At 45.7% G+C, this 121896-nt stretch overlaps 17 protein-coding genes across 34 annotated transcripts; 7 read left to right on the forward strand and 10 right to left on the reverse strand.

Moving 5' to 3' along the window:
• Positions 1 to 10799: 10799 nt before the first annotated feature.
• LOC6599454 lies at positions 10800 to 12686 on the forward strand. Its single transcript, XM_002024482.2, has 2 exons — positions 10800 to 11133; positions 11196 to 12686. The coding sequence occupies exons 1-2, from the start codon at positions 10909 to 10911 to the stop codon at positions 12684 to 12686; spliced, it is 1716 nt and encodes a 571-aa protein (XP_002024518.2). The 5' UTR covers positions 10800 to 10908.
• A 24275-nt stretch (positions 12687 to 36961) lies between these two features.
• LOC6599452 lies at positions 36962 to 39182 on the reverse strand. The gene is made up of 3 exons (XM_002024480.2): positions 38107 to 39182; positions 37750 to 38036; positions 36962 to 37685 (listed from the first exon to the last, which is right to left on the reverse strand). Exons 1-3 carry the CDS (start codon positions 39124 to 39126, stop codon positions 37118 to 37120), a joined length of 1875 nt encoding a protein of 624 aa, XP_002024516.1. The 5' UTR covers positions 39127 to 39182; the 3' UTR covers positions 36962 to 37117.
• Positions 39183 to 39593: 411 nt separating this feature from the next.
• On the reverse strand, positions 39594 to 41053 carry LOC6599451 (glyoxalase 1). The gene is made up of 4 exons (XM_002024479.2): positions 40889 to 41053; positions 40630 to 40679; positions 40458 to 40564; positions 39594 to 40377 (listed from the first exon to the last, which is right to left on the reverse strand). Exons 1-4 carry the CDS (start codon positions 40982 to 40984, stop codon positions 39764 to 39766), a joined length of 867 nt encoding a protein of 288 aa, XP_002024515.1. The 5' UTR covers positions 40985 to 41053; the 3' UTR covers positions 39594 to 39763.
• A 393-nt stretch (positions 41054 to 41446) lies between these two features.
• On the reverse strand, positions 41447 to 51132 carry LOC6599450 (protein Cep78 homolog). 9 transcript variants are annotated; one of them, XM_026991382.1, is made up of 31 exons: positions 50948 to 51127; positions 50845 to 50884; positions 46279 to 46591; positions 46029 to 46219; positions 45799 to 45975; positions 45561 to 45735; positions 45061 to 45508; positions 44937 to 45002; positions 44809 to 44874; positions 44681 to 44746; positions 44553 to 44618; positions 44425 to 44490; positions 44297 to 44362; positions 44169 to 44234; positions 44041 to 44106; positions 43913 to 43978; positions 43785 to 43850; positions 43657 to 43722; positions 43529 to 43594; positions 43401 to 43466; positions 43273 to 43338; positions 43145 to 43210; positions 43017 to 43082; positions 42889 to 42954; positions 42761 to 42826; positions 42633 to 42698; positions 42505 to 42570; positions 42377 to 42442; positions 42255 to 42314; positions 41929 to 42190; positions 41447 to 41873 (listed from the first exon to the last, which is right to left on the reverse strand). In XM_026991382.1, the coding sequence occupies exons 3-31, from the start codon at positions 46586 to 46588 to the stop codon at positions 41532 to 41534; spliced, it is 3351 nt and encodes a 1116-aa protein (XP_026847183.1). In that variant the 5' UTR covers positions 46589 to 46591; positions 50845 to 50884; positions 50948 to 51127; the 3' UTR covers positions 41447 to 41531. The 9 variants fall into 9 exon arrangements, with proteins under 9 accessions (XP_026847183.1, XP_026847187.1, XP_026847188.1 ...); XM_026991386.1 differs by lacking the exon at positions 43913 to 43978 and having other exon boundaries at positions 50948 to 51128; XM_026991387.1 differs by lacking the exon at positions 43145 to 43210 and having other exon boundaries at positions 50948 to 51128.
• Positions 48055 to 48999, forward strand: LOC6599449 (venom allergen 5). Its single transcript, XM_026991405.1, has 3 exons — positions 48055 to 48213; positions 48296 to 48675; positions 48747 to 48999. Exons 1-3 carry the CDS (start codon positions 48055 to 48057, stop codon positions 48997 to 48999), a joined length of 792 nt encoding a protein of 263 aa, XP_026847206.1.
• Positions 49121 to 66737, forward strand: LOC6599447. Of its 4 annotated transcripts, XM_026991391.1 has the most exons (10): positions 49121 to 49426; positions 49507 to 49694; positions 49756 to 49908; positions 61559 to 61984; positions 63270 to 63818; positions 64988 to 65175; positions 65240 to 65453; positions 65522 to 65843; positions 65907 to 66031; positions 66114 to 66737. In XM_026991391.1, the coding sequence occupies exons 4-10, from the start codon at positions 61795 to 61797 to the stop codon at positions 66245 to 66247; spliced, it is 1722 nt and encodes a 573-aa protein (XP_026847192.1). In that variant the 5' UTR covers positions 49121 to 49426; positions 49507 to 49694; positions 49756 to 49908; positions 61559 to 61794; the 3' UTR covers positions 66248 to 66737. The 4 variants fall into 4 exon arrangements, with proteins under 4 accessions (XP_026847192.1, XP_002024511.1, XP_026847194.1 ...); XM_002024475.2 differs by lacking the exons at positions 49121 to 49426; positions 49507 to 49694; positions 49756 to 49908 and adding an exon at positions 55034 to 55325; XM_026991392.1 differs by lacking the exons at positions 49121 to 49426; positions 49507 to 49694; positions 49756 to 49908 and adding an exon at positions 61342 to 61438.
• LOC6599448 lies at positions 51506 to 54057 on the reverse strand. Its single transcript, XM_026991406.1, has 8 exons — positions 53704 to 54057; positions 53543 to 53647; positions 53341 to 53484; positions 53173 to 53284; positions 52976 to 53109; positions 52772 to 52912; positions 52554 to 52715; positions 51506 to 52490 (listed from the first exon to the last, which is right to left on the reverse strand). The coding sequence occupies exons 1-8, from the start codon at positions 53905 to 53907 to the stop codon at positions 51756 to 51758; spliced, it is 1737 nt and encodes a 578-aa protein (XP_026847207.1). The 5' UTR covers positions 53908 to 54057; the 3' UTR covers positions 51506 to 51755.
• Positions 66738 to 67346: 609 nt separating the features above from the next.
• LOC6599446 (BTB/POZ domain-containing protein 9) lies at positions 67347 to 68258 on the forward strand. The gene has a single exon (XM_026991407.1). It carries the CDS (start codon positions 67347 to 67349, stop codon positions 68256 to 68258), a length of 912 nt encoding a protein of 303 aa, XP_026847208.1.
• Positions 68259 to 70209: 1951 nt separating this feature from the next.
• Positions 70210 to 72797, forward strand: LOC6599445 (protein NipSnap). 2 transcript variants are annotated; one of them, XM_026991394.1, is made up of 6 exons: positions 70210 to 70459; positions 70525 to 70641; positions 71322 to 71501; positions 71716 to 72009; positions 72077 to 72219; positions 72298 to 72797. In XM_026991394.1, exons 2-6 carry the CDS (start codon positions 70583 to 70585, stop codon positions 72444 to 72446), a joined length of 825 nt encoding a protein of 274 aa, XP_026847195.1. In that variant the 5' UTR covers positions 70210 to 70459; positions 70525 to 70582; the 3' UTR covers positions 72447 to 72797. The 2 variants fall into 2 exon arrangements, with proteins under 2 accessions (XP_026847195.1, XP_002024509.1); XM_002024473.2 differs by having other exon boundaries at positions 70210 to 70641.
• Positions 72798 to 73098: 301 nt separating this feature from the next.
• On the reverse strand, positions 73099 to 74512 carry LOC6599444 (zinc finger matrin-type protein 3). The gene has a single exon (XM_002024472.2). It carries the CDS (start codon positions 74429 to 74431, stop codon positions 73400 to 73402), a length of 1032 nt encoding a protein of 343 aa, XP_002024508.2. The 5' UTR covers positions 74432 to 74512; the 3' UTR covers positions 73099 to 73399.
• Positions 74513 to 74850: 338 nt separating this feature from the next.
• Positions 74851 to 75799, reverse strand: LOC6599443 (60S ribosomal protein L30). The gene is made up of 3 exons (XM_002024471.2): positions 75753 to 75799; positions 75541 to 75686; positions 74851 to 75079 (listed from the first exon to the last, which is right to left on the reverse strand). The coding sequence occupies exons 1-3, from the start codon at positions 75771 to 75773 to the stop codon at positions 74911 to 74913; spliced, it is 336 nt and encodes a 111-aa protein (XP_002024507.1). The 5' UTR covers positions 75774 to 75799; the 3' UTR covers positions 74851 to 74910.
• A 470-nt stretch (positions 75800 to 76269) lies between these two features.
• LOC6599350 (UPF0488 protein CG14286) lies at positions 76270 to 77393 on the forward strand. Its single transcript, XM_002024470.2, has 3 exons — positions 76270 to 76506; positions 76590 to 76724; positions 77042 to 77393. Exons 1-3 carry the CDS (start codon positions 76305 to 76307, stop codon positions 77350 to 77352), a joined length of 648 nt encoding a protein of 215 aa, XP_002024506.1. The 5' UTR covers positions 76270 to 76304; the 3' UTR covers positions 77353 to 77393.
• Positions 77394 to 85304: 7911 nt separating this feature from the next.
• LOC6599348 (protein Tob1) lies at positions 85305 to 97180 on the reverse strand. 2 transcript variants are annotated; one of them, XM_026991305.1, is made up of 5 exons: positions 96767 to 97180; positions 87187 to 87959; positions 86948 to 87124; positions 86402 to 86880; positions 85305 to 86335 (listed from the first exon to the last, which is right to left on the reverse strand). In XM_026991305.1, exons 2-5 carry the CDS (start codon positions 87337 to 87339, stop codon positions 85588 to 85590), a joined length of 1557 nt encoding a protein of 518 aa, XP_026847106.1. In that variant the 5' UTR covers positions 87340 to 87959; positions 96767 to 97180; the 3' UTR covers positions 85305 to 85587. The 2 variants fall into 2 exon arrangements, with proteins under 2 accessions (XP_026847106.1, XP_026847107.1); XM_026991306.1 differs by lacking the exon at positions 96767 to 97180 and adding an exon at positions 95162 to 95182.
• On the forward strand, positions 88580 to 90949 carry LOC6599347. Its single transcript, XM_026991408.1, has 8 exons — positions 88580 to 88780; positions 88840 to 88944; positions 89011 to 89154; positions 89215 to 89326; positions 89399 to 89673; positions 89726 to 89911; positions 89966 to 90409; positions 90477 to 90949. Exons 1-8 carry the CDS (start codon positions 88580 to 88582, stop codon positions 90846 to 90848), a joined length of 1839 nt encoding a protein of 612 aa, XP_026847209.1. The 3' UTR covers positions 90849 to 90949.
• Positions 97181 to 100293: 3113 nt separating the features above from the next.
• On the reverse strand, positions 100294 to 102016 carry LOC6599346. The gene is made up of 2 exons (XM_002024466.1): positions 101790 to 102016; positions 100294 to 101722 (listed from the first exon to the last, which is right to left on the reverse strand). Exons 1-2 carry the CDS (start codon positions 102014 to 102016, stop codon positions 100294 to 100296), a joined length of 1656 nt encoding a protein of 551 aa, XP_002024502.1.
• LOC6599345 (chromatin modification-related protein eaf-1) lies at positions 101968 to 118494 on the reverse strand. Its single transcript, XM_026991409.1, has 4 exons — positions 118192 to 118494; positions 107662 to 107765; positions 103949 to 107578; positions 101968 to 102030 (listed from the first exon to the last, which is right to left on the reverse strand). The coding sequence occupies exon 3, from the start codon at positions 107400 to 107402 to the stop codon at positions 103950 to 103952; it is 3453 nt and encodes a 1150-aa protein (XP_026847210.1). The 5' UTR covers positions 107403 to 107578; positions 107662 to 107765; positions 118192 to 118494; the 3' UTR covers positions 101968 to 102030; position 103949.
• A 787-nt stretch (positions 118495 to 119281) lies between these two features.
• Positions 119282 to 121419, reverse strand: LOC6599344 (BTB/POZ domain-containing protein 9). Of its 5 annotated transcripts, XM_026991352.1 has the most exons (3): positions 121257 to 121419; positions 119893 to 120944; positions 119282 to 119829 (listed from the first exon to the last, which is right to left on the reverse strand). In XM_026991352.1, exons 2-3 carry the CDS (start codon positions 120829 to 120831, stop codon positions 119644 to 119646), a joined length of 1125 nt encoding a protein of 374 aa, XP_026847153.1. In that variant the 5' UTR covers positions 120832 to 120944; positions 121257 to 121419; the 3' UTR covers positions 119282 to 119643. The 5 variants fall into 5 exon arrangements, with proteins under 5 accessions (XP_026847153.1, XP_002024500.1, XP_026847151.1 ...); XM_002024464.2 differs by having other exon boundaries at positions 119282 to 120849; positions 121263 to 121419; XM_026991350.1 differs by having other exon boundaries at positions 119282 to 120944; positions 121263 to 121419.
• Between the last annotated feature and the right edge of the window lie 477 nt (positions 121420 to 121896).

A 121896-nucleotide genomic window follows, 5' to 3' on the forward strand; every position in this document is an offset into this window, starting at 1 on the left:
ATATCCTAACGAGGCTAACAGCGGCATTAAGTATCAATCATACAAGCCGAGAGCCAGCCAGCGAGCAAATAAACGCACGAGTCCAAAAAAAGAAAAAAAAAAAGGAGGCAAGAAAATGCCATTCGCTCCCCAGGACACACACGTGGCGTTGTCTGTGTGTGCTTGTTACACGTCTAATCTGTTAAATCCTGTTTACCAAGATTACAAATCAATTGTGCCCAGGAAATAAAAACACATGTGCTTCCAGAGGCCACCCCGTGTGGCTGCTGTGGGTTCCATCACTGATTAGGGTATTATAGGCTTTTTTCGTGGCCGCATAACACATCAGTCCTTTAAGACATCTTCATTGAAGGCCTAAGCTCGGTTATGATTGGATGGGAGGCTACAGATCCCTTAGTTGTGGATGGTCTTGACGAGGGACAAGCCAAGCAACGAGTCTGCTCGTTCTCAGAGACTCTATGAGATACACAGCTCTAGAGCGCCTAGAACCCTAAAGGAAAGCCCCGAACCCAATGCTGCCATAGATCTACTCCTTGAAGACCTTTTTTGGGCTGGAGCTTCCAACCAGGGCTCTACAATCTCTTTCCTACGGTACCAAGGGACTCCAAAGGAGAGTCCTTCCACTGAGACATCTTTGTCTGGAGGCCAACAGAGAATTCGGGGCTCCAGTTTCATCCATCGATACAAGGGTGGCTCCGGGGGATGCGACTGTGTATTGGTGACTATAATTGATGTTATCAAAATATTGTTTGTGGCGTAATTTATCAATAAACACCAATCGAGTGGAAGTAATTTGATTATGCTTGATTTGCTTTCGGGGCATATTTGTGGTGTAAACAGAGAAAAACCTCCGCATGCGGCGGCAGGGAAAAGGAAAAAGGGAGAAACGAAAAAGGATATGCGACTTTAAAGCTTTTTCTCATTAATTAGCCCAAAGCCTAAAGCGTGCCGCCAGTGGACTGGCTTGTTCCCACATAAAAGTCAACCAACTTGAATTGGTCCCCGATTTGGCCATGTTAAGCGTTAATAATGCGATTACAGGGGGGAAACGGGGCCATCTGTTTAATTACTAATCCTGCAAAATGAATGAGGAGCAGCGTCAAAGGCTGCCATATAATCAGGCCCTCCTACATTTGATAATCAGTTGCATGGAAATTCAATTAGCATTTGGCTAGTCGTCCTGCTTTTTTCGGTGCTGGCCCACGCACTGATAACCGGCCCCTGGCACTCGCTTCATTTGTTCGCCGTGACGACAGCTTCCATTACTCAAACGTTCACCTCTGACCAACCGATGAGGGATGCACCTTGCAGCTTGCAGCTTGCCGGGCAGAGATTAAACACAGCCAAGGCGCAGCAGGCACCAGGACCCAGCAGGATCAGGCCATGGTCACAGCAGAGGGGAAAAAAAAGAGCATCAACCAAGAGAAAACACCCATATTTCAATTAAATTCAAATTGATTTCATGAAAAATTTAATTACAAGTTTTAAAAAGAAAAATGTGAACATATAAAAATTTTTTTTTAATTTGTGCTTAAAGTTCATTTAAATTTTTTTTAACATTTCAAAATTCTTGTATTTTTTTTTTTAATTTTTTAAATTTAATTTAAATTTAATATAAATTTAATTTAAATTTTTTTAAAAAACATTTTTTTTTTTAATTTTTGCTTGAAATTGATTTAAATTATTGAAACTTTTTAACATTTAAAAACATTTTATTTTGAATATGTCTTTAATTTTTTTTTTTTTTTTTTTTTTTAATTTATTTTCCACTTTTTTTTTAATTTTGGTTCATTAATTTAATATCTAAAAAAAATTTGGTTAATTTTTTTAATTTTTTTTTAATATTTTTAAAGTTTTGTATTTTAATAGGAAATATATTTAATCGAAATTTGAAAATATTCAATTGAAATTTTTGTTAGTTTAATTTTAAATTTACGTTTATGGGAAATATATTTGATTAAAGTTGGAAAATATTCAATTTAAGTATAAGAAATATATGTAGGGATGCTCAATGAGCTCCCTACAAGTGAGTAGGAATCCGCTCCAGAAACTCCATCAACAAATAATCCACACGTCGTTGCATTCAGTAATCAGGTATAATATTTATTCTCAGTTCCAAGTGGGTGAAAAATAAGTTTATAACGCCTCCGAAGTGGAACTCTTGGCTCTACCATCGACTTAACTTCCACTCAGCTGTGGAGTCTTCGAAACAACCCGTTTTATTATTTTAGTACAGTTTTCGCTCTTTAAATCGAGTTTGAGTCGTGTATTTTAGATAAAGGTAGCAATTTAGGATCGATCATTCGACTATCATTGGTTTTTTCTCTGGGTGTAAGATAGCCCAGAGATCTGAAGAACATCGTTTCGCATCGTGGATGTTTTGTGCCATCTTTTATATGAGACCGAACTAATATTTAATCGGTTAACTTTCATTTGAGTCCACCCAGCACCTAATCATTTAGTAAAGGACACACGAAGTGCAGGACGCGGTGCAGGCGGAGACGGAGACATCCATTGGTTGAAGGTGAAGCAGCATGTCCGTTCGAGCACTCTCACTGTTTATTTGCCGTCAAATATTCTAACGTTCATGTCTTTTTACAGCTCACATACTTAATTTGGAGCTCTTTTCACGTTTTTTACGGTTGCTCACAGATTTTCGGTTCAAGTTGTGGGGAAAGACCGACCGACCCTCCAGCCAGCCAGAAAGTGTCTAACTTTTGTCTGTCTCTGGGGTAGAGAGAGAGAGATAGACAGAGATGGAGATAGAGAGAGAGAGAGAGTGTAAGGGAAGGGACACACGTGACTTACGCTTTATTACCATTTTTCTTCATTAATTTAATTTTTTTCGTCTGCAGTAAACTGCTTTCGTATGCAATTTTATTGTACTACTGTACTCGTGCCTGGTGCGCTTTGTTGTTCCGTTATGCCGCGCACAGTCACAGTTATTCCCGCTTCCGGCGTCCCACCATCCCACCATCCCAACATCCCACAGTCTGGAAATCCAGCGAGAAGACAAGCGAAATTTCATAGCTGTTTTTGCTTTTATTTTTTATTGCCGCGCAAAATACAAGTTTGACTGCCGCGGCAATGGTATGTCCATACCCTATGAAAGAACCGGCCCCATAGCATATCTGTGATCCAATGAACTCTTTGGGGCTCAGAGCTGAACGGCTTGGAATCTGGAAGATAAGAGTAGAAGGCGCCTATTCGGCGAGGCTGTGGATACCCTCTCGCCGGAATGCAGCGTGTTCTTCCAGCGAGTGCTAGTCGCTATCGCTATTGTGGCACTTTGAAGAGTGCTCCAGCAAGCGTTACCAGTGGCTTTTTTGGTGGAAGAGTGTTTCAATATTCGCATAAACAAGAATCGTTGTCTACTTATCGGCGTTTGCTCTTGCCCATCCTCTGATTTTGACCGTCTTTCGGGCAGGCTTTTGTTTCGTTTTCTTTGTGGAGGCAGACAAAGTCCCGGCTTTTCTATGCTGGCAAATTGTTTGCATTATTTATGGCATTTTTTCGAAGATTTTTAATGGAGTCGCAGCAGCGCCAGCAGCTCTCCTTTCTTATTTTCTCTTCGCTTTGCATTTTCTATTGCTCTTTCTCGCTCCTTTAGATTCAATCATATATTAATGAGCACTTGGCCATGGGTGGGCGTGTACGCAGCATATTGTTTTTGCATTCGATCAAATCAGTTCCACCATGTGCCATGTTGACATGTTTTGTTTTTTCTATTCTACTTCCCCCACTCCTCTTCCCGGGCCATGAACCCCACTCTCAAAGCCTGGCCCAGGGACGAGACTGATCGACTCTCGGACGAAGGCAGGCAGGGGTTCAAGTCCTGCCGGCGACAGAAGCCGCAAGACCAACGAGAATATCTCTCTTTGGTCACTTCAGCGAGTGAAATGCAGCGAGTGAAATGCAGCGAGTGAAACCCAGCGAGTGAAACACAGCGAGTGAAACACAACGAGCATTGTTGGGCCCAAAACGAGCATCAGGCGTGCTTTTCGAAACCCCTCCCCAACGCTGTAGCCCTAACCCTAGTTTTTCCGACGTCACCTCGCCGCCGCCTGTGGCATAGGGCTCTAGGCTCTGTGCCCACATGGTTCGGTGCCAGGTTCGATTCCTGGTGTAGGCTGCGGAGTCGGGGTCACAACTCAAATCTATATTGACGTCACACTTTCCCTCAGTTCCGATTGAGTGAGTGTTGGGGTGACTAGGCAATGAAGAGTTGAGTTTTGACACTGACTTTTTGCCTCAATTAACCGCTACTTTCTTTGGGTCTATATTTTTTGGTGAATACGTGAAGGGCGAGTGCTCTGAAGTGACCAGAGAACAGGGCATCAAAGGCGGATACCAATGAGCCCTTGGCCATGGGTGGGCCAAATCAGTTCAATGATTTCCACATGGTTTTTTTTTTTCTATTCCACTTCTGCCATTCCTCTTCTGGTGCCTCTTCGGGCGCCTCTTCGGGCGCCTCTTTTGATGAAAGTTTGTTGTTTGATGCAAGTGTTTGCCTTGCGGGGGGGTGGGGGGAAGGGAGCGGGCGCTCTGGTGCCTCTTTTTCTCTTTAGAGAATTTTCGTTTGTGCATTTTACGAGCAATTAAGTGAAAAGACGGCAAAAGTAGTACTTGGCAAAGCACAAAAAAGCAGTCAATGCTCTTCTGAAGAGCAAGAACGATGCTCTATATATTTCTATATTAGGGATAGCCTCCACTGTACCTACGAGTACGAGTACGAGTACCTCCCCCCCCGCCCCCCCTTCACACAATCATAAATATTTTAATATGCACAATGCATGTTCTGCCGGGTCCTGGCAGGTCCTGGCAGGTCCTGCCTGTGTGTACGTCACTGGAGCAGGCATCAAAGTTTTAACCACATGCTGGCAACTATTTTTACTCGCCAACCTTGCCCCCCACCTCCCACCTACCACCTCCCACCCAACGCCCCTCCCCCAACCCACTGTAGAATGCAAAAAGTTAATTAATAAAACATCAAAAAGTTCTACGTTTTTGTGTTACAACAAACTTTATATAAACTCCATGCATTTTACGCTCTTAAGCGGACCGTCCACCAGCAACAAGAAAGAAGCGACTGCCTGCCAAAATCGTTGGCCGAAAATGCATATACCCTGGAAAATACCCTGGCAAAAAGGGCCCAGGATGTGGGCTGGACACAGAACGGCTGGGTGCTCTGTGAAGCCTCGAAAGTGCCATCTATCCTTTCGGCAAGGGTATTCCCGTAACAAAATTCAAACAGTTTTCGTTGACTTTGACGCTGACCGGAAAACTGTCTAAAAATCAGAGGAAAAACAGCAGCAGCAGCAGCAGCAGCAGCAGCGAACTGCCAACAAACCATTTAAATAGTTAAGTTTGTCGATTCGATTTCGATTTTTTTTGCCCAAAAGTTTGCCTTTGGGGAGCCATCAACGAAACTGCAATGTTATTCTTAATTAAAGAGCAGTGATTTCCGATCAAATGATTTGATTGCAACCGTGGAAAGATGCTTTTGCCGCACTCGTTGGAGTGCCACTCGCTGGATCTATGCGGCGAGTCTGCCTGTGTGGCTCTGTGGCGACTGGGCATTCAATCGATACACAATTTAAAGTTACATTTCAAGCTAAAATTATGCGGGCGAGTGCCTGTTTTGGGTGGTTTCGGTGGTGGGGAGGGGGGGGCTTCGTAACTCGCTTTGCGGTTGGTCTCTGGTTCGACCGCAGCAACCGCAATCGGTAGCTCCAAACCAGAAGGAAGGAAGACCATGTGGATGGCTGCTAGGTTTCGTACGTCTCAGACTTCTTCCGTAATAATTCCGAAATAAATAAATTTACGGACAGATTTTCCTTGATTGCTGTGGCACACTCCCCTTCCCCATTCGTCGGATCAGCTTTCATTCATTCGCGCCCTGTGTTTGATTGAGGGACTTTGCGGCAGGAGGCTAGCCCCGGGGGAAAGTCGGAGCCGTGCCTTGTGGAATGCACAATGAAAAAGGGCGGGGTGCTGGAGAGATTATTTCAATATTTGCCAGTCGTTTATTTAGCGCTAATTTAAAACTAACATTATAAATATTGATGCTGCTCCTCCCGGCCAGAGTCGAAAGCGAAAGCAAAAGTATGGCATGCCCCCTGTGGCCTTTAGACGGGTTCACTGACTGCCTGACTGGGGGAGGGGTGCGCTAGATAAAGGGGTAACCGGGGGGTAACCGGGGGGTAACCAGGGGGAGCTGGGACTGGGACTGGGACTGTCGCGGTTTTAATAAGCATGGTTAAACGTCTTCGTGCTGGCAAACATTTGCCCTGCGCTTAGTTAACAGCTTTTTGCCACAGGCAACGGTAACGGTAACGGTAACGGTGGATGGTAACGGTGGATGGTAACGGTAACCGAACATGGTTGAGTGCCCCCGCGACGTTGAGGCGCGAATTAAGCGCAAACAAACAGCCGCCGCTCCCCACCCTCCCTGGAGGCCCATCGAGAGCACGCGTGCCACAGCTCCCACGGCAATTGGTTTCGGTAGATTTTGCCAACATTTTCGACAAGCGTTACAAAGAACTTGCCACAGAAGGCAGGCCGAAGGGCTCTGCCTTTGCGCGAACTCGATCTGGTGGATATCCTGCAGGGGTAGCCCGCAATCGCATGAGAGGGTCGCAGACTGTCGGCTGTCGGCTGTCGGCCATCCGAACAGTAGGCCTTGAATCACTCTCAAAGCCTGGCCCAGGGACGAGACTGATCGACTCTCGGACGAAGGCAGGCAGGGGTTCAAGTCCTGCCGGCGACAGAAGCCGCAAGACCAACGAGAATATCTCTCTTTGGTCACTTCAGCGAGTGAAATGCAGCGAGTGAAATGCAGCGAGTGAAACACAGCGAGTGAAACACAACGAGCATTGTTGGGCCCAAAACGAGCATCAGGCCTGCTTTTCGAAACCCCTCCCCAACGCTGTAGCCCTAACCCTAGTTTTTCCGACGTCACCTCGCCGCCGCCTGTGGCATAGGGCTCTAGGCTCTGTGCCCACATGGTTCGGTGCCAGGTTCGATTCCTGGTGTAGGCTGCGGAGTCGGGGTCACAACTCAAATCTATATTGACGTCACACTTTCCCTCAGTTCCGATTGAGTGAGTGTTGGGGTGACTAGGCAATGAAGAGTTGAGTTTTGACACTGACTTTTTGCCTCAATTAACCGCTACTTTCTGTACGTGTATCGGTATTTGGGTCTATATTTTTTGGTGAATACGTGAAGAGTTCTCCGCAATGGATGAAATGCGTTCCCCAGGTCACGTGGCGGTCCCCCCGGCAGGCCGCCATTAACCTATTGAAGCCGACTCGTGATTAGCCTCCCATGCATCCTGTTCCCTGTTCCCTGATGTTGGTGGTGGCTGCGTGGGAGAATCGCGATGATTGATGACAATGCCGGGGAGTCCCTTTTCCTCTCCAAATACTTCCACACCTGCCTCCCCCCCCTGCCCCCCTTAAGAGCACACCTGCTAAGTTTTCGTTATGGTTGTTCTTGAGCTGGTTCTGGTTCTTGTTATTCTTGCTATTCCTTTTACTTTTCTGATTTGTATGGATATCCGACTGGTTGCTCCTTCCCTGTCTCTTTCTCTAATGTTTATTTCATTTCGGTTCGCTGTTCCGTCTCAGTTCCAGCCTAAAACATATGTAAAATTCATAAAGCGACGGGTAAAACTTTTCCCTTCTGGGGGGTGGCCGGCCAGCTTCTCCCGGGCAAACATTTTAGCCTTGGCCAAGACAAACGCAAACAGCCAAGGCTCCCTCTTTCTCCATGGCACGCAGGCGGCCATTGCCAGAGTGAGAATGTCTGAGATAAGAGGTTGGGAAAGAGAGAGAGTCGCTGGCGATTGATGGACTCCACTTATGCCCTGCCAAGGACCAAATGCAGACCGGCTAAAGGCACCGTCAACGTTTCAAATGAGAAAACTGCACCGTCGAGGGGGTTTCTCCAGGACGAAAGTGCTTTAAGTACCCGAATACCCAAGGTATAAAAAAAGGGTAACCCCTTTTTTGGTGACCCCGACACTCCCTTTGTTCTGTGCCCCGACTTTAAGCTTGGCTTAGCTAATATACCCCTTGGTTAACTGCGGCGATCCCCTTTCCCCCTCCCTCCTGAAGCCGTAGGAAACCCTTGTCCTTGTCGCTGTTATGCACAAATGTTTGTCTTTAAATTAAGCTTCATTTCGGCAACTTTATGCGGCACGCCCCCCAAGAACAAGAGGGCGATCCAGCCCCGAGCTTTACGTGCCTCGCTGCCACTTCATCTTTCGTGGCGGAATGGTGGCTGTGGGGGGGGGGGGCGTTCCTGGTCTCGGACAAAAACGAGAAATTCATTTTTCAAGCTGGTGGACTGCTGCACGTTGAGACTTTTACTTGTTAACGGGGTCATAAATCATGCGTGAAAATATCGAACGGAAAACAGATTTTCCCCCAGCAAACAACAAAGACGGACGGACGGGGGGGTTTGGAGGGTTGGGGGCATGTCCATGTCCCTGTCCGAGTTGCAGGGCTCTTCAAAACGTATCTTAACCCTTTTTTTTTTTGCCTTTCATGTGTGGGCGGGCGGCAATGGGCGGCTAATAATCGATTTGTTTGTTTGCTTTTAATTTCTTGCGACCGATGCTGGTCGAACTTTGACTGCTCACGTAGGGACACAACAGTTCCGAGTCCTCTTAAGCCCTCAAGCCCCCCAACGCCCCCTAAGGCCCTCCCCTGAATCCCAGAACTCTCTCTCTCTTTCTCTCTCTTTTTTTTTTTGGCTAATGTGCAGCTGCTTCCGATTTTTGGCCCATTCATCGTTTTTCTATTTGTCATCTTTGTTGTTGGTTCGCTTTTTGGGGTTTTACGGTTTTGGGGGGGTGTATGGTGGGGGGGAGGGAGGCGTAAAGCTGATTTTATAACGATTTTCTTTGGCAATCCCTTCAAATACGGAACCCACTCACATGGTTTTGTGCATTGCGTGGCCTTTGGGCCCCTCATCCAGCCCTTCTACAGACCCTCCCCAGCCCCCTCTCCTACCCTTCTAAAGCCCCTCCACAGGCCCCCCCCTCCAGTCCCCTCTTCAGCCCCCTCTTCAGCCCCCTCTCCAGCTTCAGTTTGTTTTGTCACTACCTGTGTTGAGTTTTTAATGAAAATCACATCAAATCGATATGCATGACCACCCCCCTGCACCCTCTCCACCCCCCTCCACCCCCCTCTACCTTGTCACCGATGCGCCAAACTTGAAACGCTTCCCGAAACGCTGGAAGCTAGAGCCCCCCCGAACAGAGGCGTCCTCAAGGGGGGCATCAAAAAAGTCCCTCAGAAGTCACTCAAAGGACAGATATCACACGAATACTAACGCATTATACCATCTATATAGCACCCTCTCCCCCCCCCCCCCATCGATGAGGACACCCCTGATCGTTGGAATGCTTTCAGACCCTTCAATATGCATTCGAGTATTTTCAACAAAGTGGATTAGAATGGTCCTTATGACCATCACCGACCGACACAGGGCAGCCGGACTATCCGACCCCAGCAGAGGGGAGGAGGGGCGAGGGAGGAGGTAGGAGTGAGAGATGAATGACCATCGATGACTAGATGGAGCTTGGAGCCACAGTAAACTGCGGTTAAGGTGCAAAGAGGGCCAGATAAAAGGAGGATGGAAGGATGGGAAGGATGGAATGGGCACAGATACAAAGAAAGACAGGGATATGCAGATGGAGGGCCAGGTGGAGCATTAGGCCAATGCATTTCTGTTCATATTTTCTGTTGCACACTGGCAAAACCACCGCAAAAGCTCAATGACCAAACGAATGGACTGGACTGGACCCAAAGCAAAGCCAAAGTCCCCCTAACAAGCCCCCGCCACGCTCCCCTCCTCCGCAACACCCCCCCCCCCTCTTCGGACCGGATTTTTATGTAGTGCAACCATCCTGGAAAAATGCCTTTTAGCCAGACATTCAACTATTTTTCGATACGGTTTTCAATGTCTGTTCCAAAGGGAATTTACAAAACATTTGCGGAGTCCCTGCACTCGGCTATCCCTTTGGTATTACCTGCCGGAATCTGCTTGAGAAACCCCCCAAAGGATATACTCGATATAGTCCACCGTAGGATCTCCGATGGGCTTTCTAGAGGACGAAGTAAATGCTAGATATTTCGGCGCCTTTGGCGGCACAGAAGTTACCGTAAGGACGTTGAATCTATGCAGGGTATCATCGGAAGCCTGGTTGTCTTGCTTCTAGTTTATTTTTGAGCTACAGCCCTGCCTCGATGACAAATTCTAATCGAACGCCATGCAAATCGGGAAAGGAGTGGTCTTGAGGGAGGCGGCAGGATAGCGATCTGGTGGATACCCTGCAGGGGTAGCCCGTAATCGCATGAGATGGTCGCAGACTGTCGGCTGTCGGCCATCCGAACAGTAGGCCTTGAATCACTCTCAAAGCCTGGCCCAGGGACGAGACTGAACGACTCTCGGACGAAGGCAGGCAGAGGTTCAAGTCCTGCCGGCGACAGAAGCCGCAAGACCAACGAGAATATCTCTCTTTGGTCACTTCAGCGAGTGAAATGCAGCGAGTGAAACACAGCGAGTAGAATACAGCGAGTGAAATGCAGCGAGTGAAACACAACGAGCATTGTTGGGCGCAAAACGAGTATCAGGCGTGCTTTTCGAAGCCCCCCCTCCCCATCACACTAGCCCTAGCCCTAGGTTTTCCGACGTCACCTCGCCGCCGCCTGTGAAGCGCCGAAAAAACGAGCAAAACCCAAACAAAGGAGCATCGCAGAGGGCAGAGCAATACCTGTCCGGGGGAGACAGTATCAGGAACAGTCAGTACCGACACCGGGGCCGTACGTTCAAGAGTTGAACTCACATAAAATATATTTGTTGTTTTGCAAATACGGAACGGAAACGAAATCGATAGAAATGTACGAGTGCGAGCACTGCGGTTGCAGGAAGACGACCCTGAGCGGGGCTCCCACGTACGAGCTGCGGCGCACATCCACCGGCGCTGAGGTGGTGGGCGAACGGCGCTGGATCTTCGACACCTGCAGCATCTGCCACAACGTGAGGTTCTTCCGCCAGTTGGAGGAGGACGACGAGGCCGCGCTGGCGGAGCCACACAAGTCCGATGCGGCCGAGGAACACGAGGTAAGTGAGGGGGAATCCCTGGGGGTCCTGTCTGGGGGCTAATACACGCCTCACTCCGACAGGGATTGCACGGCGGCGGGATGGAGGATGGACAGATTTCCAAGGGCGAAACAGAGCCAGAGCCAGAGCCTGGGGATGGGTTTGGCGATGGGCAGGACCAGCTGGTTCCGGTCATGCAGCGCGTCAAGATGTTGGAGGGCAAGGCCAAGGAAGCCCACCCCAAGCCGACAAAGGGTCAGCGGGGGGGCAAGCAGCCGGAGCCGGAGCCGGAGCCAGAGCCGGAAGCGGAGACCGATGCGGAGTACCCAGTTGTCTCCGTGACGGAGTCCTTCGCCTTCGACCGCGCGACCAGTGGCGGGGACAGTGTCAAGCCCTGTACTCCCAGAACATCCTTTAAAATCCCCCTCAAGCGCTACTCGCTGCAGCCCGGACTGAAGTGCAAGCGGAAGGCCATGAGCCGTTTGGCCAGCATTCGCCTGGACGTCAATCATCAGCTCAAGAAGACCCAGCTGGAGCTGCGCGAGCTGGTGGAGAAGCGAGTGCAGGCCCTGAACGACGGGGACGGCCCATCGCTGGCCCCTGCCGCGGCGGCGGGAATCGCCCCGCTGCTGGACTCCGTCGTGGAGTTCCTCCTGGAGCAGTCGCTCTACAAGGACAAGGCCAGCCAGACAGAGCACGAAGCTGGAGGCGGAGGCGGAGGCGGACGTCTCCTCTCGACAGTGGAGCAGCTGCGGCACCTGGTCGAGACGGTGTCGACGGTGAAGCGGTGCAGCTACCAGTCCATCGGGCATGCCGCCCGCAAGGCCCTTCGCGGGATGAAGCACACGGACTGCACGACGAAGGCCCTCCAGGCGGAGGATCAGTTCCACCCGGTGTCCTTCACGGACAAGGAGCTGCTCGGGGCCCTCGCCAGCAAGGCCCACCTGTTCGAGGACACGGCCCCCAAGCAGCCCCTCTACCCCAAGGAGCCGATGCCGTGCCCCGACCTGCACTGCCCCAAAACGTGCTTCCCCTCGGAGCTCAACGAGCATCTGTTGAGCGACCATCCGGGCCTGAAGGCGAAGCCAGTCGGCCTGCGACAGAGCGAGACCCTCTACATGGACCCCAAGGCGCTGCCGCTCAACGAGGCCACTTGCCTCCAGCTGTACGAGGTGAAGGACAAGATCGCCCACGCCCAGGCCGGCTGGAGGGGCGACGTGCTGCCCGTGCTGGTCATGGCAGCCCGCGCACGGTTCTCCAACGACTCCGACTCCAACTCCGACTCCAACTCCGACGACGTGGAGGACGCTCTGCTCTTCTGGCTGAGCAGCTTCCGTCAGGCCGACCTTCGGCTGTACGGCACCCTCTCCGTGTGGTCGCCGCGCGCCCACATGGCCGACACCCTCACGGTGCTCACCGGCCAGACCCACGACATCTGCGACCCCAAGGACCTGGCGACCATGCTCCGTAGTCCCTGCACCGTGGTGGTGCCCCACGCACAGCTCCAGCGCATGACCGCCCGCAACGGCGGCCCAGAGACCAGCCTCATCGCCGTTCAAGTGCAATTCCAGTAGCGGCCACAGTCCTGGACACCAACCGAAAGCCCAATCAAATTCTTAGAAATGTAAATTGTTTATTTTCCAGCCGGATGGAAGGACGTGGCACTTTCGGAGAAGCCATGCTGCCCATCAATATATTTTGGTATTGTTTCGGAAACAAATTAGGCCCTGAAATGTGGTATTCATTTGAGGGAAGGGTAGGTCCTTTTGGCAGCTCATCTTCGGGGTAAGTGGAGGCCCTCTTCTGGACACGATCTGCTGTCTTTGCGAGCACCCTTTGAGGGCATGCGACTGGACGCCCGATGGGCACTCCTGGGCTGCCTCGAGGACATCCTTCAGTGCTGGGACTCTCGCCTGCAAATATTTCCCAAAAATACTAATTACCCAATTTTTCATAATTTTTTTCATTTTTTTTGTTATTTTAATTTTAATTTTTACCCGGCCGCACTTCAATATTTATATGCTCTATTTTTTGGTCTGCTCTTTTGTTGAATTTTGAAAACAAATATTTGCTTGGGCCACTCGGTGGAGGAGGGGGGAGTGTGGGGGGGGGGGGGGGGGGGACACACAGATATCAAGTACAAAACACAAAATATATTTATGGACAAATTGTTTTTTGTAGAATTTTCGTATTTTGTGCAAATTTTCGATGCATAAATATTATAATAAAAATAAAGAGATACAGATAGAGAAGGGAAAATGGCAAATGGCAAATGGCAAATGGAAAATGGAAAATATTTCCATGCATAGTTTTGGAATTGATTTCACAAGTGTTGGCCAAACACAAGTTTTTGGGGGCCCTGGGGATCGATGGACTGCCACTGCGGGTATATTGAAATCCCGATGAAATGTGTGTCCGAGCAACAAGCATTCGAGTAGACATCCGCCCACGCAACAAGGTAATCAAATGCAATTGAAAAACCAGCGCAAAAAGTTCATCCTCCTGGCCCGGCCCCGGCCCGGCCCCGGCCCCGCCCCGCACCGCCTTGAGGCGCAGGAGTTCTGGCCGATTGCAACGAATTTAATCAAAAGTTACAATTCCAATTGTCCGCAAGCGGGTCACTCGTGTTGCGTATTAAAAAAGTTCAACTGCGGTGAGACAGGGACCGAGATACAGATGCGGATAGACAGTGAAAGAGACAGAGACAGAGACAGAGACCCGGCATAGATGGTGTAAAAGAGAGAGAACGAGGAGCATCGCTCCCGTTTCATATCCGTGGCTCTATATAGGCCAAAAACAAAAAAAGACCAGAACCAGAACCAGAACCAGAACCAGTACCAGAAAGAGAATGAAACCGAAACGAAGCGAACCAAAAACTTTGCCCGCTTAAAGTGCAGCGATTGCATTGAACAGAACAGAACCGAACCGGACGGACAATCAATGCCTACGTACGTATATCCAAGTGTGGCCCATATCTCTGCATAGACTCGCATCTGAAAGAACGTTTCACCTTTCGGCTCCGATGTGTGCAAAAAGATAGTGTCAAATATTAGAAAAAGTGCAAGATACACGGAGAGATAATTGGCAGAGTGAAAACAAAGGAATTGCATAGTTTTTACATAGAATTAGCTTTGATTTAGGCATAAATAGTACTGGAAAGACTTTTTAATGCGGCCCATATTGGAAACAATTGAAAATAGATAACCAATCATCACTTTCGGATGAGCGGAAGTGCAAATTTAATAGAATTCACTTTGAATTAAGCATACATGTATTTAAAAGTATTTTTAATATGGCCCACATTTAAAGCACTTGGAAATAAACAAACAATCATCACTTTCGAATGAGCGGAAGTGCAAATTTAATAGAATTCACTGTAATTTAGGCATAAATGTATTTAAAAGTATTTTTAATATGGCCCACATTTAAAGCACTTCAAAATAAATGCCCAATCATCACTTTCGGATGAGCGGAACAACGAAAAACGAAGCGAACTACGAAATATGCAAACGAAACTTCATAAAAGGAGGACTGCCACGCGATTTTAATACATCAGAAACTCAGATCAAATATTTGGTAAAAATTGAGGCAAAAACCCCACCATTTAAGGCACAAATATTGCAGGCCAAGTGTAACTATTGGGGGCTCAGGGCGTGGAGATTTCTGAGACTCCTTTTGGTGCAGCCAGCCCCAATCCAGATCTCGTCGCACATCCATCCAGCCAGCCAGTTGGCAAGCGTCCGATAATGACGGGTTGGCCGAACAATCAATTAACGCACTGCCAGACCCGGTCCCGGTCCCGGTCCCGGTCCCGGTCCTGGTCCCGGTCCTGGAGCTCTAGGCGAACTTGTCTGTTGACAGTGTCTGAGTGTCTGGATGTCTGGGTGTCTCGGTGAGGCCCGAGGATGGTCTGCCAAATCGATTTTGTAGTACCCATCCAGCCGACCATCTCTCCGAAGGGTGGCCTCGACAAACATTCGTTGGGAGCACTGTCAAGTCTCTTAGCTTACAATTTCGATTCATAATTTTGGTTTATTCTGTGGAACAAAATTGTAGGCTACATATGTTGAGATCTATCTAGGATAAGATGTCTGTGGCACCCGAAGAGCAGCAAACGCCGAGTCTCCACCAAGAGCCGCAGGTAGAGTGTGCGTCCGATGGCATCCAGGAGGAGTTCATGGTGGGCGACATCGACATCGACTTCGACATTGACTCTGAGGACGACCTGTCCTCCATGCCGGTTTGCCGCAATCACAGCCTGACGACCGTCAGCAGCTCCTCGCCGATCGACGCTCGCATCGAGTGCCCACAAATCATGGAGCCAGTGGCCCGGTCACCGGCCAAACAGGACTAGTCCGTGGCACCGAAAAACATGCATTTTGTGCAATCATTCCACAAATAAATTAACTCCAAAGAAGGTCCACACCTGTCGCATAATTGAAGGTAAATAACATTCGATGTTTGACTATCGTTTGCTTTTCGGCGAAAAACGAAATAGCCCAGTGCAAACAAGGGGCCGGGGGGGGTTCCCTGACTGATGGATCGGACTAGATGGATGGCAGGGGCACGGGCAGGGGCAGGGGCACGGGCAGGGGCAGGGGCACGGGACTGGGACTGTTGCTGGACGCTTATTGTTAGATGGATGGATGGATGATGTGTTGCTCTCCATCCATCTCCTAACCTCCCTGTGGGGGGGGGGGTGGGGGGGGCTACCGAGCCCAGAGCCAGGGACAGATAGAGTTGATGATTTGTGGCGCAAAATGCGAAACTGACAGCGCGCTTCCGCTTAAAGGAAATTGAAATCCTTCTTTGCACAAAATTGTTGACGTATTTACACCCACACAGATACACCCCAGGGGGAGGGGGGGGGGGGGGGGGCTGTGTTGTTTTAGGGGTTTCCCCTTGAGTCCTGCAATCCCTTCTCCCAGCCAAGTCTCCAAGTAGTACAGATCCTGCAGTTCCAACTCGGCTAGGGGGTAGATCCTTGCTGCAGGACCCCCCCCCCCCCCCCCTCGAGCAGCTGCCCGTGCGGCCTGGGGTGTACGGCTGGGTGTGTCCTTTGCATGTCCTTTCGCTTGTTATGTCGGTTTTTTGCGTCTCCATCTTTTGCTTGCTTCACTTTGTGCACACTTTTTGCAATTAGGCGAAAAATTCAAATTCAAATCAATAGACAAGGAAAACTTTTGCTGCAGCACGTCGTCATGGCTGCCGGAGCAGGTCCTCGACCAAGAGCAGGCCAATTGGCCAATGCCAGCGGCTGAGTACGTGTTCGGCCAAAAATAATACCGCTACCGGTATCGGTACCGTTCCGACTCTGGCTCTGGCTCTGGCTCCATTTCCATTTCCATTTGCCGACTCCGGCTCCGGCTCCGGCTCTGGGTTGGGGCCTCCCCAAGGAGCTGCTCGCTGCAAAGATGCTGAAAGGACAGCCACGGCCCAGACATATCTGGAGTTGATGCCGGAGCTGGGACTTGGGGCTGACGTTGGGGCTAATGTGATTTCGTTCGTTCAATTTGTGAATTGCCTGGAACACCCGTCCAGGGGGCAGGGGCCACCCGGACAGACGATATATGCATAACTACGTGGCATGTGCATGTGCCTCCCCGACTCCCCGCCTCCCCGCCTCCAAGCTTTTGTGCGCGGCATGTGCTCTTTTTTTGGCGGCGACAGCACCATCTTGCTCATTGTCGTGCAACAATTTAACATGCAACATGAAGACTGGACTGCACGCCGATTCGTTGCCTCGAATACCCTAGCCGGAAGCCGAAAAAGGTACCCTAAAAGGTACCCTTAAAGGAACAGAAATTTCCCAGAGCTCCCACAGGACAGGGTCTTCTGGAGAGCACAGCATCCATGCAGCAGTCTATCGGTATCGATTCAGCCCAGAAGATGGGAGTTTGAAGCTTGTTAGATGTCCTTGAAGAACGTAAAGTGATGTTTCGATGATTTTGTTGAATCGCCAAGGCTTCTGGAGTGCCAGCCTGCCATCTGGGCTTTTGAGATTAGTTGGCCACCGTTTTGGGCGTCCCCCCCCCCCCAAATCCTAGGGTAGCGGGACTGTGTGGCAACAATGCTGTCAGCAACATGATTACCTACAGCACACACAGACTCAGACAGAGCCGGGATGGAGGGCTCCATCTCCATCTCTCTCTCTCTCTCAGTCTCTCTGTGTGTGTGTGTGGATGCTGCAGTTGAATGCAACTCGAAGGGAGGCGAGACGGAGTCGCAGTCGTAGTCGGATGCATTAAATGTAAGGCACTGTGCCAGAGAGAGAGAGAGAGAGGCAGAGGCAGAGGCAGAGGCAGACTGCGCCAGAAACATTTTGCATTAAAATTAAGGGAAATTTATAATGAGCCAAAATTGTCATTGCGATGCAATCGCCGCAATATATATAATATATTGTACATATTTTATATGCACACACACTATGTATATTTGATGTATTTCTATGTGTCTGTGTGTGTGTGTGTGTGTGTGTGTGTACGTGATGCCTGCACTGACTCCTGGCCGTTTTCCTTGTCCTCGTCCTGGTCCTGAGGCTCATTATTGGGGTAATTTATAATTCGTTCATTTAAATGATTACAAAAGGCAACGACCTGCGATGTGCTCTTAAATATAAGAAATACACATGTGCACCGATCTACAGATACTTCAGCGCAAAGATACTTCATAAATCCCTAGACCAAGACCGTTTTCCAGCTAGGAAAATTCAACCAGAATATAGGGACTTATGTGTAGACTTTGTAGAGGCGCCTCCAGTTAGCCCCCTCAGGGTGGAGCCACTGGAACCATGTATCTACTCGCATAGTCCACCGAAATGAGATCCACATAGATGGTAGCATTTAAGGATACTCGTAGTCCTGGTCGTAGTCCTTGAGCTCTTGTTTTTCGTCTATTTTGGACCCTTTTTTGTGGCATTGGTTTGGCTTTTATTGCAGAAATTGTTTATGAATTGGAAAATTAAATTCCTCCTTCCCTGCGGGCAGGATACAAGTTTATTTCCCTGCTAAAAGTTCAATTCAAATTGCACGCTCCGCCGCACACGCACACATGGGGTGCCACGCCCCTGCCTGCCACTCCCACTAGGGGAGAAACGGGCCAACAATCGGAGTACGGCGTACTCTAAGCGGGAAAAAGCTGGCAGGGAGGCAACAACCGATCGTTGCAGGATATGCCCTCCGCCCGGAAGTTCCTCAGGAGCTCCAAAAACGTCCCCCGTCCCTCCCAAAGGGTTCCAGATGCACTCCCTCTGTGTATTGGCTACCTATTGGATCTCTGGCTTATAAGGAATAGCAGTCCTCTTACATTTACCTTGAAATCCATCCAGATGGACGCATAACTAATCCCCGGGTACTGATTGACCAACAACCGAGCAGCCGGGAGCAGCCCGGACCAGCCCGGACCCATCCTTTAGACCCCACAAACAATTGTCAGTCAACAAGCGAAGCAAATGAGTTTTGATTCATTTAGTGTAAAATGAAACCCCAACCAGGAGCAGTGGATGCCAAGTGGATGCCATGCCAGCCAGCCAGCGAGGGGGGGTGGGAGGGAGACAAACCATTCAGCTGTCATTTCATTATTTATACTGCTGATTAAATTTCCGCTTATACTCATTAAGTTCCATTGTGAAACCACTTCCGTCGAGGACAGGACACGAGACGCGGCCAAGACCAAGCAGGCTAGACGGAGGGGGCGGTGGCGGGGGCGGGACAGGGTACAGGGATGTTAGTGGGTGAGGATAACAAACTAATTAAGTCGACGGCAAACTGCAAAGGTGCCCCAGCATTGGAGCCACTTGAGAATCGCAATCGGAGCGGCGGCACAATTAACAAGATAGCACCAGCGTCACGGCTAGAGAGTCGGGGGTGCTCGAGTGGTTACAATCAAAACTTTGCGAATGATTTCGTATCGGAAGCATGCCCCATGGAAACACGCGCCACAAAGTAATTAAATAAACGCTTGCCGAAAATGCATTTCAAATCTAAAAGATGCCAGCCAGAGATTCGGGAAAGGCGCGAAAGGTACTCGAATCGCGGCACCCGTTCCGCGACACTATGATAATCCCCTACTAAACGATTTCGCCTGTCATCTCGTGGTCTTTAGAGACCTATGCTCTTGAGGCAGGGATTTGTTTGGGAAAATATGCCAAATATTTCCTTAAAACAAATAAAAAACGAGGAGGAACGGACTATATTTATTTAATTAATCAACAATTATCTGGAACTTAGTTACAAAAGAAGAAAAGGAGGAAAGAAGACAAGTTAAAAGTCGGTTAAATTTAGGTGTTTATAAATATTACATGCTATTAGCTTAAGGGACATCCGCAGAGGGATTTATCTTACGAGTTCCTAAACGCCTTTTTCTGTGCCTTACACCACACTTCCAATACAGCCCCATTTTCCCTCGCATTACTGCCCATAAAAATGTCAACAAGTACCCCAAAATAACTTTTAAAAAAAGGTCTGTTTTTTTGGTTTTTCTATTTGAGCGGTTCAACGGATTTTCTTAACCACGTTCTGGCTTTAAAAGTTTTCTACCTCCACAATTATCGCTGGCCAAAAAGGAGTGCACTTTTGAGCTTTTGTCTATATACCGAAGGATCTTATCAGGGTTATCGCATCGCAATGACAACTTCCTTACACACACACGCACACACACACGCACACACACGCACACCGACAGAGATACGTTGCGTTTTTCACAGCTGCTTTTCCTCAAAAAATAATCAATCATTTTTAAAACTGTGAGAAAATAAAAATTAAGTGATTTTTTTTTAGTTGTATTTCTGGCAGAATTTTGGTGGGGAAAACCCATGTATTTTTCTGATTTCCATTATAAATATTACAATACTAATTATAGAAAAAAATAGATTTTTATTAGAATTTCTGGGAAAATTTTGGTTGGTAAGGATTATAAATATCAGGAAAAAAGTAAGCTTAAAATATATAATAATATAATAATAAATAAATAACAAATAATTATAATAAAAAAATAAATAAATAAAAATTTATAATAAATAAATAAAAGATTTAAAGATATGAAAATAATCAATAATTTTTAAAACTGTGAGAATATAAAAATAGAGTGATTTTCAGTAGAATTTCAGGAAGAATTTTGGTTGGTAAGGATTATAAATATAAAAAAAAAATTAAATAAAAAATGTAAATAATAAAGTAATAAAAATATTTATAATAATAATAATAATAATATAATAATAAATAAATACTTAATAATTAAATAAAATAATTAAAAATATAAAGTTTTAAAAATTAGAAAATTCGATTAAATTAATGAAATTCAAAATCAGTTTTTTGCATGTCTTGTCGGTGGAAAAGTGTTGGTGTGGCCGGCAGCTTTAAGCTTGGCAAGCAACGGTAAACGCGCGCCAAGTGTCATTATCCTTTTTGGCTGGCACTCCATGTACACACACACACACACACACACACATACGGGCCGCCGCCGCCGCCGCCGCCGCCGCCGCCGCCGCCACCGCCGCCTCCACCGCCACCGCCTCCGCCGGCAGGTTGCAAGCGTTAATATGCCATAAACACACACACACACAGAGACACAGAGACACACACACACGCACGCAGAGAGACGCAGAGGCACACTCATGAAGTGCACGTGGCCATTGCCAAAACGACAGACAGACACATACATAAGCCTCCTCCCAAGGGAGAGAGAGAGAGAGAGAGAGAGAGGAGAAGCCAAGCCAAGTTTTAACCACCAGCATCGTCGTCATCATCGTCTACCGTCCCTTCTCCTCTGCCACAACATTAGCCAAAAGGTGCAACGATGTCGTCGTTGTCTTCTCCTAATTTCTGTGTTTGTGCTGCTTCATTGCATTCCCTCTCCTGCTCCGCTCCGCTCTGCCCTGCTCACTCTCCCTCTCCCTCTCTCACTCTCTCTGCGGCAGGTCTCTCCTTTGGCCTGTCGTCGATTTATTTTTCATTTAGTTTTGTTTTGATTTGCCGCCTTATTCATTGCGACAGCATTGCAGTAGTCATAGTGGCAGAGACCCAGCCCACCGCTCCACCGCTCCACCGTTCCACCTCTCCTCTGCTGCTCCCTGCGCTGCTGCTTACGTAATTTCCAGGATAAGCTGCAAAGTTACAACATTTTCAGCCTGCAGGAGCAAAAGGCAGCAGCAGGAACAGGCAAGGGGAAAGGGGAAGGAGGCAGGAGGCAGGAGCAGGAGAGGCACCAGGAGCAGCTGCAGCATATGCTGCAACCGGAAGCAAATGTGCAGGAACAGCATCCAGGAGCAGGAACAGGAACAAGAGCAGCAGCAGCAGCAGCAGCAGCAGCAGCGGCGGAGAGCTTTCCACAGAGAGAGAGGGAGAGCGAGTGCCGCTCTCTTTTTGCGGTACTCTCTCGGCTGGAGCTTTCGTTGTGACGCGACTGTCGGCTGCTGCCGCAACGGCTTTGCCGACGCCGGCTGCGCTGCTGCTGTTAAGTTTGCAGTTTGCCGGCTTGCGGCATGTTGCAAGAGGTGTCTCCCCACATCCATCCCAGCTGCAATCCACCCCCCACCCACCCACCAATCGGCTGTGCTGGGGGGTTGCTCTCTTTGGGTATGCCTTCGAAATTATTTGCAGTACAACCGATCGGCGGCTAAAAACTTATTTACTCCACAAGACATACATATATTGGAAAAATATATAAAAAACAAGGGGGAACGTGACCTCCACATTTATACCTCTCAGATCTAGGCGCTCATCGGAACGGACAGACAGACATACCTAGTTTTAACAAATAATTTATTTCGTCTTTTTTCTCACTTACCCATAATCCTGCTCCGATTCTTACGATTCGTCAGGGTTCCACGAGTTGCAAGCGAAACGCACTATTTATTTGTTATTTATTAATTTAGGCATTCATTTATTAACATGAGGTGTGGCACAAGGGGGCGGAAGAGACAGTCAGATCGGGAGTATTGGGAATGCCTCACCCTACTATGGACTTCCCTTGGAACGAGAGCACTCATTCCCTTTTGATGCTCTTCTTCACTGCTTCCCTACAACATGGAGTGAGAAAGAGACAAAGCTAGACGAAGCACACACACACACACACAGCTGGAACTCAGACGATCCAACGAAAAAAAGAAGCGGCATAAAGGAACAACTTTTTTCAGATTTTAACATATGAAGAAAATTAATTGAAAACACATACATTTGTATATTTGCATAGATATATCACACATTGATTTAATTTTCCTTCGACGAGCTGCATTTTTGCCGCCATTTTGCCTCTTTCTGCGCCCCCGCCCTTGATCCAAAGCTGGTTTCGGCCTTAAACACACATTTTCTTGCAAAAAAACACTTTTTTATCGCCAAACTTCACTACACACCCGCGCGACATTTTAGTCATCGAATTTTTCACCATTTTCCGGATTTTCACGGATTGAAACGCGGAGCCGACTTACGAACGCGCGCTTTGACCGACGGAAAAATGAAATGGAGAGCGGGGCAAATGCGTTAAATTCTATGCTCTCCTGCTCCTCTTCCTATTTTCTCTCTCTCCCACGCTCTCTTCAGATACTTTTGCGAAAACGAAAAACGGAACGAAAAAAACGGAAAACGGAACATTATTTTTATTTTAACACATGAAAAAAAAATAATTTATGGAAAAATAATTATTTTGTAAATGTTTGTATATTAAATATTTTTACATACATATATCACACATTGCTGCCACTTTTCCTTCGTGGATATGCATTTTTGCCGCCATTTTGCCTCTTTCTGCGCCATTAGCCAAAAAAACATTTTCTTGCATTAAAACACATTTATTTTGTGAATTTATTTCTGATCACTAAACTGAGCTTCACTTTACACACCCGCGGGACATTTTTCCCGATGGATTTTCACAATTTTCCGCATTTTCTCGAACTTTAAACGCGGAGCTGATTTACGAACGCGCGCTTTGACCGGTGGAAAAAATTTGACTGAGAGCGGGGGAAATGCGTTCATTCTTTGATCTCTCATTCTGCTTCCAAGGGCGTGCCCAGTATTTCGCGAAGGGGGTCGTGATATTTTCGCGTAAGATGATGGTGATACATGTACATACATATTCAGAATGGTTAATAGGGAAAATAATTTTTGTTAAACATGCAGGGAAAATTATAAGACATAAACATGCTGAAGGGGCGGCCAGCATCACCCCTTCTAACCACTGGGTACGCCCTTGCCTGCTGCTCTTTCTAACTGCCATCACTCCTCCCACGCTCTCTTCAGCTGCTTATGCTCATAACGAAATTGCACAATGTGGTCCACTCTCGCAACGCGCTCTTTTATCGTCTGTCACCAAGCAATCCCAGTGCGGAGCGTAAAAGAGACCCGAATAGGACCACCATGTATAATTTCATCATGCTCCTTGTCTTCTTCCTCTGCTACTGCAAAGAGTGATCAAAAGTGTGCGGGAGTGGGAGTGAGATGGGGAGACTGGTAAGAGAGTTACAGTGCGCGGTGTAGGTGAAGCGAAAATTGCAGGCGAAATTGCTCAATTTAATTAAATTAATTGATCTCCCTTTGCAGTATCAGAGAAAGAAGACAAGGAGTGAAGTTAAGCATAAGCAAAAGTACCCGAGAGAGAGAGAGAGAGAGCAAATAGGAAGAGTAGCAGGAGAGCATAGAATGAACGCATTTCCCCGCTCTCCATGTAATTTTTCCGTCGGTCAAAGCGCGCGTTCGTAAGTCGGCTCCGCGTTTCAATCCGTGAAAATCCGGAAAATGGTGAAAAATTCGATGGCTAAAATGTCGTGCGGGTGTGTAGTGAAGTTTGGCGATAAAAAAGTGTTTTTGTGCAAGAAAATGTGTGTTTAAGGCCGAAACCAGCTTTTGATCAAGGGCGGGGGCGAAGAAAAAGGCAAAATGGCGGCAAAAATGCAGCTCGTCGAAGAAAAAGTGCATCAATGTGTGATATATCTATGCAAATATACAAATGTATGTGTTTTCAATTAATTTTCTTCATATGTTAAAATCTGAAAAAAGTTGTTCCTTTATGCCGCTTCTTTTTTTCGTTGGATCGTCTGAGTTCCAGCTGTGTGTGTGTGTGTGTGCTTCGTCTAGCTTTGTCTCTTTCTCACTCCATGTTGTAGGGAAGCAGTGAAGAAGAGCATCAAAAGGGAATGAGTGCTCTCGTTCCAAGGGAAGTCCATAGTAGGGTGAGGCATTCCCAAAACTCCCGATCTGACTGTCTCTTCCGCCCCCTTGTGCCACACCTCATGTTAATAAATGAATGCCTAAATTAATAAATAACAAATAAATAGTGCGTTTCGCTTGCAACTCGTGGAACCCTGACGAATCGTAAGAATCGGAGCAGGATTATGGGTAAGTGAGAAAAAAGACGGGGAAAATGTTGTTGCTCTTTGACATTTATGCTTTTATTTTCTTTTTAATTATATTATGGGTGCAGCACACATCCACTTTCGCCAGTGGGGATGAGCAGTGATATGGAATGAAAGCATAAATTGGTTACTATATGGCTTATATGCACAATACCCTTGACGGGTAGACTGCAGTGTATTAAAGTCGAAGGATTATATATACTGAATATTATTTATATAATTTTTTCGCTGGCCATTACAGAACCTACTTTTCTCTTTTCAGGTTTATAATAAATATACATATGTATCATGTGCTACACTCATTAAAAGAGGTAAAGCCTGTTGAAAGATGAGTGATTTTCTGCCATAAGAACAGAACAGAGGGCCCCCCTCCGCTGAGGCTGATCACATATACATATTTACATGTACATACATATGTACATACATACATATGTACTTGTACTCCCACTCGTATTTACGTGCATAGGCTCAAATGATGCTTGAGCATCGATTGCGCCACAAATGGATGCATCCTCGAGTCGCATCCTGTGTGATGTTCGGTGGCTGTCATTGCTTGGAGGTTGGGCCATTTACTCCGTCTCTCCATCCAGTCCACCCCTCCACCGCCTCGTGCCGCTGCTCCTGCTCCGGCGCCTGCCTTCCCTAGGGCTCTATGCTGTTCCTGTCGCTCTCCTCCCTATGGCTTAATGGGGATTTGATGTTTTCGGTCAAGTGTCAAGGATTCCCAACGTTGCACTGATGGACAGCCAGCAGCAGGTACAGACCGACTGGAAATGAATCAACCTAACCATCCGTCAATCTACACACACACACACACACACACATTCATATATGTATGTATCTGGAACTGCGGATGATGCCATGATTCGATGAGTGGATCGTCTTTAAGGGTTAAATAAAGCCGGCATTGTTTGCTCTTCAATCGGTGGGCATATGCAAATTGTGTCTAGCAATTTGTTCAACTCAATAAATATGGCTATTGCACCAGCCTCCTCCTCCTTCAAAAAAAAAACTACCAAAAGAATATTGAGAAACTCCAGCCCTAAAAACTATAAAAGTGATTTATTTGATGTCACAGAAAAGCAGTCATGCATAAATATTTAGCATAGCCCCCAGTACCCCCCCTCCCCTCAATCCACAATCCCCACAAATCCAACTCCGGTTCCGACTCCCAACTCCTTCGAGAAGATATTTAAATCAGACGGAGAGAGAAAGGTTGGCCCAAAGATATATGCTTTATAACTGTGTGTAAGCCGTAAGCAGGCGGGAATCTGAATCCAAATCGGAGTCCGCCTGTGTCCGTCCTTTTTTTTTTATTGGCAGGACGGAAGGCAGGGCAAGGGCATTATGGATACACTCGGACACACGCCTACTTCAAGCCGGGAGCACCCCAAACAAGGCACATAAAAAGCCGTAAGCATCCTGCAGCTCAAGTGTCCTGCTGCCGAAGCAACCAAAAACTCTTTCCCCAAAATACCCTGCCGCGCACAGGGCGTACCCAATGTTGGGGATCCCAGACACTCCATCGAATAACCGCTCCAGAGGCTTGTCCAAAAATAGTTCTTAAAACATTTTTGAAATAAATTTTCTTAGAAAAAAATCACTCAATTAAGGTTCTGGGGGTATATTCCATCCCTGGGTCGGCAGTGTATTCGGATGGTCGTCTTTATAGCGGGGCTCCTTGCCATTCCATCCATTCTTGTGCTTTTTTCGTTTGGGGCCAAATCAAATATGCGCAAATAAATAAAAATGAAAATTCTGTCTAAAAAAAAAAAATGGAAAGGATGAATTTCTTCTTTAACTGTTGATGCCGATAAGCATTAGCGGGGGAGGGGGATGGGGAGCGGGATAAGGATGGGGGCGAAATCTCAAGGTAAGCTTCGGGCCAAAAGAAAACACTTTGCGGCATTTTTATAGTTGTTTGATATATTCATTGAAATTGGTTGCTCCCACCCCCACACTCCCAGGGAGTGTTCGATATGTATTGAAATATTTATGAATCAATATACGTAACAAAAAAACATATTCCCCTCGTCTCGATTGGCCAAAGGATCTATCTGCTTAGACCTGGCTCTGTGTCCTGTGTCCTTCTGTGTGTCCTTGTGTGTGTCATCTGTGGCATCTGTCCGGAATCCGGAATGGGTGTAAGCAGTAAGCAGTAAGCAGTAAGTGAGTGTTTGGCTAAGCAATTGTTTATGTGAAGTCGAAGTTGTCGCATTGGGAGCTGGGTTCCGCATCGAATGGATGGAGGACGGAGCACGAAGGACGGAGGACATCCATATGTACATAGGTCAAGACTAGTGAGGGGATGAAGGATGCTTCTGTCTCGGTACATAATTGGCTGGGACACGTTTCAAGTGCTTCCAATGGCCTTTGCAGGGATTCATCGGTATTCGATTGAGGAGAATCCCCGCTCTGCCATAGTCAGAGGTTCTTTCCATTGGATGTGGAGTAAGTATATATCTTAGCCCTTAAGAGAGCTCCTCTTATATGTATATCAGTATTAATTAAGACCACCAATTGTCATCAATTAATGGAACTTATGGCAATAGGGATAGTGCCTTCCCTTTCCTAAACCCAAGTAAAAGGAAAACCAAATCGAAATTAAATAAAATTCCCTGCAGATTAAGATGTAATTTTATTGTTAAACTCTAGAAATATATTATAAAATAAGATATAATAAATAAGAAATATGTAAATATATTGCCATAGAAATTATATTTTACTTCTCCGAACACGACTTTGTTCTCCTGATGATCGAGCGTCGATTCCGATGACCGTATATTTATGGATTGTTGTCTGATAGGGGTTATCCTATTTTAAATATCATAAAATATTTGAAGTAAATACAATTAAATTAAGTAAATAAATGTCTACACAGCGTGACTAGCGCCATAAACATAAGTTTAAACTTGTAATGCTAGGATAAAGCATGAAAACAAATAAATAAATAAATAATGGGTGAAGGAAAGGTGACTGAGGACACTTTTTTTATGATTTGGCCTTCCACCACAAATCCAGTCTAAGAAAAGTTATAGGGAGACTCCCCCTTTCTCTGTGAAATAAGACTCAAATTTGAATACCCATTAGATAAGAGGATTGTTCGCCGTTTCAGGGAACAGATTGTCATCGTAAATGGTCAGCCGGTGCCCCAGTACACAGTTCCGATTGTATCATCCGTACAGCACCGAAGAGAATGACCGACAAGTGCGGATGGACATTGTGTGTAGGACGTCTCCGCACCTCAAGGGGCAACACATTCGAGAGTCTCCACGAATACGTGGCTGATGTGTCAATGGAGGGCACATTTATCCAGCCTGTTGGGAGATCTACATCAATGGAGCCCCAGCCATAAGGTGAGACGATGGCTCCGAAAGAGATACTTCCGCAGCGAAGGTCCGGTATGGCGATACCTTGCAATCTGCAGAGGATATTCAGAGGCCCATTGACAGGGGCTCACATGTCGCCGTTCCCCAGAGTCTGGAGGAAGTTACCGGCCAGATTTGCTGCAGCCTTAAATGATGTTTCAATTAAAGACACCCCAAGTCCGGCTTGTACCCATCGGTATGCCCTGGCACCCACACATTGCTCCACTTTGAATTAGGGACAACAATTTCATTCTTTTCTTCTGCTTCATTTGGATTTTGTTGCTTCTTTTTTGCTGGCAGCACAAATTTGAATCATTTTTTGAAATATGCAGCACACCACGGAAGAAAACTGAAGTCAAAGAGTGAAATAATACAACGACAACGACAACAGCCACGAAATCCCAGGGAGTACACGAGTAAACGACCAGGCAATGCTCTATTCAAGACCTATGCCTATGGATATTTTCGGAGATACTGCTATTCCAAGGATCCAGACTCAGGCTGGATGCCCTTGTGGCGCGGCCTGCCTCCGATTTCGGGGAGACTCTGCGACTCTAGGGTATGGCAAGAGGCCACGACACCAAGAGACTGAGACTCTGAGACTGAGGCATGAACAGCGCGCATCGTTAGTCTCCCTCTCTGCCCCCCCTCTCTCTCTCTCTCTCTCTCTCTCGCCCTGTATGGAGTCCTGGGCGATGGCTGCTTCTTGGCCCCAGCCTGGCCCGGCCCGACTGTGACTGTCATGTGCCACAAACCCACTAAACTAATGAAAAATGTGAAGCGACGGCACAAAAGGAAGCACAATTTTTGTACGCACACACAACTCCAAAGGAGTGAGGAGAGGGACGAGGAGCAACACAAAGAAATGTTAATTCCGTAATACTTTAAATGCGGCAGGCATCGAATGACATTTGCACTTTTGCTGCCACTGTGTACAGTGGGGCCCAGAAGTGTCCAGGCCAGGCCAGACCAGGCCAGACCAGGCCAGACCAGACCCCTCCCCCGCCCAGCCCCGACCAAAGCGACGCTATTCGTATGTTTGCCGTACGTGATGGCCAAGTGAAAGCGTCCTCCTCCGCGCCGCCTGTCCAATCTCTGCCAAAGGCACGAGTGTCCCCTCTAATATGTAAGGGTATTTGTGGGCTGCAGGAGAAGCAAAAAAAAAAAAAGCAAATAGTATAACAAAAGGTGCAAAAACGGGCACAAGAATTGCAAAGGGGGCCAGGTGCAGAGGCAGAGGCAGAGACAGAGGCAGTGCCAGGCGCAGCTGGGTGCGGAGCTGACCGCACTGGCCAAAACAACAAGCAACAGAACAGAACAGAGCAGAGCGGAGCGGGTCGGGTCGAAGGAGTGGAGAAAAGGACAGAGGACAGAGGACACGAACGAACATCAGCAGCAGGCCCTGCACTGCCCAGAGGGGAGCTCGTGACACGTGATAGAGCTCTATCGGCGCTAGCAAGCGAGGCTAGTGAGCCAGGGGTTGCAGAAAGCCCACAGCTTGGATTTGAGGAGCTCTCTTTATAACCTTCTTCTCTCTGTGCGAGACTGTACTTTCAACTGCCCTGCCCAGAGGGGAGCTCGTGACACGATAGAGCTCTGTTATAGCAAGGCTGGTGAGCCTGGGGTTGCACAGTATTCCATAAGCGAAGGAAGCCCACAGCTTGGATTTGAGGAGCCCCCTTTAGAGCCCTCTTCTCTCTGGACGAGACTGTACTTTCAAGCCTTAAAGCTCTCTTTAAGGAGACTCTTTAAAACCCGTACAGTTGTGCTCTTCGATCATGCCACCTTTGAACATGCCAGAGGACATTTCCATCAAGGGTTCCATTTGAAGAGCCTTAAGCCATAGCTTTTTTTTTGCTAAATAACCCACCGAGTCTCTTGGGGCTGGCCGGCTCACTTGACCATCTCTGGGCCAGGAATGGATGATGGAAACGATGATGGTGGTGGGGAGGAAACCCCCGGCCTGGGCTTTGGCCTGGTCCTGGGTCAGTTCGCACGTTCATTTGCGCGCTCGTTTGCTCTTTAACAAATGTGCGCTCCTTTTCATTACGTATGACAGCAAATAGTACAATGGAATATGGAATATGACATGCAGGCGATAAAGTTATGCCGGAGACACACCAAAAGAGAGGACTGGGCCAGGCTGAAAGGTGAGCAAATGGGTGTTAGTGTGCCACTTTGCCACAGCCGCACACACACACACACACACACACACACACACACGAACACACGAGAAAAGGGGAGCAACACCTCAACAGGAGCTGGAGGAAAGGCAGAGCAGAGAAAGCCGTGATAGTGGGTGCGGACTGGTGCTGGCGAGGGCGGACCCACAAATGCTACTGCGGTAGTTGTGCTAATTTGTTTGTTTGTCGTTATCATTTACATTTTCCCTCTCTGCCCGGCCCAGGCATTCCCTTTTTGGAAGCCACACCAGCCAGCAGCCAACCACCCTACCGATTTCCTTTGTCCAAGACAAGCAGCCGCACAAAGGCACAAAAGCCAGCAACGACAGCAAGAGCAAGAGGTCACCACCGAATCAGAAAGATAGAGAGGGAGAGAAGTGCTCTCTCAAGCGCAATGAAGGCACGCCTGGATGGGACCATCATCACGGGAGCAGCAGAAACTCCAAGTCCCTGTCTGAGAGAGATTTCCGCTTAAGATAATCCTCAGAAAATTGTTAAGAGGAGTATATGCAAATCACAAATCGTTACGGATCATGTGTACAGATGTGTACGCATATAAGTCGGACTATCACCGTACGGGAGCCTTTAATGTGATTGCCTAGGAATGACCAACGAATAGAGATAACAGTGCTGTTAACAGGGGCTCCAGGAGGTAACAGTCTGTTGCTGCGTCTGCTGCGTCGCTCTCAATCTCGCTCTCGATCTGTTTGTTACGATCCACAAGGCTTTCCACCCTTGATGAAATTATACAAGCTGCTCCGCTCCCGCCACGCGCTTTCTTTTCGGGTCTTATTTTGCCTCAAAGCGCTCTCAGCAGTGCTGAGCGTAAGTTAAGACCCGTCAGAGAGTAAGCGTACCACCTGGTACACTTTCAACATGCTCTCACGGTCTCTTAGCAGGTAAGCCACAAATAATATCGCTTGAAGCGCCATGAACGACTCATCTTTGGAGAAACTACTTCTGCGATGAGACCCTTCCAGCCACTGAATATTAAAGACCTGATGGCCGTGGCAATCGATGACGAGACATATCCTCGACTTGCCGGCAGTTTTAATTCACTTTCACTCCTGGCACGCATTCCATTCCGGCTGCCAGCCAGACAGACAGACAGCCAGCCCCCGAGATATGCAGCAAAAGCTCCATCATTACCGTTGTGTTTGTGCTGCCGTTGCCGCCAACTGGTCATCAGATCCGCAGTGTGGGCGGTGGAGCAGGAGACAGGACGTCTGTGCCTGTGTCTGGGAATTGTATTTCCTTTTAGCTTCTTCTTTAGCCACCCATCCTCCCCTGTCCGCCTGCTTTCTCGACTCTTTTTTGCCCCATTCTCTTGTCTCCTTTGCATTTATCGTGTATTTTTCTCGTGGGTTTGTCGCGCATATTAATCATAAAGCGGACACGCGTCGCTTTACGCACGTTTGCCGGATGCGGAAGACAACGAGAGACTCGGCCAAAAGTAACCCAATACTACAGGCATATCCCCCCCCCCCCCCCCCCCCCCCCCCCTTCCCCACTAACCATCTTGCTTTCCCATTCTCCATCTCGCTTTCCCCCCACCACTCTCCATCTCTCGTTCTCATGCAGTGAGAGTACTGTCCGCGTATTAGATTTAAGCGCGTTATAAATGAGCCCCCCAAAAACACATACACACACATAATTGCCATACCCTTGCAGTATCCAAAGGGTATTTTGATTTGAAACAGAAATTTCCAACCATATAGATAATCCTTTGACTCATATCGGCACGAGCAGGCGCGTGAGCCAGGGGTTAACCCACGAGGCGAGGCGGAAACCGGAACCGATAAGATGGGATCATTATAGCCTATGGCTAGCCTGTGTAGAAGTCTCAGAAGTCTCCCCCTCAAGAAAAGTGGATCGGAAGCGGAGTGTATCAAATGGTTCGGGGTCAGCGAAACGATGTTTCTGGTTGTGCTTTCTTCAACTTCCACTTCTTATGATTTTGCCTGGCTTCTCCCGTCTTCTAGTAGCCCATAAATCAAAATTTTCGGTTTTGGCACTTTTAAAGGCAAGAACCAGCAGAGGGAGGGGGGCCGGCCAGTGGGTTACGGTGCGGCAGGGACAGCCCTTTAGTACTCCTCCTGCTCTGCTGCTGCTGTCCATGACGGATGATTGGATTTTATGTTGATTACGAAAATGTCTCTAACTCTATGTGTGTCTGCACGAGTCGAATTTTTTGGCTTTGGCTTTGGCTTTGGCTTTGGCTTTGGCTTTCACAGAGCAGAGCTCCCTCCGCCCTGCCACCCAAAAAAAGTGTATTCCAGAGGGTAGTACGAGGGGCGGTTTGTGAGTCACGGATTCGCACTGCAAAAATATAGTTCTACTCAGGATATTGCAGAGACCCAAGAGATCTAAAATATTACAAAAATAATAAATAGATTTCAAGTGCTTTGAAAAGAATTTTCATGTATCACCCATTCGACTCCCTCTCGCTGTCTCCAGCCCCGTCTGTTGCCCTGATCATGCCTTCTCGTATTGCCCCCCAGCCGGGATCTATCGCTTGGAGACTTCCCTTATTATTGGCCATATTTTAATGCTCTCCGCTGTCCGTATCTGTCGACCGTCCGTCGGCCAACCCGGCTAGAGATTTGTCGTAGTCCATTTTTGATTTATTTATGTGTTTATTTGCCATGTTTTTGGCTTTGCGTCTGTGATTACTCATAGCCCCGGCCCCGGCCCCGGCCCCAGCTACGGCTACGGCTACGGCTACGGCTACGGCTCCGGCCATGGATACGGATACTCAATAGAGGGAATGGATATGGGCTCGGGCTCTGGCACCGGAGTAGTGATGAAATTCGATTTGCATATTATTTTATTTGCATTTTACATAATAATTTAATTTTATTAGTTTTGCTGCATCATCATCGGCCTCGTCATCGGCTCAAGTTGCCAATCCTAATGGCTCTAATGGCACCTTGGTGGGGCACCGCATTCCCTTCTGCCCCTCCTCCTCCTCCTCCGACTCCTCCATTGATTGTGTATTTTGAGGTCATCGTACTGGAATTCGTCGTCATCTCGGGACGGTCGCTTTTTTGGTCAGGTTCGCTCTTGCCGGGTGGCCTAATGCATTGCATGCCCTATTGGGGACACTTAGTGCGCGCCACGCCCCCTGCAAACGCCCACTATGTAGTACATACATATATATATATATGTGGGGGGTTGGGGGCGCTACATAGCATATATTTTGTAGTTAAATTTGTGCGCTTCCCTTTTTTTTTCTTTCTTTTTGGGCATTTATTTTCATGGTTTACTTGTAGCATATTTCGCTGGCCGCCACATTCATTTAACTTTGTGGTGCATGGGAGTGCTGGGGGGAGGGGGGGGTGTTGCAGGGATTGGCCGACAATTGCCGCAGTCTTTGGAGAGTCTTTCCCAGCGCAACGATGGCCAGTCGTAAATTAGTTGCGAATGGCAGCGCAGTAACACCATCACACCCTGAAAAACACCCGAATAACGCCAACAACAACACCAACACCAAAACTTTACAGAGCGAGAAAAGTTCACAAAGTCGAATCGCGTGGCATGCGGTGGAAGGGGAAAAAATCAAAAGTTTAGTTGGAACTTAAACTACAATTCTTATCAGATATTGGCCGAGAAATGTATGTGACATTTGTAGATTGGTGGCACATCTTTAGCACTTTGAAATAGGGCTAGATCACCATACCCAAGCCAACACCAATAGCTACTCCAACGTAACTTTCTCAATAGGCGCGAAAAATAAAATAATACTCGTATGAACTAATGTTAAAGCCAATTAAAACTTCAACAACAGCTACAATTCCACAAGTAAAGTCTCAACAACACAACAACAGTCCAAATTCCACAAAAAAAGTTTCAACAACAGCTACAATTCCACAAAAAAGTCTAAAAAACACAACAGCAGCCACAATACTATAAGAAAAGCCTCAACAACACAACAATTGCATGAAAGACAATTTGCAGCCAGGAATAATTACACAAACAATATTCCATTCCACCCATGACGAACATTTAAACTTCAACAACAACAAAATCTCCAACCAGTGTGGGGGGGAATGGGTGTAAGAAGCTACTCCAACTTAACATCCTCAATAGTCGCCAAAAATAAAATACTACCCGTATGAACTAATGTTAAAGCCAATTACAACCTCAACAACAGCCACAATTCTACAAGAAAAGTCTGAACAACACAACAATTGCATGAAAGACAATTTGCAGCCACGAAAATGTACACAAACAATATTCCATTCCACCCGTGACGAACATTTAAACTTCAACAACAACAAAAAACTCCAACCAGTGTGGGGGGATGGGTGCAAGAAAAATGCCAAAAGTTGAATCGAGGGCGGAATCAAAAAGAGGAAAAGTCAAGTAGAAGGAGAAGTACGAGTATTAAATGCACACAAAACAACAACAACAACAATTTTTCACACATTCCAACAGCTAACTGTGGTAACTGCGGAACCGCCGCTCCCCCCAGTCAGTCATCTGCCATTCCAATCTGAATGCGAACACCCAACAAAAGCTCTAAGTATTTAAGCTAGTTTGAATTTGAAATGACTTGCAGTTGACCCACCGCCCCGAGCCACCGACCCAACAACCCAGAAAACCAGAGCAAACCCCAGCCCCGAAACCAGAAGCAGAACCAGAACAAACACCAGCCCGAGCCTGAGCCAGAGCCCGAGCCCGAGACCAGACCAAAATGGAACCCTAACGTTCAATGCAATTTGGTTTCCTTTTGCTGTTGCTGTTGCTGTTGCCGCTGCTGCCGTTACCAATTATTTGCGCTGTTATCGCGACCTTCTTGTGCTGACCTCAATTTGGCAAATAAGGTGCTCTGCCGGGTGCTGGTGCTCCTTCTGAGGAGCCTCGAGCCTCGAACCTCGAATCTCCGAATAGGAGGGAGCTTGTTGATTGCCTCCAAGTCTGATTGAAGAGCAAGGTGAGGCACGATATGCCAGGGCAGAGGCAGAGGCAGCACGACGGCCTGTCTCTGACAATTTCTCACAGTGTTTGACACAGGGCGGGACAAGGGTGCAGATAGAGGTCCTTGGGCAGGCAGGTTTCTCTTTCACTTTTAATGGCAACTGGCATAATGAGCTGCAAATAGGAGTGAGGGCCCGACGACCCGACCACGGGTAAAAGTATGTGTGCCATGTGCCATGTGCCATGTGCCATGTGCCACAATGGTGCTAGACTCGGGCTCTGCATTTGTTTTGGCCACTTGGGACACGGTGCCCCGCCGCATCCCATCACACCCAATGCCCTGCTCCCCTCATCTACTCTTCTGGGCCAGCATTGACACAATAAAACATTTGTTGTCGTTGCATTTATTGACGCATTTGCTCTTTTGCTTATTTTTAATGTTTTCCATGCCCTATCTAGGGGTAGACCCAACATTCTGTTACTCTAAAATCTCGTGTAACGGTCTTTTTGGTTATATTTCTCCCAAAACCGCACCACCATTTAGGAACCCAATTTTAAAAAATTCCGCTCATCCGAAAGTGCTGATTGAGGCCTTGGACAAAGAATTTCCACATTTGTATGCGCTCAAATTCAAAAACGAGTCAAAAGGTTTCTTGTTGAGACACCAACACAAGCATTGAACCCATTGAACGACATTCAAAGGAGTTAATAAGGGTCTTTGGGTGTTTTCTTTTGGTTCTTGAGAAACATATCTGCATTCTTGAAATCTCCTTTAAAATGTATTCTTTTCCCTTGTACCCTAAAGTGTATTTGCAGCTTCGTCCTATTAAATCCATAATATCCTTTCAGCCCGCGACAAAATAAAATGTAATTCCTCCTTTAGGCCCAGTCCCCAGTCCCCACAAACCCACTGCCAGACCCAGTAACAAAACCCCAGTCCGGAGCAAACATGCGACAATTCAATGCTGACAACGAAACCAACAAATTCCCCAACAAAATATGCAAATCGTAGTTTTTAGTTGGGCGAGGTCAGGCCACTGGTGAATGCGGGGCTGGCGGCTGGGCTGTTGGGGGTTTGGGGCGGCAGGCTATTGGCCAAATTGAAGTCAAGTGCAATTGCATTCCCCGCTCATCGTAAATAATTTAAATGTGTGAAAAAAAAAACCCATTTTTTGTGTCGCTTCGTTCCATTTTTCGATGTGGCAACAATAATTACAGTCACAAAAATTGGATTATACTTTTAATTGTATTTCAATGTAACATTCAATTACGCTTTTTATCTGTACTTTCGATTTTGCTATATTTTTCAAATACATACATATTTATTTTGATTATTTTCCATACCACTGTTTTGGGCCTGTTTTTGGTGTCAAAAGGTATGCTCTGGATTTGGGTTTTGGTAAGACTTTCAGTATGGTATCGTTTCAAAAGAACAGGAGAGGAAAGAGACGATTTTTTATTGTATTTAGGTCCAGTTTCTCTTGAACTATAATGGAATATTATTGCTATGGAAATTAGTATTCTATTTCTGATGGTTTAAAAATAACGCTTCCTGGAATTTGCCACATATTCAAAAACTGAAGCGCCGATATTGGAACAAAAATGTTGGCTGTGACTGTACATCTAATACATCTTTATAAGGAATACCCCTGATACAAGCCTACAACAAGCCTTTGTTATGAAGACTTTTACAATAAAATTAATAATCTGTTCCTTCTTACAATCCACACGTGCTATTCTTTCCATTCATTCCACATATCATAAGCCCAACAAAAAATTCTATCACCTTTCACAGGATTTTAGAATCGTGCCTGAAGATACAACCACCAAAAGTTGTAGTTTTCTAGAATTTTTCACTATTTTTTCAGAGGGACAAAATTCCTTTTGGCCTCCTTTCTGTGAGGTGAGCATCCCCAGTGGTAAAAGAAGTCTCTCGCTGAACAAAGGACTTTTTTTCCAAACCTCAAATCGGCCCCAAGATATGCCATAAGATCCTTTCCCTTAAAGGTCCTATAAAATTCTTTATGGTATGGATATTTTTATTGATACGATTTTGTTACATTTTATGGTGTTTTTTTTTAAAACAATTTTGGTTTTTGTTGGCAGAAATTTCCAATTCCAAGGCTTTGCCGAGCTGTGGGCTAAAGGGGGCTCCCAGGCTTGCGTCTCGCTCAGCCGAAGCCAGGGGGTCAAATGCCATTTACTGAAAACAGATCAGTACCTGGCTTTTGAGCCCCTGGATCAACAGAGCTGAGCATATTCCTACTGGAGTCCCTCGAGGCCTTGTTTTCGTGCTCGGTGGGATGGGACAGCGATAGGTTGGTGGACGAGATCTGTGGCGAGCTGATGACGCTCGAGCGATTGTCCTGCCTGGAGCGTATACGTTTGCTGGCCACCAGCTGCGACATCTTGCGCAGGGTGATGTAGTCCTTGTTGAGCATGCGGCACAGCTCGACGAAGGTGCAGAGCCGCGGGTTCTGCAGCTCCGCGGCCAGCATGTAGGCTTCGTTGAGGACCTCCGTTTGGCGCTCGTACTTGTGCAGAACCGCGTGCGACTTGGCCATCAGCATCGTGCTGAGGAACTGCCAGATTTTGCTGTTGCACCGCTTGGACTCCTCGATGGCCTGCTGGGCATACGACAGGCATTGCACGAAATGATTCTGCTGCACATGATAGTCGGCCATCTCGTGCAGCAAATAGGTGCGCTCAATGGGCAGCTTGGCGAAGAACAGACGCTGCTCCAGGTGCTGCAGGTTTCTGCAAAAGGAGTAGCCCTTCGGTACAGGCATGATCAAAGGAAAGCGAATCACCCATTACTCACAGGGGCGACTTCGGTCTGTCATGCAGTGGATAGGAGTACGTGGAACGATCCCCGAACACATAGACGGACCGTTCGAGCGGCTTGATCGCCTGTATGTTCAGCATCAGGCACATGGAGTTCTTGTCATACGGCGTGACCCGTGTGGTCGGCAGGCGATAGCTCTCGCACAGGCTCAGGGCCAAATGGTTGTACACCTCGTTCGTGAACTCCACCTTCCAAGGCATCACGCGGTTCGTTTTGACGGTCACATAGTTGGCCATCACATCCTCCACGAACTTCCGCAGGCGCTGAAAAGGGAAAAAGGGTTACGGGTTACGGGCTACTGGGCATCCAAATGAATGCAGATGCCACACTTACGTCCGGATCGTCGTGCTGCTTTAGAACGCGGATCGTCTGAAGTATGCTGTGCATGTTCCGGTGGGTCTGGTACTGGATGCGGAACAGGTTCTCCTCGCGGAAGCGCTGCGACAAGTTGTGCCCGCGACGCATCTCGTTGTACATCGGACTGCGGGAGTGCAGCATCCGGGTGAAGGTCTTTATGCGCTGGAACGAGTTGTCCAGGTACTTTCTCCGCTCCTCCGATGTGCCGAAGTAATGGTCGAGCAGGAGATTGGGGTTCTGGCGAAGCGTCTTGAGAAAGATGAAGTCGGTCCAGGCGCGATTCAAATAGTTCTGGTAAAAGATTTTTGTCTTGCGACTGCGCCGGGCATGCTCCAGGGGCGAGAGGTTCTCCTTCTCCTCCTCCTGAACGCTCTGGACATCGCACTGGTTCGATTCCCTGAGGATCTTCCAGTGCGGCCGCTTGTCCGGCGGCAACAGCTCGCGCCGCTTCAGCTCATAGAAGGACCCCAGGCTGCTCGAATTCTCCATGAAGAAATTTCCCAGGGTGTGGCCCATGCTGTCCTTGAAGTTCTCGTTGACAACCATCAGGCGCTTCTCGAACGGCTCCACGGAGGTGCCCACATGGCGGCGCACGTTGTCGCTGAGCAACATCTTGTTCGACTCAAAGCGATTGAGGTCGTACAGGGCATCCGCCATCTCCCGCTGCGAGTGCACATCGCCCGGCCCCAGCACCTGGGCCGCCCTTGTGCTGTCCTCCAGGGCCGCCTCGGGCCGTGCCACAGACCGATTGAACTTGCTCCTCAGCTGCAGGGTCCTGCAGTCGTGCCCATGGTGGTCCTCGATGCACTTGTCGAAGTACTTCTGTGCGGCCGCGTTCATCCGTGCATTGGCAAAGACACTGCCCCAGCTACGGTGGATGTTCCGTCGCTGCTCCTCCGGCCAGTCGAACACCTCCCAGGGCTTCACCTGTTCCAAGAGCTTGCCCGCGGGCGCCGCCACCGCTGGCTCCATCTTGATGGTCACCGGATTTTTCATTGCAATGGTCACAAAAGTAAAAACAACAAAAAAAAACAACTAAAACTAACTACAAATAAAAAAAGAAAACCTAAAAAGTTTAAAAAGATTTAAACGATTTTGCTTAACGTAATGCTAGAAAGAAAGTGACACGAAAGGCGTGCCGGCGACAGGTCAGCAGTTCCAAAGGCAAGAGTTGATGGGCAACAGACCATGGACACTCCGACTCGCAGCAGTCCTTCGCACACTCCGTGGACTGGAGGAGTCTGTGCTTAGGGCAGGTGGCCACGATTGCAGCGAGAACCTCGATGTGCAGGGGAGATCCATTGTCTTTGAACAAGACCCGAAGCTGACTTGAAATCCATTCCACATTCATGGAATAGCCTATAAAAACGAATCATTAAACTCGAATGCAAATGACAGACATTCCTTTGGAAGACAGAGGCCAAAGGTTACACCAGCCAACATATCGAAGCATTAGTACAATATTTATCCGAAATATATGTATATTATTACCCGATTTCCACGATATAAAATTCTAGTTAGGCCATGAAACAAATGTAAAACTTATGTACAACTCCAACACATCTCAGAGAGGCATCACTTCGGCTGGAAGGGAGCCCAGCTAGGGCCAAATCATGCACATTCCGGAGTGGAACTAGGTCTTCTGGAAGGGATCCTTGGCAATGTACTTGTCCAGTCGCTGCTCGCCATCAGGCTCCACCTGGGAGAGCTGCGAGAATCCCTCCTCGTCGACAAAGCAGATCTCATGACCATCGGGATCGGCCAGGATTAGCACTGACACGGTGGCCTTGCCGGGCGTTTCCAGGGTGATAAGCGACTTCAGGATCGTGCCGCCGGCTGCCTTGACTGCTTCGTACAGCGGCGGTTGCGTCGCCGAGGGAACAGCAAAGGCGATACGTCCGTAGGCCTTCGCCCGGTTAATGGGATCCGGAATCTGGGTGAGCTGCAGCGACGCCTGCTTGCCGCCGTAGCTCAGCCGCACGGACTGCTTGTTCTCCGCCAGCGGTTGCATCCGCAGCAGCTGTTCCCAGTACTGGCGCGAGGCCGCAAGATTGCTCACGTGCAGCTCCACCGACTGCACGGGATCGGCGTCGGCCGTCGGCGCTGCCTGGTCGATCACAAGGAACTTGTAGCCGTCGGGCGAGGTGAGCAGACAGCCCCCCTCCGTCTTGTCGATGGGGTACGAGTGCTGTGCGGCGCGTGGCAATATTTCGGTGGAGTGGATGGTGACTCCGCCAAAATCGTTACCTGTGGTAAGATTGTCGATTACAGAGCGCTGGCACAATGACGGCAAAAATTGATTGCTACTGATTGTTACTGCCCCTTACCCATTTCGTAGCTGGTCACGCCGTAGTTGTATGTCAGCTCGATGACAAAATGGGAGCTCTCCGGACCGTAGCCGACCATGGTCTTGCTCCACCGATTGTCATAAGGTCTGCAAGGGATTTGGGGAAGGACAACGTTTTCTCTGATTCTTGTTGCCAGTCGCCAGCGACTTACCCATTGCATTCGGCATCGCAACCTTCTTTAAATTCCTCGTGACGCAAAACCTGTTTGGCCAAGACAGACAGAGACAGCATTAGTTGTCGGGAAAAATTACAGAGTCATTACCGCTATCTGGCATCTGGGCTTTTAATTAGTCAGTCAGCAGCCACTGATTGCCAATTGCGTTGTTCAGATAAAAAAAACCTTGTACCCCACAGCGATAACGTTGGTTGGTCCGAAGATCCTATTCACAAATCATAAGAAAAATACCCACCTTCATTCCCAGGATGCGGCGGAAGAAGAAGGCATTCTTGGCCCGATCTCCGATCTTGAACACATAGTGCAGGGCACGTCCCGGTACTGCTGCCATTATTGCCCTTTAAGTTGAGTTGAGTTTCGAAATTTAGAAATGAAAATGAAAATTTTTTGGCACCGGTTTGTTGTTCTGCGGCAGGCAGAAGATTTCGATACAAAATTTTCGATTACAAAATATACTGTTCGACCCTAAGAAATATACGGAAATATACTGATAAAAAAAATTTACTTAACCCACTTGAGCCCCATCTATTTTAACAGGCGAGCATATGGAGTTAAGCCGCGGAAATTTAAACTGTTTCTTAAATTCCTCTTGTTACTCCATCCTATCCTTATAAAACCCCAACAAAGGCTCAAACGATAGCTGCCCCATTTTCCTGGCGTGTATTTTAACACCCACTGGTCGAAAATGGTCTAATCGTTCGCTGTCCATGATCGAATTTTGGTTTTTAAAAGTTTGCTACCTCCAAAAATATAATTGTATTCACTAAATGAATACATATTCTGCAGGATTGTCTACTTTTAGTACTCCCATTAATTTGGGTTTGCTTTATAAAATATGAAACAAAAAAAGGACAAACATTTCATGGAAAACAAACATGTTAATCGATACTGTCCGGCATCTTAGCACGGCGTCGCTGTTTTGCCTGCTTGGAACGCTTGCCGTCTCCACCACCATCGTTACGATCTTGTTCCTGTTTTTGACCGTCCTTGATCATGACAGTGGGACCAATGTTCTGCTCCAATTTCTCCACGGAGTTGCATTGTCCGTCACCACCTCCATCGTTACGAGCAACACGTTGCTTCTGGCCGGCCTTGACCATGGCTGTTTTCTTATCTGGGAGCTTGATTTTCTCCATGACTTGCTTATCGCCGTCCTCAATCATGGAATTGGGACTGTCGCCAATGTCCCGCTCGAAGTGCACCATCGACTTAAGCTTGAACTGGAACAATGAAGAATCAATGTGGCTGTCCAAGAGTGAAGAATGAATCACTTACCTGCAGGTCGTTGGCGAACTCGTGATCGGACTTCGACTCGCGATTCTTTTTGCCTTCATTCACGTTACTCTCAACGTATTTCATCTCGCTGCGCACCTTGCGAACGTCCAAATGGCTGAACTCCATTGGGTCCATTGCCTGGGAACGGCTATCGGTATCCTCTGATTCATCATACGGACGCAGCGTGGTCGCGTCGCTGCGTGGACTCAACTCCGGGGTGGTCACGGAGCTGTTCATCAGTGTCGGGCGATAAGTCGAAGAGCTGTGAAATACACCAGTAAAGGATACACCATACACAGAGGGCAACAGCACAACAAAAAACATACTCCGAGCGGTATTCTTCTTCCATCTCCAGATATTCGTTGGTCTGGCGATATGTCGATGACCTGCAAATCAGACCAATGAGAGATTTACTAAGCACAGAAAGGTACAGCAGACAGAAACATACTCTGACACGTCTTCTTCCATCTCCAGATATTCGTTGGTCTTGCGCGTCTGGCTATATGTTGGCGACCTGTGGATCAGACCAATGAGGGTTATACTATGCACAGAAAGGTACAGCAGGCAAACACATACTCCGGGACGTCTTCTTCCATCTCCAGATATTCGTTGGTCTTGCGCATCTGGCGATATTTCGTCGACCTGTGGATCAGACCAAGGAGGGTTATACTGTGCACAGAAAAGTACAGCAGACGGAAACATACTCTGGCACGTCTTCTTCCATCTCCAGATATTCGTTGGTCTTGCGCATCTGGCGATATTTCGACGACCTGTGGATCAGACCAAGGAGGGTTATACTGTGCACAGAAAAGTACAGCAGACGGAAACATACTCTGGCACGTCTTCTTCCATCTCAAGATATTCCTTTGTCTTGCGCATCTGGCGATATTTCGTCGACCTGTGGATCAGACCAAGGAGGGTTATACTGTGCACAGAAAGGTACAGCAGGCAAAAACATACTCCGGGACGACTTCCTTCATTTCCATATGTCCCTTGGTCTTGCGCATCTGGCGATATGTTGGCGACCTGTGGATCAGACGAATGAGGGTTATACAATTCACAGAAAAGTACAGCAGGCAAAAACATACTCCGGGACGTCTTCTTCCATCTCCAGATATTCGTTGGTCTTGCGCATCTGGCGATATTTCGTCGACCTGTGGATCAGACCAAGGAGGGTTATACTGTGCACAGAAAAGTACAGCAGACGGAAACATACTCTGGCACGTCTTCTTCCATCTCAAGATATTCCTTAGTCTTGCGCATCTGGCGATATTTCGACGACCTGTGGATCAGACCAAGGAGGGTTATACTGTGCACAGAAAGGTACAGCAGGCAAAAACATACTCCGGGACGACTTCCTTCATTTCCATATGTCCCTTGGTCTTGCGCATCTGGCGATATGTTGGCGACCTGTGGATCAGACGAATGAGGGTTATACAATTCACAGAAAAGTACAGCAGGCAAAAACATACTCCGGGACGTCTTCTTCCATCTCCAGATATTCGTTGGTCTTGCGCATCTGGCGATATTTCGTCGACCTGTGGATCAGACCAAGGAGGGTTATACTGTGCACAGAAAAGTACAGCAGACGGAAACATACTCTGGCACGTCTTCTTCCATCTCAAGATATTCCTTGGTCTTGCGCATCTGGCGATATTTCGTCGACCTGTGGATCAGACCAAGGAGGGTTATACTGTGCACAGAAAAGTACAGCAGACGGAAACATACTCTGGCACGTCTTCTTCCATCTCAAGATATTCCTTGGTCTTGCGCATCTGGCGATATTTCGTTGACCTGTGGATCAGACCAAGGAGGGTTATACTGTGCACAGAAAAGTACAGCAGACGGAAACATACTCTGGCACGTCTTCTTCCATCTCCAAACATTCGTTGGTCTTGCGCATCTGGCGATATTTCGTCGACCTGTGGATCAGACCAAGGAGGGTTATACTGTGCACAGAAAAGTACAGCAGACGGAAACATACTCTGGCACGTCTTCTTCCATCTCAAGATATTCCTTGGTCTTGCGCATCTGGCGATATTTCGTCGACCTGTGGATCAGACCAAGGAGGGTTATACTGTGCACAGAAAAGTACAGCAGACGGAAACATACTCTGGCACGTCTTCTTCCATCTCAAGATATTCCTTAGTCTTGCGCATCTGGCGATATTTCGACGACCTGTGGATCAGACCAAGGAGGGTTATACTGTGCACAGAAAGGTACAGCAGGCAAAAACATACTCCGGGACGACTTCCTTCATTTCCATATGTCCCTTGGTCTTGCGCATCTGGCGATATGTTGGCGACCTGTGGATCAGACGAATGAGGGTTATACAATTCACAGAAAAGTACAGCAGGCAAAAACATACTCCGGGACGTCTTCTTCCATCTCCAGATATTCGTTGGTCTTGCGCATCTGGCGATATTTCGTCGACCTGTGGATCAGACCAAGGAGGGTTATACTGTGCACAGAAAAGTACAGCAGACGGAAACATACTCTGGCACGTCTTCTTCCATCTCAAGATATTCCTTGGTCTTGCGCTTCTGGCGATATGTTGGCGACCTGTGGATCAGACGAATGAGGGTTATACAATTCACAGAAAAGTACAGCAGGCAAAAACATACTCCGGGACGTCTTCTTCCATCTCCAGATATTCGTTGGTCTTGCGCATCTGGCGATATTTCGTCGACCTGTGGATCAGACCAAGGAGGGTTATACTGTGCACAGAAAAGTACAGCAGACGGAAACATACTCTGGCACGTCTTCTTCCATCTCAAGATATTCCTTGGTCTTGCGCATCTGGCGATATTTCGTCGACCTGTGGATCAGACCAAGGAGGGTTATACTGTGCACAGAAAGGTACAGCAGGCAAAAACATACTCCGGGACGTCTTCTTCCACCTCCAGATATTCGTTGGTCTTGCGCATCTGGCGATATGTTGGCGACCTGTGGATCAGACCAATGAGGGTTTTACTATGCACAGAAAGGTACAGCAGGCAAAAACATACTCTTGGAAGTCTTCCTTCATTTCTATATATTCGTTGGTCTTGCGCATCTGGCGGGGTGTCGGCGATCTGTGAATTATACCAATGAATGATATACACAAAGAGACAAAGCAGACAAAAAACATACACTTTGACGTCCTTCTTCATTTGCATATGATCTTTGGGCGTATCGGGGCGTTGCGAGACGTTGTTAGCGGCCATCTGGCTGTTCTTGCACATTAGTTGCTTGCTGAGCTTTAAGTTCAGGCCCTCGGCCTTCTGGCGTAGAATGCGCTCGAAGGCCAGCTGCTCCCCAACGGTCTTGGCGAGCGAGAGCAGTTTGACTATAGTAGCCTTCTTGCCCAGGGGGAATTTTCCGTTTTCTGTGTCTTTGAGCCAGGTGGAATCGAACACCCCTTCCTGCTTCTGTTCGATTTCGGGCGGCAGCAGGCGTTCGTGAATGGTACGCTGCAATGCCTGGCTGATCCCCTCGTTGTTGCGTACATGGAACTCCGTGATGAAATTATTCAGATCCAGTAGGCTGAGTATATCATTGGCTCCAACATCTGTCAGGCCACAGCCCTGCATGTCGACGACTGCAGAGACAGAAAATCTTAGAGCGGCATTGCCAGTGCTTCTCCTACTTACCCTTTATCCAGGCATCCTCCTTCAGCACCTCGACGATGCTTGAGAGGCCTTTGTCCCCAATATTGGGATTGTTCGCGAGAAGAACCGTGCGCAAGCCCAACAGTGAGTTCATATCGGGAGTCTGGTAGCGCAACGATTTCTCCCACCCCTCCGTGAAACGTGAAATCTTTTGCACCTGTTTGGAAGGATATCAAGGATTCCCATTACCATGTAGCCGATGTACCTCCGATATGCATACCTTGATCATTTCGGCCACGTAAACGGCCCCTTTGCAGGTGATGTTGCACTCGGATAGATCGACTATTGTAATGCGGTTGAGGTACTTGGCTGTATTGCAAACCAGTTGGCACCCCTTGTCCCCGAGCGTGGACTTGCGGAAGCTCAATGTCTCCAGGCGGTCGTTGCCGGACAGCGACTAGAAGCAGAGAACCAATGATTGCTTGAATGGATGACTGGTCCTCGACTTACCTTGGCAATGCCCTCGATGTATTCTTCATAAAGGGGAAGACCCTCCAGCTTGACCACTGTGAGATTCTTGTTGCTCAAAACACAATTTGAGATGGCCTCGACGAGAGCACGGAAAATAAAGCGCGTAAATATCACGGGACGCTGTGTAAAGCGTCGGGCACGATTCTCCGTATCGATGGGATCAATTGTATCTGGATGGAAAAGCTTTCGCTTAGTTTCTGCGACCTGCAGTCCAACTCTGGCTACTCACTGTGCTGATAGGTGCGACGCATGCGCAACACTAAGGTCTTCAAAGTCAGGTCATGGTGAATGGCCTCGATGATTAGGAGCCAGTCGCTCACGGTCAGCTTGTCGGCGTATAAATCTAGAAGTGTGGTCTCATTTGACTTTTTGCGTATCTCAACCAGCGGTGTCAGGTTCTTATTGCGACATAGTTCCAGATAGCGCAAATGGAACGAGCGGCTCTTGCTTGATTTCTTTACGAGCTTCGGCACCGTCACCTTCTTTGCTAGCTCCCTGACCATACCATTCCGTATCCCTGACACACGGCCGAGAGACATGTTCTGTTGGTTTTAAGAGTTCGAGACTATTTTTAAAATATAATTCTAGCACGAGTACAAGTGGTGTAACGAACAATGGACTTAATATGCTAAGGCACCAATGTTTATCATATTTCATGTTTTTGTGCATGATGTTCTAAGCCTCCTAAGTCTTCACGCGTCAGAATCAAACGTCAAACGGTTTGTTTTTAACCCACCTAACCCAACATCAAAACGAGGGGGCACGTTGTGAGCTACTGCGGCGACCGCAACTCTACATTTATACCCGATATATACATAGTCAGTATGGCTACATTGAGCGACCCGGCTCGGCTATTGATGCTGATCAAGAATATATATACTTTATGGGGTCGGAAACCACAAACCTAATATACCCCAATACTCATTTTGAGTATCGGGTAAAAAAACCTCTATCTAAACCGGGGAACAGCTGGTTGTGTAAATTCCTTGTGTAGATACCATTCTTCGTATTTACATACAAGAAAAAACCGATACTCCGATATCTTATACCAGATTTCCGTTAAAATTTGGAAAATCATATTCCTCGATTTTGTATTACAAGCAGGCTACGACGCAGCAACAAACAGTAAAACAGGTTTACTGGATTAATTAAATGAATACATTTTCTACAAGGATTACACTATTAGCGATTACTACACATTTGCTACATACCAACTACATATTCAAGTAATTATCAACAGAGACACCTGGCGAGGAAATTTGTACTTTTGGTGCATGGTGTGTGGCCTAGAGAGGGGAATTTCACCAGGTGCACTAGCACAACAAGGTGAGTGTATTATTGCCCATTAAAATCAGATGTATTTGTTCACATTACCGATACAAATGGCGCAAAAGGTCTGTGACCAAGAGAGATCTGACGAACTTAATTAATTAATTAACGGACACTAACCATCCAGCATCATATGACAGACAACCCAAATGTTTATTGCTACATATGTTTGTCCTAACATGGCGGCCAACTATCGGACCGAGAGTACAAACGCGCCTCTGGTGGTGGTGTGCACCTGCGACCAGTGCTAACTAATTTTTTTTGGGCAGAGGGCGGCTGCTCTCTTCTTTCTTATGTTAATGCTGTGTAATGCTCTCATATTAATCATATTTTATTTAAAGTCGGTGTCTAATGTACTACTTCTTGTTAATATCTGCCGCCCTTCATCATCACTGTGATTATATACCAATTATAGACCCCCTTCAGCGTCCTTCAAGTGCGATTTGGGGCCACCCTGAAATATTTAAACCAACTGTGTTTTTAACGATGATTAGCCCTTCTGTTTCAGTGATCCATTTTCTTGTTTACGCTAAAGCCGAAAAGTTATATATAGAACACTCACCCACTTCTGTGGGAACGTAAACGGAATTTTTTGTTTGTAATTTTGAGCAGAGCTTGCCTATAAATACCGTCCGGCATATAGGGCTCCATTCATTTATGAATGCCCAGGCCCGCGATGAGACGGCGTCAATCGTGTGCCCGAGAGATTTCAAGGCTGTTGCCGGCCTTCCTGCTGGCCGTCCTGGGGTCCCTGTACCCTTTTGCGGCTGGCCAGAACTATTGTGACCCGGATCTATGCCCCAGCGGCAGACACGTGGCGTGCCAGAACAGCGGTGTAAGTTGTGTGCACATTATGACGGGCCCAGGTCCCATTATCGTCTAAATGTAATAACCCACCTGTGGCGGGATGGGTCCAGCGCTTTGCCAGCGGCTGCCGCGGCGAGTTCGTGCAGATAGATCCCTACATTCAGCTGATCCTGCAGCTGCACAACGAGCGCCGCAACCAGATCGCCGGCGGAGGAGTGAGCGGCTTCCCCAGCGCCGTTCAAATGGCCACCATGAGCTGGGACCCGGCCTTGGCCCAGTTGTCCGCCTACAATGTACTGCAGTGCCGCATGGCACACGACGAGTGCCGCAACACCAACACGTACCGCTACGCGGGCCAGAACCTCAGCATTCTCTTCACCCGCAGCGTAGATGTGGACGATTTCCTGCGCCAGCGCATTGCCTCCTGGTTCGATGAGAACCGATATGCAACCAGCGGCGACATGGAGAACTATCAAATGCGTGGCGGCCCGTGCGTATCCTTGTATCCCTGTATCCCTGTAATTTTCATGTATTCTATTTGTATCCCATTTCCGGTTACAGCGCCATCGGGCACTTCACAACGATGGTGAACGAGCGGAACAACCGCGTGGGATGTGCCGTTGCCCGATTCACGGACGCCAACAATGTGCAGGCCACGCTGCTGGCTTGCGATTATGCCGTTACAAATGTGCTCAACAACCCCGTCTACCGCGCTGGTGCCCCAGCCTCCGAGTGCACATCGGGTCGGAATCCCACCTATCCCAATCTCTGTGCCGTCAACGAGAACTACAACTACAACCAGTGGTCGGGCTGATGCCACCACCAGATGGAGGCACGTGACAAATTGTACACCAATACCTATTACAAGCTTCAAAGTTACAGAAACCATTTGTTTTGGGCCGCAGCTTCAAAAGGGAAAAGCTTTAAGTGAAGTACCGCTAGCTACAAAGAGAGAGAGGGAGACAGAGAGTGTGTCTGCAGCCCAGAGAGCAGGTCCAACTGGGGCGCTAGGTTACATCTAGGGAGAGCGTTTACCAAAGCTTCCCTATAGAATAGCTTTGAAAACACATCTTGTCCACATATTGTGCTCTGTATAGAAGAAAGCTTTCACTGGACATGGCAAGCGCTTTATTTCTGAAGAGCCGACGCAAAAAGAAAGCTCACTTCAGTCCTGAAGAAAGAACGAAGGAAGCACAAACAGTAGCGCTACAAGGACTCCACCCTGGACTACACTACGAGAGGTGACATTTATTCGGACACATGCCAAGTTTCGACAAGATTTGATAGACATTTTTAAGCCAATTTCTGTCCTACGTTGCAGGACGAACTCCGTGAAGATTGTCTCACAAAATATCTAAGCTGTGCGATAAATATTTAAGAAAGATCGGCATGTCACATACCGTGAGATTGAGGCATTAGTATGACGTGCATCTTGGATCCACATTGGATCCCACACAATTTAAAAATTGCCCAAGAGGAGGCTCGCTGGAGGTCCACTGGTTTGGTATGGTATGGTAAAAAAATACGATATTGGGGCTTCAAAAGCTGTATTTAATATCTTTTTACACAGGTTCCAAATCATGGATGTATGAATATGAAAACAGACGGAAAAGGAGGATATGGGTGGCCCCACAAGCCTTGTTGCATGGAGAATATTTGCAAAAACAAGGATATCATTTTCAACAACCAAAGTTCTTTAAGAACGGACTTTTCCTGCCCTTGGGTAAGATTTTGAGACAGAACTTCAGAAAGCTGTTATATTATTTTTTGAAACATACAACCAACGCCAGTTCCATTTAAATCCCCAATTCAAATCAACTTAATTTAATTGTTTGACAGCACCCTGATTTCAAAATAGTTACTCTTAGATTTAAATATTTAAGCTATTATATTTCCGCTGAGAGGATCTAAATATTCAATATATAAAAATCGCGGGCCAAGGTGTTTGTGGTTCAATACTTCGCTCATCCAAATTGATGATTAGTTGGACTAAACATTGGTTCTATTTAGTTCAAACTCGCGGGCCCTAAAACTTTTTGCAATTGATTGTTTCGTCGATGGAGAACAATATCTCCAACTTGAAACTGATTACCGACTCTTCGCCTACTTTGCCTGAGATTAACAAAAAAAACAATTGTTTTTGCAATAACCGATGGGTTTTCCCGAAATTCGTAAGACCCTTCACCTGGCAAATACGAGCCACCTCAACAAATCCGCCCAGAAGTTCTCAATTGATGTAGTCCCGTATGTACGAGTTTATAGAAGATATGGCCATTTTTCTCTCAGACTAAGGATGTTAGGAGATAGCTGTTTACATAAAAAAAAAAATATTTGTAAATGTCAGAATGCAATTCTTTTATGAAATTTCCACAAAAATGCCTTCAGAAAGTTTCAGAGGGGTTTGGTAAAGCGTGGATTCGGATAAAAATGAGAGCTTTTCTAGGACCGTTTAGTTTTAGAACGAGCGCGTCCAAGCATTCGATAAAACGATATTCAATGCATTTGGTTATAGGGGATGTTACTCGAATAATACCCACCCGACTGAATTTCCCCTCAATCTGGGGGGCTTTATTGCTGGAACGGGACATTATTCCGTTATAAAAAAAGTCTATGGCGTGCGATAAATGTACATTACCGTAAATCGGGGTATTTCACTTACCGTCTAGTTGTAATATCCTTGATACGTATTTGGTTCTTTACTATAAAGAAAAGAAAAAAACGGTATACATACGCGCTGCCATAAATGGGAAGTAAACACTTACCTGAAAAAACAATCGAACTGTAGATCGTAATTAATTGATTAACGAGAGCGATGATATGAATATTTGCTTCATATAATTCGTTTACACCTTCTAGCGCGTTTCTATTCCTATTCCGTTTAATTGCCTTACACTATTCCCGTAATGATATATTGTGAGTTCGAGTGGCGGTAACGATTTTATAAGACACAGATCGAAAACGATCGTTCGGCGGTGTATAAATGTTCGTAACACGAGAATGTTTTTTGTCCGGTATTATTGCTTAAAAGCAAGTATTCAGTAATAAATATATTTGCTACTAAGCTAGAAATATATTTCAAAGCCTCCTTCTACCTTTACAAAGAATGTTTTGAAATACAAATTTGGGAGATGTCCTAGAGTGCCTTGGACACCATATAGCACCATCTTTTGTCCGAGAATCCAAGAAGGCTATCATCCTCCAGCCAAAATTCACAAAATGGGAGCATCAAACGAGCCACCAAACGAAAAACCCAAAGCCCAAAGTATGCTTTCCTATTTAAGCCATTTGCTGGGATTTTTCGAGAAAAAAAATATCCCACACGTAGCCTGGACTTGGAATCTTTGAAGTACAAATCAAAGCACCTCTGACCAGTCACATTTTGGATAGCAGTATCACCCTTTTCATCCCCATCGTATCCCAAATAAAAATAAGAGACTTCTTTTTTGGCTCTGCCTTTGATACCCATGCGATACGAGTACAGCATATTTATAACGATTGATTTGAAAAAGTAGGTAATACGTGTAATACGTGTTTGGGGATATATCGTATGTAGAAATGAGAGAAAAGAATTCAGGAGTACTCCGTTGATTCGACGATGCGACCAACGATGGGGACATCCTCGGGCTTTGTATCGCAGTAGTTGGCCTTTTCGGTCAATACTTTCTGGACATAGTTGTGGCGGAACATTTGCCATTTGCGCGTCTTGAGGAAATCGTGGAAGAGCTCCTCTCTGGTGGGTAGATTCGATTGGATGTAGAGCAGCTGTCGCTGCCAGATGTTGCCCGGATTCTGGGCGGGCTCGAACAGCCAGAAGCGCGGTATAATCAGGCACTGGACGGTGGTGCGGGCCATTATGTTGCGATGGTGCATCTTCTCCCCCAGACCAAAGATGGCCCCGAACGTCAGCGATCCCACATCTATGAAATGGGTCTCATATTTTTCCCGTTTCTCGGGACTCGGGACTGGCGCTACTTCCGAATGCTTCGACTCCATGGAAGCGGTGAATATCTCCAGGCCCTCGGACTCGGACTCGGACTCGCTCTCCTCCACAACGGGGGGGCTTGGCGTACGATAGCTCTCATCGGATGACGAGTACTCGCTGTAGGCCGCTGGCGACTGCAGTTCCTGGCTCTCCCCAGCGTCCTCATCCATCACATAGTTCTCGTAGTCGTCGACGGGTCCCTTGTACACTGTGTATCGTGTTTTCCGAAAAACTTTCCGCTCTGGCTCTGGCGAAATAGGCACTGGCCTCCTCGCCATCAAGCCGCATGCCTCCTCTATTTCCTTCAGCCCCATTTTACGCATCTAAAGGAGGCAGAGGTGTAACTTTTCAAAGGTTTCCTTTGATTGTTAGATCCCCACACTTACAGCCTTCTTTTTATCCTTCTTTTCCTGCTCCGACGTGGATGTGGACAATAGATACTCAGTGAAATCAAAGTTCTTGGTGTGTTCCATATCCAAATTGCCAGAAGAAGCATTCCTCCGCACACTGTCCAGCTCGAATCTTTTCTCATTGCCCAAGAAGGACACCTAAATTGTAAATTGTATCGAAATGTCCAATCTGAAGAGATCTATAGTGCACATACCCTCATGTGGAGGCACTGCAGCACCACACACTCGCCGCTGAGGACAAAATAGACAACGCTGAGGGAGCCCAGATCCTCCTCGTAGATGGTGTCCAGCGGATCGAACTGCTGGATGGTCGCAAACTTGCAGGCACTCACAATCTGGGGGCGGAATAGAATGGCTATTATCGCTTGGGAAGGGCATTCCCGGTGGAAGACACCTGCCTGATCTGGAGTGAAGAACTTGAAGTAATCCAGGGCGCGTATTCCTTCTTTTTTCTCCTCCCAAAGTTTTTTCATATACGGCTGCACGAGGGTTGTGTAGTCGCTGTCGTAGAGGGCCAGTAGCTCGCAGTTCGCTGGAAAAAACAAAAAATAAGCCATCGTTATTCCTTCCTGAGGATGCCAGTGCTTTCACTCACTTGTGGCCGTGTATGTGTTCGTCCTGGGCGCATCCTCCATCACGTCGATGTCTCCAATGCAGTCACCTGGACCAAAAATAGCCTCCGATATTGATTCGTATTGCTTGGTAACCTATTGGATGGATGGCAAAAGGATTACCACTATAAGTTCTTCCCCGGTGACTGTACCTTGTTGAAGAACATCTTCGACACCTCCACTTCGCCGGTTATGATGAAATATATGGTTATGGGGAAATCGCCCTCCTTCATGACATGCCGTCCGGGAGTGAGCGCTATAAACTTCAGATACGGCACCAAACGTGCACGTAGTTTCTGCAAAAAACACACAAAAATAAAAGACGATGGTCGGAGGAGGTCCTGCACCACTCACCGGATTGAATCTGGAAAAGCAGGCAAGATTTGCCACAATTGTGCAGAGTTTTTTCCTCTCCTCGACGGTGCGCGTCGAGTGTGGCATGCGCAGCAGGGATTTCTCCTGAGAATCGAACCAAATCATAGGGACACAAGGACACTTTTGGGCAGGACACTCACCGCCATGGTCATCATGCCGATCTTGCGCTTCTGTCGCACCAGCATCGCCACATTCTTCTTGACATTCAGCGACAGGCCGGTCTCCTCGGTGGCATCGCTGAGCCACTGCATATTAAGGATGACACTGCGGACGAGCTGCTTGAATCGGGCCTTGGCCGCCTTCCGGACCGAGACATCGGGATTATCGCGCTGACGCTTCGACATTTCTTATTTGATATTTTTATAGGTTAAACAGTGTGTTTGGCGTTGTTTAATCGTTCAATAAGTGAGGTCCAGCCAATTGTCCTTGGCTAGATCGTAAGTATTTGGTCTCTGATCTGTTTGGATCTGTTCGTTTTTTTTTGGTGATGTTATATTGGCTTTGTATTCGTTTCTTCTACTTGTATGTGTAACAGATTTCAGACTCTGATAGATTTAAGAAAGAATATATGATTTACCTGAGATATTCCTGCATTTTTCAAGAATGGCATGGACGGTATGCGATTGTGCACAGGTCACGTCGTCCCCTGTGGAGAGGACCATCCAAGCTCTCTCGGCGCCCAAAGAGACAAGGGCTAGAAAGAGATAGCACACGTTTAACGTTATGACAAACGGATGGTCCTCGAAAGAGAGCAGATGTGGTGACGACGTCAGCTTATTCCTCGATTGTAACAAAGAGAGTAGAGAGCCAAGCCTCAGCGATCGACGCCTGACATTCGGTGCCGATTCTCTCCTCATTCAAGCTAAAACAGAGACTGTTTTTAATGAGATCCAATATTAAATTATGCAATAAATGCCACAACTGGTCTCAAATCAACGGCAGTGCTGTTTCCCACTCTGAAAGCTCTGGCAAAAGACTCAACGGGGAACAGGGAACAAAATAATTTCCCTGCTTCTGCACAAAGCTCAGCGGGGCTTTGGGACGCACGCTGTGGGGAAGTGTGGTGAGCAGCGCCCATGGAGTGAGTGCTCCATTGAGTGAGTCGTTTTGGGGGGTCGAGTGTGCAGAGCGGCATGCTTCCACTCACAGCGATTGGAGCTTGTTCATTTGGATGCTTGGCGACGACTCTGTAATTTTGCGAACGGTATAACTGTTTTCAAGGATAGGCGATGCCCACGTGCTGGCTGGGGAGCACGCAAGAATCAAAAACGCACAGCCATCGCACGGCGACGACTTCGTCAAGAGTCGCCAATCGTCAATCGTCAATCGTATCGTCCTTTCGTCCCGTCGCGGTTCGTTCTCGTGGTCGCTGTCACCCTTTAAGGCAGTTTCGGAATCAGAGCCATGGCGGAACCCCCCCACCCTCCCCCCGTTCGAGGTTCGCTGACGATGTGATTCTCTCTCACTGGGAAATTCTTGCCTAAAATGCACAAATCAACTAAATGAATCAACAAATGCCGACACCGACACCGATGATGCCCAAAGCCTGAGAACTAAACAGAGCCTGCACTGTGTTTTTTTTTTGGTGTGTTTTTTGTGTAATGACAAGCCAAGTGCCAGTGCTGTGAGCCTGGAGCAAGGATAAACCAAAGTACGCGCTTTTCTAATCGCTTTAGCCCTTGGGCCCCCAGCCATCCTGTGCCCGGAATGGAATATATTCGAACGAGTGTCTAAGTACTTGTAAAAGTCGCCTTCGCAAGGGGTAAGTGGAGACAGCGGGTGGAGCGGATGTCGTACTCGTAATATTCGTCATACATTTAAGACCTTCCCCTTTGTACATGTGTGGCCCCCCTCCCCCTGGGACCAAGGAAGACCTAATCCCAGGGCGTGATTCGATTCGAAGTTGGAGTGTTTTTTTTTTCCCCCCCATGAAATGATTAATTTGTTTGCCATTTCTTTGGCTTTGGAAAAAGGGAAAATCCATCCGATACAAGCACTTTCTGGTCCTATGTATATCCTGTCCCCAAATGATTTGCACAAATGTTTTGGGATTAGGGAAAACTTTTTCCATTTTGCATTTTCCATTTTGCATTTCCTGCTTAGCATAAAGCAGCCATTGAAAAAGTTTATTTGCCAAATAATCTAATTTGACCACACAACGAACACCGAAAGTGTCACAGACACCTGAGGATATTTGTGCAGGTTTTGGCACCTAATAAATTCAACATTTGCTACGAGCATGTGGCACGGTGTGCCCTGTGTGGCATGAACAGGAACGAACAGATGCATATGGAATGGACCCTCAAGAGTCTGCTAGCCAAAGAACAGATCTATTGAACTTCAATAAATGCTTAATTGTTTGCTGAATAAATTTCATTGCTTGTGGGCCATAAATTATGAATTAGAGTTCCTACAAAAAGTTCTTCCATGCCACAAAAAATGGGTCAAGGAAAATGGTATATTTTCCGATTAAACAACGCCCCAAAAATGCAAAAAAACTCCAAAGACAAGACAGATTTCTCATTCAAAAATGAGTATTAATTTGCAAAAAATCTGTTGTTCCTGTGGGTCTGTTGAAACATCTGTATCTGAAACATTTCTGTACAATTTTATCACGCTGCTTCCCCCCGCCGGACGATGGAGCCCTGAACGGCATCCACAATTCAAGAGAGACCACAGGTGTGCAAAATAATTGGAAATATCTATCACAAGGCAAAAGGAAAAAAAACGTTAACAAAAGGATGATTATTTGCATTTTAATTTTAATTAATATACATTTGCACGTGTGCAAAGAAGAGGATTCGATGCCTGGTATCGAATACCAAAAAAAAAAAGAGGAGAAAAAAAAAATAAACCAATTCCCTCTTTTTGGAGTTAATGGATGTATCTCCATGAAGCCTCAATATAAGTGGAAACGAATCTCCGGCTATAGATAGATAATGCAGTTTTTTGCCCCCATCCTTTGAAACATGAAATATCCATCAATGGGGAAAAACGACCAGAGGGGCTTTGAACCCTTTCTTTTGGCGTGGTTTGGGGCCTGGGCACAACATACTGTAATTGAATCAATCCCTGGAGGACACGCCACAGCCCATCCATGGGCAGCCTGGTTAAAAGTTCTTCAAGAGATGATACGCATGAGTACGAGACGTTCTGTTTTCTGGAGCGTTATTACACCCGAGGCCACATCTTTCTTTATGGAAAGCACACTTGGGCATCTCCGGCGGGCAGCCCAGGAATTTATTAAAAACGTTTCACACTTGCGTGCCCCAAAAACTTTGGGGGGGGGGGGGGGGGGGGGGGGGGCATCCTTTAAGAATTACTCAATTTTCCTGCTTTTTGAGGGGAATGTGGCGGCAATTGACAATTCCTGTTGTGCTAAACTTATCCATTAAACTTTTAATATACATAGCCTTGTGCCAATACTGTGTGGGCTGTGGGTGTACGTGCCAGCCCCCCATCCCCCATCCAGCATTCAGCATTCGGGGAAACGTCGCAGATATTCAAATCTGACAAATTAACATATTGCCGGGGAGAACGTTCAGAAATACTTGCGAATACGAATACGAATACGAATGAGAGTGTACGAATGCGAATGCGAATGCGAATACTCGTAAGTGAGTAAGTCAACAGAAAATGCTCGGTAATTGCGAAATGTCAGAGCCGGCTAACGCCCAGGGCCCCGCGGGTCGCACAGGCCCCAGAAGAACTTTCTAATCTGAATATAAGGCGCATGAAGTGGAGTACCAAAAAAAAAAATGGAACAGGAATTTTGGGTGTAATGAACACAGCGGGATAGCAAAATATGTACAAGAGTTAATGCTCGGAAAACAAAACATAACCCAAAGCACGTTTCGCACTTAGGCAGGACGCCACAGAAGGTGCCAGCCTCTCTCCATCTCTCTCCTTCTCGGGATGGTATGCGATGTCCTATGGTATATGGTATATGGTATATGTATATGGTGGGTTAGGGTGGGACCATCATCATCTCCCGCTGGTTTAGTCGGGGACTAAAGCGTTAAGAGCTAGTTAGCAGGGCCAGGTGAGAGGAAGGCAAATGACGACTAGGACAGCCGACTCCAGGGCCTGACGTGGGGCAAACAAAACAACACAAAAACAGTTAAAGAAACTGGCACTGGCACAACAAATACAGAGGCACCAAGACGTGACAGACATTCCAGTTTCCGTTACTCTTACATCCAGCTACAGCTACACTGGGAGAGAGAGAGAGAGAGAGAGAGAGAACCCAGAGGAATAACGTCTTAAATCAGGCAGAGGCTTGGGTACCTTTAAGTCTCTAAAAGAACAAACAAATAAATCTTTCCCAAAACGCAAATCGCAAAAGTGCGTGCTCTGGTTTCGGCGAAATTTGCGAATACCGTAGACTGGTTTGTGTCTGACTTCAAAACCCGAAAAGTTCCCCACCAATTGAGGTGAAATTCAGTCACTGGATGGTTATAGGTTAAAGCAATTTACCTACATTTTTGTAAAATTATATAATCTAGAATTTTTGCTTATTTTATCTCCTTGAAAAGACTTATTTGACAGGCAGATTTAACGGAAATGATTACTAAATTCACATTTTTCTTTGAGAACAAAGGCCTTCCATCGCATCTCATCTGAAGATCTCTTTGTAAGACCCAAAACTTGTGCGTGTTTCCCCCAGTGTATGGAACTTCTGTTGCCAGTTTTTGAAAGGGATTGTGGTTGATGGAAGGGAAGGGAAGGGAAGGGAAGGCAAGGGAGGGGCAAATTTTTGCTCAACAAAACGCCATAGACATAATTCAAGTTTTATTGCCATTGTGAAGGAATCTCGGCCTCTGTTTTTTGATGGCAAACGCTTGACTGGTGGGGGGGCTTTAGGCGCTTACCCCGTGGATTTCGACAGTTTACCCTTTGGCACTCCACGGCGATGGAGTCAGAGACAGTGAAAGGACAGGAGAGAGCATTTAATTATTTTAAATGAAATGAACAAAGACAGGATATCAGCAAGGCAAACCGACTAAAAACAAAGGCAAACACTCTCTAGAACAGACTGTGAAAAGACCAACTAAAAAGGACCAGCCGGAGATGAGCCCCAGCTCGAATGCCGGCAAAAGGAGACTAATATAATATTTATTACGGTGATTATGTCAGGGCGGCAACGCCCTCCGGCCCGGGGCCCAGCAGCCAGCAGCCAGCAGCCAGGAGCCAGGAGCCAGCACCCAGAAGCACGGATCCATGGCGAAGGCAAATGATGAGTTTTTGTGTTGTGGCATCAACCGCAAAGCACATAAACTATGATGACGATGACGATGCCGATGCCGAATTTAAGATTGTCAGCCGCAAGTTAAACCGCAGACTGCCTTAATTCACATTAATACAGGACAAATTCCCACTAGTAGACACCGTCCAGAGCCTGGCACTCGCAAAGGGGCTTATTTCTAAAACATTTCTGCACATTACTTGGAAAACAAATGCATTTGATAATCTGCCCTGAACGTCGTTTCATATTCTGTTGGGAACACTCGGAATTATTAACGAGTGTCTGCATCCTACAGTCTCGATTGCAATTCAATTCGGGGGAATGCAATCCATCCATCTATCAATTTTTAAACGGAGCCTCCATGTAAGTCATGCAAAATGATGACAGAACAGCGGACAGACCCGTGTCCAAATGGGGGGATAAATTCACAAAAATTTCGTTGCTTTTTCCGTAAGAGATTGGCCACCCATTGGAGCGTTTACTGTACCCTAAAACCCTGACGTATGTCAAGCCTGGGGCGCCCAAGTAGCAAATCGAAGGCGCATCCAACTGTTATTTGTTTGAATTTTTTTTTTTTTTTTTATACCCGATACTCAAAATGAGTATTGGGGTATATTAGATTTGTGGTAAAAGTGGATGTGTGTAACGTCCAGAAGGAATCGTTTCCGACCCTATAAAGTATATATATTCTTGATCAGCATCAATAGCCGAGTCGATTGAGCCCTGTCTGTCTGTCCGTCTGTCCGTCCGTCCGTCTGTCCGTCTGTCCGTCTGTCCGTCTGTCCGTCCCCTTCAGCGCCTAATGCTCAAAGACTATAAGAGCTAGAGCAACGATGTTTTGGATCCAGACTTCTGTGATATGTCACTGCTCCAAAAATATTTCAAAACTTTGCCCCGCCCACTTCCGCCCCCACAAAGGGCGAAAATCTGTGGCATCCACAATTTCGACGATACGAGAAAACTAAAAACGCAGAATCGTAGAAGATGACTATATCTTCTAGAGTGCAAAATCTGAACCAGATCGTATAATTATTACAGCCAGAATCACGAAAACAATTTCACTCTTTCTCGCTCTGTCTCACTCTAACACACAGGTTTCATGGTCGGTTTTGCCAATTGCAAAATATGAGTTCAAGGATCTCAGAACCTATAAAAGCCAGAGCAACCAAATTTGGTATCCACACTCCTGTGATATCGGACCTTGACCGTTTCCTGTCCAAATTTCGCCACACCCCCTTCCGCCCCCGCAAAGGACGAAAATCTGAGGCAACCACAAATCTCAGAGACTATTAAGGCTAGAGTAACCAAATTTGGTGCACACACTCCTTTAAGATGTCACTATAAAACGTATATCTCAGAATTTCGCCCCCCCCCCATCCGCCCCCACAAAGGACGAAAATCTGTTGCATCCACAATATTGCAGATTTGAGAAAACTAAAAACGCAGAATCATAGATAATGACCATATCTATTAGATTGCTGAATCTGGATCAGATCAGATCATTTTTATAGCCAAAAGGAACAAATCAATTTGCAGTGGCTACGCAGCGCCCGACGTCACGCTCAGACTGATTTTCTGTCTCTCTCGCACGCACTCTTTGTCGTGTCGTTAAATATTAGCGGCGTCTGCCGGAGGAGAGCCATACTGACTTAGTATCGGGTATAACCGTAGAGTTGCGGTGTCCGCAGCAACTCACAACGTTCCCCCTCGTTTTTTTTTGAATAAATAAAATATATCTCATCACTTAGCTTAATTGCTGGAAACAAAGTAGTTTTCTGTGACAAGGTCAGTTAGATGATAAATGTTTGCCTTGTATGAATAATTATTTGCCGGAAAGACTTAAAAATTGCATTGTCAACGACTGTGGGACGTCTATGAAGGACGATGATGAGGTATGACGTCCGGTCAGCATCGAGTTGACCGCAAATAAAGCGACCGTGAAGGAGCCCTGATGGATGGCACACAGGTGGAGGCGTACAGTAGTCGAGGAGTACACCAGTGAAGGAGTGTGGGAGAAGGAGAAGGACTTAAGGCTTAGCGGGAGAAAGACAGAGGAAGCGCAAAGGAGATGGCAAACAGAATTGGGGCAGTCCTCTAAAAGTGAAAAAAAAACACTGACGAAAAGTCGCACACACACACACACACACACACACACACAGGAACACAGAAACACAGAAACAGAGAAAATAGTTAAAGAATGTCATCACCTGACCTAGTTATCATCAACGTGGCTCCTCCTGGGTATACATATAAAGGATATAATACCCCACCAAAGACTGCAGCTATGTGTACACCATATGTGCAAGGCAATCAGTATGGGAATGGAATGAAATTAATAAATAAAACTTACATTAGACGGAATGAGTGATTGCCTTCAGAAAAGTCCAAGGAGTAGAAAGCTGTAACAAAGGACTCTTAGTTTAAAGGCAAAACCAACAGTTTTTTATTGCATTATTTTCTATAAATTGTTTATCGAAAAAGGGTCAAATATTTCCATATTCAGGTAATTTAAATGAGCCGCAAGCGTAAGTCCTTTAATGTGGATGTTGAGAGGTCCTTGGTGGCTTGGCGAAGACATTTCACGCTACATAAATCAAAGCTCGAAACTATCCGGAGTCGAGGCCCAAAGGGTAAGACTCACTTAACGTAATCTATTTTGTGGCATTTTATAAATGAGCAAAGTTAAGCGAGCGGCTACAAATCTGTATATTTATTCATGTAATTTGTGTGTGTGTGTTGGCTCCTTGCAGTAATTTGAATGATACCAGGTCCCTCGAAAGGGGAGCATCCTTGGGGGAGCATCTGCAACATCAACAACATCAACAACATCAAGTGCTGGATAAACTTTTCGCTTTCGCCAGCCAACAACCGAGAACGGAGAACGGAGAACGGAGAACGCCTAGCAGCTGCGTTTTTGTTAGAATAAAATGAAGGTTTCTGATTTCTATCAAGCACATTCTGCAAGTCACGTCAGCCCGTGCAAAGGATGAGGCGTCCAAGAGTACTATATAGGGCATCATCATCAGCATCAAACGCGGCCCAGACCCAGACCCAGTCCCGGACCAGGACCCAGTCGTCGCATCCCCATATTCGTCTCCAGACGACGACGGGCCTAAGTCTCATCCGGCTGCTCGCCGTTGTCTCGGTAATTGGATCGCAGTTTCATTCTGCTCTGGGTAAGTGCTCGAGAAATTGTTTTAAATATTATTATTACAGCGAAAAGCGCAAATAATCCACTGAGAAGATGGCTTTTATTTACTTAGCCAATGCCAAGCAGAAAGCCTCGCCTCCATTTCAAATTAAAGTCTCATAAAACACAGCCACTCCCTCAATGGAACAGTAACCGAGTATCGTATCATTGTAGCCATAGTCCTGGGGCCTATTCAAAATCTCTATCCCAGTGCACCAATCTCTACCACCAACTGCATCCATCCTCCATTAGTAGCTTAGATATGCGACCGCCTATCGTATCGTATAGCCACAGGCAGGCGCTCCACAGATAACGTGATTAATGGGCCTGTCCGCACCGCCCGTCCCGTCCAAATTTGGCAAAGTGGTGCCGAATTAAAGCCCATATCTTATTCAAGAGCTTAGCCTATTTGTAAATTAAATATTAACAATCGATGTAATTAAATTTCGCGCACTTCGATTACATATGCAGGATACAGGGCGCTCTAGTACCCTCGATTCCCTACACTCGGCAGGCGATGATTATTTTAGCAAATTCTCTGGGCATACATATGTAAATGTATACTGGGTATTTGGTGGGGCCATCAGCCAGGTGTCCCGCGTTCTTGACTTGGGCCCCCATTGTGTATTAATTCACATTTTTCTTTTTTACCTGTTTTATTTTTCATCATTTGTATGCCTTGGCTTTGTTAAATGCGTTTCGAAATAATGTTTAATAATTAATCAACTCATCGAAATGTAATTAAGTGTGGCATGTGGTAGTGGCGGTGGCGGTGGCGGTGGCGGTGGCGGTGGCGGTGGCGGTGGCCGTGGCATGATATGTCCACAAGGCTCTTTTCAGTGCCTGGTCAAAAATTCTTTAAAATGGACATGCCAAAAATATTTTGATATTCGCGTAAGAGTACGATTTCATGACATTGAAAATTCAGTGCGGTACCTACGGCTGCTGGCGCGAAAAACCAGCTGTTTCATAAACAGTTGTTTTTCCAGCTCGGAGCAGATCAAAAGATGCAAAAGTTTTTGTGCTATTCGCCAACAGATTTTCATTTCCAATATATGTATGTACATACATATGTGTGATTTTAAAGAGAGTACGAATGCGATTTAGCGACAATTTTAGGAACAAATACTGCGTGTATGTACCCACCCAGTGGTCATGTGGAACCCTTTGCTAAATCAGTATTTCCAATCAGTGAAATTTCGCAGGCTTCGCTGACACTAAGTAGTGTATTGACCAGGCTTTCCCATCTCATCCCCAAACCACACCCACAGGCACTGGCACTGGCACAGCGAGCGTCGAGCCGGCGGCCTCCACCACAGCGAGCACACAGAACAGCAGCAGCGTCGGCAGCAGCGGCAGCCGTCGAGCCGAGAATAATAATTTATTTTTTGATGACCATAATACAACTAAGGCAATATCATCAGCCGCTGTTGGCCCGTCATCAGCAACCAGCACAACCCTTTACGTACCCCAGCCCCGGCCCCAGTCGCAGTCGCAGTCGCAGGGGCAGGCCCAAATGCCATCGAAAACAGCGGACACGCCGCACCCAGCAGCACACTTTGCCGTACCCACAGGACTGAAGCAGGCAGCGTACGCCGTGAAAACACCAGACAGCAGCAATGAGATTAGCCATAGCGCACCAATCAAAAATTTAATTACCAGCCTTGAGCGCCCTGGGACAACAGACGTGCTGCCACCGACAACAGTGGCTGTGGCAGAGGCAGAGGCAACACTGGCAGTAGCAACAACAAAAAGCGCCAGGAGCACCGTTAAGCAACCCATCGACTCCACACGATCCCGGAACCATTGGACAGTGGGAGGTATGTGTGTGTGTGAAGACGTGGCATAGCCCAGATCCGTACACTTACCTTTCACTCTTTTTATACCCGATACTCAAAATGAGTATTGGGGTATATTAGATTTGTGGTAAAAGTGGATGTGTGTAACGTCCAGAAGGAATCGTTTCCGACCCCATAAAGTATATATATTCTTGATCAGCATCAATAGCCGAGTCGATTGAGCCATGTCTGTCTGTCCGTCCGTCCGTCTGTCCGTCCCCTTCATGCTCAAAGACTATAAGAGCTAGAGCAACGATGTTTTGGATCCAGACTTCTGTGATATGTCACTGCTACAAAAATATTTCAAAACTTTGCCCCGCCCACTTCCGCCCGCACAAAGGGCGAAAATCTGTGGCATCCACAATTTCGACGATACGAGAAAACCAACAACGCAGAATCGTAGAGAATGACCATATCTTTTAGACTGCAGAATCTGAACTGGATCGTATTATTATTATAGCCAGTATCAAGAAAACAATTTCATTTTTTCTCGCCCTGTCTCTCTCTAACACACAGGTAGCATAGGCGGATTTGCTTAGAGTAAAACATTAGCGCCTAGATCTCAGAGACTATAAAAGCTAGAGCAACCAAATTTGGTATCCACACTCCTAATATATCGGACCGAGACGAGTTTGTTTCAAAATTTCGCCACACCCCCTTCCGCCCCCGCAAAGGATGCAAATCTGGGGATATTCACAAATCTCAGAGACTATTAAAGCTAGAGTAACCAAATTTGGTATCCGCACTTCTGTTACATCTCACTATAAAACCTTTATCTCAAAATTTCGCCCCACCCCCTTCCGCCCACACAAAGGACGAAAATCTGTTGCATCCACAATATTGCAGATTTGAGAAAACTAAAAACGCAGAATCATAGATAACAACCATATCTATCAGATTGCTGAATCTGGATCAGATCAGATAATTTTTATAGCCAAAGGAAACAAATCAATTTGCAGTGGCTACGCAGCGCGTGACGTCACGCTCAGACTGATTTTCTGTCTCTCTCGCACGCACTCTTTGTCGTGTCGTTTAATATTAGCGGCGTCTGCCGGAGGAGAGCCATACTGACTTAGTATCGGGTATAACTGTAGAGTTGCGGTGTCCGCAGCAACTCACAACGTTCCCCCTCGTTTTTTGTTTGTTTGTAGGCTCCGCTGGCCATGAGACGGAGAGGCCACGCACCTTTCGCAGCAAGCACCATCATGAGCACCACTGGGGGCCCTTTTTCGAGGAACCAATCAGCTCGGTGGCCGCCGGGGAGAGCCTCGTCTCCGCCGTGCACCTGTTCACCGAGGCGGTGCTCAACTGTCGCGTAGGCATGCTCAAGGACAAGACGGTAAGTCGACACTCCACAGGCAGCCGGAAAGAATCCCCCAGTTTATGGCGTGTACTACTTCCAGGTTATGTGGGTCAGACGCACCACCGAAAAGGTGTCGCTGCTAACGGTGGGCAATGTCACGTACAGCGGAGATCCGCGGATTCGCGTCAAGTTCCAGTACCCGAACAACTGGCGATTGCTGATAAATCCCACACAGCGGGAAGATGCCGGTATCTACATGTGTCAGGTATCCACCCATCCGCCGCGGGTGTTTACCACCAACCTAACCGTTTTGGGTAAGAGCATGACATATGGCTATATGTCTTCTTTCGTGAAACGGAATGAATGTGTTGTGTGTTTGCAGAGCCCCCTTTAAGGATAATTGATGAGCATGAACGGGATGTGGGCGACCGATACTACAAGTCGGGGAGTACCGTGGATCTGCAATGCCAAATATCGCGCAACTTTTTCCAAAAGGAACGATACAACATACTCAAGTCGAGCGATCATCCAGCCACACCCAAAGTACTCTCGAACGAGACGGCCGATGAACTAAATCTGATCGGTGACACAAACCAAACTCAACTGAAACTAACCAGCCAGGAGCTGGAGAAATACTTTACAAAGTTTATTACATGGGCCAAGGACGAAGAACCACTCCAACCACTGACCAATAAACGCTCAAGGTGCGTCGAACCATGCGTTATCCCAACATTGTATCCTATCCATGCATATTTCCGTATTTTCAGCGTATCTGAAAAATGGCTAACTAGTCGCATCTCCATTGAAGATGCAAAGATCTCTGATAGTGGAAACTATTCCTGTTCCCTTGGCAGACTATTTACTGTAATTGTCCAGGTACAAGTTCTTACAGGTAAGCACTCTCTATCCCAGTCTCTTTTGGTACAGTCACGAATGAAGTATGTATATATACCATATGTGTTGTATCTTTTTAGGGGAATTACCCGCTGCTGTCCAACACAACTTGGCGCCCAGATCCGAAGGCTTTTGGTGTCTCCTTCTAATGCCATTTGCTTTCCACTTCGTACTTCGTAGACGACATCTTGACACTAGTATGACGAGTGCTTAAGATAACGAGAATCAGACATTGATTGGATTTCCACACACCGTTTACCTAGTAAATAATGTATGTAATACTTTCGGATAACTTTCGTGTGTGTAAAACAGTAACAGTAACTGGCTACTTGTCCAAACCCATATTCATATAAACAATAGGATTTTATATATCAATTTACATGGCATTACACTTATGTCAGGATCTCTCTTTCGGCCTTCGCGTTCTTCTCCTTTACAAAACAAGATTAGGAAGAACTTGATGTGAAGTCTGTATATCAGTTTCCCCTCCCAACACCCAACACCCCTTGCCACACCTTATCATATATTGTACTTCGAATGTGTTAGCTTTATTTAAAGTAAAACCAAAAAATGAAGAAAGTACAGCCTTTAGGTATGCAATTTTGTACAAATTCAGTGAGCTTAAGAAGGATTTATTTTGTTTTGTTCTTGTGATGTTTTCTCTTAGTTATGAATCATACAACAAATTTAACGATGTGATTTCGTTCAGTAATTATGTAAATACATATTGTAAAATTGGTAAGGTTAAATGCATGATTTACAAATGTTATCCTTATACGGTTTGATTATTGTTCTCCTTTCACAAATCATGTTGATTATGTATAGTTAAATCCTTGTAATTAATCGGGAGGCATTCTACCAGGATCTCCAAAACAAAGAAATATTGTTAAACTGAAGTCATTGTGTAATTAATTATTATTGAATGAGTAAATCAAAATACTTTCAAATATACGAACCATTAATATAAATTATCGTACGCCGAACACTGTTGTACTCTTCTTTAATCCTGTGCCGCGGAATGATCATCATTCTGCACGATTGTCCAACCGAACCCTATGCTATGTAGATCTTCTGTATTAACCATAATTACCATGGCAACAACCAAGCAGCGCCTCAATTTGTTGCCCCTTTTCTTTATCCATTTTGGTCCCTATTCTAACGTTCAATGTAATAACTCTTATACGATGTCTGCTCACGAAAGCCACCGCGGAGCAGTGTGTGAGGGTGAGGATCGGTTGAGTTCAATTGAAGGTTGTAACGACCCATAACTGGGACCCACATTTCGAAACCCAGGTCAATGCGGCGAAGTCAGCATGCGTGTGGAGGTGCCGCTGAAGACATTCAAGGTAATTCTCGGCTATTTTTATTCGGGCACTCTGGCCATATCCACACTTAACGTTGATGAAGTCTTCGAAGTGCTCGAATTGGGCAACTTGTATATATTGCCAGAAGTCGAATTGGCCCTAGCCAAACGTCTGCAGAATAATCTGTCCATCAGCAACACGTGCATGATCCTGGATACAGCTCGCAAATTCAATCATGCAGAGCTGACCATGAAATGCCTCAAGTTCATGGACAAAAATGCACACCAAGTTCTGAAACACCAGTCCTTCCAAATGTTGTCCAAGGAATCACTGGAAGAAGTCCTGCGACGGGACACATTGATTGAACACGAAATCGATGTCTTTAAAGCGGTAGTCAAATGGAGTCGCCACAATCAGGGCGTGGACATCAAGTCGGTGGTCTCGCTTGTACGTCTCTCTCTCATTAGTGTCGAAGACCTGGTGCTTGTGGTGCGTCCCTCTGGGATCGTCGAGTCCTTAAAAATACTCGACGCCATCGAGAAACCGATAATCAAGTCGATATTGCCCTACCGTGCCCACGTCTCTCCAGGAGTGGATGTGGCCTTCCATTTCGGGTGCAGTGTTGAGGTCATCAAAGATGAGATCGTTATAAAGCTGAGCTTCTGGTGCATAATCAATATCATCTCTATCGAAGTTATTCAAAATACCAATGACACGTCCAACTGCACCGTGGAGGTCTCTTGCGACATGACCCACTGGGATGGCGTGGGAAATATAGATTTATCTACTCCCACACAGCAGGATATCCACTTCACCCGCATGCCTGTTCGCTTCATTCGGATCGTCGATCCAGAGAGTGGCCGCAAAGATGTTTTAAATTATTGTCTGCTCAAGGCCGTTCTAAATAACACCATTCCCTAGACGATCGATCGACTTGGAAACTGTTTAACAGTAGCGATGACTTAGTGAGAGTCTGAAGACTTGTTCCTTTTCTTTTTCCTATGAATGGATTATTTTTATTTGTACTTGCATTCATTAATTTCTTCTATTTGATTCAATTCTTATAACCAATAAAATAAATATTAATTTAGTCTTGTTCAATTTCCAAGAAAGAACTTGTTTTTTTTTTTGTCAGTGAAAGTGCGAAAAGAAACACTCTAGGCCAAGTCCCAGGGCAACTGGCATTGTAGCATTCGCAAGGAAAAAACTATTTTTTCAGCGCAAATTAATTTTTTATTACATCTTTATACTTTAATTTATTATTACATAATATAATACAATCTACGCGATCTACAATATACAATATATATATACATTTATGTATATACACAATGTACAGTATATTCTGACAAATCTGACAAAATTTTTACGCTGCATTTCTGAAAATCTGATGGACACCAAGGAACCGTCAGCGGAGCACCGACTGGAGACACGTTTCTGTCCCCACACACCAACCCCCCCGGGGAAAGAAGCCGGACGTCAAAGCAAAAATAAACCCACACGAATCAATGTCACACACCTTCATCCACCCACATCACACCCAACCCACGCATGTATACCCTCATTCATAACACATCACATAACATCACCACATTTCACACATCTACACCCGTCCGACCCACAATTAAACAACATATCACGATCATATAAAAAAAAACACCACGATTAAACGTAAACATCAGCGAGCGTCAGGAAGCAACAACTTCTATCAAAGGGGGCTGCCAATTCGGCCGAAATAGGGTTTATTTTTTTTTGTTAGTATTTTTTTGGTGTTAGTATTTGTTTCCGTTATATAAACCTAGATTATGAATTGATGTTCAAGAAGATGAGTAAGAAAATATAATGGATATAAAAATGAAAATTTGAAAAGAGTCATGAGTGAATAGAGAACGGTAGTTGGGTGGGACGAGAGCGAGAAGAAGAGGGGGACCCTGAATATGAAAAGGGAGCGCTCATGGAAGGTGGCGCTCATGGAAGGGTGGGACCCTGCTAGGGATAACGAAACCAACTATCCCCGCTGACGAAAGTGCCAACGAAGACGAGTCTGTCTTATAAATTAGATTTGTTTTTTTTTGTATGTTTTTTTTTGTTTTTGTTTTGTTCAATCCGTCCCCTGACATATCGGGTCGGAAACACCCCTGACTTCCCCGTGAGCTAGCTGGGAACGATAGGCCAGGGTGGAAAAGAGGCGGATCATAACAAATCATACATCATATATAATGGAATATTTCATAAATTTAAAGACCTATTTACAGCATATTTGGATAATGTATATATATACATATATATCGGTATATTTTGTATAGGATTTTGAATATACTAATACATTCTAATCTTTTCCAGTATTTTTCCAACAACAGTGCACACTTCCTCGTCAGGTGTCTCTGTTGATAATTAAGAAATATGTAGTTATCATGTAGCAAATGTGTACTTACCGTGTAGTTACCATGTAAAAACATTAATTTAGTGGACATTTTTGTTGACCTTTTAGCTTAGACTTTATTTTATAATCAATCAAATTGAAGGAAGTACTTAAAATAAGCCAGTCATCTAGGAAATCGACTCATTAATCGGATAAAATTATGTGCTTAGATGTGAAAGTTCCAGCTAGCTAATAATATTCAACTGAATATCAAAATCGAGGAATATGGTGGTATATAATTTATCAGTACATTTACGGTATATTTTGAAAATGAGACGATATTTCAGTATATTTTTGAGGGTCAGAAATAATAATTTATAGGCCCACAATTTTTTTTATTTTCTTTTAAAGTTAACGTTTGTTCCTAGATAGTAGTTTGATTTACGAAAAATACCGCAACAATACAACAAGTGGGTTTCTAATGTGCAACAGATATCCCCTGCGCTGCCTCCCTTCGACCTTGGGGGACCTGATAAAGCTCAAATTGCAATCACATTAACTATGGAAATAATCCGTCAATACGACACAGAGCACAGATAAATTCCACCGGTCACACGGGGACAGGGACAGGAGGATAACTCGCAACACGACACCCCATCTATATTATCGATGGGAAAAGGCAATTGCTGTCGCACTTGTTAGCTCGGTCTGACTCTGACTTCACCTTGACTAAAGTACACACGACGCGGCAGAGGAGGCAGTGCGCAAAAAAAAACATATTAATGATAACAGCAGCACAAATAATATGCAACTGATTTCCCACAGCTTTCATATCACAATCAACGCTTGCATCGCTGCATAATTCGGCCAAACCAAATCGAAAATGTTGAAGCTACGTAACATTCTGAGTGTCGGCAATAGCAATGGCCTGTCCGCTGTCCGGTAAGAAATATGAAATAATAAATAGCACGTCCAAACATACGCAGCTGTATATGTACATACATATGTACATAAATATGTATGCATGCTCGTACATTCGTCGAAAGGTGCATTGATATTTATTTAAAAGTAGAATATCAAATAGCACTCATTTCTTAGTACTCTAAGGAGTAAAATAGCCAGACATATGTATGCACACAGACGCGTAAAGGAAAAACTCTGGTGGGCGGACACCCTTAATGATGTCCGCCCAAGTGATAAATATACATACATATGCATAAATTCCAAAGATTTCTTTATAGTATAAAAATAATTAATTTGTATCGGCCTATTTTATATCTAAGGTATAATTCCGCTCATGGGAAATGTATTCCAGAAGAGCGGAAGGAAATATAATATATAATATGTATTACTCACAGATCATTTGAATGCCATATCTATTTAAAAAAAAAATATCTTGTGAATCCAATTAAAATACAATCTTTACTGAAGCCATCCCTATTCTTTCATGAATATCGGAATATATGAAAGATAAGATTGGGAATACAAAGACTTTTTCTTTTATAATATCTGCTGGTGAACCCTAGTCATTCATTTCTTACCAATAAAATGATCAAAGTTCTCTCTCTGATTGAGTTTTGGGCTTGCTAATCGGATTAATATTGTCAATTTTGTACTTTTAGATGGATTTCGACCACTGCCAACTGCAGGGAATCAGATTCATGGTTCTCGAAGTTACTTGTCCGGAAAATCGAACCAACCAAAGAGTCGCACAGCCGCATGCTGAGCGACAAGGAAATAATATATGCATTGCATACACATAATGTACGACCCGACTCGATGAGCGCCTATCTTAATAACTAGTGAGTGGAGTGGCATATTCCAGCTAACAATTTTTAACAGTTGACCCAGTAGCAAGTACGTTTCATTGGGCTAATCCAAAGGTTTCCCCGTTCCTCCACAAAAAATACTTATATTCATTATCAAATCTTTGGGTTCTTAAAAACGTTTTTGATTGGTTGGTGACCTTTATGAATTGTCTCACAAACTGTCTTGAATACTTCCATTTCCTTTTAGCAAAACAACCGTGTCTTTGATGAACGATAAAAAGGCAAATCTGTCTTGCAATTTGGTGGCGTCATGGAGCGTGCAGGTGGGCGACATGGACCAGTGCTTGCATTTATGGAAATACACGGGTGGCTTCGAGAAAATCGATCAGGCCAAAGAGGATCTGTGGAACGATCCAGAGTACCTGAGTCTAATGCAGGAGCGTTCCAAATTTCTGCGCTCTCGGCACCTTCAATATCTGTTGGCCTTCAGCTACTGGCCGCAGATTGCCAGCCGTTCCGGCAAGAACATCTACGAAATGCGGTACAAAATCCATTCAAAATCATATATGAAACGATAAATTATCCTATATCCTCTACATATATTGCAGATCATATCGACTGACGCCTGGCACCATGATTGAATGGGGAAACAACTGGGCTCGTGCCATCAACTATCGCAAGCACAACAACGAAGCCTTTGCTGGGTTCTTCTCGCAGATCGGCCGACTTTACAATGTCCATCACATCTGGTGTATGTAAAACTATATAGTACATATATGTATTCCTTAGAACAGTTGAAGAACAATTCCCAATTCTACTACTTGCACAGGCTACAGCTCGCTGCAGGACCGCAAGGAGACCAGAGAGGCCGCATGGCGTTCCCCTGGCTGGGACGAGTGTGTAGCCTACACTGTGCCGTTGATTCGAGACATGCATTGCCGCGTCCTCGCTCCCACTGAGTTCTCGCCCACACAATAAGCATGGACCAACTGAATCCGTATCGTATCTGAGAACGAAGGGCTATACGTGTAATGTAATGCCGCTTCCGCTCGTGTTAGTCGTTGTACATAATGCCGTCATACATATACATATACACATATGTATGTATGTATATATGCATTAATTTTAGTTTTCTCTAGTATCAAATAAGGTCAAAAAGTGTGCATTTTACTCTAAAGAAAGGAACTATCCTGTATGTGTGGTGCCCCCACATACAAAATCTTGAATTTAACCAAAAATGAAAAAAAAAAAATTTCGTTTTGTAAAATTTTAAAACAATAATAAAAGTGCTATAAAAGTGTATATTGTGAAACAAGCAAAAGCGTAAAATATTTTTGCATTTATTTATAAAATTGTTTGCACCACTTATCCGTAAATTAAAATGTATCTGCATCTGAACGAGCATGTTCTCCACTTCGATGATGTGATATGAATATGAATAGATTCTCAGCGCTTGGGAGAAGTGTGGGTTATAGGAATGATAGTCGTGAAAACATGTGCATTAGACTTCTAAATTCGATTGGCCCACATAAGTTTTGGGCCGTCTACTTTCATCTAGTTTCGTTTAAAGATAAAGCCTTCAGGGCCTGGATATTTTCAGCCAAATCTCATCCTGGGATAAAACACGAACTTTACAGCATAATAACAATTTTTACAAGATTTATTGAGTGTTTTGTCGGTATCATATCGTATCCCTTCCGCTTTGGGGTTTCACCATAGATGATAAAAAAAAAAGAATTGTTTTCGCTAAACTAAATGCTGTTTTACATGCTGTAATAATGTGTATAGCAATACACACTGGGAATGCAGTCTAATGCAGACAAAATAAAGTTAATTTTATGGGCAATGGGAGACGGACCAATCTTTTCCATCTATGTATTCGAAGATTGTATTGCCATACAAAATGTTGCTTAAATAATGAGATCGTTAAATTATTGACTAGACTGTTCAGCATGCTGACGTACTGTCTTCAAGTGCTTCTTGCCACACAGATGCTGTTGCAAGGTGGTCGCATGGTTCATGAGCTTCTTGCAGAGTTCGCAGTAGTAGCCGCCGGTCGGTGTGCGGTACATGGATTGATCCGCAGCCGACAACTCCTCACCAAGACTGGCCGCAATCGATCCTTCGGACGGGACTGAGTCCATCTCTATGTCCGGCTCCATACTCACTTTGCGTAGATTCTTCTGGTGCTTCACTCCCTTGACGTGCATTTCCATTTGCCCCGAAGATGTTACCTTAATTTGGCACAGACTACATTCCTTTTTACTGCTAGCCTCAGCGTGCTCTTCGACTGTCGCTGGACGATTTGCTTGATTGAGTGTTAGAGCTTCGGGCTGGGGGCAATCCTCGGGCAGCTCTGAACGCGTTGCGTCGGCCAGGAAGGACAAGTCCTTGAGCTTTGTTTCGGGTGTGTGCACGTGCACAAAATCCCCGGAGGTGTCGCAATAGCTAGCTCCCGAGGTCCGCGAGAACTTCGACTCTACCAGTTTGTGCTTGCGGCCCCCGTAGTGCTGACGGGCGTGGGATGCAGAGCTCAAGGACAGGTCGCAGACTTTGCAGTGGTAGGCCGTCGTGCCAATCCGACCGGGTGTCATTTGAAAGCCACGCTCCGGGTAGGTCTTGGTGATCCATGCGGCAACTTGGCGATCGTGCCCCCTGGAGTAGTAGTGGTCCTCGGCGCTCTTGCACGATGTCATCGTCGCCTTGCACAGCTCGCAGCGCATCGGCTTGATGAGGACGTTCAGCTCGTCGGGGTAGCCCGCATGGCGACCCAGAAAGTAGCTCATTTCGGTCCCATCTACATCCATAGCATTTTCATTGGCAGGCGGCTCGCCGGCAGAATGTTTGCGCTTCCTTGGACGCGCTGTGGCGGCGGCTCCTGGACCAGGGACCAGAACACCTGCAAGGGCCATTTCCTGGTCCCCGGGCGCAACAACTTGATTATTGCTTCCAAACCATGCCATGAGTGAGTGTCGGAGAATTGTCCACGGACTCTACTTGCGATGCGTTTATCGCCACTTGTGGTATTTCTTCATTGAAACTCGAATTATTCAGGACAAATCAAACATAAATAGACAATTAGAGATGTCAATGATATATCGTCTGCAGGTATCGACAACACATGGAAAATCGCGTTGACTTTTTAAACAGTGCAATGAAAAATGCAGAAGATACCTTTTATTGCTTATTTTTATTATGCCATACATATGTATATATTATATACAGCAAGATTGTGTGACGTCACAACCATTTGCTAGAACCCATCCGTGTGGTACCCACACCAACACAAACATTCATTGAATTATGCAAGCAGTGCACAGGGGGTGTGGGTGTCCCAGACCCGGGGCACTGCTTTAGAACATCCCTGCCAAAACACAGAATATTTCTTCTTCATCTCATTACAAGAATTTATTGTAAAAAAAAAACAGAATCTCGAGCCATTTTAGTTGTCGGGCAATGAACGGATGATGTCCGAATCTCCAGGATCGGTAATGGACAAGGTGCACACGCGGAAGTATTTACCGCAAGCAGTGCCCAGCTCAATGTTAGTGCCGCTGTAGTGCTGGACCTCAGTCTTGGCCAACATGGCGTAGTACTCAATCTCGGATTTCCTGCAAAGGCACAAACCATAATCTATTAGTAAGCAATACACAACTCTAGCACCCCAATCCGAGAGTCAATACAATCAGAAAGAGTCTCTAGTAATAAAAAGATTCGTCAGGGCAGTCGGAATTACAGAATCATCACAGTGCGTGTGTATGTACACATTTGATAAAATACACGTTCAGTCTTACCCCAAGCAGCCGCAACATGTGCGTGTCGTTAGTGGAAACCACGTGGAGGGGCAGGCAAGGCAGAGCCAACAAAAACAGTCGCCCTGCCTCTGCCCTGCCGCTTGCGCTGTTTGAGATGATATATACTACTCCATAGTTTCCATCAATTTCTTTTTGATTGGAATCATATTTCTCAGTCAGCATTAAGCAAGACTCCATATGGTTCCAAGAACAGCAACGCGTTGCTGTTCATACATACTTGGGTGCAATGGAAATCTACTTCTCGGTAGCATTCTCACCTCAGGGCGGGCGTGTTGCTGGCAATGAGAACCAGCTTGGCCTTGCCTTGACGCAGAGTCTTCAGCGTCTGCTTGTAGCCCAGGCAGTATTTGCCAGACTTCATCACCAGCGCCAAACGCGCATTGGTGCTCTCCAGCGCCTTTTTCTAGAAACATAAATGCAGCGATCAGCACACATGTTCGAGATCATGCTCACTATTTGTCATATTTACCTGTTTCTTTGGGGCAACCATTTTGAATATTTAAATCAAAGTAGCGACTGAGGAAAAATTAATTTTTAGTTATTTTCAAACGAGCACGCATTTTGGAGCAAACCTACCTTCGTCGGCTGACAGTGTGAAAAGAAGGAGGCAGACGACGGAAAGAGGCAGAATCCGGAAACGCGGACTTATCGATTAAATATACCGTGCAACCCTCAGAAATATACCAAAATATACCGTCCAATTTTAAAAATATACCGTAAATATGCTGACGAACTCATGTTATATTATACATATTCCTCAGTTTTGATATTCCGTCGAATATTATTAGCTAGATAGAACATTTTACCACGCCCCCATAATTTAATACAATTAATAAAACTAATAATACTTAATAAAACTAGTTTGGCAGAGATGCGTTTGTCTTGTGATCGGTACTTTACACCCATCGCTTATTCGATGTTTGACAAAGAACCATCGATGACATCGTTGCTACCATCGATATTTGTCCAGCTGTGGAGCACATTGAATTTTTTTGTAAACAAAAATAATAATCTAAACGGCATGCATCGCAGAAAAACCGCAAAGTCAATAAATAGACCACCCCCAATTCAGGGCCCAGCAAAGAAGCCGGTGGCTGCGGCGTCGGCTGCAACGGCCCCGGCATTTGACGGCGAGAGCGCCATTCAATTCGAGCTGGAGCTCTGCTGGTGTGTTCAACAGCTGCAGTTAGCTCTGGACGGCGGAAAACTGAGCCAAAAAGTTGGTAAGTCGGTCTCATAAACACACTGCGAAAATATTTATGTATATGGATCTGTGCTAACATTCTCTTGAAATCAACAATCATAGCCGAAGATACTGCCAAGAACCTTAAGATTCTGACAAGCCAAACGGCGCCGCTCATCAAGAAGCGTCAGGTAATGAAGCTCTCCATGGGGGATTACCGATCCAAAATGCAACAGGAGGAAAGAAAAATGATGCTAGGTGAGGAACCCATAGAAATAAATTATTATGACCTGAAACCGTCTGAGATTGGTATTCATCCACAACCTGCTGCAATTGTGTGTCTGTCTATGGATCAGTCTTACATTGTTTGTCACCAAAAGATGTTAATTTAAGCAACAGTATGGCCCACAATTTACAATTTTACACAATGTGCACAACAGCACAGTTTCGTTCTGTTCCACAATGCTGTTGCCTCTCTTTCTGATCTGTGTAGCGCTCATTTCGATGGAAATACATTTTATTTAACGACTTTACACCTGCATAAGCTATATATAACTCATCTCTCTGTATTACAGCTTCCAGGCAAATAAAATTCACACCCTCCGCTGATACAAACAAAAAGTCCAGCTTTGTGAAGAAGTCGGCGCTTCTGACATCTGGAAAGGACTTTCGCTTTGAATTTGCCCTGCCCACCGCCGCCAGTACCAATGAGAATGTACCAGAGCCCGCCCAGGAGACAGCATCGCATCCACAGTCGTCTGATTTGCCGTCGCTTCGCAGCAGCCTGCGGCAAGAGAGCACGGCGAGTCAATTTAAATTCAACTTTACCATCGAGGATGACCATGCGAACGACATTAACTTTAGCGGCCTAAGACTGAACGGCTGATTGAAATTTGAATAAACTGATTACCAATATGCCTGAGAGTACAGATTGACAAGTCTTCGATTCTAGAATAGGTTTAATTTTTGGGCAATGCTGAAAATGTAATCTTATACATTGTATAAACAATACAGGCCCAAAGAACCCGCCGAAGCTAGCTCAGAGCCATGAAATTATACATGGAGGTAGATTCCCGCCGTGCACTGTCTTCTCAGCTCAATACGACAGCAGCAGAAAGGAGCGAAGAGTATAGAAAACAAAACAAAGCATCTATACTATCTCTTTATCTTTCTTCTCTCTCGCATCAAAGCGTCTCAGACAGCTGAGCGTGAAATAGAACCGAAATAGAGGGAATCCACCACCTTGCAAGACAAGTATGTTGAAATCATACAAGTGGTGGTATATTCGCTCAATGCGCTCTCTTTCTGGGTCTTAATGTGTGTTCAATTTAAGAGTATGAGTATGAGCCGAAAGAGAGAGAACGAATAATACCAGAAAAGAGAACGCGTTTCGGGAGCGGACCACCTTTTTTGATTCTATCATGTGGTATCATCTTATATAACTGCATCATGTGTGTGTGTGAGTGATGAACGCGACCCGATATAGGGCGAATTCACCACATTGTACATACATATGATTTCATCGCGACAACAAGGTGGTGTGCTCATTCCCACAACGCGCTCTCTTTTCGGGACTTATTTCGCTCAGTTTTCGTTGTGTGTTCCGTGCGAGTGGAGCGCGGACGTCGGAAAAATGCCACAAGTTTGCAAAATTTGCCGCTCGAATTCGGGCCGCCTGATTTGCGTGCCGAAAGACGCAAAAAAAAGACAACTATGGATAAATGCAATGCAAGTTAAATTGGATGAGAGCAATAAAATTTGCGAGAATCATTTTAATGAAAGCGACTTTCATTATGCGTCCGAGAGCAAGGCAAAGCGGAGACGTTTGCTGCCAAACGCAGTTCCTCATAGAGTGGGATACTTATACACAGAGGAAATACCCTCTGCTGCCGGTCAGAATTTTTGTGATTTTAGCTCGCAAACTGAGTAAGTGCCGCTTGAAAGCTATTGTTCCTTCTATGATAATTTCGAAATGTTGCCCAAATTACAGGAAAGAAGTAATTGAATGCGGAATAGCGATAGAAAACTTGCGGCTAAAATTCAGAATAAAGGAGTTGGAAAAGGAAAATGATCGGCTTGTCAAACGAGTGCAGAGCATGGAAAAGTTGGCAGAGTCACTTAAAAGCATATTCTCCGAAAAGCAAATAAGTAAGATGGAAAATGGACTTACACGGGTGCGCTGGAGCTCCGAAGACATTTCGGCTGGAATTTGTCTAAATGCTGCTGGACCTAGGGCCTACAGGCATCTCCTCAAAAGGGGCTTCCCATTCCCCAGTACCTCCACCCTGCACGAATGGTCGCAAACGGTGGAAATAAGCCCTGGCCCATTAAATTTTATATTTGAACTTATGGAGGCGGAGGTTGACAGGAAGAATGAAGACAAACAGTGCGTGCTGTGCTTCGATGAGTACAACTTTGGACAAAAAGACGAACAAGAGACCAAAAAGTATGTACAGGTGGCCATGGTTCAGGGATTGTGGAAGTCTTGGAAGAATCTCATTTATTACGATTTCGACAAACCTATGACCCTCGACACTCTGCATATGCTCATCAGAAAGCTTCACTCTGCTGAATACCATGTCGTGGCAATGGTCTCCAACATGGGACCCGCAAATTCGAGTTTATGGGCACAGCTGGGAATATCAACAGGTATCTATAAAGAAAGCCATTTTTTTCTGTGAAATACATACATATGTACTTATGTTTCTTGCTTTATTTTAGAAAAAACATGGTTCGAACATCCATCTAATGGACAGATGAAAGTTTTTGTATTTGCCGATGTGCTACACCTGGTAAAGCTAATAAGGAATCAATTCCTAGACTCTGGGCTTGTGATAAAAGGCCATCAAATAACCGCCACGACTATAAGGCAAGCGATGAACCATGCCGCTTCTACGGATTTGGAAATTCTATGGAAACTAACGGAGGACCACTTAAACGTGAAGGCCGCCCACAGGCAAAAGATCAAATTGGCCACTCAGTTGCTCTCCAAGGCGACAGCAAGTGCCATTCGACGCTGCAGTCATCTGGGACTGGAGGTATATAAGGCCTGTGAAACAGCAGACTTCATCGAGCTGATCCACGACTGGGTCGAAATGTTTAATGTCAGACTGCTAGCCGAAAACTCAACTCCGTCCAAGGAATTTGGAAAATCCCTAAATGTGCAGCGTAAAGTGATGAGTGAAATGACTGCCATCATGTCCGCCTTGCTAGTGCCGAACTCCCAGCAGCGACTTCCCTTTCAAAATGGAGTGATTGTCAACAATACCTCGCTGGAGCATTTATTACAATATGTTGGCACAAAAATTGGCAAGGATTACTTGATAACTAGCAGAATATCAGAGGACCCCTTGAAGCACTTTTTCAACGCTCTGAGCTCAAAAGACGCTCACCCAAATCCAAGGGAATTTAAAAATCGACTCCGGAAATACCTATTAAATTATGGTTTGGGTACACCTGCTTGACTTTTTCCATATGAAAAAACATGAATCAACGTTTTTAGTTTCCTCGTCCATGAGGACGTTTTTTTTTTTATAAATGAACTGTTTAAAAAGGTTAGAACCTTTCATATTATTTTTGATTTGCGTCCATAAAATGGTCAAGCTGATCGCAAACGCCTTATAATTGGATTTAAGTCAGGGGCCGGCAAGGCCCTATCTTATGTGCTGCTGCTGCGCTGCATAAATACAAAAACACTTCTTTATTCCATTTTGCCTGCTGTCCACGCACACAAGCGCACAGCAATGTGTGCGTGCCGACCGCAAAATGTTAGACACTTAAGCAATGAAATACAAATACGAAACAATCATTTATTAGGCCGTAAGAAGAACTCAAAAGTTTTGATTTAATACAAGCCACAACAACCATGCCATCTCTTTTCATTTCGCACAAAGCAGCGAAGAGTGGAGAAAACAAAACATCTTCGGTACATCTTTCTCTGTCTTCCAATGGGGTGCAAAATAAGCCGAAAGAGAGCGAATACACGATGGCAGCATGGCTCTGCCAAATCTCACCTTGGTCTGGAAGTTCTGACGTTCGGCTCTCTTCGGGAAGAGCTGATTGCTTGAGGTCGACGAAGAGAGCGCGCGCGGTCGATGCTCTCTTCGTGTCACGCCATGCAACGCATTTTCGTTTTTAAAATATTTTAATTTGTCCACTTTAGCGCAGAATCGGCACGCTTACTCTCTCCCACACACACTCTAACTCGCCAATGTGTGCACTTCGTGGCGGAAGGGAGCGAGAAAACGGTTGGAGATAGACAGTAGCGGAATAAAGAGAGATAGAGAGAGCATGCGGCAATTTCGGTATTAAGCATCGAAAATAGAGGATGAAAAAAAGCTACGCTTTAATAGATGGGATGCCCATAAAAGTAGTAGTTTTTGGGTCGTAGTTCCCTAGGCAAAACTGCAGGTGTCATGTATTCGAATAATACGATAATCTTTATTCTATTAAAGGTAATATGAAAAATACTCAATATGGAAGTTATATTTTTTTACTATACATAATACATATATATTACATTAATTACCTCTATGCTTATGTACACACGTAAGGGGTTCTGTTCTTCTTGAATTGATTGAATACTCGTATATGTGTACTGGGTATAGGATATACATACATACATACACATTTATAGCACTTTAAATTCAATATATTGTTTGTCTGTCTGTCTGTACATCGTTATTGTATTGTGTTCACTGATATGCATTTATTTAATTCGAATTCAATTCTCTTTCCTCCTTGCTGTCAAACGAACGATATTGCAATCATACGAGATATGGCAATCAGTACGATACGATAGCACGATAACTTATTCGAGTTAAAGTTTAAAACATAATTATAGTCGTACATACCATACATACATACATACATATGTGTATATTTAATTTAAATTGTAATTTATTGCACTCTCCAACATACATACATATGTATGTACTTCTATTCAACGAAAGATGACCAATTGCCAAACTTAAATCACAATATTTTCCATGTCCATTGCTTAGTCATAACATAGATATAGTTAGTATATGTACTCGTATATAAGAAACTAGACACTCATTCAAAAATCTCATATCTGGGTACATATTCGTCCGTATCGTATCTTTGGGAATACCTATACGGTACAGCTACGAGTATTTGGATTTGGATTTTATTATGCCGAAACACACATATTGAGCTTAATTTGTGGCGATGATTGTTTTCCCGCCAATTTTCCAGGAATACACATATGCATATACAATCCTATCTTAGAGTCTGGGACCCCACATTAGTCAGTGGCTGTGTGTCTGTGTGGTAGGTAGTAGGTAATGCACATCTAGATTTTTGTTTGGAAAAAAGCGTATCAATTGAACAAGTTACCTAAAAATATACAAAAGTTACATCCAACATTCATAAATGAATTCTTTCCTCTAACTACTTATCCAGATAACGATACTTAATCACCGTATAGACGACCAGTGGGTGTAATGTAATTTCATTTAATTTAGTTTGCTTTGCTTGGGTTCGGGTTTTGCATTTGGGCTGGAAGAGAGTGGAGTTCCTTCCTTTCCCATGTGGAATATTATATAGTAAACATACTCATATATAGAAACATATCTGAGGTATAAAAAGCAGTTTGTTATTATAATTATTATTATGTATTTTGTTAGCTGTTGCGGATCTCTCTTACACAAATATTGATAACACCAATGTTGTTGCGGTTTAGTTTAGTTAGTGAGTTGCTTCCTACTACAATCTTGCCAGATCCGCCCCCTAGATACTATGAGTGTGTCTGTGTCTGTGTGTGTGTGTTTCATATTGTAAAATATAGTGTGTGTACTTGTATATTTGTATTATCTACCATGATGATTCCTTTCCTATACCTATTCCTATTCCTATTCCTATTCCTACTCCAGTTGCTGTTGCTGTTGCTGTTGCTGTTAGGTGTCTTTCAGATACAATCTCATCTGATCTCGACTTAGCTTAAGATTCAAGTTGGTGGACAACGACATCTAAATAGGTATGTTCTCTATCAGTTTCTCTATCGGTATCTGTATCGGTATCTGTGCCTTACATTGGTATCACAATCACAATAGAAAAGTGCCTAAGCAAGCAATCAGTATTCTCTTACACATAAGTACTGTACTATGTATTTTATACAACTTTACCGCCCTCCAACCTACCCAGGCGGAGGGAAAAGAGAGAGAGTTTAGGGCCATATACCTACTCAAACAGCTTATGGCATGTGGGACATTTGTTAACATTATGTATTTTCACTATTTACGAGTATGTACATCGAGAAACAGACATTGCTTTGTATTGTATAATATTGTACATCAAACACATTGAGAATGGAGACATGCTATCATATACTCGTATTGTACATACCGATACATACACACATATATATCTATCTACATATTTATATATATATATATATATATATATAAAAGTAAAAAATTTGTTTCCTTTTCTGTTTTTTTTGATAGTTTTTGAATAGCTCTAATATATCTAAAAAACCGTCCCGTTTCCATGCGCTCATTGTGTTCGGGCGTCAAATGGGACGCGATGTATCTCAGTATGAATGTATGTATCTATGCAGCTATATGACTGTATGTAGGTACTGTACTTAAGCACTACTATGATCAGAATACAAAAGCAAGAAATCCACAATTCGTTGACCCCTGATGTCCATGCGGTGGCTCCCAGTGAACTGTTCTGTCCAGTGTCGCTGGTCCGCACGGATTTGAGGTGTGAGCGAATTGCATTCGAAGCTTATCAATATTCTGACTTTGATTCTGGTTTGATTTTGACTCTTGATCGTGATCACAGTAGCTGTAGTCAGAAGCTTCTTTAAGGTACTTAAATGTTTCATTTAATTTCCGTTTTTCAGTGGTAAGTTTTGAGATACACACATCTGTGGGATGTGTAGGTACATATATATTCGAATACATTTTTTCAAAATGTTTAAAATCTTCCTCCTATCCACCGATTCGTCGCTCTGCATCACTGCCTCCTTCTTCCTTCTTTCTTTTCATTCTCTTCTCAGTTGTAACAAAATGTAAAAAATATTTGCATAAATTACAAATACTACTTAACAAGATCTTCTTATACGTGCATATATCTGTAATATATGCACTAACATTATCTCTAAGGTTTCTACATGTGGGAGAGAGTGTACTTATACACGTATTGTATGTTTTTTCTTGGTTGGTTTCTACTTACACATTAGTCTATATATATATATTTCCATTAAACCATTTTACATACAATATACATTGAGAGGTGTCAGCCATTAAATTCGGGAGAAGGAAAATTATAGACCTATGTATATCTGTTGTATATCCGATGTGATATTTACATCTATAATTTGTTTGTTTATCGTGTTTCGTGCTTCGATTGGGGACTTCATTAATATGGAGGTTAAATAAAAATGCTCATTTGGTTTTTTGGTTTGATTTTCTTGGTTTTTTTTTTCTTGCAACATTTTTCGTTTCGTTTCGGTTTGTTTTTGTTTCTGTTGTTTGTTTGGTTTGTTTGAAAATTAAAGTAAACATTCATACTATAGCACAAGGTATTTTTCACGTAAGCCCATATAAAAAGTATAAAATTTTTTTTTACTTTACTTGATTTATAAAAATTACAAATGTTCATATAAAAATAGATATACATACAATATAAAAAAAATATGAAGTCAAATAGTAATACATACAATGTAACACACAAATGAAAGAGTTGTTTATAGTACTTCTATTTTGTTTTCCCATATGACATGCGCATACCCTTTCCATTCCTTGCCTTGGATAATGCAATTGTTTATGGCTTATATCATCTGGATTGGCTCGAGACAGCAGACAGTTCCGATTGGGGCATTGGGACATTGGGAGAGACTAAAGATGGCTTCGATAACTCGAATGGTTGGGGCCCAATATTCTAGGGATCACTTCCTTCGCATCGTCTCATTCAGTTCGCTAGAATATCCCAACCACTTGCAGTCGGTAGGTTACAGTCGAGGTGAGGGGCACAGACTTTTGTTGGGCATCTGGGTTGACTGATCTTCGGGCTCATTCGAAGTTGATCGGCTCCCAGACGCCCAACGCTTGTGTGGCTTTTAGTATAGGGTCATTCCTGTTCATTTTCACACATCTTCCTGTTGTCGTCGGTCGCATCTTGATATCAAAAATGAGCTTATCTCTTAATCGTTATAACTAATTAAAAACTTAATGTCGAAAGTCATTTAAATATATGCATATATATATATATATATATATATATGTATGTATAACAATTAAAAACAATTTCAGTTGAGAAATTCTATTTGAATTCATTCTATACATATATTGTTGGTTTTTATGTTTTAGAGCAAAGCACGCCTATGGCGGCCCCACCTGTGTCTGTCTCTGTCTCTGTCTCAGTGTTTGTTGTGTGTCCGTGCAGATCCTATACATATATGCAGCTATATATGTATATAGTATATGTATAATCTAGGCATTGTTTGTAGATGAAAGAAACTTCACTTCGAATTTGATAACAAAATATAAATAGTCTATAATATACCTGTCCGTATGGGCGCTAACTAATGAACTTTCTCATAAAATAGGCCCATGCTCAGGTCTGGTTGTCTATCTATGGGTATGTCTGCGGCGACTGGCTGCAAGCGCCTACGAACGAGAGCCATCAAAAATATGAATCTATACACTTTCCTATAAATAGGGGCCATCGTACACAGTCTGATTGAACGGTCTAAGGGTATGTCTATGGGAGTAGGTCTTCTAATGTACCATAGCTTTCATAATTATATACAACACAAACGAGGGGTGTACACAATCCAAAATGTATATAGTAGCTAAACGGATCCTGTTTTTACATTGTTCTCGGAATTTATGTGTGTTTTTTCATTCTTTCATTCTTGTGGCTCAAAATGTTGTAACAATTGGATCGGTATGGTGTCTGGCTTTGTGGGGCCAGTCAGATTCAATATTATCTCTATTATATAACTATGTGGCGGAGCTTTCGTTTAATTCTAATTTCTATTGTTCTGGCTCTTAGATGTCGGTTCTATGGTCTCGGCCCTTGAGTTGGTATGTCTGTTGCTGGTTGTTGTCGGTGCTGTTGGTTATTGTGGCTGGGGCTGAGAGAAGGCCTAGTTGGCCACCAGGAGCTGCTGGTAAGACGATCCAGTGCCGTAGAACGAGTTGATCCCATCAATCAGAGTGCTGGCCGATGAGGATTCGGCTGGCTGCTGCTGCTGCTGACTGACGCTGTCGGGACCGGCTGTGTCTGCAACAGCAGCAGCTGTTTGGTTGGGCACTGCAGCCACTGGTGGCGTGGCAATGGGACTGTTGTCCGGGGAAGAGTCCCCAGCTCCAACTCCAACTCCAACTGTTGCTGCTCCCACTGTTGCTGCCACCTCATCGATGACACACTGCTCTGTCTCCAGGCCATACGAACAGCTCTCGTTGTCCATTTGAACGCCTAGCTGCTGCTGCTGCTGCTGGGACAGATGCTGGCCGTTGGGAAAGTAGCATGCCTCCATGTAAGTACTGTACTTGGCTCCACCCACGGCATTGACATGGGGATGCCCGGCAAACATGGCCATGTTGGCGTCGCCGTTGAAGTGCGGCTCGTAGAGGTTCCGCTGGCCGTTGAACTGCGGATAGAGGCCCATGACCACGCCGGGATAGAAGAAGTGATCGCCGGCTACAGCACCGGAGGCCATTTGGCCGCCCAGAGCCAACGGATTGGGTGAGATCGAGCGTGCCGGTGATACAGGGTCCAGGGCGGCATAGCCCTGGGACGGGACGACCCCATGGCCGTGATGCATCTGCTGCTGTATGGCCCGCTGCTTGATGTAGTTCGAGAACTCTGTGGGCGACATGCGGTACGCGCTGCTGCAAGGGACAAATGTGGTGCGGCATTAGTGGGTGCCCGGTGGCTCAAGGGCAGCGAGACCTTACCTGTTGGCCCGCTTCGAGCTGGTCTTGAGCTTGGTGCTGCCGAATTTCGTTTGGGCAAAGGTGGCGGTCGTGAAGGTTAAAGGCGCCTGTGGTGCACGTTGCAAGTACGCCGAGGTTGTGCCACCGGCCGAAGTGTTGCCGTGAGCTGGTGCCTGAGTCGTGGCCTGAGTCTGACCCTGAGCCGGAACCGGTGCCGAGCCACTGGACGAACCGGAGGCGGAGCCACAGCTGCCGTTGCTGGCATTGGGATTGGGGCTGCCCTTGTAAGTGGGCGACCCAGAGGCAGCCGAGTGCGGCGAGGAGCCCGCCTGGGGCATAGGCACCGGCAACGACTTGGGGCTTAAGCTCAGGTTGGTCAGGGTCGTGTTGACCACATCGATGGGTCGGAAGCATTGCGCCTCCGGATTGAACGTCTTGGTGACCTCGCGATCTGCCGAGCGGCTATCCTCGTGGTTCTCATTGTTCTCTGTATAAAGAATCTGCATCGTAAAAGGGCGGTTAATGGGCGATTCCGTTTCGGGGAAGTCCTAGCGGCGTAACAAATACCTTAACGGCCCCCTTCTCGCCAACGCGAAAAGACACCTCGCCGGGATCCATCCACACGGATAGCTCGTGTGGCAAATTCTCTAAAATATCACTGATGGGCACACCACTCTCCCGCGCAGCACGCTCCAGCACCGAATCGATGGCATCCCCGGTCTTCAGGCAACGATAGGCAGAACCCTGCAATGAATATTCACATATAAGATTCCGTTTCTAAAGATCGTCTCGCACTCCAATGATACCTTGAAAGGCTTCTCCGGGTACCAGTGTCCCTGGAATTTATCGCGCAGTGCCTTCTCCAGCTCCTCGCCGAATATGTTCACACGTCGGCGAGGCAGTTTATTGTACAGATAGGAGATGACAAAGTTTAGGGCCACCTGGATTTCAATATGCATCTTGGCAGTCCTTGGCACCGTACCCTGTCCGCCGTACCCAGATCCTTTCGAAGATTCTTCACTATTTGTTTGTTTTTTGTTCGATTCTGTTCGGTGTGCTTGCCGTGTACGTGTACGAGTACAAGTATATATCTATCTGATTGATCAAACGCACCTTTATGAATATCCTAGCTCAATTTTTGACTGTGAAGTTTCAGGCGATGTGTTGTACTAGATTTAGTAGTTTTCCTATTTTGTGAGTCTATGTAGTTGTTTTAGGGGTGTGGGTTCTATTTATTGTATTTTGTATATTTATCTCAGAGAATTGTGTCTGATGTCTGATGTGTGATGTGTGATGTGTGAGGCGTAGAGTCCTAGATCCTAAGTGTATTGTGTTTTATGTATTTACAGAGCATCTCCCATAAAAAGGGTCGATTGTGTGTAGGTGTGTGTGTGTGTGTAAAGTAATTGCTAATGGCTTTGTCTAAGTCGGTTGCTAGTTAGTTACTCTCCGTCTTTTGCTGTCTTTGATTTTTGACAAACGTTGGTCCGTTTCCCGTGTCTCCTTCCTAGAACGCCTCCATGAGTGGTGGAACGCCTCAGAGCCGTGCGATTCTATGACAAGTCGTTGGTGTCCGTAGCTGCAAGAACGAAAGGAAGGAAGGAAAACGTTTATAGACAATCAATTGACACCGGATGGGTTACCTAATGCGCCTGCTTCCTATTTTATATTAGTAGAAATCACAAAAGGTCCCAGAAATTCAACAACAAAATACACAGTATTTGTCGTCTATGCGTCTGCATGTTCCACGAGGTCGGAGTCTGAGTCACAACAGATCTGGAACAGCCTTTTCTACTCTTTCTACTACCCCTGCTAACATACAAATTTGCATACTATATCTTACAGAATGGGCCCGCCATCATTGGGACTTTATCCCTCATCAGTGATGGATCATTATTATAATGATTCATCCATCATGATTTGCAGAAATGTTACCCTTTCTTGATCCACTATATACATACATATTTCTGTTGGCCTTTATCGATAGTTGACAAGTCGATTAAGTATTAGTAGAGTAAATCGAGAAGAAGAAGATGTTGTCCATTCCCGGAGCATCGTAACAACTCAGTTTTCTTGAGTCACATTTGACACACAGACACAAAAAAACTACAGGAATATACTTTAAAACAATAAAACATAAAAAGACACACCACAGGGAAACACTGAACACAGAGTTGCATTCCATTTGGGGGTTCCAGGATGAAGCGAGCACGCAATGATGCGGAGGCGAGCAACAAGAAGAAGTCGTTGCGCACCCGATTCAGAAAACTGGTGCGGGCGGTGATTATGAACCAGCACTGGCTGATCGATGCCGAGGATCAGGGTCTCTCGATGAACGTCAAGAAGAATGTGGCTCTGCTGGTGCGGCAGAAGAAGAAGCGGGGCATGATCACCGTAGCGGTAAGCTCCACCCACCAACAATCGTAATGCGTGTCACGATTCCCGATAATCGTCTGAAGGACAAGGCGCTGTTGCGCACGCTACCCTGGGCGCGGACAATCGATGATCGGAAAAAGCTCTGTATGGTCTTAGCCGGGCTAACATGTTTCGCCAAGATACCCCCGGTAAGCTCTCAAACTGAGTTTCATCTGACCTATAACTTCACCTACGATCCGTGATCTGTGATCTAGAAAATCAGGGCTCGCATGGTGCCGGTAATAAAGCTATTGTCCATCAATGAGTCGCGAGTGCTGATCAAAGAAGGGGACTTGCCCATTACCGTGTACTTCATACTGAACGGCGAGGTCGAAATGAAAAGATCCGAATACAATAAGGTAGGTTCACGCGCTAGGTCCTTAAGACGGTATAGAATCCCCTTGAATCTTGTTCTGAAGGTCACAAAGGAAATCACTCAAGTATCAATTGCCATATTCGGTCCGGGCGACTGTATCGGAGAAGTGGAAATGGTTGAGGACTGCCCCAGAATGAACACATACACGACGCTGTGTAAGTACTTACTACATAAAAATATGCGAAACGTACTGATCCGATCGTCTATTTGTTGGCTCTTTCGTCTAGCAAATTGTGAAATATTGGCCTTGTTCGATAACGACTACAATCGCATTCTGAGGCCGTTTATGGAGAAGCAGTGGAACGAAAAGAAGGAAGCACTGCGCGCCTTCCCCTACTTTGATTTTTTGAACGAGGATCAGATACGACGCGCCTGCATGTTCGGATCAGTGGTGCAGTACGATCCTCTGGAGACGATCTATGTCGAGGACAAGGGCTCTTTGAACATGGTGCACTTTATTTTGAGCGGCGAATGCGTTGTCCTGCAATGCCTAAACCTCAAGGTGCTATATCCGATATGTGTATCCGTATATCCTCAGTCTTTGATTCTTGCAGATCAATCACAGTAGGGGAAAGACCATTATCGATCTGTCAGATATGGAAAAAGACGAGTCCAAGGCCATGTTTCTGGAAACAAGGAACTCGTCCTATGCTCCAGAACAGTCGTATTTGGATGTTCAGAATTTGTTGGCCTCAACCTCCTCGGAAGAAGAGGGCGAGTCGAAAGGCCTCAGGAAACAAGTATGCGATCTACCTATAGATAGAGGTGTTTCTCTTCTAATTCGAGCTCTGTAGATGCGCAAAATGGGACTAAAGGAAATCGAGGCGTTCTGCGGCTTGGGCCCAGCCAGCTTCCTTGAGAAGCACGGACATCGGAGGAAAACCGTAATGCACGCGAAAAGAATAACCCACAAACCGAGAAGGCCCACCATCGAGTCCGAGGAGATTGAGGACGCCGAAGAGGAGGAGCAGTTTTTCGACTACGAGGACTATTTCGAATACTTCGGCGAGGAGGTATCCGTTGAATCGGAATTCTCCCTTGCCGTGGAATCCTCCAGCTCGGAAACAAAGCGTAAAACCCTCGTCTCCATATCGCCATCGAAGCATGGAACTGACTCCCAGCTCTCTATGAAGCGTACAACAGTTGCCTCCTCTCAATCCTCGAAAAGGTTGGGCACCATAAGGTCCCAATTGCTTTCGCCTAGTCGGTCAGATGCGGCACTTCGCTCTTCGAGGCACGTAAGTCCTCAACGCCAATCACTATCACAATCACTTTTCACTCACTTTCACTTGCCCGTGGGCACAGGACACCACGAGGACCCATTTTATAGACGTCGGCTCGCTCACATTCGGTGCCATCTTTGGCCTGGGCGAAAAGATGGAGCATCGCGTGATAATGGCCCGTACTGTGGTCCAGTGCCTGGTCCTGCCGCGCTTCTGGCTGCTGGAGGAGGAGCAGAATCCGGGTAATATCTGGCAGCGTCGTCGCTTCTACTTCGAGTGCAGTGTGCCCTCGCGGCAGGCCCTGTTCGAAGACTACCTGAAGACCCGGCGCTGGGACAAGTTCCGGCGCGCCTACATTCAGAGCACTCTGGACCCCAACTCGAAGAGCAATGTGACCCAGGAGGAGGACATACCTATTATATGTCGCATTGTGGAGACCAGCGATCATACATAAGGGCTCGGCATCCACCCGCTATTCATGGACTCCAGCTAATGGCTGCATTTCCCATTCTCCAAATTCATGTACAATGAAGTAATACATATGTTTTGACTATATCTGAGTATGTATTCCTGCAACTCCTGCAACAGTTTGGGAGCTACACATATGTACATATATTCTTCCTACGTCATTCGGAGCAGAAGCACTTCCCCTGCAGTGTCCATGCAACTGCCGATTATATGTAGGTTAACTGAAGAGAGGAGTGGACAGAGAGAGAGAGTGAGAGCGAGAGCGTATTACAGTAAGCCGAAGTGCATTCGTAGCGACAACGGGAGCAGGTACCGAGACCGTCCAGTGAGCTTCCCACGCAAAGCTTACACCCTTCCATTTTCTCTCTCTCTCTGTCTCTTGCCCAACGGTGACGGTGCGTGCGGATAAAAATAAACTCAAAGCCGAAGAGAGGGACAGAGCTTGGGTTCTGGCTCTGGCTCTGGCTCTTACTCTCGCGCCGAGCAACGGGTGCGCAATGACATATAAACGACCCCGAGAGGAGCACATTTCACACCCACACACACACTTGATTTATGCTGCTGCTGCTGCTGCTGCAATCTACTGCAGCAGCTGTGTAGCTGCAGCGGGGCAGACCGAGCTCGTTTATGTGCTGCTTAAGTATATATATTCTATACTCGTAGTATATACTACTGGCTGTGTGTCTTTTTTAAACCATCTGAAGGCCACACACATTGAAATCGCCAAGCCTCAAGCCCCGCCACTGGAAGCTTGAGTTTTCCTTTCAAGAGTACATACTCGCATGTATGTACATATATAAATGGGAAATTCTAAAAATAGCCACCTAGCCAATGCAATACATCATCCACAAGGGGAAAAAGGCCATTTTCCAAACGGTATTTCAATGCCGCAGATGCCACGGATGCAGTGGAGAGCTTAAGCTGGGGCACAGCTTGGCGCATTGGGTAAAAGGTCAAAGGTGATGCCTGCAACAACATTTGTTGAACCTCCGGTAATGCGTCAGGTGTTTCGTAAGATTCTGAACAGATTTGCTGACAGGCTGTACTATGGATACTCCCCTCTGTAGAATGATGTTTTTTTTTTAAGTTTTCCAAATTCTTTTGGAATCAAACAAGTGTTTACCAGATAGCTTTTTTTTAATTATCAAAGTCTTGGGGATCTTAAAGACCTAGACTTTAAATACTTTAAAATACCTCTACTAATTTGCGTTTAATGGAGGCTTTAGAATCGCAGGATTTTATTGAAGAATTTTCTTTAATTTGTAAAAATATTCCAACATATTCTAAATGCACTTGCCTTCGACTATGGTACTTGTATGTACATACATATGTACAATTAATCTTGGTTATAAATCACTTTGAGTAGATCTATCCTCCACCATTAAAATCTTCCCCTAACCTGGACTATCCCTGTATGTGGAGGCTGTAGCTGCCTTGGGGAAAACTTTCGAGTTAATTGAATTTCTTCATGAACTAGCAAGGTTAACTAGTTTGGCAGTGCAGACTAACTAGTTGGGGGATTGACGCAAATTAACTGGATTTTCGACGATAACCTTGACATTAGACTAGAGAGCGTGGAGTGGGGAGTGGCCGGGGGCCGGCGGTTAACCCAGTTCGGAGCTAAGATCATTCCATGGCGAAGCACGACTCTTGATGACGTGAAAGGTGCACAAATATTACACATTATGTGTACATGCCGCATGTGCTTGTTCTTGTGCTTGTGCATGTGCATGTGCATGTGCATGTGCCTGAGCATGTGCATGCGATTGTGTGCGTGTGTGTGCTTGCGAAGTGAACTTGAAAAAGCTCTAGTTTCACTTTTACGCTTGTACATAGGACACGCGCTGGCTTTAATGGCCCGAAGGGGAAGCCTCGGAGATAATCCTCAGGTGGGGAGGAGCGCGGACGGACTTCTGGACTCTTGAATGTTTATTTATATTCAAGCACAAACACACACAAGCACCGACACGCGCACAGAGTACACATACACATACATACACAAACAGATATACGGATATACAAGAGCTGCGACAGCGTCATACCGTTTAAATCAACCTTTAAAACTGTTGGCCCAGATTTTATTGATTTTAGCATTGCAAAGGGCGACCCGGGCCTCCATTTACGAGTGCAACAGCGCACGCGACATACAATAGACAGGGGCAGAGTGGGACCAGAGACAGGGACAGAGACAGCGACAGATAGTGTGAAAGAGAGAGCTTCGAGCACGAACCAGAGCCAGAGAGCACCCCCATCAGACAGCTGCTAATGGAGAGAGAGAGAGAGAGAGAGAGAGAGAGTGCCAAATGACCGTTGTTATTGTTATTCCCGTGTTTACGTTCCACATCGTGTGAAATATAGAAATGTTAAACAGTCATACTGCCGCCTCTGGCACATAAATGGGGATTATTACCCATCTGTGCACAGGACATGCTCCTCACGTCTGTATGTACATTACATATGGAGTATGACTCTTAAGTTGGGGTCTAATGGAATCGCAGCTCTTAATGGCGGATTGTGTATCAAGTACAGCTGTACTACCCCTACTTAAGCCCCCCCCATTGGAGCCTTTTAGGCATACATATTGTAAGTTACGAGTATAATTATTATTTATCCTAATTAGCTCTGGATGGCTACCATCTTAATTGAATGGAAGGAAAACATTTAGTAAGTGTTTTGATATAATTTCTAATATTTCTATATGTTTCCCACGGAAGTAAAATGCTGAACAGATCCCTAGGGCTTATTATCAAAACAAAACCAAAATATACTAGGGGGAAGCAGTGCCACGGTGGAAACATGTACCATACGTTCTTATCAAACATCGTTAGTGTAATTTGATAAAAAAAAGTAATGAAAGAGTTATGTACACGATACCGTAAAAGGTCTAGCACTTAATTATCAACAAGCTTTTGAAGCTCCACAGATGTTCCGCCTAAAAAGTCTACCTTCAAAAGGCACGTTCGAGTTGTGCGAAGGAAATTCTAGTTAGGTTTCATTTATAGAAACTTTGACTGAAGGCGGTTTTTTTACATAAATATTTACATATGAATGTAGGTTAAATTTAAACATTTTTTCAAGCTTTAATTTTACTGATAATTTAACGAAAAATAATAAATTTATACTCTTTGGAAGGAACATACATACATATGTGACCATCTGTGTTTATAGCATAGTTTTTGGAGTCTCCTAGGGTCTTATCGATTGAAAGATCAGGCCAAAAGCGGCAAAGCACTTATCGCTGCATTTACCGTTCGCCCATGCTTGTTGTTTTGCCATTAGGCGAATTTAATTCAATTACGTTCAGCCGTCGATTTCGAATGCTACGACGATAATCAGCAGTTAAGGGCATTCGCGATACGGCCAGACGGCAGCCTTCAAATTGCTTGTTTGCACATAATTAGACCCCTCTCTAGCGCTCTCTTTCTCTGTCTTGGCTTACATACACACATACGTAATACGTATGCAAAATGAAGGTGTGTGGTGAGGAGAGGAGAGAGGGGGAGCTCACACAGAGCACAGTGTGTCAATTTATTGCGGTTGTTTGTTTGCTTTTCTCATTTGCGTTGCTTCAATTTTGCTGTGCTCTTTGAAGAGAGTATTACGATTCGCAGCAGATGCTTGGCATCGCACAGAAGGAAGAAAAGCAATTGTGACTAAATCAAGAGAGCAGATGGAATAAACCCATGTGATACCATCTTTTTAGCATCAACAAAATCCAATCCAATGCAAAAACTAATTTGCAAATCAAATTTAACGAAATCGAACAATTCTATAATGACCCTTCGGGATATGCAAGGGTATCTAAAGCTTCAGCATTCCGTCTCTGGCATTCCCCTATTGTTTTCACGTACCGCTGTGTAATCCAGTTCACATGTCCCAAAAAAAAAAAAAACAAAACAAAATTGTTGTTACATCACTGACACTGGGAGGGAGCGAGAGAGAGAGATCAAAGTGCTGACTGCACTTTTAACCGTTTCAAAGCTGGTAATTTTCAACGGAGCAGAGCAGAGCAGAGCAGAACCCTGGGCAATGAGGGGCAAATCAAACGGGTTGCCTGATTACATAAAATTCTATGTTCTCGCTCTGTGTTTGTGTCTCTTGTTTTACTATAAACTTTTGCTTCCTTCCGTTGTACTTCTACACACAAACACACACTCTCACCACACACACACTAATAGTAAATGTGTCTCACACACTTGAAAAGAAACAACAAAATACAAACAATGCTTGCATAATGCTTTTAGGTTTCATAATCCGAAACGAATCAAACGAATCGTTGAAACTCTGGGGCACACATACATAATTCATATTACAAGATCACGAAAAGAAAGACACTAAATAATTTGTACTTAATGTCAGCAACATTTTCCACCGACTAGCCCGAGCGCCAAGGCAGCTTAGCTCTCAATTTCCCCTGCCACCGCTGCTGCTGCTGCTATCCAAAGTATGTCGTATGGAAGGTATGGCATGCCCGTATCCCAGTGTTTTGGTCACTCCCAGCGACAAATGGCAATGGGTCTTATTATGGCGAAAACCATCCAAGAGAAGCGATAAATTCGAGAAATACTCTGAAATAAGTAGTTTCCATATACGAATCAGCTACACCGGCATTGAAATTTATTGGAATTCAACCATTAAGCTGCTGTCAGGGGCGACCCTACCCTACCATCTTTTGACATACCTTGCCTCTATCAGAGAGCGAGTACAGAGAGAGCGCTCGTGCGAGAGCAACACCCACGCATACCAAAGACAGAGTGGAACACACACACACACACACACACGCGTAATACCATTTGGTGGTTCATATATTCGACAGGGCAAAACTTTTGGCTCAAGAAATTGTTTGCTTATAGCAAAACAACACAAAACAGCTGATCGAATGGGTTTGTGTGTGTGTGCGTGGTTGTGTTGAGCGACTTATTGACATTATTTTTTTTTTTCCTTCTTTCTCTACCTTTTAGCCGTTTTTCAGAATTTTTGGGGGAAAATTTCTATTCGACATTGAGACATTCTAAAATTTGTTCATTTTCAAGCACATTTTCAGACACCAGTAAAAAAAAACACACAATCAGCTGTTCATACGGTTTGAACGCAACTCTTTACGTCACAAAAAAAAAAGCACACAAAAATAATGAAAGCACATGATTTTTTCGTACATTTATCTATGCCCGAAAACACAAACACACACTGGCACACTCGTAAGTGGAAACGACAAATAGATTCCCAAACGGAATGTCTATTAGATATATGTATGTACATGCATGTACATATGTACATACATATACACGTGTAAATATTTATATCTATTTTGTTGTATGCTGAAATGTTAAATGACGCTGCTGCTTTTGCTTGCTGGGTTTCTGGGCCTCACTCTGCTCTACATAGAAATGCAAAAACAGCTGCAGTCAATGGGGTTTTTTTTCTGGTTTCTAGCCACTAAATTCCCCTCAAAAACGAATTGTAGATTCTATGTACATGATGTATGCAACGGCAAATGCTTTCCTCTACCCACTCTTCGTTTTTCTTCCTTTTTTTTGCATCCATCAGCTGTCAGCCCAGAGAGTGGGAGGGAGAGAGCATGATGCTGGTCCTCCTGTAGCCCAATTGCGTGTGAGACAGAAACAGCTGTGTCCCCTTTGTGTCTCGCTCTTGGGAGCACAAACTGGAGCAGCACCACACTGCCCTACTGAGTGGCGATAACGAAAACGAAATGAAAACTCACAACACCGAACGATGTGTACTTTCCCCGCACTGAGCATATATTTATGTGTTGATACATACGCATGTACATATGTATGTATATCCATGTACCCCTACTTTTGGCATTTCCATCTCAATTATTGTTATTGCCTTTGTGTGTGTGCGTGTGTGATAGTTCTCCAGCCGTCGCACGTATATACTTACATAGTACATATGTATGAACATATCCGTGCATCTTTTTGATGGTTCAAACGTCTTATCTAAACATTGCAGTTATGTATATGTTCCGAATTCTATTTTGTTGATTGATTGATTGGCTGATTGGGATGCTGCTGCTGCTTGACGACGATGCTGTTGATGGCGATGATGATGAAGCGTAGCACGGGTTGTATAATCCTCGATTTATTCCAATTGCAGCCGCAATTGTTCTTCTGTTCCGTTCTGTAGTTTTTTTCGATTTTGAATGCGGATGTGCTTGTGATTGGGGTGTCTATTTATTTGTTGGTTGTTTGAAATTTGTATGTGGTATTTTTTTTTTCTTTTTGTCAAACGCCTCATCTGCCCGTTACTTAATGGGTATCGCGCGCGCCAACAGCAAAACGCCGTGTGAACGTCCGTGGTTCTTGAAAATCCCGTTGTAGTAAGGTTTGAGGCTCGAGAATGAGAATTGACGCGCGAACGAACCGAACGCCCCAGTCAGCAGCAGCACACACACGAACACTCATCTACATAGGTACGTACAAATATACATACATACATACATACATACGCCAGCGCCGGGCATAATTGCATTCGACACACGACGCACCACGAAGCAGGGTACATATGCTCAAGGTAGGGCATGGCCAGAAAGTGCTCTTATGATAGTGGTTAATATTAGAATTGCCTTAAAAACTTGTATTAAAGAAAAAAGTTTTTCATACAGCTGAGGGCTAAAAGAAGCGATTCAATTAATTTATTACCCTTTGCAGAACGTTGAAAAGCCTCACCTTATATTAATACACGTTGGCACGAAGCGTGATTCACGAAGCGCTTGGCGGTCGAGCTTTCATCGTTGATTTGTTGTTTTCGAATCTACCCACCCACTTTGGGCCGCCGTGCTCTCTGTCACTCACTCGTACACTTGCACTCTCCTTTTCGGATAGTGGGTGGATGGGGGTGCAAAGCTTTCTCTGCAATGTGCGCGCTGTGTGTATTCGTAGTAAAAATAAAAGAGCTAGGACAACGCGAAAGCCCGGCAAGAGGTTTGTGCGGGTCCTCGGTCTTCGGTCCGCGGGCACACAGACACAGGCACAGACAATTTCTAAAAGCCCACAAAACCGCCCCCACTTGGCCGCATGCCCTAGAATAACGAAAAGTCGAACGAGAAACGAAAGTGCATGCACAATAGCATAAATATTACATACCCATGTACACACATTAATATATACATATGTACATATGTACGTATGTCGTTCAATATGCCTATTTCCATATGTATTATAGAGAAAATATGCAACACAAGTACCTAAGGATCCATCCACATACATACATATGTGCACATGTACGTTTGTATTTACGTCATAGACTGCTATACCGCAATAGTAGTAGAGGGTTCCAAAAATATGCAGTTAGCCTTCTATCATTTACCCTCAAGCGTTTGACTGTTAACATTTAGCATTTCGTCCTTCGCAACGGGTCAAAATAATGGATTGTACATACATACATACATATGTACATATGTAGGTATTTCCTGAGCACAAAATTAAGTCAGTTCCTCCATGCTTAAATTCTTTAAGACTAAGCCTCTCCCAGCGTGGAACTAATCCCTCCAGAAGGCTACCCCATCTCCTCCTTGATTTCTTCGTAAGTCGAGGGCTTCCAGTCGGAATGAAGGCTCTGCAGGAGAGGAAGAGAATGGGAGAGTGGCTGCCAGTAGACTGGAACTACAGAGCTACAAAAAATGATCTGCTTTTTAATATAGTAGTGGAAGAGAGAGAACAGGCCTCAATGTTGAAGATTTCGAGTTCTCGGATGAGCAAGGCTCTAGATCGACAGCGGAAGAGAACCGGCCAAGGTGAGGGCGATTAAGGGTCAAGGTGACCAAGAGCAACAGATGATATTGAAAGGAAGAGAAACGGGCTAAAGTTGACAAGAAACTCTGGATGAAGAGCTCCCACGTCCAGATGAGGGAATTCGTCAAATGGAAAATCGCCCCGAAGAACGGCTTGAAGATCGAATCCCGCAATAAATCCCTAGGTATGGCTTACAGCCGACTTTTGGGAGAGCCAGAAGATCAATGGTTCAGGTCTGGTATCAGGGACAACCAACTCAAGATAAACCCCAGATATAAAAAAAAAATACGTCGATTGTGTAAGGGATTTTGGGATAGTTTATTTATTTCTGCAATATGTATATTTGGGGGTACAGTACACCGACATGCACATAAATAGATCCATACATACACACATAGACGTATACACATGTACATCAATAAATTCTCAAATTTCGAAACGAACGAACATGCATACAAAAATATTTCGTTTTTTTCTTTTCGAACTTGCTTTCAAGGATTTTGTCGTTTTATTATGGTACAATAATTTATAAATTATTCCTCTAGTCTAAACACACAAAAAAAAAAAACATGTAAGTATATGTATCACAAATATATATATACATATGGTAATATATAACTTTAGGCGAAAGCTTTTGATGTTTAAAAACAAAACAAAAAGAAAAGGACTCGTTATACTCGTTGAAAGGAAATTGATTTTGCTTTTGATGACGGACCCACAGCTGGGGGGCCAGGTCTATCTCTTAGGTTGAGCTGGAACTTAGGCAAGGAACCACACCCACAAGCGGATGGAACCGATTTATACATATAGGATATTCGTAGTCATATTATGATATACATCAATACGTTACATTAAGATTATTCAACATGGTCGACTTCAACTGTACACATACAAAGCGATTGGGTTTTAAATATGGGTTTTGTATTGTTTTGATTGTTTTTTTGTTTTGTTTTTGTTTTTTGGTTTGTTGGGATTTGCTGGGAGTAGTATGCCCGTCTCTAGCTTCGTCAAAACCGAAGACCCGACTAACATATATAAATATTATTTTTTAAGCACGTGCATTGCTCGACCCGAGTCAGGCTTTCAAGTTGTACAGTGCGCTTCCTTGCCAAAAAGACAGCACATCAAGATTTGGCAAATTGCAAATATTTCCTTTGATTTAAATACAACAAAAATGGTTCTTGTCCGTAGAACCTATAGAACCTATAAGGAAAACATATTTTAAAAATATAAAATCAGATGCCTTTGTTTGATTTTCTTTTTCAAATACGAAATAACAATGAAATATGAAATCATAATGGAAAAGCCATGAAGTTTCATTTAAAAGGACAACATATAATAAATTACTTGTCAAATCATCCAATAAACATCCATTATAGAACCATGAGAAACTATAATAAAACTTATATATAGTCTAGTATATAGGAAATAGTTTTGAAAAACATTTCATTTCCTTTGAGATACTTTCTGTCTTTGTCTTATTGCCTCGAAACGCACTGTACTGGTAGCAATTGTCGAAAGGATATACATAAACTAGGTTCGAAACCAACACACAAATCCATATACGCATCGGCGCGTAGGTTGTCCTTAAGCTAACATTTGGGATTAAAATACATGCGTGCCAACATCCAACATCCAACGTCTTCTCTTCCACCAAGTCCATTTTCCACTGGCCATTCAGCGTCCTGCTTCGGTGGAGCGCGCCTGCTCGCGGCCATCGCCGCGCTCAATGTACCAGTTGTTGTTGTCCTTGCGCTTCTGGTCGTGTCTGTGGCGACTCTGCTCGCGATGCTGCATCAATTTCCCGTGCCATTCGCCACTGCCGCTGCCATCGCCATCGCTCTCGTCCCGCTCGCCGCTAGTATGGCGCTGCTTCTTGCCGTTCTTGTTGAAGCGCTGCTCCCGTTCCCGCTCCCGCTCGCGCCTGGATGGATCGTCGTTGTGACGCCTCTTGTTGTTGTACTCCTTCGAATGGTCCTCCTTGCTCCTGCCGCGACCATTATCCCGATTGCCTTCGTGCGAGTGATTCGGATTGTATTTATCGTTGTACCGATCCTTGGAGGCATTCGGCGAGTACTTGTCATTGTATCGATCCACCTTCGGCTTGGGTTGTTTATGGGGATTGCCGTTGCCATTGCCTGTTGCCTGTTGTCTACCATCTGGATGGAAAGCCTTTGCTTCGTTTGTGCCAGTGGCGTCGCCCTCGTCCTCGGCGCCGTCAGTGCCTAGTGTGCCTAGTTTCTCGGTGACCTTTTCAAAGTTGCGAAAGGCTTGAGACTGTTGCAGCACATCGTGGACAGCATCACCGATCTCATCTACTAGAGATTCGGGAGCCGGTAGCGGGCTTTCCAAGCACATGGAGGCAAACTTCACGTACTGGCCATCGCGGCATTTGTGGGGCTTCTTGAGGTCCTCCTTTGTTATGTCCAACGGTTCCAGTGAGTCGCCGAGTCCGGGCCAGGCCTTGAACTTCTTGTACTTTTTGCCTTGGCGATTTTCCATTCCCCCTTGCTCCTGGGCATAGGTATTGTAGTATCCATCTGGGGCATAGGCTGGACCCTGTCCGGAGCTTAGGTACTGCAGTTGCTTGGACATTATGTCGATCTCGGCCCGCATCAGGTTGTTCGACATCTCCAACTCCCCCAATCGGCGCTCCAGCTCGGCTATGGGCTTGTCGTTGCCAAAACCCGGCCACTCGGGATGCTGTAGCTTCCCGATGAAGCCCAGTATAGCCAGAGTGGCGCCCACATAGAAGACGGCCGTAAGGCTGTTCTGCATAACCGGATACATACGATATAGGGTCTCAAGCTTCGTTTCTTGCTGCAATAAATTCAACTCTGGCTCCACATACGGCTCCGTTTCGGTATGCTTGTGGCGTCGCTGCCTGAGCGGCGGCGGTGGCGGCGGCGTCAGCGGCAATCCTTCTATATTTCTGGGACTAAGCCGCAGGGGGGTGTTGGGTAGCTCGTTGAAGTTCAGGTCGGCCAGGGTGTCGCGCAGAAAGGGATGGGGTGAAATGCGATCGGTGCTCTCGCAGTCGCTGATGATGGAAATGCCATCGGAAATGTCATCCGCCTGGGAGTCCTCCACCACGGCCAGGTTGCATCTGTTTCGAAGCGAAGGAATTGGGTTATTTCAGGGTGCACTAGGTACTATAGGGTATCTCTGTGTACCTGTCGTTTTCATGCTTTTCGTCGGAGTCGCCGCACTGGGACTCCCCTGGGACTTTGGCCTCTTCGTTGCTGTTGGGATTGTCCAACACCATCTCGATCCTATCCGATGGTAGAATGGTCCATGTGGATGATGTTGTGCTGACGCCGAGCGAGTCCTCGGTGGATGTTGACTTCGAGTGGGTATTGGGTTTGTCGCTCCCGCTGCTGCTGCTGCTGTCCTCGTCCATGCTGTTCTTTTTGCCTGGGAAATGGGCGAAAAATGGGAACCGGTTAGGAAACATTCAATGATTTAGGTATACAGAAGTCCTTGCTATCACTCTTACTATTTTTAATTCATTTTTTACTCTATTTTGTGTATTTTCTGCGTTACAAACACCAGTTGAAAGACACTCAAGAACCCATCTGAAATGCGTTTTCCGCTGCTAGGTGGATGGATGGAGAAGGACAGAGCTTCCTGCAGGAAAACGAAGGAGATAACGAGAGTGTTGTCTGCCGCCCCTCAAGCAGGATAAAGCAGGATGGGGATGAGAGTGCGTTTTCTGCAGCGTGTGACCTTCGAGCGAGGCCTAAATTGTACCCACACGCACGAACAGAACAGCTGGCTATCTCGCTCGCGCATGAACTGTTGCATTTCTTTTGTGTTGTTGTCTGGGGCTCTCAGGGTTGTCGGTATACATGCATGCGCTCACACGGCACTCACACGCACCTGCATACACCCACACAGATGCACACAATTTGCAGATTTTTCATATGTTTTATATTTCACATTTCTTATTGGCATTATAAAGCAAGTCAAATCAAAAACAATGCATACATGTATGTACGTGCTGTGTATGTATGAGTGCCTGCACAACAGTTTGTTTGCCTGTATGTGTGTGTTGTTTTGTTTTTCATTTGGTTTCTGGTTAAATGCAAATTATTCACTGGACACTTTGTTCACAGTTTTACCTTGAATCACTATCAGTTCTCTGCGGCTAGTGACACTTTTAGTTGTCGCAATTTGAGATAAAAACTGTCAGCTTCGCTCAAAACCATAAATAAATGTCGGAGTATTATGGCGAATACGTCACAAATTTTAAAATATACCGCACAAATACTGATGCATTTTTTCTACTAGGGTTCCATCATATTCCTAATTTTTGATATTCGTTTTAATATTATTAGCTATCAAGGATCCTTAGCTCTCAACTTATAGTTTTATCCGATTATTAAATCGGTTTCCTACAAGACTGGCTAAATTTAAGTTTTCATATTAATTGCATTGCTTATAAAATAAGGTCTAAGCAAAACCGGTCAAGAACAGTTTCCACTAAATTAATTTCCCTACATGGTAACTACACTCATACTACACATTTGCCACATATTAACTACATTTTTTCCCGTTTTTTTTCATATAAGCCCCATGAACGCGCCAGTGTGAAAAACCTCCGTTATCCACCTATTGACATGCATTTCTTTCCGAAATTTTTGAAAAAGTTGAGATTTTCATGGAAAACTGTCAGGAATTTGATTCGATGTTGTCTGGGACATGACTCCAAGTGGCATTTCTACATGGTTTCTACATTGCTACAAGAGGGTGAGTCCATAACGCGTCTTAAAACATACTGGAAAGTACTAGAAAATACTATGAAAAGTAAAAAAATTGCAAGGTGTGGGAGCTAGACATGGTGGCAAGAAAATCAGTGTGCCCCCATTATTTAAAGTATCCAGTTTATGGACTCCCTTTATTGAATTGTTTATAACATAAGATTTAAACGAAAAAAGGTCAACAACAATTTCCATCAAATAAATTAATTGTTGTACATGGTAACTACACATTTTCTGCATATTAACTACATTAGTAGGTAATGATCAAAAGCGACACCTGAAGGGGAAATGTGTACGGTTGTTGTTGTTTTTTCATATGAGACCATGGAAGCGCCAGTGTGAAAAGCCGTTATCCAATTTTGTATAATCCTATTTTCCCAAATTTTTGAACAAATCAAGATTTTAATGGCAGGCCTTTGCTCTTAGTGCTCCCTTAGTGCTCTTATGTTTCGTAAAATGTTGTTTTGTTTGTCTTTGGATTTGCACGCAGTGTGCAAGATCCATGGCTTCCCCGCCGAATATCAAAGAATTTTCAGCTTTTATATAAATGAAAAACATGTTGAAAGACTCACCTTATAAGTTCTTTTCCATGATGCGCCGCACTTCGCCCGCCTCCGAGCTCAGCTCCCAGTCGGATGAGGCGTTTCGCCCCTGTGGACTGGACCTGGTCTGTACCCGGTGCAGTGTGAGACTCCTCGGAGCGGGCACAATGCCCTTTGAACCCATGGGCACTCTCACGCGTGGCGCTGGCACCGGATATCCGCGCGGACTCAGGGGCATCGTCAGGAGCCGCTGTTGCTGGAGGTGCTGTTGGATCATATGCTGCTGCTGCTGTTGCTGCTGTTGCTGCTGTTGCTGCTGTTGCTGCTGTTGTTGGAGCTGCAGCTGCAGCTGCTGGTGGTGCTGTGGCGTCCAATAGATCTGGCTCTGGTGTCCGTTGGGGGCACGATCCAGTATCAACGGCGTGGCACGACCATCCTGCAGCACATAAGAGCCCTGGCCCTGGCCCTGGCCGTGGCCGGCAGCGGGACGCGCCACGAACTGCGGCTGCATGTAGAGGCTGTTGTGGTGGTAGTCCACCAGCTTGGCGGCCTGCAGGCCCTCGCCCGTCTCCACCAGCACGTACTCGGTGGGGGTAAGCCTCATCAGCTGCGGCAGCTGCTGCAGCTGCTGGCTGGAGAGATACTGCTCCGAGTCGTTGGACAGCAGGCTGCTGCGTTTGTTCACGTGCGCGTAAATGGGCGAGGCGGTGGCCCCCCCGGCGCCGGCTGCAACGGGCACAAAGGCACGCGACTGGGGCAGGCTCTGCACTCGGAGTGGCACCTGCGGCCGGGCGGCGGCACTTAGCTGTGAGGCGGGACGCTTGTGGCTGGTCTCCACAGAGGCGTACGACACGGGAGAGGTGTCCGCAGCGGCGCCAGAAGCGGGGCTTCTCTGGCTCCGGGTCTCGTAGATGGGCTGCATCTTGGCCGCGGGCAGCGGGGTGCGGCTGATGGATTTGCGGCAAAACTCCTTGACCTTTTCGAGTATTTCCTCGCGGGTGAGCAGTCCCCCGATCCTGCGGCTCGAGGCACTGCTCGAGCGACGCATCACCACCGCCGCACCATCGCTGGGTGCCGCCTCGCTTTCGCTCTCGTACCCACGTCGTGCGTGGATCTGGCCGGGACTCGGCTGAAGGATCATATTGTCCAGAACACTCTGGCAGCGTGCCGGTGGCGCCTGCTGTTGCGGCTGTTGTTGCTGTTGCTGTATCTGCTGTACAGGGATTATTGGTGTTCCATCGAGGATCATCACCTGCCGATTGCGGCCGCTGATCCCCGAGAAGGTGTTCCGCTGCAACGAGCCCCTCACAAACTGCTGCTGGACGGGATGCAGCTGATTCGGTTGCAGGTGCTCGTAGATGTTCTCTTGGCTCTGCCGCTGTCCCTGCCGCTGTCCCTGCTGCTGTCCCTGCGGCTGTCCCTGCTGCTGCTGCTGCTGTAGCACCTTGTGGTAGAGCTGACGATCAGTCACCTCCTTGATGGCCTTCAGCTTCTCCCAGTCGTTCTGATTGCCGCTGGCCTGCTGCGGCTGCTGCTGATTGCTGCTCTCTTGGGTCTTTCGCTGGGGCGTAGAGGTGGCCACTGGCTTGAGATGCTCTTCGGTAGGTGACGACACATAGGCGGAGGCCAGCGATCGACGCTGGCCCACTGCCTCCAGTCGGCTGGGCTGTCTCTGGCTCTGGGCTCGGATCTGGTTCCTGTCCATCGACGCAGAGCGATTGAAACGGCTGGGATTGTGGCTCTCCGGAGAGACGCGTCTGGGTATCAGGCTCTGCCGCTCAATAGTGCGCTGGAAGGGAGCACTGGCACCCCCGTTCTGGACCGCATGGCCATTTGTGTACTCGGTGGAGCGTCGCAGGGCGGTGGCCTGTCCATTCTGAAGACGACCGTTCTGGTTCTGATTCGGGTTCTGGTTCTGATTCTGGTGGCTTTGCCGCTCCAACAGAATGCGCCGCATCTCCGTGGGCACATCTCCGGCACTGGCCTTCCGGTTCGCCTCCTGCCCGTAGACGGACCTCGGCATGGGCATGACCGGCTTGGGCGTTGTCTTGCGCTTGGGCGCAAACAAACTGTTGGAGAGACGCTGCAGAACGGATAGCTTTTTGGTGTTGCTTTGGCGCAGGGCGGCCAGGGACTCGGCCACCTGCTTGCGTCGCTCCTCCGGTGTCCTCGGCAGCGTCGATGGCGAGGGCGAGGCCGAGGCCGAGGCCATGGGCGTCGACGAGGGCGAGGGCGTGGCCAGCTCTCGCTTGGGCATCAGCGCTAGACCCTTGCGCTCCAGATAGGCCTGGAACTCCTCAGAGCTGATCGTGTTCGTGAAGGTCGAGGGTGGCTCGTGATCCTTCGTGATCGTAGGCGGCTGGCTGCTGGTCATGTCCTCAGGGGCAGGCTTCTCCTGATTGCTGTTCGTATTCGGGTGGGAGAGATCGTCGCTGGACTCGCTCTTGGTCAGGGGCCCATCGATCTCATCCAGATCGTCGTCGGAGCTAATCTGCAGCTTCTTCACGCGCTCGTCGAACTTCTTGGCGTTCTTCGTGACCTCCGCGGGATTGAAGAAGTCGCCCTCGGAGTCGGCAGTACCCGTCCGTATCTTGATGTTGGCCAATTCCGGGTAATTGGGCTTCGAGCACTTTTTGAATGTTTTCGGATTCAACTTTGGCTGTTTGACCGCCTTCGGCTCCTTGGAGCGATTCAGGCCCGTCTGCTTACGCTTGGGGATCTCCTTTTCTTTCTCCCTCTCCCTCTCCCTCTCTCTCTGCTGCTCCTCCTCGCACTTGAGGCGGGCCAGCACCGTCGGATCGTAGACAAAGTAGGCGTCCGGGTTCTTAATGTACGTCTTTACATATTTCGATTGCTTAAGTACTTCCTCGGTGGTTATATATTCCTCAGCACCTGCGGGATTCCCTTTGATGCTTCCGTTCTTCTTTCGTGCATTCGTCTCGTTCTTGAGCTGCTCTCGCTCTCGCTCACGCTCTCGTTCTCGTTCCTTTTCGCGTTCTCGTTCCCGTTCGCGCAGCTGTTGGGTTACCGTCTTCCGTACGCTCAATGTTGATCGCTTTGTGGGCACTGGCGGTGGGGTCTTCTTCTCCCTGCCTCCTCCTCCTCCTCCACCCGCTATATGGCCATTCCGGAAGGGATTCTTTTGGTCAACGATGGGCTCTCCAGTGGTGAATTTTCGTATCTTCTCGTCGTTCGGATTGAAGCTAACCGATTTCTTTTTTGCCTTGCCGTCCTTGACGTTGACGTTGCTCTTTTCCAGTGTGGCATAGGACGCGTCACTCTCGAAGGCCTCCACTATTTTCAGGGTTGCATCGATATAGTCGATCGTATCGCTATCTATCTCTGATTCTCGCTGATTGGTACCGTTTGCAACTTTCTCTTGCTCTGTCTGTGGTTGTGGTTCTGGTGCGACCTCAACAACGGCTTCGTTGATTACATTGCCATTTGGTTTGCAATTTCCCTCCTCGATAATCGCCTCAGACATGTTTCGTAATAGCTCTCCAATGGCTGCTGACAGGGGGTTGGTGGTGGTGGTAATGAGGGGGAGAGCTTGGAGGGGGCTTGGAGTGGAAGAGTTGGAAGAGTGGAAGAGTTGGAGTTGGCTTTCGTATATCCGCCCACCATTGATAATGCCTGGCCTGAATGTCCGTTAGGGGAAATCTAAATAGATCAAAAAGTAATTCATTCACTCACTCACTCACTGATTCGTTCATTGATTCCTTTATTCATTCATTCATACGTACGTCTAAATATCTCTTCCTTTTTTGTGGGGGCTGCGCGATTAGCCCAAGAAGAATTCCCACGCAGTCTCCATTCAACAGATCGTTAATAAAATAGCCGCCAGAACCTGGAAAAATGCCAAAAGATTAGCGTAAACATCAGGCAGAGGGGATTCTTATACGTGTACTCGCAATCCCTCAATTTGCCATCGCCCTCTCTTTCAGTCTGTTTCCATAAATTTCATGGGCCATTAATCAACAAATGGCCAAAAACGAAACAAAAAAGCCAACTAAAAACGGAGAAACTGGTTTTGTTTTTGGCAACTTTCCGATCGATTCTGGTTATACGGAGCCCAGAGCAAGGTGGTTCATAAATAGTTGATAAATAAACACCAACAGCACTCTACGGGACACCTAATACTGGATACCTAATAGACTGCCAGCGAAAGAGTTAAGAATATTAGGGTCTCTTCCATATTGGAGCCACGTTATTCCTATTTGTCTATGAAATGATTAAGTGGCGCTAAAATATCCAACAAATTCTCTCCCTTATTCTTCCATCTCTGGGAAAAATTGAGAGAGATCGCGGAAAGATCGTCCCTCCCCGCATAAATCAACAAATCAATTCGTCCCTTTTACGAACAGCGATAGAATATATTTTGTAGGCCCACTGAGTACCGGGTATAAGAGAAGAGCCGCGGCCCTTGCCGCGGATCACGACGCTCTCGCTCGATTCTTTTGAGGCGTTTTGGCGCTACCTTACGAAGTTCAGGGTCAAAGATACATTATGGAATAGCTTTTATCATGAATCATCTTAAAGGATATTAAAAGAAGAAGATATCAAAAACGAGTACTAACATTTCTATTAGAAAGGGTTTTCTTTTAGTAGTTTTGTAGTTTCTCTGCTCGCTTTTAGGTGATTTCAAACCGTTGAAATATTGAATATTATGGATCTTCTTGCAACAGTCTCGAAGTGGATACATTCCTCTTTTGTGATTTGCTTTTGAAGTAATCTAAGAAGTAATCCCCCGAGTCTGGCCCCAATTGTGGTGGCTTTATAATGGGTCAGGCATCGCCTTACCTTTACCGCCAATCAGGGGCATGCCACAATGCTGCCTGCCAGAGCAGAGAATGGAGGAATTGCCAGAAAGAAGGAAGAACAGATGAAATCAATATTTTTCAATAATTTCTCGGAGGCCTCCAAAGGTGACACTCTACATAGAATGTGGGTCAGAGAGCAGCCCCTGATGGCGGGGGGATGGGACAGCGGCCGGGAGACGACTTAAACCGGTTTGCTGCATTTCTAAGTGCACAAACATCCAATTTGCATAACCGGGGGGCCCCGTTTTGCGCGTTTTTTTTTAAAATCTAGACAGGGGCGTCCCCGAGGGGGAATACTCGCAAGGAATCATGGCTGTAGCTCTCCAGAACAAGCCTGGGACTTTGGTTAACCCCTATATTGATTAATAAATTATGCATTAAAACAAAAAATAAATCTAAATATATTTCATGCCAAAATAAATATATTTCGGATTTCGATTAAATGTTTTTCCAGAAATTAAAAATAAGTTTTGTATATTTATGTTTAAATCAAAGTGAGTTCTGTTTAATTTTTGGCTGTGTTTCTATTCTTTTTAGGACAATTTTTTTGGGGGCTTCCCCCTCGCTCATGGCCTACGCCTCTGTGTCCAGTATCTAGTGCACCTTGGATCCACGGACAGTGGCGCATTTAGAGCTCGCCTCATGAAATCGACGCTAAATTGCAAATTGCACAAAGACCCGACCCGACCCGCCCTGCCTCCCACACCCACTCCCACTCCCACCCCCACCCCACTGCCCCTCCCATTATGGTTGTGCCACATTTGTGCCCGTGTGCTAATCCATCGCTAATCTGCTCTCTCGCTTGCATGCGATTATTATTATAATAATTTTTGCATAGATTCGAGAATCTCGAGAAAAACAAACAATGCTTTTGGGCCGTTGCGAGGGCAGGTGTTGCAGAGCCAGTCCGACCGTGAACCGTCGGCAGAAACTATATGGCACCACCCTTCTGTTTTCTCTGGGTTCTCTGGGGGTAGCCATAGCCTGGCGGGGGTCACCGTCACCGTCGGCCACCCGTAGAACTAGCAACCACCCCCCAACAGCTGGAAGGCCAAACCATCCCCCGGAACCCCGGACAAAACGACTCTACGGAGAAAGTTCTTGGATTATTGGAAAAATTTTCATTGCGTTTCGCTTTCGCTGCAGTCCCAATCCATTCGATATGCCATGTGCCACACGGCACACAAGGCACAATTCCAATCAAAAACAAAAGGCATTCAAAATGGTACCTAATTTTATTGCCCAGGGAAATCCGTGCCCACCATATCCTTTACCAATATCTAATACCGATCAATCTGTAGAGCTCTTACTTCTCCGCTTTTATTATTCCCTTGATCCAAATCTAAAGGATTGCCTCTTGTGCTCTCTCTAAATTTTAGGTAATTTCTTTGTTCGAAATTCCTCTCAAAACCAAATGTTTATGGAAAGTTCTTCCACTCCACTTTCGCTCTCGTTTAGAGTCTTAGTTTGTATATATTTTGGTCTTGTTTGGGTTTCACAAATTTGTGGGAAAATCACAAGTTCTCTTCTTGAGATCTGTTTGGCTCTTCCCTACAGTGGGTGGCATACCAAAAGATCTACAATTATTGAGTATTCTTTGTGTTGCGGGGCTCATCGATTAAGTGCTTGATTTATATTTCCGAGGCATTTTGTTAATCTTTTTGAAACCGTTCCAAATCGATGTGAATCATTCTTTTTGGCCAGACTTCTATCAGATACGTTGGGTCCTTTGTCTGGGGCTATGTGGTGTTTGTGTGTGAATATTTTGGCGCATGACTCGGACGTCATAGGGTCAATGACCAGACCAGACCAGACGAGACCAGACCAGACCAGACGGTTGGTTGTTTATGGGCGCATCTTGCAGATGAGCTGCGACAAATGTCCAGAGGACCCAGCAGGCCATGACTCATGCAGATGGAGGATGGAGGATGCAGCAGGCTGGGAGTTTGGGAGTTTGGGCAATCGATAGACTCCCAGCTGGTTGGGATTTGGTTTGGAATTGGGAAACTCCAGGGCCGGCCAGGCTATGGCTGCGTCTTGTAATTGAACGCCTTAAACGCGTAAACAAAAGGGGAATGTGTAAAAACAACAAAACACACGCGGCGGCACACAGCACGCAGCACGCAGCCCAACTGATGACTGACATTGACGATAAATGAACAATCGACCTCAATAAAGGCAGACAACAGCAACAACACAGGCAGTACCGATGCCCGTACTATTGCGCTCTATTCGTATCTTACCCCAGTACCGTACATATGCCCGCCAGATATGTATCTACGACTCGGGAATTTTCACTCGGGAATTGAGTTGATCAATTCTATTAAGGTGCTCTCTCTCTCTCCCCACGAGCAGCGGCGGCACTTGGATAAGTCAAGAGCCGAAACAAAAGCCGGCAACAATGGGCCATTAAATGGTTATGGGAAGTACTGTACATATGATATGTAAAACCCATCGGGTCTATTGTAAGATCTGATTAGATCCGATAGCAACTACCGAAGGCTTGAAGAACTAATATGGAATCCCAATGAATGTAAAGGAGCTTTACTTGAAGAGTTTTCCACAATTCTGGCCTTGTTCTTTCTGGAAACCCCATTAATATCGTCGTACTCCTAACGAAAATCATCTGAGATCCCCCAGGCATCAGCTTTATTTAATTTACAATTTAGTCATGCCAGTGGATGTATTTGATTAGTATTCAGTGGACAGCACAGCTTAGCAGCTTAATGCCTAGGCGTACACACATTAAAGGCAATTCCACTATTTAGGCTAAGTGGCAGTAAAATATTGTCCAAATAAGACGCAAATAAAACACCTGATGATGGCAAATTCCGACATCTAAAGGTCCTTCAAAGCAGCACTCCAAACGATATCCATCTATTGCTAGGGAACGGCCACCCCGCACCATCGAAAACTCTTTCAAAGTCTGTTCTTTCTTTCTTGGAGGATGGAGGGAGGCTAGCCCAAGACCATTTTATTTTGGTCAATTCAATTCAGTTTTAGTGCTCGACTTGAACTTTAGAACCTGGCAAACAGGTTGGGTCAAGAGTGTGGTGTGTTGTGCTCGAGTCGCGACTTGCCACAGAACGTAGAACGTAGAACGTAGAACGTAAACCGAAGAACGGACGTGGAGTACAAAGCGTGTACTTGTGTGTACGAGTATGCGGATGCTTCAAACGATCCCCAGACCAGACATACTCGTACTCGTACTCGTAGTCGTAAAGTGCTGGCGCAATTTTCGGTGCTTCGTGACGCCACTCTTGACCAGTGGCTCTGGCATTGGGTTTTGTGTTTTGTGTTTTGGTCATTTTTATTTGGGCTTTTTATGTGGCTCTGACTCTGGTTTCAGATCGGACTGCTGGAGAAGTTGTACGCACGCAGGCACGCACAACGTAGTTTGTAGTACCCGCTCCGCCCTGCTCCGCTCCTCGCATAATTAATTGCGCAACACTTACGGAACAGAGATCTCTCCATACAGAAACTATAGTATACAAATCTATGGTAAATATGTATCTGTGTGTTGTGTGTACTCAAATATCAGCTTGAATGAAGAGCCTCAGGGCTCCGTCTTTGACTTCTTTAGCTCGGGCCTTACGGCTGGAGTACGAGTATCTTCCGTGGTGGCTTTCATACCCTTCTGTAATTTGTGCAGAGTTTGAGGGTATATTGGACAGGGATCTCATTATTACTACGCATTATGTTTCCTTTCATACATTCCTAATACATTTTCCTTAGAGTAGAATCTCGCATTTTTTTGGGTTTGTGGTTTCTGAGTATCCCAAAGTCGAGGCAACACTCGTTTGTGGCTATCGCCCTGTGTTTGCCTTTGCATTTGCCCGTTTTATTTGATCTCGATGAGGAGGAGGGGGGGGTGGGGAGAAGTTTTGTGGTAGAGCGAGGAGATGAGATCAGGCGGATGGATGGGATGGAGTCCGTCCGTCGGTCCAGCCGGCTCAAGTGTTTGTTTTTATTTACGAGAAATGTGCGTACGAGAAATGCCAGAGATGATATTTACGAGTATAGTCTCGTATTTATATTTATATAATGATATGCATGTGCCCAGGGCATGGCGCTCCGGGGCCTGGGCCTCCTCCGGGGCAATCTGTGCAATCTAATGAATCTTTAATTGTTCACTTAATACGTCAAATGTGCGCGTGGCAGTGGCAAAGAATGGTTTTGGTTTGGTTTTGGTTTTGGTTTCGGACCAATTGAGGAGTGGCCGCTCCTCCTCCTCGTTCCGCTCATCCACGCCTGGGACTGACCTTTGGCTAATCTGGGGGCCCCCATTCCGATCATCAATTTGAAAATTTAAACATTAAGTTTTTCAGTTTTTTTTCAGCTCAGTAGTTTACGGTTTTCCATTCCACACAATTAATTGATGGAAGATGACGTCGCAACAATAGTTGCCCCCATTGACCCATAAAATTCCTATCGATGCCCAGGCTTGTTCACAGCGGTGTAATACAGTGGACACTGGCTGCGATTTCTACCACGTTTCTATATCTACATTTGTTCCTACAATATTTCATAAATATTGGGAGTTCTTTCTGTTCGATAGGGCAAAAATATCTTTGAAGTACCTGCCATTAAAGATTGCTCCTGCCATAATGATCTTGAGAAATCATTGGCCATAACTAATGAGCCTTATCAAGCGTTCACTGTTTATGTCTGCTGTCAAAGCCCATCACGGGTATGTCAAACAGTTTTTTTTTGCACTATCTGGGTTCAGTTTTACTAGACTATAAATCTGAGCAGCGGCTGAGCGACTGAGCGACTGGGGAGGTTGCCTTCATCAAATGCTTAGTGCGCCAGTCCCAGTCCCAGTCCCAGTCCCAGTCCGAGTCTGAGTCCCCGGGTGCCATACGATGCGGCGATATTGATTGATTTTAACAATCGCACCATAAATGGCCGCCCGGGTCCGGGTCCGGTCCCGCGGCGGCACTGCCACTGATTGTAACCTGTGTGTTTCGATGCGATGTGAGTGGTACACGTCATCGCGCGTCCACTGTATCCACCGTTCGCTCAATCGTGCATCATATAGCGCATACACCGCATGACGTCACTCGCTTGCCTCAGATGGAAAAGCGTTTGTTGTACGCCGCGTCGTTCCATGGAGGCCCCAAAAAGAAGTTGCAGAAGAAGTCGGGGGCTTGGAGTCGGGGAGTCTTTCTTGTGTTTCATTTCATGGATAACTCACGAGTCGTACGGGTACGATTGCGAGTATCTGTGCTGTTTTGTGGAGATTGTGCAATGCCTGGAAGCACCAGAAGTGTACACACACACACACATAGCTACAGATACAGATACATATACAGATACGAGGGTATCTACAATGTTGCAAAAGCACCGTTAAAACTCCAGCGAATATACACATATACGTATGTATGTGTTTGTGGCACAATGGAGGTAGAAATAATAGTGGTGCCTGCCATCAGGGAATACCTGATCTCATTTGGATATATTTTACTCTCTCTTTATATCTTTAGAGGATATTTTTTCACCCAAAACGATACTGGATAGAGATAGATGTACAGGGACATCCCGCGGTAGATTGATCCCCGAGAATATCAGCAAACAACATAGATGGCGTGTGCATGAGTACGTTACAAAAGCATGCCCGCCGCTGCTATAAAGCAGGCACTCTTATATGTATCTACAATATCTACCTTATATCTACCATTAAAGATGTAGTTAGATGGATTTGTTTTATTGTTTTTCGAATTGTATTACAAGCAATTATTCAGATTCTTAATACTCTTATACATATTTCCAAAGGTCTTATTCATATTTAAACTTGAAAACTTGTACACCATTATTAATGTCACGCACATTGAAATTGAATAGATACAAAAGGGGAATTTACAAATAGTTAATGGTAGTCTGTGGAGAGTGGAGAAATTTACATATTTTCTGTGCGATCTATTGTTTTTCTCATGGTCGTACATCGTACATTAATTTGCCACAAATTTATCGCTCAAATGCTGATGATAAGTACATTTGTGGGTAGGTACGGGTACAGTTACGGGTTTATGTGTATCGAATTACCAGAGACGAGGCCCGAGCTGCGGTCTGGAATCAACAGGTGAACTACTAACCTACCAAACAGCCAGCCAACCAACCAACCACTCGACCGTCCGAACTCAACCCTACTCCCTGGAGGGGTCGCCCTCCTCACTCTCGTGTCGAGTGTGTGGTGTGATTCGGTGCTGCTGCTGTTCAGTGGAGCAACTACTCGTACTCGTACTCGTACCGCTTGCTGGGGGGAAATTCAGTTGCAATTATTACACAGATGCTTGCACAAACAGTTTTATGACATCGGAGTCGGAGACGGAGACGGAGACGGAGACCGGTGGCTGTCTCCCTGTCTGGCCTCTGCGGTGGGGCTGCCGTTGCCGTTGGCCGCTGACGATTGACATTTGATTTGATTGCGTTTACAGCAGCCGGCTGCCGGTTGTCGGCTAAGCGAACTGCACCCCTCTCTCCCTCTCTCACTCTGCATTGCCGCTGGGCGGGGCCCTGGGGTTGATGTACCGCTTCGCCGTAAAATGTTGCGCAAGTTTTCCGAAGTAACACGAAACGGGGCAAAGGAAGAGAGACCTTTCCCCCCCCCCCCCCCCACTGCACAGCCCACCCAAAAAATTAAACGTAATCGTATTCGCACAAATGAAAGCAACAAAAACGCTGTGTGTGACTTTTCCGGCAGTTAGACTTTGTTCACATTTCCATAATTACAACAACAACAAAAGAACAATATTTGGGTACAGTGAAGGCTCGCTGGGCTCTACAGGGCTCTCTGTAGAGATCGATCGCCATCCGCCCCCCAAAGAGAGCTTTTACTGTAGCATTTAGTGGGGCAGAGCTGCACACGTCAGTGTGTTGTACTCGAGTACATAGCGATATTCAATTTGGAAATGGAATAGTATGGAATGGAGATTACACTGGCATGTGAGGGTCTTTTTCACGTGTTTGCAAGCACTAGTATGTGTGTGTGTGTGTGTGTGTGTGTTTGTGTGTGATTGGAGGTTGCTGCTGCTTGGCGGGGGCTTTCGGTTCCATACAGTCATATATCATGATACATATTTCGTTATAACATTTCGACTGTGCTGCGTGTATTAGCACATTACAAAAAGCCATCACACCTACACAGCAGATTCACCTTGACAATGTGTGATAACCGATCACGATCACGGTGGATGTGTGTGTGTGTGTGTGTGTGTGTGAACAGCTGTGTACGAAAACCGAAAACATTTGTATGTGTCAGTACAAACTTCTGGGAAGATACTCGCATATTCACAGCTGCGGCGAAGATGTTAAGTGTCTCTGACATCTGAGCAAATATTTACAGAAACATATATACCACTCATTAGTCATGCAATCTTAGGGTTTAACCTCTCAAACAGACACAGAGTATTTTCATACATGTTTCCTTAACAAGTTTTAAGACATTTTCCAATCCCAAGCGAAAATTTGATCGTATTGCAAATTCTTAGCTTGATATGGATAGAGAACTGTTATTCCCATCCCATACACACATACCATACCAACCCTGGGTAGGACCACTATTATGTTGCCCTCATCTGTATGTATGTATGTACACACACACATACATGCTTAGGCCTGTTGTGTATGGCTTGTCTTTCCAGACATAAGACGCTTTAAGACGACTCACGGCAAACAAATACATGGGAAGTGCACAAGCTTTTTTTCGGCACACCCTTTGCCAGTGTCTGTATGTGTGTATGTTTTTATGTGGAAGAATCCTTAAACCGGTATGGGTTATGGGTTAAGGGGGTATCGGGTGTCAGGCTGGGCAACGTCATCGTTATGCCACGCCGAAAAACGCGCCTTGAAGACAGCTAATATACGAGTACATGGCCCCCGTCTGACTAAGCACCAGTTCGCACATGCACATACATCTAGTACATACATACATACAGGTATCTATAGTATATTTTATCCATATTTGTTGAATATATTTAGAAAAGGCAGTTAGTTAGTTGGCTAAATAGGCAGCTGTTGGGGCCTGCCAGCAGCAGCAGCAGCAGCAGCAGATTGCAAAAAGATTAAACCTCTCTCTGATAAGATAGCAACAATTATCTTGGCGAGCGCACACAAACGCAAACACAAACACAGTGGATCCGCTCCAATTCTAATTTGAATTCCAAGCAGTGACACACTATGGTGTGAGATTGAGAGAGGCTGGAAAAACCCAAGCACAGCAAACACTCTCAAACACACACACACACACACACACTCATATGCACAGTCGTACATGTATGCACTTGGAAAGCAGCGGAAGATGCATTGGGAGAATAACAACAAGAACTAGAGAGAGAACGCTATAACTATATAACTGAGAGTCTAGACGAAACGATACCCGTTACTCACTGGACACCCACGGACCTATGGACTTTAACCCTTGGAAACTACAGATGTCATAGGTCTTGTACTCCTAATTCTGAAATTATTATTCGCTCGGAAATAATATTGGGTGCATCGGTAGAAAAACACAGAGCAAAAATCGCTTCCCGCTTCCTGCTGCATATACCCTAGTATTTTACGAGTGCCAGGGTGTCGAAAGCAACTGTGAAAGACATTAAATTGCAGCCGGCGTTGCTGCTGCAGAGCTGGTACAGCGCTGCTCTGCTCTATTCTCTTCCGCTCTTCTCCCTATATGGCTTTGATTTTGCTGTTGCAGCGCTGCCTAATCTCTTCCGCTCCACTCCAGGCATGGCTTTGCTGCTGCTGCTGCTGCTGCATCGCTGCTCTGCTCTGTACCGCTTTGCTTTGGCTGCTGCTGTCTATCCTCCTCGGTTCTCCCTTCTACCCCCTGAAAGTCATTGCTTTTTCCGCTCTGCCTCTACTCTGTGCACCGCTTTGCTCTGGCTGCTGTAGCGCTGCTGCCCACACTCTTCCGCTCTGCTCCCTGCTCCCTGCACCTCTTTCCTTCTGCTCTGCTTTTGGTTTGGCTTTCTTCGTTTGCCTTTGTTACCGTTATTGTTATTGCAGCGGCTTTAGTATGCCGTTGCGCACAGTTGGTTTAATAATTCGAAAATGTTTTTGAGTGTCTCCCTCTCCCACAAACCACCATTTTGAGGCCGCCGCAGAACAGCTCTGTTTTGTTAATGCCGTTCTCCGGCAGTGGGCGAGGGGTTCGGGGTACGGGCTATGGCTACACGGGGCAGGGTAAGCGCTGGTACTGGGGTTCATTCACCGGCAAACCCAACCAGAGACAAATGCCAATAAGAACATCCCGAGTTGGTTGGTCTCGTAGAAAAACTCCAATTCTTGGTTATGCCGACACACAGATATTATCACCACACACACACACAGATACACTCTTACACGCATTCAACAGAGGCTCGTTTTTTGGTGGTTGTTGTAGTGTTATTAATTTCGCCGTAAACGACCATTAACTTAAACCGTAGGCACGTTAAAAAAAACCTATTGTACCTCTCTCTCTCTCTCGTACGCTCTCCTTGACTGCTAGATTGCAAAAAGCAGTCAACCGCTCCGCTTCTCCGGTAATTATAAAAAACAATAGTAAAGACAATTTACTACGCGCGCACTATACGATGAAAAACGGCGGGTAAAAAAAAATACAACAAAAGCACGTCCGCTCGCCACGAATATGTCTGCATGTATTTCAAACACTTGTAAACACACAATAACTAAATGCAAACAAACAAACGAAACACGCAAAAACTGAAAACAAGACACTTAGAAATTTAAACGCAGCGCTCGCACGTTACACGACCACCCCAGAACCGCGCAGTTCAAAAGTTGGAAAACATTTGAGTATTCGGCAGTGTGACCGGGGAGTTGTCGATAGAACATACCGTCTGACCCTCAAAAATATATCGAAATATACCTTCTCATTTCAAAAATATACTGTAAATATACCGATAGAAAAAGCGAACTTAACCCACTTAATCCCACTCTATTTAAGCAGGTAAGCAAAATAAGTTAAACAGCGGAAAATAATACTGGTTGTTTATTCTTCTTGTAAATCCATCCTATCCATCCTCCTACAAATGTCCACCTTATTTTTCACCAGAATTGCGCTGAAAATGTATAGATTTATAATATTCGTGTATGTACCTAAATACCCACGTGTCGATAATGGGTTAATCGTTCTCTGTCCATGGTCAGAATCATATTTCTTGATTTTTATATTCGGTTGAATGTTACTAGCTAGCTGGGACTCTCAGCACTGAACACATACTTTTATACGATTGATGAATTATTTTTCTACAAGATTGGTTAATTTTAAGTGCTTCTTTTTATTGCATTATTTATAAAATAAGGATTACAAAATTTTTTTTTTTTACATGTTAACTACGCTGTAAATACACAGTTGCTACGGAATGAAATTGTGTTCGGAATGCTACGTCATACTGTTGATGGTGTTGACGTTCGATGGTGATGAAAATTTGCATACCCTTTTAAAATGTTGTTTTCCAAGCTGCTGTAAAACCTAATTAATAATGACTTTTTCTCAGATTGAAATTTGTTTACTCATTCATGGATTTTATTGGGTTTCTCTATATATATTTTGATCCCGAAATATATTCTTGTCTCTGAAAGAAGATAAACATATTCCTCAAGTTTCTGAATTTTCATGGGTGTTTATATAGCCGTTGCCGCCGAAAAGATGAAATTGTAAAAAAAAAAACGAGCAGGAACGTTGAGTCGCTGCTACAGCCGCGACTCTACATTTATTTCCCGATACTCGGTCAGTACGTCTCCCCTCCGCCAGGGGGCGCACACTGCACCAGGAAGAGTGTGACAGACAGGAAATGAGGAAGAGCCTGAATTGATTTGTTCATTCTGGCTATAAAAATAATCAGATTTGATCCAGATACGGCAATCTTGCAGATATGGCAATTTTCTATGATTATGCGTCTAGGGAATGGTGTTATTTAGAATGGCTTTGAGCAGCACATCATTTAAAATATCCTTTCGTCCACTCTCTGGATGGACGATCCGAATGAAGCGAACAGGCCTGCGGGCGAAGCGGATATCCTGCTGCGTGGGTGCGGATAATGCTACATTTCCCCCGTCTTCCCAGTGGATCATGTCGCAAGAGACCTCCACGGTGCAGTTGGACGTGTTTTTAGTATATAGTTTATATAGTGTATTTTGAATACCTACGATAGAGATGTTATTGATTATGCACCAGAAGCTCAGCTTAATAACGATCTCATTTTGGTTGACACCAAAACCGCTCCCTAAATGGAAGGCCACATCCACTCCTGGAGACACGTGGGCACGATAGGGCAATTTCGACGTGATTATCGGTTTCTCGATGGCGTCGAGTATTTTTAAGGACTCGACGATCCCAGAGGGACGCACCACACGCACCAGGTCTTCGACACTAATGAGAGAGAGACGTACAAGCGAGAGCACCGATTTAATGTCCACGCCCTGATTGTGGCGACTCCATTTGAGTACGGATTGAAAGACATTGATTTCGTGTTCAATCAATGTGTCCCGTCGCAGGACTTCTTCCAGTGATTCCTTGGACAACATTTGGAAGGACTGGTGTTTCAGAACTTGGGGTGCATTTTTGTCCATGAACTTGAGGCATTTCATGGTCAGCTCTGCAAGATTGAATTTACGAGCTGTATCCAGGATCATGCACGTGTTGCTGATGGACAGATTATTCTGCAGATGTTTGGCTAGGGCCAATTCGACTTCTGGCAAGATATACAAACTTGCCAAACCAAGCACTTTGGAGGTTGCATCCACGTCCAGTGCGGATACAGCAAGAGTGCCCGAGTAAAGATAGCCGAGGATTACCTTGAATGCATCCAGCGGCGCCTCCAGTCGCACCTTTTGTTCCGTTGACTCGAACATGCCACCGAAGAGCAGGGCGCGGAAGTACTCGCTGCGCGTTGCTAGTATCAGACGGTGCGCCGGCAGGCAATGCTCCTCCACAAAGAACGACACATCCGAGTAGAGCTCGTTCATGCAGAGACTGCCCAAGTCCTTCAAGACTTGGTCGCCGAAGACGTGCACCGGCTTTGGCTTGGAGCTGTGGCGTCTCTTAGCGGCGGACGAAGAGGTTGCGCGGCTTTCCTGGCTGTCCATTTTCGTCACTGGATTGATCTGTGTGCGAGCCGTATATTCAATAGACTTACTCTTTTTCTTTTTCTTCAGCAACTTGTTTTTTAAGCGCAATTTCTGGTCAAACGCTTCGCAGGCTGCACAAAAAAATATCGAGAAATCAGTGGCTTGCAGCTGCAGGAGGAGGAGGTGGGTGCACGTGGCAAAACGAGGCGCAGGCGCAGCCTTGGAAATCGCAAGTCAGCTTGCAGCGCCACAAAACCCACAAGAAGACGAGGCGCAAGAAGCGTTAAAAGAATCGAAGTAAATGCACAAAAAGTATAGGAAAACCTTGTAATGAACTTATTTCAGGCTTGGCAGGTTGGGGCACGGAGCGTATCACATCAGTGGGGTCAGGTTTTGCCGCTGAAACTACATCACGGTTAAGGAGTGTATGGGGAGAAACTTACCCTTACCTCTGCTGTGTACTGTGTTTCTAATCTATTGGACGGTGTCGGGTTGTGGGTGGGTGTTTCCGGTGTATTCACGTGTACCTCGCGGGGTTTTAACAAACTGGGCGCACACTTATACTATTTGTGGTTATACTGTCTGCCTGAACACTCCGAACTGCTTCCTTTTCGAATGTGAACTGCCGTTTTATTACAAGAAAGGCAGGCAGAAATCACCGTCAGCAACTTGCACCCGGGAGCCGCCGGTCATTCGTCGCGCATACATATGTCCATATGCTAGGCTCGAATTAAATGCGCTGCACAGGGCTCAAGCTAATTCTGGATGGGGCCCAGCCACGGATTCTTCCATTGCTGACTTCGCAAGTTTGGAACGACGCGATTTGTTGTCGAAATGCACTGCGCTTCTTTAGCTTTTACACAAAAACATACATAAGTGTTCTTTCATAGTATGCACGTTGGAATAACCAAAACTATGTACCTATGTATATAAAAAATGAATAAAAAGGGCGTGTGATAAGCGGGTGAAAACTGAGAGAGGAGTCGAATACCGACCTTCCGTCTGTAAAATGCATTTTCGCAGCTCTGCCTCTGCAAAAGTCGCATATTTGTCGGCCCGAGGATTGCAAACCTCAGTAAATAA

The sequence above is a fragment of the Drosophila persimilis genome, unplaced genomic scaffold (assembly GCF_003286085.1).
Source record: "Drosophila persimilis strain 14011-0111.01,24,50 unplaced genomic scaffold, DperRS2 tig00000663-arrow-arrow-pilon, whole genome shotgun sequence".
Lineage (NCBI taxonomy): Eukaryota > Metazoa > Arthropoda > Insecta > Diptera > Drosophilidae > Drosophila > Drosophila persimilis.

Bases quoted from the DNA above. Each gene is read 5' to 3' on its own strand.
- LOC6599348 (XM_026991305.1), bottom strand. From the start codon at position 87,339: ATGCATATTGAAATCCAGGTGGCCCTAAACTTTGTCATCTCCTATCTG. The intron at 87,125-87,186 runs GTATCATTGGAG...TATTCATTGCAG, and splicing joins ACCCGGAGAAGCCTTTCAAG to GGTTCTGCCTATCGTTGCCT. The intron at 86,336-86,401 runs GTAAGGTCTCGC...TGTCCCTTGCAG, and splicing joins AGCTCGAAGCGGGCCAACAG to CAGCGCGTACCGCATGTCGC.
- LOC6599448 (XM_026991406.1), bottom strand. From the start codon at position 53,907: ATGTCGAAGCGTCAGCGCGATAATCCCGATGTCTCGGTCCGGAAGGCG. The intron at 53,285-53,340 runs GTACAGTCACCG...TCCATCCAATAG, and splicing joins CGAAGATGTTCTTCAACAAG to GTTACCAAGCAATACGAATC. The intron at 52,716-52,771 runs GTATGTGCACTA...TTTACAATTTAG, and splicing joins TGCAGTGCCTCCACATGAGG to GTGTCCTTCTTGGGCAATGA.
- LOC6599347 (XM_026991408.1), top strand. From the start codon at position 88,580: ATGAAGCGAGCACGCAATGATGCGGAGGCGAGCAACAAGAAGAAGTCG. The intron at 89,327-89,398 runs GTAAGTACTTAC...TCTTTCGTCTAG, and splicing joins GAACACATACACGACGCTGT to CAAATTGTGAAATATTGGCC. The intron at 89,674-89,725 runs GTGCTATATCCG...TGATTCTTGCAG, and splicing joins TGCAATGCCTAAACCTCAAG to ATCAATCACAGTAGGGGAAA.
- LOC6599445 (XM_002024473.2), top strand. From the start codon at position 70,583: ATGTTGAAGCTACGTAACATTCTGAGTGTCGGCAATAGCAATGGCCTG. The intron at 71,502-71,715 runs GTGAGTGGAGTG...ATTTCCTTTTAG, and splicing joins AGCGCCTATCTTAATAACTA to CAAAACAACCGTGTCTTTGA. The intron at 72,010-72,076 runs GTACAAAATCCA...CATATATTGCAG, and splicing joins AAGAACATCTACGAAATGCG to ATCATATCGACTGACGCCTG.
- LOC6599345 (XM_026991409.1), bottom strand. From the start codon at position 107,402: ATGTCTGAGGCGATTATCGAGGAGGGAAATTGCAAACCAAATGGCAAT.
- LOC6599454 (XM_002024482.2), top strand. From the start codon at position 10,909: ATGTACGAGTGCGAGCACTGCGGTTGCAGGAAGACGACCCTGAGCGGG. The intron at 11,134-11,195 runs GTAAGTGAGGGG...TCACTCCGACAG, and splicing joins ATGCGGCCGAGGAACACGAG to GGATTGCACGGCGGCGGGAT.
- LOC6599346 (XM_002024466.1), bottom strand. From the start codon at position 102,016: ATGGACGAGGACAGCAGCAGCAGCAGCGGGAGCGACAAACCCAATACC. The intron at 101,723-101,789 runs GTACACAGAGAT...GCTTCGAAACAG, and splicing joins GAAAAGCATGAAAACGACAG to ATGCAACCTGGCCGTGGTGG.
- LOC6599452 (XM_002024480.2), bottom strand. From the start codon at position 39,126: ATGAAAAATCCGGTGACCATCAAGATGGAGCCAGCGGTGGCGGCGCCC. The intron at 38,037-38,106 runs GTAAGTGTGGCA...TTCCCTTTTCAG, and splicing joins AGCAGCACGACGATCCGGAC to CGCCTGCGGAAGTTCGTGGA. The intron at 37,686-37,749 runs GTGAGTAATGGG...CTCCTTTTGCAG, and splicing joins GACAGACCGAAGTCGCCCCT to AAACCTGCAGCACCTGGAGC.
- LOC6599344 (XM_002024464.2), bottom strand. From the start codon at position 120,831: ATGGACAGCCAGGAAAGCCGCGCAACCTCTTCGTCCGCCGCTAAGAGA.
- LOC6599443 (XM_002024471.2), bottom strand. From the start codon at position 75,773: ATGGTTGCCCCAAAGAAACAG. The intron at 75,687-75,752 runs GTAAATATGACA...TTATGTTTCTAG, and splicing joins TGGTTGCCCCAAAGAAACAG to AAAAAGGCGCTGGAGAGCAC. The intron at 75,080-75,540 runs GTGAGAATGCTA...GTGCCTTTGCAG, and splicing joins AGCAACACGCCCGCCCTGAG to GAAATCCGAGATTGAGTACT.
- LOC6599449 (XM_026991405.1), top strand. From the start codon at position 48,055: ATGAGACGGCGTCAATCGTGTGCCCGAGAGATTTCAAGGCTGTTGCCG. The intron at 48,214-48,295 runs GTAAGTTGTGTG...GGATGGGTCCAG, and splicing joins TGGCGTGCCAGAACAGCGGT to CGCTTTGCCAGCGGCTGCCG. The intron at 48,676-48,746 runs GTGCGTATCCTT...TTCCGGTTACAG, and splicing joins TATCAAATGCGTGGCGGCCC to CGCCATCGGGCACTTCACAA.
- LOC6599451 (XM_002024479.2), bottom strand. From the start codon at position 40,984: ATGGCAGCAGTACCGGGACGTGCCCTGCACTATGTGTTCAAGATCGGA. The intron at 40,680-40,888 runs GTGGGTATTTTT...TTGGCCAAACAG, and splicing joins GCCGCATCCTGGGAATGAAG to GTTTTGCGTCACGAGGAATT. The intron at 40,565-40,629 runs GTAAGTCGCTGG...AATCCCTTGCAG, and splicing joins TGCGATGCCGAATGCAATGG to ACCTTATGACAATCGGTGGA.
- LOC6599447 (XM_026991391.1), top strand. From the start codon at position 61,795: ATGAGGCGTCCAAGAGTACTATATAGGGCATCATCATCAGCATCAAAC. The intron at 65,176-65,239 runs GTAAGTCGACAC...TACTACTTCCAG, and splicing joins GCATGCTCAAGGACAAGACG to GTTATGTGGGTCAGACGCAC. The intron at 65,454-65,521 runs GTAAGAGCATGA...GTGTGTTTGCAG, and splicing joins CACCAACCTAACCGTTTTGG to AGCCCCCTTTAAGGATAATT.
- LOC6599450 (XM_026991382.1), bottom strand. From the start codon at position 46,588: ATGTCTCTCGGCCGTGTGTCAGGGATACGGAATGGTATGGTCAGGGAG. The intron at 46,220-46,278 runs GTGAGTAGCCAG...TTTTCCATCCAG, and splicing joins GCGTCGCACCTATCAGCACA to ATACAATTGATCCCATCGAT. The intron at 41,874-41,928 runs GTAAGTGATTCA...TCATTGTTCCAG, and splicing joins AGTTCGCCAACGACCTGCAG to TTCAAGCTTAAGTCGATGGT.
- LOC6599446 (XM_026991407.1), top strand. From the start codon at position 67,347: ATGCGTGTGGAGGTGCCGCTGAAGACATTCAAGGTAATTCTCGGCTAT.
- LOC6599350 (XM_002024470.2), top strand. From the start codon at position 76,305: ATGCATCGCAGAAAAACCGCAAAGTCAATAAATAGACCACCCCCAATT. The intron at 76,507-76,589 runs GTAAGTCGGTCT...CAACAATCATAG, and splicing joins AAAACTGAGCCAAAAAGTTG to CCGAAGATACTGCCAAGAAC. The intron at 76,725-77,041 runs GTGAGGAACCCA...TCTGTATTACAG, and splicing joins GGAAAGAAAAATGATGCTAG to CTTCCAGGCAAATAAAATTC.
- LOC6599444 (XM_002024472.2), bottom strand. From the start codon at position 74,431: ATGGCATGGTTTGGAAGCAATAATCAAGTTGTTGCGCCCGGGGACCAG.